Below are 144,179 nucleotides of genomic sequence, written 5' to 3'. Positions count from 1 at the left end.
TTTATTGGAAGCAGGAAATATTGGAACTCGCAAAAGGGCTGGTTCTTGCAAGATTTCCAAATTGATTTTGCATATTAAGGTATTTGAATAAAACTTCAGATGGATTTACCAGGGACAGTTTTATTCACACCCCCAACATACACATTTATAAATCAGAGCAGAATGGGAGGCAGGAACATTAGGTGCTTACAAACTCAGATGGCCATCTATTAAAATCTGATCATTCTTAGTTAACACAATGGATAGTCTTAGAGTCTGACTTTTAATTTGCTCCTATGGTTTCTCTGACCCTTTCTATTTATAGCTTCATAATCATCCTGTTGGTTAGTGTTAATGTTACAATGACTCGTGCTTGCCTATTACAATGTCTATTTTTCATCTTTATGGGTGGGCTGCTATTAAATGTTAATGCCACTTAAATCTACTGGTGAGGAGGTTATTTATATTGGTGAGGGGACGTAAGAAAATATAAAACTTTAACTTTTTTCCCCACTGAGAGGAACTTAAGAAATTGTTTTACAGATTAGATCAGACTCATTTAAAATTTAGTCAAGAATTTTATTTCCAAAATCTTACATGGGGAACTGTGGAGTACAGGTGGCTTTTTCACATTGCATGCATATAAACAGTATTATTTAAATATATAAAATATGCAAATACAACTATTGTTATAATCAACAGAATATTACAATGCAAGGACTTGGGAAAAGGAACAATAGATAAAGGGGACATGAAAGGTGGGTGCAGGACACCAAGAGAGGTCTCCAAGTGAATGTGTCATAAGAAAAAAGGGGAAGTCAGATGGGAAGTTAAAGTTTTCCCATCTGCCTCAAAGCTACCCCATCTCCTTTTCTATTCCTCTCCATGAACCCCATTATCTCCACATATGTCCTATGGACTTGCTAAACTCTGCTTGGAGTGGTTTCAGAAATCTATCGAATTAGGACTCATGTACATTGTAAGTCAGAGGGAAACATTTGGAATCAAAGAAATGGCTGCAAATTGTGATTGTTCAGTTTCTCACTTTCATTCTTTTGAGTTTCCTCAAGTACAAGACACGTTCTAGGAAAAATTATCTTTTTTTCTGACTATTAGGAAACAGCTTAGAGGAAGGTGTAATGATATAGATGACACAAAAACTGTTCTGTTTACCAAGGCTACACCTACACTGAAATGCTATTTCAGGATACTGGAGTAAGGAACATTTCAGAATAGCACTTTATTTCGAAATTTGGTGCTGTGTTTTGGAACAAATTGAAAAACTTAACAGTAACAAATCACCGGGACCGGATGGCATTCACCCAAGGGTTCTGAAAGAATTCAAATGTGAAATTGCAGAACTATTAACTGTGGTTTGTAACCTATCCTTTAAATCAGCTTCTGTACCCAAGGACTGGAAGACAGCTAGCATAACGTTAATATTTTAAAAGGGCTCTAGAGGCAACCCTGGCAATTACAGACCAGTAAGTCTAATGTCAGTACCAGGCAAATTAGTTGAAACAAAGTAAAGAATAAAATTGTCAGACATGTAGAAGAACATAATTTGTTGGGCAAAAGTCAACATGGTTTCTGTAAAGGGAAATCATGTCTTACTAATCTATTAGAGTTCTTTGAAGGGGTTAACAAATATGTGGACAAGGGGGATCCAGTAGATATAGTATACTTAAATTTCTAGAAAGCCTTTGACAAGTTCCCTGACCAAAGGCTCTTGTGTAAATTATGTTGTCATGGGATGAGAGAGAAGATCCTTTCATGGATTGAGAACTGGTTAAAAGACAGGAAACAAAGGATAGGAATAAATGATAAATTTTCAGAATGGAGAGGGGTAACTAGTGGTGTTCCCCAAGGGTCAGTCCTAGGACCAATCCTATCCAACTTATTCATAAATGATCTAGAGAAAGCGGTAAGCAGTGAGGTGGCAAAGTTTGCGGATGATACTAAACTGTTCAAGATAGTCAAGACCAAGGTAGTCAAGACTGTGAAGAACTTCAAAAAGATCTCACCAAACTGAGTGATTGGGCAAGAAAATGGCAAATGAAATTTAAAGTGGATAAGTGTAAAGTAATGCACATTGGAAAAAATAACTCCAACTATACATACAATATGATGGGGGTTAATTTAGTTATAGCTAATCAGGAAAGAGATCTTGGAGTTATCATGGATAGTTCTCTGAAAATGTCCACGCGGTATGCAACAGCTGTCAAAAAAGCAAATAGAATGCTAGGAATTTTTAAAAAAGGGATAGAAAATAAGACAAAGAATATTTTACTGCCCCTGTATAAAACTATAGTACGCCCACATCTTGAATACTGCATACAGATATGATCTCCTCACCTCAAAAAAGATATTTTGGCATTAGAAAAGGTTCAGAGAAGAGCAACTAAAATGAATAGGGGTTTGGAATGGGTCTCATGAGGCGAGGCTAAAGAAACTGGAACTTTTCAGTTTAGAAAAGAGGAGACTAAGGGGGGATATGATACAGATATATAAAATCATAAGTGGTGTGGAGAGGGTGAAAAATAAAAGTAATTTACTTGTTTCCATAATATAAGAACTAGAGGACACCAAATGAAATTAATGGGTAGCAGGTTTAAAACTAATAAAAGAAAGTTCTTCTTCACACAGCGTGTAGTCAACCTGTGGAACTCTTTGCCAGAGGAGGCTGTGAAGGCTAGGGCTATAACAGAGTTTTAAAAAAGAGCTAGATAAATTCATGGAGGTTAGGTCCATAAAAGGCTATTAGCCAGGGGGTAGGAATGGTGTCCCTGGCCTTTGTCAAAGGCAGGAGAAGGATGGCAGGAGACAAATTGCTTGATCATTGTCTTCAGTCCTCCCCCTCTGAGGCACCTAGCTTTGGCCACTGTTGGCAGTCAGGATACTGGGCTAGATGGACCTTTGGTCTGACCCAGTATGGCCATTCTTATGTTCTTAATCTATTTCAAAATAGCATTGAAAGAAGATACGCAATTTGCATAGCTCAAATTACGTATCTTATTTTGAGTTACAGTACAGTGTACATGCACCCAGATTGTACAGCAATGCTCCAAAACACTACAAGGTGACAAAGCCATGACACTGCAGTCTTTGGAGTGATAATGTTAGTATTGGGTTAAAAAGATTAAAAAAATAATCTTCCAACAGATTCCCCATATGCACTAACATTAGAGAAATGCAACACTCAGAAACAGCTTCTGCATTCCTTACATCGAGGTCATTAAACAGGGAGCTTCAATGTGTACAGTGTTGTCAGTCTGACATCTTGCCTCATTACAGCCAATTCAGTAATTGTAAGAGTGAGTTCGTGAGAGATTTGAGAGAGAGGAAGAGTAACCCAGAGAATATAGTGCTAGATGCATGAGAAATAATTGGATGAATGGACGATAGGTTTGATAAGAGTTTTGGATGAGCAAGTAAGTACACAGGCATTAAAGGTGAGCACAAGGACTCCTGAAATACTGTTACATATTGCACATAAGGGCTGCTCCACGTTGGGGGAAAAAGTGTTACCAGCATGCAGCAACCACAGCAAGCAAGCGAGCGAGCGAAAAATATTAAAAGCAGGATCAGGCATACCAAAACCTGGAATAAGGTAGTTACTTGGCTATAAAAAAAAATATAGAAGATGCTTCTGCTTCACCCTGTATAAAGGCTGTCAACTCCTTCTTGAAGATTCACACATTAAAATCAAGGCCTCCAAACACTCTAGTAAAACTGTGCTGTTTCACTGTCAAATACAGCCAGTGATAGGAAGCCAATGTTTTAATAAGGGACTACTAAATATGTGCTTCTTTATTTTCTTATATCTCAGGCATGCATGCGCTATAATGGTTAGGGTCATGGACAAAGGAATCTATTCATGTTCCACATATAAAATAAAAAAAGGCATCCCCTAATTATAATAATAGTACAGGTCCATTTTTGTTTGAAGGAAAAGTCACAAAAAGAGAGGTATGTCATAAGTACGTGATAGAATAGTGATAGCAATGTAGCCGTGTTAGTCTGGTGTAGCTGAAACAAAATACAGGACTATGTTGCACTTTAAAGACTAACAAATGCCTGTGAGTTAATGATATTAGAGGTGGGGAAGGGGAGAAGTCTGTGAGTTAATGGTATTAGAGGTGATAATTGGGGAAGCTATCTTTGTAATGGGTAAGGTAGTTGGGGTCTTTGTTCAGCCCCCTGCGGAGAGTGCCAAATTTCAACATCCCACGTGAAGACGGATTGCAAGCTATTAGAAATACTATCCCAGAGGACACCACTGCCAACCTTATAGCAGACCTATGTAACTTTGTTCTCACCCACAATTATTTCCAGTTTGAGAACAACTTATACCTCCAGATCAGCGGCACAGCCATGGGTACACGCATGGCCCCACAGTATGCTAACATCTTTATGGCTGACCTAGAACAACGTTTCCTCAACTCCCGTCCCCTTTCACCCCTCCTCTACCTACGGTACATCGATGACATCTTTATGATCTGGACGCATGGCCAAGAAACACTGGAGATATTCCACAGAGATTTCAACAACCTACACCCCACCATCAACCTCAGCCTGGACCATTCTACATGAGAGATCCACTTCCTGGACACCACAGTACAAATCAACAATGGAAAATTAGACACCACTCTCTACAGAAAACCCACCGACTCATACAGTTACCTACATGCATCCAGCTCCCATCCAGAACACACCACACGATCCATCGTCTATAGCCAAGCCCTTCGATACAACCGCATCTGCTCTAATCCCACTGACAGAGACCAGAAGCTTCAGGATCTCTACCAAGCATTTATAAACCTCAACTACCCACCCAGAGAAATAAAAAAGCAAATTGAAAGAGCCAAACGAATACCTAGAAACCATCTACTACAAGACAGACCCAAGAAAACCAACAATAGAACACCACTTGTCATTACCTACAGCTCCCAATTTAAATCTGTCCAACACATTATCAATAAATTACAGCCTATACTGGAACAGGACACTAAACTCCAAGAGGCTCTGGGAGACAGACCCATAGTCTCCTATAGACAACCACCTAACCTCAGGATGATTCTTACCAACAGCCACAGGACATACCACACTAATACCAACCCTGGTACTTTCACTTGCAACAAACCCCGTTGCCAGCTTTGTCCACATATTCACTCTGCTGACACCATTATTGGGCCTAACTAAGTGAGTTATAAGATCAAGAATACATATTCCTGAGCATCCAGAAATATAATCTATGCTATCATGTGCCAAAAGTGTCCATCTGCTATGTACATTGGACAAACGTCTCAGACACTTCGCCAAAGAATCAATGCCCACAAAACAGACATTAGACAGGATCACGAAGAAAAAACAGTTTCTTGCCATTTCAACCAGAAAGGACACTGTCTCAGTGACCTAATCACATGCATCCTACTTCAGAAGACATTCAAATCTGCACTTGAAAGGGAATCCTCTGAACTGGTATTCATGCTAAAATTCAACACTCTCCGCAGGGGGCTGAACAAAGACCCCAACTACCTTACCCATTACAAAGATAGCTTCTCCAATTATCACCTCTAATACCATTAACTCACAGACATCTCCCCTTCCCCACCTCTAATATCATTAACTCACAGGCATTTACCTTCCTTCCCTCCCCCCCCTCCCCCGCATCCCCCCTCTGTTCTGTAATGTGATTTGTCCTTTTCATATGTGTGTTTTTTTTTAATTGTATCCTTTGGTATATATGGTTGTGACTATTTTCTTCCACTATTTGATCTGAGGAAGTGGGTCTGGCCCACGAAAGCTCATCATCTAATAAACCATCTTGTTAGTCTTTAAAGTGCTACATAGTCCTGTATTTTGTTATAAGTACGTGATAGCTCTTTGTGAGTTCAGAAGTCATGTAATTAGGGAACAGAAACAGTACCAGGTGACCAAAGTAACCACTCACACAGCACAAAACAGAAAATTAGAAATGGTGGATGCTCAAGGAATCGTGGCAGGTTGTTCATACCTAATTCAAAATAAACCCCACGGAATAATTTTCAAGTAACGAGTACACTCATATGAACAAAAGGTCATTTTGCAAATAATTCATGAACAGTATAAAGAATATAATGAGTAATTTGCTTCAAGTACCTCTAGCTCAGATATACAGTCCCACCTACACTGTAGAGATACTGCAGAGTATAATCTTATAACCAAAGCGTTGACTTGCTTGTACTGTTGCTATGATATTAGAACTTCCTAAGTGGCTCCATGACTGGGAGCCTTCTGGGAAACAATAATTAGTTAACCTGGAGGGAGATACAAATGCTGTTCCATTTAATTGACTTGGGTATTTCTGCCGAAGGGTGTTAAATTGCAGAGCACCATTATTCAATGGGAGTGAATCCTCAAAAGGCTGCTTTGCACCTAGCCATATACAATGGAAATTGCAAAACTAGAAGATTACAATCACTTTTAGGAAGCAGTAAAAGCCAGTACAATTTATTTTTTTTAATAATGAACTAAGACTGTTTAAATCTTAGGACACTATTCAGCTCTTTTGTACTCTTCGATTAACAAAGTTTCATTTTTTCCACAGTTCTAGCTTTGTACTCATGTTTCCTCTTCGAATAACATATATACTGACCTACCATCACATATATTCCACCAGTCTTATAAGTAAGGAACGTCTTTTCACCAAAACTTACTGACATTCACACTGCGTGAACGTATTCCTGCACTTGGCAACTTTCAAGGTATTTTTTTCTAAAGCATTTTGAATGAGGCTACTAGAGAAAAACAAAAACTCTGATATGTTCAGGTGCGAAATTGACAAATTATGTCAATATTTTTCCCCACCTCCACTAAGCTGGTAAATGCTTTTTGTAATCTCCATTTTGTCAGCTCAGCATTATATCATCATTTCAGTGACTGCTACACACACACAATAGTAAGAAATAACCTGAATAAAAGGAATTTTAAAGACTGTAAATCACTAGCATATGGCCAGGGTAATCATTAAAAAAACCACATCAAACACTGCATGCGGTTGTGTAAGACAGAATTTGATGATGTTGAAGGCCTGTAGCATTAGTCAAATTTCTCAGAAAGCCATTCTTGGAACATTCTCTGAGGTGGCCCAAAGACCTGGACTGGCACTTATTCCTTAAGACACAGATCATAATTAGTCCTTTTCTTCAACATACAGGAAAGATATTGATTCCTGAGTTTTATTCCAACTACCCTGTTTCTTGTGTCACAGAAAAACAGACACTGATTATAATGTGTTATGCCTTTGCCCTGCTATATCCTCTCCCCCTTCCCCCAGTTGGTATGCATTCCAGACAGATGGCATGCCCCTCGGACATTTAAACATGAAAGCTCCCAAGGTCACCAGGAAAATGAGGAAGCTAGGTTCAGCAGTGATACCGGAAAGACTCAAGGGAGGAGCAATGACTGCTAAGGGCGGGTCACAGAGGACCTTGACAGAAGAGGTTTCATAACAGTCCAATTCATGCACAGTGCAGAGGAAGCCCAGTAAAGTTCCAGTAAAATCTAGCCTTGTAACTAAGGATGCTTATTCACTTTTGTTGCATACTTATAGGACAAAGACTGTTTGCAAGATCAATATTTAATCAAAAATATAACTATGAAATACATGATCATTATGAATGTAGGTGTTGGACCAATGGGCCACCTGATCTAGTATCCTCTTTCCAAGGGTGACCAGTATCTTCATGATATACCAAAAGAAACCCTTTTATAAAGGCCTCATCTAACCTTTATTAGCCAGAGATTGGTTACATCCTGACGCATAGGCTACGTCTAGACTGGCATGATTTTCCGCAAATGCTTTTAATGGAAAAGTTTTCCGTTAAAAGCATTTGTGGAAAAGAGCATCTAGATTGGCACGGACGCTTTTCCGCAAAAAAAGCCATTTTTACGATGGGGGCTTTTTTGCGCGAAACAAATCTGAGCTGTCTATACTGGTCTTTTTGTGCAAAAGCTTTGCGCAAAAGGACTTTTGCCTGAACAGGAGCAGCATAGTATTTCCGCAAGAAGCACTGATTTCAGACAGTAGGAAGTCAGTGTTCTTGCGGAAATTCAAGAGGCCAGTGTAGTCAGCTGGCAAGTTTTTCCACAAAAGCACCTGCTTTTGCAGAAAAACTTGCCAGTCTAGACACAGCCATAATGTTTAATAAGCCTTCCAAAACTGTTAGTCTTACAATTACAGTTTTGGTTATTCTTGCTATCCATATCCAATGTCCAATCCTTCTTTGAATCTTGCTAAGTTCTGGGCCTCGGTGACATCCTGTGGCAATGAGTTCCAGCTGGCCTTAATGAGCCAACAATCACTTTTGAAACATAAAGCCTCTACTTTAGAGACAAAAAACAAATCAGCAGCTATCAAGAAAAAAAGAGTTCTCTACCTTTCTTTAGACACTGTCAAAATATCATTTTAGCAATCAGTTGCCCAGTCATGATTTTTTTTTTTTAGAATTTATTATGGAGGATGGAGTACAGAACTATGAAAGTAATGCAACTTGTTGGAATTTCTACTTGTTAGGAGTAAAGATTTGGCATTGTAAACCCATGTATTTACTTTCACAGTTGGTCAAGTGGTTATTAGGCTAATGTGTTAATTCAATTATTTGGGAGAGTATTAATACCCACCAAAAACTAGGGCTATTCCAATATTCAGCCAGCTCTATTCATTTTTGGCATCATCATCCATATGATACTTTGTAAATTCCATAAAGGTCTATTTAAGTTCCATATCTCCTCTCCCTAGAGAACAAACCCTGGTACAGAGATAGCAGATCTCTGACACTGATAGTGATACCTACAGCATACAGCCACACTAGTTTAATGAATATGTTCCACACAGCGACTCAGTGAAGGATATTTAACAACTGAGTTGAAGGCTCTCCTGACAAATGCTCACTATGTTCTATATTTTACTATATTATATATAGATATAAATTTTTATATACAGCAAGGCGAAGACTAGAGCACAATATAAAGTGCAGTGCTTACTAGTATGAAAAGGGCTTGTGTGTGCTGTAAACCACTATAAAAGTCCGCAAATCAACTCAGAGAGAAATATGTCCAGCATAAGATGTGATGAATGCAGTTTCATGAGTGAGCGCTCAAAAATCTGAGGATAAAAATGGACATGTATTGTAAATGGCAAAGAAACAAGGAAGCTATAATAGAGTTTGTGCATGGTTACAGTGGGACATAAAGGAGTTCAGCAGCAAAATGTATTAATTCAGAAAAGAAAGGACTTTTACAAATATATCAAACCCGATAAATAATCATAGGGAGACCATGATTATTTAAGGTAGGAGATACTGAACTTTTTATTTAATCTATGCTTAATAAGCTCCAGAAGGGTAGGAGAGAAAGGTTGTACTAACAATGAAAAACTAAGTCCCAGAGTTGACTAGATAACTACTTGTCAAGTCCTGTTCCCAGTTAGATAAATGGGAGTTCTGCCACTGATATCAATGGAGCCACGTTTTTGACCTGTAAGTGATTATGTCTGATAACACCAGTCTGGTAATAGCTCTCCTAATACACATTCATGAACTGAGACAGTAAGGTCAACAGAAATATCTAAAAGCCCTCTTTGGGTACATCTACACTGCACGCTTATTTCACAATAAGCTATTCCGCAATCGATATTCCGAAACAGCTTATTTCAAAACAGCACGTCTACACTGCGGGGAATCTTCAAAATTAGTCTGAAGCAGGCTTCACAAATGTAGCTGTGCTATCTCAATTTAGTGCCCCAGGAGGCACTGGGGAGGAATAACTTAGAATGGCCCTGGTGAGGGCTATTTCGAAACAGCAGAAGTGGAGCATCTACACAGGCTTTATTTCAAAATAGCTATTTTGGAATAGGTGTTGTTCCTTGTGTAACTCTTCTGCCAGGACAAGTTAATTGCAGCAAAGGCCGGGTTCAATATCTAGGGGTCTCCTCCCAACATCATAATACAAAGTCAGCTCGAGCCCCCACCCAGTGACCTCGGTGTCTTACACACACCCATCGGTGCCTCAAAGAGGCAATTCTTCCCCTCTCACAAGCACAGAGCCTTGGTATAGCAGCAAATCTTTAATAACACAAGGTAACCGACATCAGCATTGAAGGGGGAAAACACCACAACTCAGATTCATAAACTAGACATGAGCAAAGACCCACCCCCCAGCCACAAATCACCCAAGGTCCCCAAAAGTCCAACACCCCAAAAGTCTCTCAAGTCCAGCAACCCAAAAATCACCCAAAGTCCCAAAGTCTCTGCCCCGGGTTAGTGCCACCACAAGGTTCAAAAGTTCACCTGGCAGGGTTTTACCATCCCAACCTGGGTGCAATGGAGGGGGCAGGGGTTGATACACCTTACGCGGTCCACCGGCGGCTCCACCTCCCCGTAGGTTTCTGCTGCCGCCATTGACACAAATCACTCCGCCACACTCCACCTGCTGTCCTGTGAGCTGCTCCAGCCGTTCCATGGAGCAGCGTCTGCTCCGTCAGCCCATCTCGGTCCACGCTCCCCGGCCACCAGCTAGTAGGTCCCACAGCTGCTCCACTGGCCGCTCACCTGCATCCACCAGTCGCCCCCGCAAACCTCTCTGCTAGCCATCCCACGATCTGCTTTGCTAGTAGCTCAGCAACAGTGATTTCAGCTTACAGTAGAAGAGCCTCAGTGCAAGTGCACCATTGCCCACAGTGAAGCCAGCAAGAGAGAAGGTGCAATTGGTGGATGTTGGGCCCTCAGACAGGGCCCTCACCACCAGGTACAAAGACCTATCCCCAGCCTCTCTCAGTCTGACTGGGTTTGGAACCCATGCCCCTCGTCTAGCGAGTGCTACTTAGTTTATGGTGAAACAGTTCCATTATTTGATTCACATAATCAGGGTAACAACACTTTATCCTCCCTGCCTCAATAACAGAGAAACTTGAGATCCCACAGTGGCCAAACTGACTATTTGGCTGCTGAGAGCACATATTAGACAGGATGGGCGTGCCAATGCAAATGAATCAGCCCCTGAAGTCTTTTTGCATCACTTGCCACAGTTCACCAACAGATGTCAAGGTAGAGCTTATCCTGACCTTGCTTACACTTGCAGATTTCAGAATAAGCCTTCTGTTATTTTGAAATTATTTCAAAATAATGGAATGGCTGTGTAGATGCTCAAACTGTTATTTTGAAATAACACTAGTTATCTCAAGATAACGGTGCAGTGTAGCTGCACCCTTTCTCATTTGAATCCAGCAGCCTGTCCTGAGATCCTCTTTTCCATGATCTTGTGGCCACTGGTCTCACTGTGGTGCATAAGGGTCTGCCTCTGAATTCTTGAACTTTTCTTTGCAACCTCACCACAGAGTATAGAGACCCTGGGAAGGGTGGCGCAGGCTGCCACCCACACAGTTGTGATACTAGCTCCATGGGGAATGATATGAGCCCAAGGTGAGGATGTGGGCATTGCCTGTCACAAAAGCATTGTACACGGATTGACGAAAGACTACTAATTGATACGACTGTAGTTAAAGAAGATACAACGTTGTCAATACAGTAAATTGATAAGCAAAACAACATTATGGGTGTTAGTTGTAGCTCAAAAGGGCCAAATTATAGCTCAAGAGGCAAAGTTAATTTGAGCATTTCTTAATGAGCTAGCTGACTTTGCAACCTTACCACAGGGTTTTGGTTTCTTTGGGGTTTTTTTGCATATAATAAAAATAGGTTGAACCTCTCTCAACCAGGACTCCCTGGTCCGGCAACATCTGTGGTCCAGTAGGTTGTTTCTGGACCAGACAGACCCGGTAGAGACCCAGGGGCAGGAGCCTTGCAGGGGCCAGGAACCCAGCCAGGTTGGCTTCAGGGAGGCCAGTGGGCTGGGAGCCCTGCCGCGGGAGTCCAGCTGAACTGGAACACCAGCATGCTCCAGTGAGGCCAGGAGCCCTGGCAGCTGAACTGCGGGGCTGCTTCAGCAGAGCTGGTGGAGACAAGAACCCTTTCAGCAGGGCCGGTGCTACCCCGGTAGAGCTGACAAGATCAGGAACCCTGGCAGCTGAGCAGCCATCTGCCATGGATGGGGGACAGGGAAAGGAGTTCTGGCAGCAGGACTGTGGGCTGGCAGGGTTCGTGTTTCCATGGCAGGGCAGCTCCAGGTGGGGAGCCTGCTAGGAGGCCAGACTAGGAACAGAGCAGGCTTGGGGGCCGGTGGCGAGGGAGGCAGAAATGACTTCTCTTGTTCTAGCAAAATCCCCCCTTCCAGACCACCCGAAGGTGCCAGACCTGGGAGGTCCAACCTATATTGTGAAAAGATCATCATAGTTCTCCAGAAAAACTAGCTAATGATTGATTGAACCCTAAACATCTAATTGGGGAAGACATTGAGATCTCTGAATTTATCAGAGGTACCTGTGAAATTTGGAAAACACTTTTGGAAAAATAAATTGTATCGAGAATAACATCTTCTATATTGTACAAGGAAACAGAGGGGACAATGGATAGCAAGTTACAAAGGAACCCAAAAATTAAATCGTCTGCCAATGATCTACTATTCCATGTAGAATACTCACTAGTATTTTTCCCAGTCAAGTTTGAAAAGCTACAAGAAATGGAGTTTCCATCATTTCCCCTGGGAAACAGTTTTACATTCTAATGCAATTTTCTATTGGGATTTTTTTTCCTGCAAATCAATCTAAATTTTGTATTTAAAAAAAAAAAATCACCCAATCACTCCTTTTTATGTCCCATGCTACTCCAATATTTAAACCTTCAAACATGAAGTTCTAGTCAAAACTAGTCTCTTCTTATCAAACTACCTACCTTGACAACTCCTAAGTCAGTCATTACACACAGGGCCACGGATTGGCTAGCTTTTCTTTACCTCATCAATAAGAATCAGTCATGTAAGCAATCAGGACCAACAGGAGTTCCCCCAAAAACTACGGAGCATAAATAGTAACCTTGACATCCAATTACTAAGCCAGACTTGCTCCCCACTTAACTCTGGCTGCCCTATCTGAGCTCACATGTCAGTTGTTTTGTACCAACTGTTCCTCTCTGTAGGCCTCATGAAAATGCATCCAAGATACAATGTTCAGTTCTGAATAACTCAGTACCTGAAACAAGTTTAAAACAAACCCAAGAATCAGTTAAGATCATTGAACTATGCAGCTACTGCTTCAACCCAGTGCTGGAAATCAGCTACCAGAAGCAGAGAGAGGGGATCCACTTTCAGTTAGTCTGACTTTGTAGAATTACAAAAGCTCTTTCGCTGAATGACCTGTGTGACTTTGTCTCAGTATAATTCCAAACACTGCTGGCAACAATGAATGTCCATGGCTTACCGCTCCTCCAGGGATTAAAGCAATCCACTTTATAGTGTCAGGCTCAGAGGGCTAAAGAGGAGGGAAAACAGAAGTTACATATGACTAGTGTCAATGTTTCAGAGAAGTGCTCTCCACTTTGCTCCTACTGTACCTTGGTTTCTATTTACAGAAAGAGTAATTTAACCTGATGCTAATTCTGAAGGGCCACCTAGAAAATATCAGAGATGCTCCAGAATGGTTGTCCTGCAATTCCAAGATTAATCCCCTCACAAACTTGCCCCCACCTCGCTTTCTCTCTCACTTACACACTATTTCCTCAAGGACCTTTCCCCCACCCTAAATCATATTAAGATTCATGAACATCAGCTGATCCTCTTCTTTCCCAAAAAATTGTAATCCAGGAAAAAGACCACCCTCTCCCACCCACCCCTTACTTGAGGTCTTTTACATGCAGCTTTTGGACACATTAGAAAGTCTCATTTGGAAGTCAAGTAGTATAGCTCATTTATTACAGCATAGATTAAACCAGCATAAAGGCTGGTGGATGTTTTCACTGACAATGAAGCAATGATTGTTGCTGGACGTGATAGCTTTTATCCTGGTCTTGTAAGCCCTCCATGATTTGGCCATCTGAAGAAACCATTGACAGGACTGGCAGAGTGGTTCAAATGTCACCTCCTTCCATCTTTTCCATACTGCCCTTATTACTTCCTTCTTCCTCTATCTTCCATCATACAGAATCAGGTCCATATGGGGTCAGAGTGAGCAGAAGGGGCAGAAGGGGGGGGGGTGAAAAAAGAAGATGAAGGCATTGGAAACACAATAAATTCCACTGTGAAGGCAAGGGAGTGAGAGAGAGACAGAGAAAGTGAAGAGCGAATTATAAGAGCATGTTAAATGGAGAAGCAAAGAACACATCATAAATGGGCCAAGACTGGTAGAAATTGGTTATAAAAGGAATGCTATGCTATCTACCATTACACCCTTTAATCTAAAATCTCTGCTTTTATCCTGAGAACAGCGAGGAGAGGTCCTGGCTGAGTAGGGGTGGATGGAAAAATGGGACTTGGTACACCAACATCACTGCCCAAGCTATTTTATGCCTGCCTGCTGCCTGACCTCCATACCAAAAGGGAAGATGTCCAGACTTTCCAGTTTACAAATCTGGTCACCATAGATACAAAGAAACAACTAAAATCGTACATTGCCTTGAGTATTCTGCATTCTCCTGCCTATTATTTTACAAACCTGCATTTATTTAAAAGGAATATTTCCTTACTCTTTGGGGTTCCTCTGGGATTCAGGAAAGAGCCTGGATGTGTTTTTTGGAGAATAATGCCTTCATGAATCATGTGACTAGCCTTGTGAGAGGCTACTTATTTATACCTTTTAGCAGCACCACACAGAGGCAGAAATGAAGACTCATAGGCTCCCATGGAAATGGACATGGCAAAATAACAGCTTATGGTTGCTCTAGTTTTTCCTTATTAATTTGTCTTTTAATGGGTAGCTTCTGTAGGTGTCTCTTTCCACTTAGGAGTTAGGAGTGGCATTGTGCAGAACTCAGTAATTTTGGGTGGACTCATGGTCCTGTTTGAATGAATCTGAAATAAACTCAATTAAAACCATCACATTTTACCTGGTTCAGACCTAAACATTCCATAAATTGAATCCATAAAGAGGTCCAAGCAGTCTTGAAACGTCACTCAAGTTTGGAGCTAACTCAGAGGAGAAATGCAATATTCACACCCTTCAAGCAACCACATCATCTGAGTTTGTAACAGAGCCTCACATCTTGAGAGTTCTACCTGTAAATGCTGTTGGAAGAATTTTGCAAAACCTCAGACGGTAATGTTTCACCCATCAGGGTTGTTTTCCCTTTGAAGCTAATTTTATGCTAAGTAGTTGTCATACCACATCTACTGAGTGTGTCAGAGTTGCCACAAGAAAATATACTGCACTGTGCCTCAGAGGTGATGGAGGAGGACAGGTAGCATGTGGAGTAGTAAAGAAGAAGTTGCATGGTCATTGAAGTCAGAACAATTGATGTTACAGAAGGACTGTAACAATGAGAAATAATTGCTCAGATGTGGTATGCCCAAAGGTATAAGCCGTGGTACGAGAATTAAACTGTAGTTACAAATAAAGGAAATGCTATTTGCATTAATTCTTTGTATCAATTTAATCTCAGCACACCCTAGTAAAATTAGATCATAGCGGTCACACCATGTGTGAAGGAGCCCTTTCTCTGGAGGGAACAGAGGGAAAGAACGCATGAGGGGAAACGGAATTTCCTAATGTTTACATATAAACCTTGGTGGTTGTATAAACTCCAACCTCAATGTCACTACATGTAGCATCATCTTTTGTGCAGATTTTTATATTAAATTGAACATAGTTAGGAAAATTGCTGCAATTTTTTTCATGTTATATCTGAACAAGTATTTGTTTTCTTCATATGTAGGATAAATACAAGAAGAAAAACATTGGTAGACGAGTCATCGAGTCAAATGGTGTTTCTTTGGATTCACACCAGCATATCTGCGAGCAAAACTGAGTCAGTAAGGCCGTGTCCAGACTCAGGGGTTTTTTCGGGAAAAGTAGCCTTTTCCCGAAAAAACTTCCCCTGCATCCAGACTCAAGCCGCGTTCTTTCGAAATTATTTCGAAAGAATGCGGCTTTTCTTTCGATGGCGGTAAACCTCGTTTCACGAGGAAGAACGCCTTCTTTCGAAAGTTCCTCTTTCGAAAGAAGGCGTTCTTCCATGTAAAGAGGCCGTCTTCGAAAGAGAGCATCCAGACTCGCTGGGTGCTCTCTTTTGAAAAAGCGGATTTCTCTTTCGAAAGATCTGCCTGCAGTCTAGATGCGATCTTTTGAAAGAGGCTCTTTCGAAAGATGCTTTCGAAAGAGCCTCTTTCGAAAGAAGCCTGCAGTCTAGACATAGCCTAAGTGTAAGAAGTAAAGGGGCAACTGCTATTTCACTAAATTACCATTAGCCATCATCACTTATGGTAATCTTTCTCCCATTCATATTAAAATGGTCACCTCTAGAATCCGAGCCCATTCAAAAGGGCAATGTTTCTGAGAGTTACATGTCAGATTTCTGTGATTACAAAGTCCTATTCTCCTCTCAGTGATGCTGGCTAGGTGTTACTCTAGGTTACTTGATAGAATGGTGTTACTCTAGGTTACCTGATAGAATGGTGCTCGGTGTTACATTTCACCACCATTTCCTTTTTAAGGCATTGCCAACGTGGATTTGCAATGTCCTCAAGAGCTTAATCCACATTGCTGAAATGCAGTGTTCCTTTAATACTCCAGCCTAAGGTACCTTTTAGCTGTTTACTGTGAGAGCAGACCATGGCAGGTTCATTCTATTGCAGTCCTTAGCATGCAAAAATAAAAATAAAAAAAATCACTCAGCTTGATCATATGAATGCTCTGGATAATTGTTCATAAATTACTCTCAGCATGACCACAGAGTTCTCTAGTCCTGTACTTCTACTCCAGCGTGTGGCTTATGATATTGAAGGCCCTGAAACCACACTCATTCCATATAATCTTATGGAAAGTTTGTCATTCTCATTCAAGGGTAATGAATTCCCAACAGCTTTTAGATTTCTTATTTTCTGGCCAGGTCTAGTCACTTATTACCACAGGTTAATCATTTGTAACTGATGCACTTATACATTAGTCATATCTGTAATGTGATTATAAAAGCTGATCATTCTGTTACCCTTTAACAAACCATTTATACATGGGAACCTTAATATATAGGGTGATACTCCAAGCATTCCTTGGACTCAAGACAACATGAGCCTACTGGCAAGCAGAATACAAGAAGATCTCTCTGCAGCTGATTGACTTCTCAGTTGGTGTCAGAGAACAGGGCACTTTGAAGTACTTATCAGGCTAAATGAGATAGCAAGAAGAGAGTGCTCCATCCGCCAGACATCCGGTACACCCGGTGGGGGAGAATAATTTGTTGCAGCACAAGGGTCCCAAGGTATGACAGTTGCTCAAAGCTAAAGGCTGTTAAATCTGAAAATGAATGTGTCTGTTTGACAGCTAATTATATCATGTCTTTCATCAATAATTACAGTTTGAGATGACCCAAAGAGACAGTACTCACACCAGCAGTCCAATTAGATTTAAACTGGGATTTGAAGTATAGGTTCAGTGGCACCAAATTCTCTCCAAATTGATCATCAAAGACACAAGCTCCAAATCACCCAAACTTGAAATATTTCTAATCTCTTGGGTCACAGCTGAAAAGAGAAAAAAAAATTTCTCCACTACTTTAACATCCAGCTAAAAAGCAAAGTCAGAGTGACTCTCACCTTGGGACTAGATTCTGAATACCTCTGAAATTTAGGAAGCTTCAGGGGGTAAGTCAAATTTTGTGTAAATTATTTATATAAAGTTACAACAGCAAAACTGCAATACATCATGTATTAAAAAGTAGACATTTGTTTTCCAGCTAGATGGAACTAGATTCCACACCTGGTCTAATCGGTCAAAGAAATTGGTCAGTGTTTTTCAAAGTGCATAAGTATTTGATCTGTAGAAGACTGGCAGGTGCAAATGTTCCTTAAATTAGTATTGCCTGCTTAGAGCTTTTGTGAGCACAGCCCACTTCTTCAGATGGGCTCACAATACCATCTACATGTTTTGTTAGTCTATAAAGTGCTACCAGACCATTTGTTGCTCTTTAAATTTATCCTGAAATTTAGGTACAACAGAAGTGATTAAAATTTGAGGCCTCACTTTCCAGTAAACAAAATAGCCATGCCTCACCTTCTCGGGCTTCATTTTTAGTCCTTTTATACCAAGCCTGATGCTGCTCTAAGCAGGCAATACTAATTTAAGGAACATTTGCACCTGCCAGTCTTCTACAGATCAAATACTTATGCACTTTGAAAAACAATGACCAATTTCTTTGACCGATTAGGCCAGGTGTGGAATCTAGTTCCATCTAGCAGGAAAACAAATGATGTCTACTTTTTAATACATGATGTATTGCAGTTTTGCTGTTGTAACTTGATATCAATAATTTACACAAACCCTTTAAAAAGAGCTTTAATTGTATTGCTCCTGTTTACCAGCCACTTTAGAATAATTTAAAAACTTGACTGATGCAAAAAAATTATTCTAAACTGTGCTTGCTGACAAAAACAAAAACCTTTTTACTTTCCATTTGCAAAGTGACATCTGCTGTTTCCATCTTTGTTTTCAGATGCAAGATTACTTTAGTATTTTATTTCTTAGCCTGTCAAATAGCATTGTCAAAAAATAGAAAGTGTTCTCTTCCAAACCTCCACAGACTCAAAATTACCAAACCTACATGTGTAAGCAGAGTATGATGTTATAAGAGAAAATTTTTCCCTATACTAAAGAGTCTGCAAACATTTCTAACTACAAGAAGTGAAGATATCTGACAGGTTTATTATAGAGTGGCATAAGTCACTGCATAGTTAAGTTTGAAAGCAGCTCTGTTATTAGCTCAATTTCCAACAGCTCCATTTTTTCTGGAATTACAGAGTTACAGTCTACTCTGTCACGTGATATACAAGATTGGATTGAGCCAGACTTCCAGAATCATCATCCAGTGGAAAATGTTGAGGATCTTTCCAAAACTGGGAAATTCACATATAAGAAACCCTGATACATATTAATGTTAAAAATGAGTTTTCCTGGATTGCAGATAATTGTTTTACACTGTTTATTTAATGAGCATTTACACCAAAACAGATTAACATTTTGGAAAAGGAACCCTGAGAAACAGCCTGCTCCCCACTTCCATGTAGTTTTAACGTTCCATTCCTTCCTTCGTTTCCTCCCACCGGCCCCTTTACTCAGCCTACCCAGCCTCCATGGTGGCTCTCCAACAGAGTCGAATTCCACAGAGACATGTGCACCTGTTTAATTAGAAGTCCAAAGTACTACTTACAATTAAACATGTGTAATGTCACCCCCTTATTTTGTACAGAAATATGAATATGCCCATATGCTTTATGCAAAAGGTGGCATGTGACTTATCCTTGGAGAGCTTGCAATTCCTTTAATGTGAATATGAACTTAGAAATATGAAGCATAAACCCATTTTTTGATCTAGACGTGCTAGTGACAGCCATTATAAGTGCTGGGTCATTAAGTTCCTTGAGTACTACAGACTATGATCTTGAATAGTCTTGTTTTTCCTGTAAGCCTGGATTATGGTTTTTCCTTCCAAGACATGTAGCCAGGACACCTGAAGTTGGAATACATTTTGGATGCATTACTTTCCCATAGAGGTGTAAAAGCATTGAAGCTGAACCTAAAGGATTCGTGCCTTGGGCAAAAAATTATGGGCAGGAAACCAAATAGGAGCAGTTGCCAGACACCAGCCGGCTGCTGCTTACTGCTGGAAACAAAGACTGAATGGCAGAAAGATTGGGCCCAAGATAGGAGGCTGCCTAGCTTGTGAGAAAAGAGAAAAAGTACTGTTGGGGTAAGAAATTGCATGTAACAAGTTTCTTAGGCTATGTCTCGACTGCAGGCTTCTTTCAGAAGCAGCTTTTTTGGAAGAGATCTTCCAAAAGAGGGCGTCCACACTGCCAAAGCACATGGAAAAAGCGATCTGCTTTTTCAAAAGATAGTGTGCACACTGAATAGATGCTCTCTCACATTTACCAGTGTCGGGAAAATGCCTTTGTTCTTTCCATTTTTTTTTTTCTAAAGAACGTGATAGCAGTGTGGACTCAATTGAAGGGTTTTTTGGGGAAAAACAGCATTTTTTCTGAAAAAACTCTGCAGTGTAGATATAGTCTTGGGCTATATCTACACTGGCATGATCTTGCTCCAGAGATATGCAAATGAGACTAAGCATGGAATATCACTGAGCCTCATTTGCATATCTAATGAGCCGCCATTTTGCGGAAGAGGCTCTTGCGCCAGAAGGATTTGTCTACACTGCCCCTTCTTTCGCAAGAAAAACCCTCTTGCGCAATGCCACTATGCTGATTATTTTCAGGAATAACAGCATTGCACAAGAGGGTTTTTCTTGCATAAGAAGGGGCAGTGTAGACAGCTCCTTCTGGCGCAAGAGCCTCTTCCATAAAAATGGCAGCTTATTAGATATGCAAATGAGGCTCGGCGATATTCCATGCTTAGCCTCATTTGCATATCTCTGGCTCAAGATCGCGCCAGTGTAGACATAGCCCTGGAGTATTAAGCTTTCTGGTATTTTTTGTTTTATTTTGCTTGTTACATAAACTGATCTGATCTGTTTGTTTTCACTTTAATCCTACTTTTATATTTAATAAATTCACCTTCATTTATTAATAATCCCAGTGTAAGTAATTGTTACTTGGCGGGGGAGAGAACAGCTGTGCATCTCTTTCATTGATAAAGGTACAGAACTGAAGAGCTTGCTGTGTGTAAAACTTATGCAAATTAAGTTGGATTTCTCTGGGCTTCTGCTACCATTGGGGATGTGAACCCGAGTGTTGCATCAAGGCCCTGTGACTGAGTCTTCCAGGAATGGAGATGCTTACAGTGTCTGTGCTACTCTGCTGTAGGCTGTAACTGCAAATCTATATTAGGGGCACAGAATCCCGGGATGAGGCATACCTGGGAGGACGACAAATGCCTTTAATGTCAACCGCGGATCGTCCAGACTACCGTGCTGAGCCGACAAACAGCTGATCAGCTCAGCGCAGCAGCCATGTAAATTTAAATGAAGAGGCAATTTTTAAATCGCCGCTTCATTTTCCTATGCCGGGTAGTATAATCGACATGCCTCTTGCGACAGAGGCATGTAGTCTAGACGTACCTCTAGTGGCTGGTAGGGTGGGGACCCTGGCCTGGCTCGACACCAGGCTGGTAGGGTGGGGACCCTGGCCTGGCTCGACACCAGGCTCGACACTAGCTTAGGAATCCTATAGAATCCTATAGATAGCAGCCATCTACCCCATTCCTTTAAATAAACTGTGTTGCTGCTAGGATTCCCTGGAACACTACCCCAAATCCCCCAATTCTTCATCCTTATCTTCCTGCCGTAGCCTAGTTGAATCCCAGCAGCCAACCTTCACATTGCCACCCCCAGCCTCCATCAGCATTGCTATGTCCCGGTCCTGTAGTTCCCTTAGTCAACCAGGGACATCATCTACACTCTAACGCCTGTGAGGAACTGATCTGAGTGGAGCACTGTAGCTCTTCTTATAGTAGCCTGCTGGGCCCTGATTGGCTGCTACCTGTAGTCTCTCTGATTGGCTGCTTCCCTCACAATTGCTCTAGGACCTCTCTCTACTGTCATATTTAGGGTAGCAGGTGATAGAGCTGCAAAGTCTCCAGCCTTATTCAACCTCATCACAGCCAGACCTTACATTAGTACAAATCTGAAGTAGCTACATCTATGAGTTTATTTCAGGCTAATTCTAAAATAGAGCAGAATTTAACTCATTTATTTCAATTGCACTGTAATTGGGCATGAACTAAACCCTAAAGCTAACAGTTTTGATTGTATTTTTTGGTTTGGTTTTGCTAGGGATAAGGCATGATTGGAAGAGGGGTATCACTGTTGAAATTTACTTCTGCTGTCCATAGGGCTAAACCCAGACAGGACTAGGCTGAGTCCAAGCCCTGTTTTCTGGTCCAAGCCCTGTTTTCTGATCAATGTACAGCAAGCAATGCCATCTCAGTCAGAGCCCTGGAATGCATAGCAATTCAGGGGCACAATCCCCTTCCCGTCATGCTATCCAGGACACAGCTGACATCTCTGCTCGCTCTCTGCTTTGCAAGCCAGCACACAGCGGGGAACTAAGCCAGGCCCCCAAACTGCTTGCTCCTGGCAGGGTGTAGAAGCTATGTGGTGCCTGCTTTCACTCTGGACCTGGGCTTCCTCTCCGCTAATCTCTTCCAAACTACACAGTGAGGAGTTAATGATCCTTCCCCTCCCTTTACTTACTCCCATTCATAGCCACATAAAGGTGAGATCGTCAGTGATGCCTTAGGTATGTCTACACTTCAGTAGAAGACTGACACAGCTGTAGCAGGCCCAGGTCAACTGACAGGCTCACAGAGCTCAGGCTGGAGAGCTAAAAATTGCAATGTAAATGTTCAGACTCAAGCAAAGGCACAACACAACAGGTTAGCTTTAAGGAACAGGAGATTTGTGCAAGTCAAGCAACCTACCTGGTAGCAAATGGGAAAAGTTACAGAGAAAAAAGTAATATATCGTTGCTCTCTATTTTCTTCCCTCCCCATCACCTTTTTAAATGAGTGTTTTTACTAGCAAAGTGAATGTGGCAGATGTTGTCTGAGTCTTTATTGCAGGGATTGACAAAGTGGCTATAAGTGTGACACATACAAAGGAGAAGACTCCTTTATGACTGAGCAGCAAGAACAGTTATAATATACATCCCAATTTCCTTTTGTCATGCAAAGGAGAAATTGTTTGTTTGCTCATTTACTTCTGATTTAAATTTGTGGGGGGAAAAACCTCGACTTCCTCACATGTTAGAAGTCTTCTCTCTCAAGTTAACTGTTTTAGGAGCTCTGTAAAGTATATCTGAATAAGCCATAGGATTTTTTTTAAACAGGCGTATGTCAATGAGTTCTCTACTCACTATTGGGGTGCCATTTTATGGCTGCATCTGGGGAAGAGCTCCACCTCCTCGGATGCTCCCTTCTCTCTCATATTCATGCTGCAGCCCCTCTTACAGTCCAGGAGTTACAATGCTCCCTCTTCATGGCTTGGCCCTCCAGCCAGATAACCATAGATACATCTACACTGTGATGGAGGAAAGTCCTAAAGTCCAGGCTTCAGGCCAAGACCAAATATCTATACTACAGTTAAACAGCTCTAAAGCCTGAGATGCCCAAGCCTAAATTAGCTAATATAGGTTAGCTACAGGTGTTTAACTGCAGATTAAACATATCCTAAAAGGTGGAGACACATAGGGCATCAGCATTTTTGTGTATTAATTACCTGCTCCAGGCACTATTTCAATTTCCTATCTAGATTGCGCCACTTCCGCAGTGGCTTGTGGGGAATCTGGGCACAGCTACTAGTCTGGGTTCCAGCTCAAGAATCTTCAAATCAGAAACCAAGCTCTGCATTATCCCAAACCCTGCTGAAGTTTACCTGAGCCTTTTCCTACTCCACCTCTGTCAGACTTCTCTATCACCTCTCTAGACCACAATTCCAAAACTTCTCCTTTCCCCCGTGGCTTCCTCACTTCTACCTTCATTGCTTGGCCTTATACCAGTCCTGTCAGCTCCTGCTTAGCTGGGATGTAGCCTCAATCGAGGATTGCCTTTCACAACTAACTCTCCCTCAGGTGTGCTCTGTCAGCCCCTTCTGAGTCACATTAGCCCCTTTAGGACCTACCTTTTAAAAAGTCAACAGTAATTTTCAGTGCCTAACTTAAGATGACGTGATGTCTGATATTTACAAAGTACCAAAGTTCTGCCTTCTAAAAAACAGGCCTCCTAAAAATTGAAGTTAAAGAATCACTTTTGCAAATCTAGGCCTAGATGTGTTAAAAATTGGCCATTCCTGTGAGAATTCTGCATTGCCATGCTTCTCACTGCTGTAAAAAAATTCCCACTAGTGAGTTGTAAGAGTACCACAGAGTAATTTTGCCAGTACCATGGCTGCACATGGCTGTTGTTTCAAATTCTGCTACTTGACTGTTTGTCTGTTCCTCTGGAACTACTGCATGAAATTCAGAGCCAACTTTAAAAACTTTGTATAAGGGGATTCTCTAGCCATGTAGAATTGCTATAGCAATTCATATACCACACATCACCTCAGCCATTAACATAAGAGGCATAGTGAGGAAAAGGTGTGAGAGTGGAGCCTCAGCATCTTTGTACCCCAGAAGTCCCTGGTTACCACAACTGCTCCTTGGAGTCATAGGCAGATAGATGGGGGCTGCTCCAAGCTGTGCCTGAGAATAGATCAATGGTCATATCTCCAAATGCAACCAGTGGCTCCACCAGTCAGAAGAAGAAACAAAGTATTGATTGTTAGGAAAGGGGCAGCTGTTTATGTTAAAAGCCAATCGTGTGTGTGTGTGTGTGTGTAATTTTGAGCAGAGATGCCCATTGTTGCTGACCTGTCACTTAGAGAGGAAAGAATTATTTATATGAAGGAAAAGAAAAAGATGACTAATTTAGAGGCTGGGCATTTAGAAAAGGACTCCAAAGACACTAAGGCTATGTCTAGACTATGGAGTTTTTCCGAGATACCATAGGTATCCCAGAAAAACTCCACCACGTCCAGGGAACACGTCTGCTCTGCCAACATTTTTTTTGTGGAAGAGCAGACGTGCTCTTTCAGAAGCTCGGTACTCCTCATTTTATAGGAATAAGGGCTCTTCCAAAAGAGGAGGTTTTTATGAAATTTGGCTCAGTGTAGACAAGCCAAATTTCAGAAAAGCCTCTTCCGAAAAAACAATCGGAACAAAGTTTGAAAAAAGCGGCAGTCTAGATGCAGCCTAAGTCAGCAGGGTGGGGCTGTTTCCCAGCACCTCCCACAGCAAGACAACTCTGTTTGTTGACCACTGACCCACCAGGGACAATATGGCAGTGAGATGTAAATCCAGCCTTGTCAGACTAGTGAATGAAAGGTGAAGATTGTGTTCTATAGAAACGGACAGAGAAGTGTCTGACTTACAGCCCTTCCCTCCCAAAAGGTTAACCAAATTTGCTGCTGAAGAAGACAGTGCTGCAATAATCCTGGCAGAGGACGTAGCTTTTAAAGCCTTACACAGACTCCTGACTCAGTGAAATGTTTGACAGGGAATAATACGGATTGGCAGCATTGCTGCATGTGTGTTTCAAGGGCAGAATAGAAATCATACTTCCAGACAGTACAGACATAGATCACTGAAAGATATTCTTATAAATACAGTGCTGCAGGAAGCAGGCCAATTATCCTCCTTCTCCTAGTACAGAGCTTGTACATCTAGCCAAGTTCCCAGGGTAACATGACGGAATGGAAAAGTGACTAAATAAACAGCTCAGTACCTTTCATGGTATTCTTAATGGAACACTGATAGTAGCAATTTGGGGAAAGCATTTCATGAGCCTTTATGCATCCAACTAGATTGGAAAGGCATATGAACTTCACCTGCCTCTGTCTCTAGGGAGTATATTTGCACAAATATCAGTACTGATCGTTAAAAATGATCAGTATGGATAAGTCTGTAGGAATACATTTTATTTCATGAGAAATATAGCAATAGTGGGGGGTTCCCCCCATACAAAGCCCTGGTAATGAGGACTGCTGGGTAGAGATGATGGCATTATGCAGCCAAAGCAAGTCTCACTTCCCTTCACAGTCAGTTGGGAAGATGCTCCAGACTGAACAGTGCATCCGTGATTCTAGCTTGGACAGTTCAGAAATGCAAAAACCAGCGTGAAAAAAGTTTCATTAAAAAGCAAACTTCCTGAGCTCTAGTGACCGGATATTAACAGCTGGATTGAGAGAAGCCTGGAGCCCTCATTGACTCTAATGGAAATGAGTGCTCAACAGCTCTGAAAATCAGGCCCTCAAGCTCTAGGAGGGCAGAATGAAAACATTTACCAGCTAAAGGCATCTAACCCGGTCACATAAAAGTCATATGTGGGTCCTGCAGCTTAGCAGGCCTAGGATGGAAGTTTCTATCCCCGCTGTACCCACCTTAGCATAGTATGGGACTCTGCAAGCCCAAACAGCAGCTGTGGGCTTTATCAGCATTAACCCATGCCTTGAGCTGGGAAACTGCTAAGCGGTTTGACTTTGGACTCAGCCCATAAGAGTCATAAGCATGGCATTGAGCCAGGTACGCGCACACCTGGTAAACAACTGTAGTATAACCAGTGTAGAAAGTCCCACCCCTAGCTGAGTCTCAACTGGGGACCCAACCTCGAGGGCTGACCAGGATTCCCCCCATGCTGAAGCCACGTCCACTGCGGATGGGTGCGAGGTAACGGGAACAGGACTCCCCTCAGACTTGAAGGGATGTGAGCATTCCAAGGAGCCTTTTACTCCTTTAACCATTGTTCAGTAGTGCTTTCGCTTGCTAGAGTGTACCCTGTGAAATGTAGTAGCAGTGGAGTAGTGAGCTAAATAAAGAACATTATCCCTAATCGGCACTGTGTTGAAGCGAATCTACAACCCTGTTGGGCCCTGGCCCTGTGGAATAACAAACCCCGACAGAATAGCAGAGTTGGCCCCCAACTCTGACAGATGATATTAACAAAGGTTTTAACATATGGAAAATGTCTGTTGAACTCACCTTGGTCATACTTCTCTACAATTCATCTTGTTTGCAAATGCATGCCCTTCTGGAAAATGATCGCTTCTGCTTTACTAACTCATTGAGGCAGGTGGCTTGTTATTCTATCCAGAAGTAAGGGAGGTGGAGAGAGAGGGTCTCAGCTGTTGGCTGAGCAGATCTCAGGGAAGGATCTTAAAATTAGCCAAGCCTGGAAATGGGTTTGAACTGAATATTGTTAAATTGCCAACTCAAAATTTGTTAATAAAGGCAAAGACCAGGAAGGGGGCTTGATTATGGAATTTATTTAGCACATGGGCCATGCTTTAAAATATATTGGGAGAGCATATGGCTCTCAGACCAGTGGAGAACAGCCAACCTTGTATTAAAAGATAAACACCCAAACTGGTATCAGAGAGGTTCAGCAAAGAGTTTTAAAAAATTTAATTAATTTAATTTTTAAAATGAGTTTTCATCATTTCAGCCATTAGCATTCTCCCAAATTGTGTGAAAACACAAATTCATGAGGGACTGGAACACAAGACCAAAGAGAGAAGCTTTTATTCTTAGTCATCTTTTCTTGTTGGGCAGTTTGGGGACAATAAGGAGCATGGCACAGTCAACATTAGGATCTGAAAATCACGTGGGCTAAATCCAAAGCTTGCTGAAGTCAATAGATAGAAGCTCATTGAATCCAATGGATTTTAGCTCAAACTCTATAGTAGGCCCTTAAAAATAGGTTCTGGCAAACTCTGTACTACATAGAAAATTCCAGGCTTTGTATGATTGTTACTAATTCATTTTGGAAGCATGCCAGTTACTCGCTATACATTGGATGAGGCTAGGATTTAATCATTTCTAGAGTGACAAGTCCAAAATGATAGAGAACATTGTTGTTGTTATTACAATGATCTATTCCTGCTGCTTTTCTCATTTTTCTCTTTCATCATACTGATACAGCTGAGACAGGTTACTGTTGTAAATCACAAGTACAAAAAATATGGTTTTCTGCAGCCCTTTTAACCTTTTCCTTTCAAAGTCCTGTGCCAAATACCATTTTCCAACCTGGTAGTTTCACTCATTCTTCCAGATCTTGTGCAATAAATTTGGATACCAAACACATAGGCTACAATTTTCAATTTTTGCATGCCAAAAGTTAGGCACTAAAATCCAGATTTATCAGCTAAATATACATCTAAGGCTTTGGTGTTTCAGTATAGATTCTAGTGTCAGCTCCAAAGTTCATTGAAGCTGGTGGGAATCTATGGACTCTGGTATGCTTGTATCCAATGTTAGACACCCTATTCATGCAATTACATTGATCAGTTGGCTGGGATTTAAAAAGTGGGGACAATGAATGTGAAGGTCTCTTTTCAGAGCTGTAGTTTGTCATCCCTTTAGTATATCTGAACTCTGCTGCCCTATAGAAAGGAGACATTTTCCTGGATATGATGCTGAGACCACTGACTAGAGCTACTCAAGATTTTTAATTCTGGAAATTCTGACCAAAGAAAATCTCATTTTATTTTAAACCAGCTTACAGGGTGGTCAAAACTTATGGAAAATTTGAAATTTCCTTTAAAAAAAAATTCTCTGCAGAAGTAGTTGTATATACTTTGACCTGGTCAAACACTAGCTAACTGGTTGAACTAACCTGTCATGTTTATTACATGCAGGTAAAATCTGGCAGTGTATTTTCATACTATTATTATTACTACTACTAACAATATGTTGTATATACTACTTAGAATTTCCATGGATCATACTGTGTCCAAAACCTGAAATTTTAACTTCTTATTTCCAATTTTCCAAATAGAATGGAACCCATCTGCAAGATATTTTTCCACTAGGAAATACTGTTGCCAGCAGTCCAAATTCTAGTGTTTATTAGGTCCAAGCCATTTTACACGACTGTATCACCTAACCCTGTTCCGGTTTAGATGCCACAATACAAACAGTATTTGTGCCAGGTCTAAACTACAGAAAGCCATAATGGGAAGGCTGTACAGCTGCTGAAGAATAAATAGAAATTCAAGGGTTTGATCTCATAATCTCTGAAGTCAATGTTCAAACTTCCATCAACATTAATGGTGCAGGATCATGGCTTTATATGTTAGGTCACAGTGAAATCCCTGATCTATGTATCTATTTAACTGTTTCAGCTAGGGAGTATAATTTTGCCACCAAATTGTTTTAAATCTGTACAGCCCCTACTGTTAATGCATCTATATTGGCATAACAGTGCTTTACCTGAGTATAGCTTATATTCCTTCCTTAATAGCAATAATATATATTGGTATAAGTTCCTCTGTAAAGGTACATATACACAGAAGGTTATTTTGGAATAACAGATGTTATTCCAAAATAATACAGTCTGACTCTACACTGCAAGCAGTTATTTTGATATAATATTGAAATGATGTTGAGCTGGAGGACTTCTTGCTCTGACTCCTGTAACCCTCATTTTATGAGGAATAAGGGAAGTCAGAGGAAGAGTGCTCTAATTCAGATTTCCTGCTATGTAGACAGCACCAAAAGCCAAAATAAGCTATTTCAACTTAAGCTACGCAATTGACATAGCTCAAGTTGCATAGCTTATTTCTGCTTGAGCCCTGCTGTGTAGATGCACCCTAAGTACATGAGACTGTTACACAAATGTTTTATGAGGACTAAGAATGTGGTCCTGTTCCCAGTGTATTAAATGGCAAAACTCATTGATTCCTATTGCGGAATTAGACCTTCTATACACACTTTGGATATATGCTTAGGACTCAGTTCTCAACTGGTTAACTGCCCTTAGCTTTAGTGGCAGTAGGGAGTGGTCAGCCGTTCACCATGTGAGACCCCCAGCAATGGAACAGAAGCACTGTATTGGCTAATCATAAATACCGAGACAGGTTAGGGCGGTTCCCAAAATGTTCAAATAGGAGGAATGCACATAATTCACAAGACAATGTCAGGTTATTGCTGTATTTTAAAATGTCAGTCTTCTTTGGTACTAATAATCCCTTAAACCATAACTTTAAAAAAGTCATGGTTGATTCTATTTAATTTTACTTACAGGTAGTCCCCGGGTTACATGGATCCAACTTACATCGGATCCCTACTTACAAACGGGATGAGGCAACCCCACACTAGCTGCTTCCCCCCAGCAGACCAGGGAGACGTGAAGCTAGCGCCCCCCCCCCCAGCAGACCAGGGAGACGCGGAGTGGCTTTTCTCAGCAGACACTTCAGCTTGAGAATAAAGGACTGAGGGAAGTGAGGTGTGGGAGAATAAAACTGAGCTCTGGAGAAATGTTTGGCTAGAGTTTCCCCTACAATATGTACCAGTTCCGACTTACATACAAATTCAACTTAAGAACAAACCTACAGTCCCTATCTTGTATGTAACCCGGGGACTGCCTGTACTTTGTTTCTGTTTTCTATTGATATAACTGAAGCCACTGAGATGGTTGTACCATTTTAACTGTACCAGTACATTTAAAGTGCTGTAACATATGTTCACGGACAAGTCCTGAATGGCTTCAGTATATTTCAACAGACTTCCAATACTCCTTGAAGTGAAGTGTCACTCAATTTACAGCAAAATTCAGTGTCCTAAGTGGCTCCTGCTGTCATTTGCTTTCAGAGAGAAAAGTGCTGTCCTCCAAGGGCACCAAACACCTCCTCTTCCTCCTCCTCTGCTCTTGCTGAGCAGAAAAGAGTAGGGGAGGATAGGCAGAAGATCAGGGTAAAAAAGATGCTCCTGAGTAAAATTTTCAAAAGCACCTGTTTTATTTCAATGGTTTTAAAAAAGCAACACAAGCACATCTGAAAATTTTTCCCAATGTTTCACAGAAGAAGTAATAAGAGGAATGCTTGGCTCCCAATCATAGCTTATGAGATTGCCAAAATTTTAATTGCTAAATGGGGTGCCCAACATACTTTCTGCCTGCCCCCTCTGGGTGGCCCTCCCTGCCTCTGCTGCCCCTGTAGGGACCAGTCACCTGCGTCCAATCTTTCCTCAGATAATTCCATTTGGGAGGGCAGAGATGCTGGTTTTCCTATTAGGATATATGTGCGGCCTTTCAGAGACTTTCATCCTTCTCCCCACATCTGACGGGGGCAAGGAGACCCTATCACTTCTATAGTGTTATCTTTTGCCAACTAACCCTCCCCTCTTGTGATAATGAAAATAAAACCCAACAAGCTTAACAAAGACCCATAGTATTTTTAATAATCAGTTTTCTCAGAAATTTCCTCTTGGGCTAACTTCCTTTAGACAGAGAAGGAAGGTAAGATGTTTTTATTAGCCCTTCACCTTTAATTTCAGCTGCGACCTCAACATTTTGTCCTTTTGCTTTCATTTCCACCTGCATTTTTACATCCTCAAATCATGAAAGTCCCTTTGGATTCATCTTCAGTCACTTTTCCTGTGAACAGATGGGATTGGGTTAGTCACCTTTAACTAGCCAAAGCATGCTGCTTCACAGGATTAGGTGGACAAAAATGCTGAACTGATTCATTGAAACACACTTTCCTTTTCAGACGCACTTCCTGACAGGGTTTCCTTGCTCTTTTCCCTTTGTTAACAGAAGGTGTATAATCCAGAATGCTGTTAAATTGTATCTGGCTGAAAATAGAGAAAAGAAAAAAGAGTTTGCATCTCATATTTCAGTTAGTACACCTGCCAGCATTTGGAACACTACCAGCCTGCCAACTGCAAGTTTTCAAAGGGTTATGATGCACTATTTGGGTCTTTAATGAAAAGCTCTGGACCCCAGAACATAAGCTTTTTGGTGTGGATGGTGTGTGCTGAATCATAATGTAACATTACACTGTCATTCCGTGACAAAGAATGAAAATGACTGAATTTATTATTATTTACTCCCCTTCAAATGTAGGGATTCCCAAGTTTCTATTAATATAATACTGCTTGTAAAATTCCAAAATGTAAGAAAGATGACATTTATATTTTCACTGTAATAATTCCTTGCTTTGGGAAAAATGTAGCAGTCAAGAAAGTTCTATTAAAATATACAATGTAGGTAACATTATTGTCTGAACTATATCTACAGTATATGGGAACTTTTAAAAATCTTGCTTAGACATAAATGATTTTTAAAAGTTTAAAATAATTCTATTTCTAGAATTCAGATTTTCAGGCCTAATATTGGATGGCAAGGTCTATAAGCCAGCAATGGATATACATATTTGATGGCTTGCACGGACCTGAGTTCCCTATTTTGAACCTGGACTAGCATAAAATATACTGCAAGGGAATTGATCTCTTGCAATACATTTCATAGAGGAGGAAAACACCATTTATTAACATAAAGATAATTGGAAGGGCAGGGAAGGGATAAAATATTTAAATATGAAGTCATCACAAAAATAACACATGGGGTGTAGATTCCTGAAATTAGTCACCACAGCTAAATTGGTGACTGAATCCTAGAGAAGACACATGAAGAATGCAACAACTGGAGGACTGAAGTGAATAGCTGATAGAACAAGAGAATGAGATCAAAGCAGTAAGGTGAAGATAATCCATAAACAGTTCAGAAATCCTAGAAGGACAGTTGATTTGGATTCATAGATGAACAGAAAACCATTGAAAATATTGAAGATTGTTGTGTAAGAAAGCACCCATACACAAACACACTACCAGTTCTGGGCTATGTGCACCAATCAGTTATGGCATTGCTGTCAAGGGATAAGTAGCAAGATCAGGTTCAAGCCAGATCAGGATAACAGGAAATCAAGGTCAGGTACCTGACAAGTAACAGAGCTGGGAAAGACACAGTCAGAAGACAGATCTAGGATCCATAGAGAGCCAAGGTCTGAGGCTGAAGGAGGAAGTCTGCATGATTGCCCAGATAGCTCCCCCATGCTAGCTTCCTGGTTTATATACCAGCACAAACCAATCACCAAACTGTGCAGGGAGTGGAGGGTATATCCTGCAGTTGCTAGCATCACAGCAGCCTTCAGCAGAAACCTGTCTTACGCATCTAATGGCTATATGGAAGCAGTGGGAACTCAGAACTCTTGTAATCCCATATTCTAGACCCACAGGGTCTTACACAAGCTTACCTAAGATGAACAGACTGTTCAAGATGCAGGTTAGTATGTGGGTAATTATAGAGGTTATTGCAACATGCCCACTTTCAGATTGCTGTGAAGATAGAATCTTCCACATATATCCTCTCACCTCTTCCATGTTTCTGCTATTAAAAGCATGTACATATTGAGTCTGATGTAGTACAATGAGAAAACTATAATGTAATTACATAGAGTAGGCCTGGGCAAAATATGGTCCACAGTTCAAATCCTGTCTGCCAAGCCACACGATCCGGCCCGTGGATTCTGCAGGAAGCCCCAGGCAGGATCCCATTTGCCTCTCCCCAACTGCACACCGCTCAGAAACATGGCTGCAGGACAGTTTTTCTTTAAAAACCGTAAGTCCAGAAGGGAGGGGGGAAGCTCCAGAGCATATGGCTGCTACCTTTGCTGGGGCAGGAAAGGCAGCAGTGTTCCCTCTAAGCTGTGCCACAAGTGATTGATCAGCCCTGCCCAGTCATAGGCTCCGGGCTCCATGCCCAGACCCCTGAGCTTCTGACTGGGCAGGGCTGATTAATTCCTGTGAAGCTGTGCTACAGCACAATCTGGAGGGAACACTGGCAGGCAGGGAGGATGATTCAGGAACGGCTGCTGGCTGGTAATTCTCCTGGCCACAGCCTGTTTCTCGTACCCCAGTCACTCCCTTCCCCAATCGTCTGCCCCCTGCTTCTGTTCCCTAATCTACATACCCAAATCCTCTGCCCCTGTCCTGTACCCATATCCCCTCCAAGATCTGGCAATCCACTGCCCAGATCACAGTTCCCTCCTGCCCTAGTTCACAACCCAAATCCCTGCGCCTCCTCCTGTACCCCAATTCCCTGTCTTAAGTCAGACTTTAACTCCAGTCTAGTGCCCCAGGTCACACCTGCCTCCTTCACCCAAACTCTGTCCCTTACCCCATGCTCCCTTCTGCACCCAACCTCCATCCCATACGCTGTAGCTCCTCCATTAATACCCTAGAAGATTGTGGCCCTCAACCACTTTCCAAATTGTTGGAGTGGCCTCCCCCCCATCAAAAATGATTGCCCATCCTGGCAGAGTTACCAATGACAAGTCTCTACTAGATCATCCATCCCATCCCTGACCATTCAGGACTGATTCCTATTATAATTTGTAGGTATCTTTCAATAAAAACTGCAGAGGCTTCCGTGACAGAAAATATTTTTTCTGAGGTTGGATGAGGAATTCTTTGTGTAGCTAGAGTTTTATGTTTGGCCAATAGAATGAGTGTAAGAACAGATTAGAGCTGAATCTATTTTAGATTTCTGTGACATATTGTGTTGCCCTCACCTCTGCTGTAAATCATTATAATCGAGATCTTTGTAATTGACTTATCATTAAGTGGCAGGTTGTGGCCCAAATTTCTAATCAGCTTCACTGTTGGATCTGCTAAATGCAAAGATTGTGCATTCTCATTCACCAAGGCTGTTCCTTGTGTATCTGCCAGTCACATCGGCTTGCTTCACCAACAAAATCAAGATATTAATATACCTTCAGAGCCAAGACAGCCATGGGAAAAGAAGATGGAGACTATTCTGCCTCTAGCATCAGCAAAATTATCAGCTGTGGTACATGAAACCAGAGAATCATTTGTTTTGGTGATGAAATAGGCAGAAAGAACACACCTTCATTTGTCAGGGACCAGGCTAAGTCTGCAGGGCTGGTGGCAAGAAAAACCCTAAAGAGTAGTAAGCCACAGAGAATGAATAAATGCAGAACTCCAGTATGTCATTTTCACAGTCGCTCTTTCCTGATTGGGAAAAAAATTAAATCAAACTTTAAACATTAGATCAATTGGCTTGCCTCCAGCTGCTTGTTCCTAAAACTTACCCCCCGGAAGAACTCTCTGCAAGCTGGCTACAAAGAGACAAAAAGGATGGATATAGACAACTCGATCTCATTCTTATTCCTGTTGCCCGAAAATGCCAAGTCCCAATGCCACTAGCTCCTAACTTAAAAGTCTACATTTTCAGAAGTGCCCTTAGTGCTGGAGACTTCTCTGTCTTCAAGACATCACAGTTTCCTTTCCTGTCTATGTCTACAGCATCCAGTACCACATGCCTTTAACTGCTTAAAGAAAACCAACAAACAATGAAAAAAACATGTCCTTCTCACTGCAGGTGTGTGGTTGCCTCACACACGCCACTTTAAATAAAAGTAAGTCCTGAGAAGAACAGAAGCACACATGTGACAGGAGCAAATCCAGTTTGCTAATTAGGGCTGATACCAGGCAGAATTTATTATTTAAAAATCTCTCACCATGGGGAACTCTCAGCATGTTCTGTGTCTAGCAGAGATTTTTTTTACTTTAAACAAATGCTGATTTCAAGTTGCTTTAAACTGAACTTCGGGGTAAGTACTTTTGTTGTTTTTGATGCTTTCATTGGAAATGGGTACAAAGGACCCCAACACAAGCCAAGGTACTAGGGGTCCAATATCTCAGGTCTGTGACACAACTAAGGCCCTGCTCCCATTTTTAGTTAATTACCAGACCTTATAGAGAACATACTGTGTGTAGGTCTCCAAGTGCTTTACAAAAGGTGACTGAGTATTATTATCCTTATTGTAGAGGTAGGGAAATTGAGGCACGGAGCAATGAAAGCAATAGTCAATGTCTGAACCAGCGAAAGAAGACAGGTTTCTTAAATCCTTGTCAGGTGTGTTTTCCCTGCCCTATCACCTTAGTTAATGTGCAGAATAGTCCAAAACCCAAAAAAGTCGATATGGTTAATAAATCTGAACAGAAAGGAAACATTTTCATTGAAAAGTTTGTTATCTTTCATTCTTTTGACCAAAAAAACTGAAATCTTCAACTACATTTCACTTTGTTTCTTAGGGTATATCTCTACTGCACCCGTAGCTCGAAATAAACTATGCAATTTGAGCTACACAAATTACATAACTTATTTTGAGTGTATTTTGAAATAGCTTATTTTGTATTGTAACCCTGTCTACACAACACCAAAATTTGCAATAAACCACTATTCTGACACGTCCCTTATTCCTTGTGAAACAAGGTTTACAGGGACGTTGGAATAGCCAGCCTGTTATATTGTGAAATAACTGGCTTGCTTCAAAGACAAGGAATAGCTATTTTGGGATACCGGACATATCCTGAAATAATGCCACAGTGCAGATGTACCCTTAGAAAAATTTCCACTGCCTCCACTGGAAAGAAGGGGAGACAGGAAATAAGTAAGTTTGGAAGAGTTTTCCTAAAAACAAAACAATTTCTCTCTCTCAAAAAGTTTCAGAAATGTGTGTCAAGAAGCAGAGAGGAATTTTACAATCTGGAAAAAAATGTTTCAACAAATTATTTTACCTGGCTCTAGCAACATGTATCATTACTACCAGTTCGCTATGCTATATTTTATCCAGCAACTCTCCTTTCTTACTTGTCTTCCCTTTCCATGCTCAAAATAACATCCTCCTCAGACATCTTTTCTTGAATTGGCCGTTTTCAACAGACAATTTCCCTTGTCCTGGCAGGGTCACAGGCAAATTCTGCACAACGTGTATTTTCAGGAATCCAAGGGTTGAGATTTCAAAAGCTATCTATGGGAACTGTACATCCAAAATCATTCTGTGAAGGCAGCGGCCAGTATATGGCCATTAACTTCAAATTTTTAACAATTTTTAAAATATACACACACACCTTACTAAACAGGGCTCAGCAACTTAAGTAGAGCTGGTTCAAAATTAATTGAAAAATAGCATGTTTTTTAAAAAAATCATGAACAATTTCAGCTCTAGTAAAGTTTCTCAGGTGTATGAACACTCTTTTCCCCCCTCAGCTTTTGATTAGATACAGGTTGTGAAATGTTGCATTTTCCCCACTCCTTGATTGGGTGCATTTGCTCCGGTTTTCACTCACACCAAGCTCTCTTTGAAGTTTTGAATGTTTTTAGAAGACAAAGAACTTCGTAAAATGAAAAACGACTATTTTGAACACTAAAAACCAGAAATACTTTTATATTTTCTCATTTTTGTGAAACAAAATTTCAACTGGCTGTACTTTTTGTTTTGAGTCATTTCCTCCCCACCCTGGTTCTGAAAATGTCCCCCATGACATGGAAAGACAACACATCTTTTATTCTGAATCTTCATTGATCAGACATTTCTGCTCCCTCTGCCTATAAGTTTGTCTAGGAGAGATGGACTTCAAATATTACAACAGACTTTCCTGAACCGGAGCCAGGCCTCTGACCAGAATCTGGTGTTCCATCCAGGACCAGATTATGAAATGGGGATTAAGTCCCTGCATTCCAGGACAGCAACACATGGTGTGGGGAGGAGCAGGTGGCCCCACGCACATTCCCAACAGGCTGGAGCCACAATCATTGTCAATAATGGAGGGACGCTCTCTGTCCCTGCACTTGTCTGCAGGCTTTCCCCCCCACCGCTCCCATTGGCTGGGAATCTCAACCAATGGGAGTGGCAGGGGACTGTGCCTGCAAATGCAGTGTGGTGCGGAACCACCTGTTCCCTCTGTCAAATGGGAGCTGCACCAAGTGTGTGCCCCAATCCCCTATCCCTTCCGCACCCTGCTTCACTCCCAGACCCTACATCCCCACCCCTAGCCCGCTCACCCTCCCTCCCTCCCAGGCCCTGAATACCAGGCTGTTCCTGCACCCTCCCTCCTTGACGCCATACTCTCAGCCTGATTTCCAGTGGTGCGCGCGCACTCACACTCACACTCACACTCACACTCACACTCACACTCACACTCACACTCACACTCACACTCACACTCACACACTCTCGTTTTTGGCCCCATCCCAGAGCCTGGAGGAACCACAAAATGTACTAGTCTTGGGCCCCCAGTGGAGTTAATTTGGCCCTGACTCTAGCCATTCCTACTTCAGACCATGCTAGTGAGCAGGATTCATTTTCCTTATGCTTCTAGGGTCTGGGAGTGAAGAATACAGTCCAGCTAGCTGCCAGACATTTTTTAATGTTCCTTTAAAGATACAGTGTCAAGGTTTTCAGTCTTTAAAATTAACCTATTTTCATATAATCAGAACAGGATTGAGCTTGCACATGTGCAGATGCAATTGGTAACATCATATTCTGTTCTCCCAGGCTGAAGTAATGTATCATCACTTACAAGAATGGAGCATGAAAGCAAGAGATTCAGAGCCAGAACTAGTGAGTTCTATAGTATTCCAAACCTGTATTTGATTTACTAGATTAAATTCAGGTTGTAAATGAGTGGAAACAGCTCCCAGGAAAGGAAGTAGAAGGTCTAGTCAAGGAACAGTCTGTTCCAAGACAGAACTTTTGCTTAGCCTGCCTTTCTATAAAGTGAGTATATTCATACTTGCATCACAAAGGAGTTGTGAAACTCCATCAATTGGGACTCAGATGTCCCAGAGAGGCACAGCCATGATTAAGTGACAGGGCAAAATGTCCCCCTCTCAGCAAGAGAATCAAGAGACATAGCATCTCAGGGAGGAATAACCACTCCTAGATTGCCCAAGCCTTCAGTAGGAACACATCCTCTGCTGTTATCAGTCAAGTGGTCATACTGGGTCAGTCCAATGATCTATCCACCCCAGTAGCCTGTCTTACAACAGTGGCCAATGCCAGGTGCTTCAGAGGAAAGAAATAGAACAGAGCAGAGCAATTATCGAGTGATCCATCCCATCATCCAGTCCCAGATTCTAGCAGTTAGAGGTTTAGGCACATTCACAACAAGGGGTTGTATCCCTGACCATCATGGCGAATAGCCACTGATTGATCTGTCCTCCATGCATTTACCTAATATTTTTTTGAAAACAGTGTTATACTTTTGGCCCTCACAGAAGTTGTGAGGAGAAGCGTGTTCCTCTTTGTGTAGAGATCGAAAGCTGAGTCTAGAAACTGGACCCCAGCTTCTCTCCTTCCTTCTCCATTCCATTCCCTTTGAGCTAGTGACCAACAGAGAACAGTCCTTGAACTTGGGGGAATCACATTGGTCCCACTGGTAGAAAAGGCTTTTTGGTTCTTACTGCCCTCTCCTTTTGTAAAATCTAGATCAAATGTCAGTGCTATGCTGAGATCTTCAGAGGGCAGGCCCTAAAATGTACTGGGGGTAGTGATATTATTCAATATAAATAACGATCTTCATCTCAGAAAAAGTATGGGGTCAGACTGACATATTCCATTTTACACTTATAGGGAATACTGCCAAGATTATCCCTCCTCTGAGTTATTTTCTTGAAAGTAATGTGGATATTCTGATTAACAGAACATTTGTAAAATTTCACCCATCAAGAAAAGAAACCTGATGTTAAGTATGTGTACAGCCATCCTCATTGCTTGCACACCTACCAAATCTGCTGTATTTACCCTTTAAAAAGAAAAGAGAAACAAAAGTATCCAGCTATCAAGGTGAGACCTTCATCTGCCATTTGATTGCGTGCAATAGGTTGAAATGAGAATTCTATGACCTCTGTAAATCACATTATACTATGGCCACTGTTCTTGGCTTCTTTCACAACGAAAAGAAAAGGTTAATATAAAATGCAGTTTAAGAGATCTAGAGACATTCATTTATAAATTCAGCAGGAAGTGCTGGGATATCAGTTGAAAAGTTATTTAATCCTTTTAGGCAGCAGTATCAAGAGTTAAAGCTAGTTTTTGATCCCTTGTCAAGCCTTACATTTTTCTATGTTTTGAAATGCAACCCAGACAGAATGTTTGAGGCTTCTTGATGCTGATTGTATTCAGCTCAGGTGAGTAAATACCACAGGTGCTGGATCTAGAAGAGTGCTGGGGGTGCTGCCATACCCTTGGACTTGAAGTGGCTTCCATCATATACAGGTTATCCAATGTGGTTCAATGCCTCTCAGCACCCCATGCAAATTTTTCCAGCCATCCTGGTAAATACTACTTCTCTAAGTTGAGCAGTAGAGTGAGTATTCATCCATGGAAACAGGGGTCAAATATTGCTCTGAGTTACATCCTTGCTACCTAGATTTCAATGTTACTTCATCTGTTTATGGATGACTATGTCTGCTAGCATAGTCCCTGTTCAACAAGGCACCTAAGCGTGCTGGTAACTAAGCTTGCGAGCGGTACCACTAAAATGAATGGGCTAATCATATGATGCAGGTTATACACGTGCATAAGCATTTTGCAGATGTGAGGAATGTATCAGCTTTGGTGGGGTGTGCTCAGTCTCTCCATAACTATGACTCCTAAATCAAAATTCAAAACTTGATGTATGGCAAGGCACTCAGATATGATGGTGGCAAGGGTGGGCTAAGAGCCCATAGAGAACAGAACTATGCCATAACATGGCTCGGTATCCTTGAAGCCGAGTTAATGCTGATCTAAATTAATAGAATTCTATTCAAGTCCATATGACCGCATGACTGAATGTGGCCTGTTAAACTGAACATTATTCCCAGCATTAGGTACCTCAAATATCAAAAATCAAATGAGTAATCAACTACGTGCCTGAAATGAAGCGGTCACAGAACGTCAGTGCGTCACAGCTGAAGATGCCAAGGTCAGGACCAACTCCTGAGAAACAGGGCAGACTCTCACGAGACTGGTGGTTATTTTTCCATAAGATATACAAAGCCAGAAACTAAAAGTAAACTTCTGCCTCAAGGCATGGAAGTCCAAACTGCAGTCTCCTGAAGCATTCCAGCCTTTGTCTCATCACTCAGACAGTGGAGCTACTAATGAGTGATTCTTTCAAACCAGTTTTATCAAACAAAGGGTTCCTCCAATCCCGAGAGATCAGCTGCATAGCCTGAACTATATATAACTCAGATCTTACCCCAAAAGCATGCTATTGCCAATCCTTTAATATTTAATATATAAAGGCTTATTTATAAGAGAAAAGAAAGGGGAGAGGCTTTCAATGGTTGAAGGAATCTTATATATACACACTATCATTGCTGAATTTTTGCATCAGGTTTGAAGCAGTGATGGTATGAACTGCTGGCTTATAAGGCCTCCGGTAACTTCCAAAAAAAAGGCACCTTTTAGTGTCAGTTCATAGTCCTGAGATCAGAGAAAGAAAGAGGCAAAATGGAGATCCTTCCAGTGTTTTTATACCTTCTCCCATGTGGAGGGAATGCTCTCAGTCTTTATTGGTGGGAAATTAGAGGCACAAGATGGAATCCAGAGTCACATAAGTCATGTGCCCTTACTTGGCTAAATAACTCACAGCAGTGGCCATTACCCCATACTCTGGCTAAAGCGTCCAAAGGAAGGCTTGCCAGGCAGAGAGTCTGTAGTTCATTGTAAGACTTACATATTCTTTAACGTGCCAATAACTCAGATTGTTCATTCAGAATGTTCTGACCAGCCCGGATGTACATTACCTTGTGTGTGTCACGACAAGTGCAAGCACACTTGAAAAACAGGTATATAGTCAATATTTATAATTTTAGATACTAAGATATTAGTATTAGGGTTATACCAAATTCACAGTCAAGTTTGGTGCATTTCACAGCCACAGGTTTTTTTTAAAAAGTCATAAATTTCATGTTTTCAGCTATTTAAATCTGAAATTTCCTGGGGGTGTAATTGTAAGGGTCCTGACCCATAAAGGAGTCGGGGAAAGGTGGGTTGCAGTGCTGCTAATCATGTTGTTGCCTTTTTTTCTAATTCTCGTGTCTTTTTTAAAATTGGTTTACTATCAGTGCAAACATTTATATTAGTGGCACTATGATATTTCCAATCCTTTTTTATTCTTTTCCTATTTTTTTATAACGTTACTGTATAACTTTGACTGCTACTGCACATTGGGCACATGTTTTCAGAGAATGAACCACAAGATCTGTTTCTTAAATGGTAATGGCTAATTTCAACCCCATCTTTTTGTATACATATTTGAGATTATGTTTTCCAATGTGTATTACTTTGCATTTACCAACACTGAATTTCATCTGCCATTTTGTGGCCCAGTCATCTTCTCCTTTTTTATGAGAATACAGAGGACACTCTAAGGTGTGTGAACTTTGTGCTCCTCCACATCAATCAGCCTTTCCTCAGCCTTTAGTTTAAAAACAACTCAACAATCTTTATCATTTTATATGCCAGCAATCTGTTAACACTTTTCGTTTAGGTGGAACCCCATCTTTCCTTTACAGGTCTTCTCTTCCCAAAAAGTTCCCCAGCTCCTAATAAACCAGCCAATGCCAGATGGAAAATGCCAAAATATGAGGCCTCGTGTTTTCTTAGAATTTGTGACTCAAGACAAGATAGAAATTCTGGGAAAGAGCAGCTCAAACCCAGTTTCAAACATGAATTTTCTACTTATTACTTCCATCCTCCAGTTCAGATTATTACATTTGCTTTGCTGCAGCACTACCACCTGACTGGTAAATCAAGGTCAAGGCTGAGAGACACGCAAAAGGGTGACAAACAGCATAGGTTGTTCAAAAGCTTCAGAGGGGTAGCCATGTTAGGCTACATCTAGACTACAAGCCCCTTTCGAAAAAGTGAGCCGCTTTTTTGAAAGAGCACCCAGGCAGTCTGGATGTTCTCTTTTGAAAAAGACCCGTTTGCATTCAAGAATGCCTTTTTTCAAAAGAGCACTTTCGAAAAAAGGCGTTCATCATAAAATGAGGTTTACCACGGTAGAAAAAAAATGCCACGTTCTTTCAATTTAATTTCTAAATGAAGGGGAAGTTTTTTTGAAAAAAGTCCACCTTTTACGAAAAAACCCTGTAGTCTCGACACACCCTTCGTCTGTAACTGGAAACACTTAAACAACGAATAGTCTAGAAGCACCTTAGAGACTAACAAAACATGTATGTGGTATGAAGAAGTGGGTCGTGCCCACAAAAAGCTCATGATACATATTTGTTAATTTTACTGTGCTGCTAGACTATTCATTTTTCCAGTATAGGTTGTGTTAGAGTGGTATCCCAGAAACACTCAGCCGCATCCAGGAAATGAGTTTGTTCTGCTTTTTTTGTGGAAGAGCAAACGCACTCTTTCGGAAGCCCCATATTCCTTATTCCACAAGGAAGAATGGGGCTTTCGAAAGAGGGTTTTTTCCTGAAATTTGGCCCAGTCTAGATGGGCCAAATTTCGGAAAAGTCTCTTCCAACAAAAGTTTAGGAAAAAGATATGCAAAATGCGCTATTTTTTACAATAGATCCTTGAAGTCTAGCCGCACCCTGAGAAGTATAGGGTCAGTCTGTATCTGACAGCCTAAATGTGATCTTTAAACACATTTATAGCCATCTTTTCTATAGAAATCCTTGAGATGAGGAACAAACATCCTGAACTCCACTGCTAGGGGTTGATCTGTTCCCAATACTTTTCATTTTGGTACCATTGTTCTTTCATTCCCCTTCAGTTTTTGAAGAAAGGATTCTGGGATTGCTCCTTTTGGGACTGCTCCTTTTGGGACAACGGTGACCCTCACAAGTCAATAACAGTCTGCTCAAATTAAAATAAACAGAACTTATCTAAATGATTCTGGTTGTCACAAAGCCAAGCTGAATGTATGTGGCAAACCAAATTGAAATATTGGCCCTCAAGATGTTATATTACATTGGTTTATAACAGGGACATTGCTTCACAGCCACATAACTGCAATAGGAAACTTATTAAAACATTATTATGCCTAGATTTTTTTAAATGTCCCTGAGTTGTATCTCTTTTCATTCTGTTTCAAATTAATGCAATTAGATGCAATACAGTATACGCCACCATGATTGGACCCAAAGGGTTTGATGGAGATTGTTGGGAGGAGTGACAAGATAGGAGGTCATCAAAATAGCACCCTATTGCCATCCCTTGATACTTGATGGAATCATGACAGCAGCTCATACACTAAATGACATGAATATTCATACAAATTATTTAAAATAATTTTGTGACATCGGAATGACTCTTCCTGTGTACACTGTTGTATCTCACCAGTGGTGAAGGGAGGGGAATGTCAAAACACCAGCTGACATAGAAATGAAACCCACCTGTTTTCGTCTTTCCTTTTATAGTGATTTATTTTTTTAATTGAACACTGCAGCTAGAATCTGAGTTCAGCAGCAGGCATAGGAACTGCAAACTTGTTAAAGAAATCAACCAAGTATTATTAATTCAAGACACTTTCCCCTGCTACCCGTGACCTTGCATGTCACCACTTCATTAATGAAACTACTTATTTTTATAAAGAAATGTGTACTCTGAAGTTTCCTTCCACTGAAGAGGGGTCCTATGGTAGTTCAGAGCTAGAGGAGATGAAAATACTGTACCCAACTTGTGGTGCTACCTTAAATTATTTCCACCCAAAACACAGACAAAGTAATTGGGTCATTCAGCATAGCCAGCAATGCTCTGCTTTTATATTGTTCCTAAAATCAATTCTCTGTCCCAAGCCAACCTCTTAGCCCATACATCCCAATCAATTCTCTCCCCCATCCCAAGATTCTTATCAATTCCCTAGTTTGTTCTCACAATTCTGCTAAACTCCTGTCTCTATCCTTCCCACTCCGACCGTCAATACATCTGTGCCACCATCAGCCACCCTCTTCAACTTCTTCTCCCGCCCAAGATTCTTCAATTCCCCTTCTGGACACAATCCACCATATCAATCAATCTTCTGTCCTATAAGACTCCCTAACAAACCGATTCTCAACCCAGCACCCAGGAGACCCAATCAAAGACCTTCTTAGAATGCCATTCAATCCAATCTCTGCCTTCTTCCCACCCCAGCCATTGTCTGGAAGACCAGATAATCAATCACACAATCCATTCTCTGCCCTTTAGGCACCCTCAACCAATCATCTCATCCTCCAGCCCAAAAGTCATTCCTTTGCTCCCAGTTAGTTTAGCTTTGGCCTATAGTTTCACCACATCTAATTAACCTTCTTCCCTCAGCCATCCCTAGACAATTAATCTTCTGTCTTTCCTTTTCCAATTTATCCTCCGTCTTAGTCACTTCATCCTCTTTCTCCTGCCACAAGCCCTCTGCTTATCTCCAGGCTTTTTTCAAGGTTCTCTGGCTCCCTTTTTCTTCTCTTCCATGGCTAATCTTGCTGAGGGGAGGGTGGAAGGGGTGTTATCCTGTTTGACACACACTCCTAGGTGCAGGCTGAGTCAGTGCTCCCCCTGCAGGCTCCCAGTGGTATTCAAAGTAGAGGAGGAAGCAGGCAAGAGGGCTGTAAAACTGTACACCACCCACTGAGAGCTTGATACTCAAATATATCATCTGGAAAAGGTCACCCTGTTGTTGAACCATGCTCCAACTCAGAAACATACAGCAGAACGGCCCCACCAGGAATTAACAAGGCTGGAATATGAAGTGAACAATAAGTAGAAAGGAAATCTTTGAAAATGAGCTGTGAACTGTGTGTGTGTGTTCTGGACACACTCTTAACTGCTAGGCAAAACATAAGCAGCAGGTATTAGCACAACATCTGTGCATCTCTGGCATACAGATCCTTGATGTGCTTTTTAGCAAGCAACGGCCAGGCATTTTTCAGTGAGTTGTTTAGCAGAGAGATTGAAAAAGCAGACCCATTAATCCTCTTTATTGCTTTGCTGTTCTAGATGTCACCAGAAGCTGCTCAGCAGCATTATATAACCTTGTAATTCACAACTGTCCATCATTTCTTTTATTTGTAATCAAATCTGGTCCAATTATCTGTGCTAAGATATGATCAGCATATGCCCTTTTTTGTCACTGGTCTTCCCTCTTCCTCCTGCTAGATGTGGATCATAATGCTCGTCTCATACTCTTGTTCAAAGCTTAAGCCCCTGCCTTCTACTTGCCTACCCCCTTCCTAACCTCCTCCCACACATGTGCACGCTCCACCTCTTCAGTCCTGAGTCTGTATTAGAATCAGAGTCTGTACTATACTTACTGTATCTGAGTAACAGATTGTTTTGTCTGTGATTAGACAGTGACTGATAACATAAATACTCCCAGAGAACAATGCTATCTCCAAGAGAATAATTTTTCTAATTGAGCAGTAAAAAATTAGTTTCTCTCCAATGAGTAGGATCCCTTGTTTTAATGTTCCCTTAAAAGAAAACTATCATGGCAGACACACACACATTGGGGTTTAACCAAAGCACTGTGGATTTTGCCATTTATATTTGCTAATACCTACTGATTTTGATGGGACTTAAGCTTAAAATGAATAGGATTAGGGCTACTCACTTACGTCTTTTTAGAATCAAGTTCGTAGCCAGGCACCATCAGATTTAGGATGTCCCCAATAGTTAGATACACCTTTTATATAGTTAGAGGCTTTTTCATAATCCCTTCACCTCTTCATATTCCCAAATGGAACATTTCCACAAACTTAAGACGATTACGTTCCTCATCACATGTATTTTATTTCACACCACATACAGATCTGACAGTAGGGTCCATGCAATGTTTGTTTGCTGTGAGCAAATTATTCCACTGAATTTAGCCCCACAGCTGTCTTCCTAAAGATTGCTGATTACTCGAAACAATGCAGTTCACACTGAATTCACTTTGAGCTGTAGTACTCCATATTGTATGCATTGCAATGTGAGTTTATTCATGGAATTCCTGTGTTGGAAGGATATTTTCTAGACCTAGTTAAAAACATGGGTTCACCCCAGGGAAACTTTGACTGTTGGCAAACATTCAAAATATTTTTACCAAAACCTGAAAAAAAAAATCAGCTAAATAGAATAGTCTGATTTGGAAAAGCTGCTGCTCTGCCTCAAAGAAACAATTTTGAGTGCCTCGAGCTCCCATTCTCCTCTCTAAATCAGAGTCCGTGATTGGACATCATCTACCATGATACATCAAGCAGTTCACTATGGAAGTACCTAGTCAAGGTGCATTTTGGGAGATGTAGCCCAACTGATGCCTAATAAAGTCATCATTTTTAATAAGTTGGGGAGCACTTTAGCGGTTAACAACATTGCCAGCACAACAACGTATTTCTGAGTTTCATATCAACTCCATCTTTTCAAGGAGCTCAGCTCTTGTAACAGGTGTCTATTTGAGCGGAAGGAAGGAGGTGGAATATTCAAAAGCAATTCACACCAAACCAAACAGTGGTCTCCCCATCCAGAGAGGGGAAGAGTCACAAAAACACAGATGTTTGCTACATTTGCAGTTTAAAGGAAAAAGCATAGGGACAAGAGTGGGACCAAAGTCACTGTCACAATATCTGAAGTGATTTACAACCATGCATGTGAATCATCTCAGGTTAGACTGCCCAAAAGCAGGGCAAACACCCCAAACTATTGTGTCCCATAATTAGATATCACCAACTTTGGGCATGCATGGCAAGATGGACGTAGTGATAATTGGTGGCTACATACCAAAGATCACAAGAGACACAGTTTGCTTCAGTCCCAAGAGACCAGTTACTTATCCCAGGTCAATTTGTACCTCATATCTCACAACAGAAGATAATGCTTGTAGCCAGTTCTAGAATAAAATAAAAAATAAAAGAGTATTTGCTTACTGGATTTTATGACTCTACTTCCGTTTCATAGCTCCAGACCTGTGAGAGGCCAAACAGCAAAACAGACAAAGAAAAATGGTCGTTAATTACCCCTTTACACAATGAAAACAATATATGCAAAAGAGCTTCCCGTTAGAATTCTGGAAGAAGGAAATAAAAATAGGGAACAAAGGCTTTGTATTGTGAGGTCCCACAATGGTCAATTTAGTTTTGACAGTCTTCTAAATGAACAGAAGACAATCCCTTCTGAAAGGCCAACAGTTTCATGGCAAAACATATTTTACAGTTACAAAGCAAAAACTTTAATATTACCTTACAGCTGCAACAAAAGTATAAGTGAGATTAATGTATGAAGCAGCCTATGAGCATTTCATAGAGTCTAAACACTCCACACATTGTCATAAATTCAATGTCCAGCTTAACCAAGTAACCCATAGGGAAACTGACTGGTTCCCAGCAATGAATTAGTCAGTACTTGGCTGAATACAAAAGCCTTGGCAAGAGCTGGCACCTAGTTTGCCAGCATTACAGTCACAATCAAAAGGAAACCAGAAGGGGACATCAAGCAGAGAGTTCTAGTGCCTGCTTCTCTGAGATGTCTGGGTTGTCAGAGGACACTGCTGTGAAAAATTCCAGGCCGGCATTCCTTGGAACTGAAGTGATATTGGCTCCCCCATGCACCAATACATAATCTACTCTCCATGCCTAGTCAGACCTTAGACTATCCTGTAAGCCTGACAAGAAGAGATCAACTAAAGTGGTGATTTTATTCAGTGGACTCTTTTCCACTGGGAACTAGCCTGAAACCATTTACTTATTTTCCATAAGCCACCAGTTGGTTATCAGCTGTAATGACAGTCAGTCAGTACTCACCACCCACTTTGATTGGCTTTGAACAAGCAACTTAAAGGTCAAAGGTTTGATTTGCCATTACCATTCTGCTGAGCAATTCCATTCCTGTGACCTGTTTGTTCCTAAACTTTATCATTTGAAGTTTGACAAATGGGAAAATATATTAGCTCCCCAAATAAAATGGTACAAGAATGCATGCCATCAGCTTGAACACTGCCCAGGGATATTTTAATATGTTTGTCATTGAAATCTCACTCATAAAAATGCTAATGTAAGGTATTAACATAAATGCACATCAAACAGAAAACAGACCTTTAAATTTATATTTAATAAAATTGTTATTGCATGATCATAAAATAAGTGCCGGGTGGTATTAAAATGTGTGTTGAAGTGTAGCATATATATGCATTCTACATTTATAGCATTCATTCTCAGTAAGGACTGTCTATTTTGAATATAATGTTCAAAGGAAAAGGTCACTATGACTCAGCTGTTATCATTGTTCTGGAGTCAGAGGGGGGGTCATGCCAAGAACTGGACATGTTATACCCAGTGCAGCCATGGCAGTACTGTCTTAGGAGCTTGTTACATTACTCCGAGGGACTTCTGCCACAGCCACTTACAGCTGATTCCTCTTGGCAGAAATCCCAAAGAACAGGCACTGTTGCCTTCCCTAAACCTGCACCTTCGACCGAATGAGACTTAACCCTGTCCTCAATGAGACCAGGAGCAAGCTCGTTTTACTTCCGTTTGCATCATGTAAAGTTAAAAAAAAAATCTTCAGCTGTTGTAAACTGGCATTTCAGAGTACATAGATCTATGTACACAGGCTGAATATCTGGCCCCTAATTTTTTTTAAACTTTACCCAGAAGGAGCTATTTTACTGAACGTGGGGACTGAGTTGAATTGAAGAAAGAGCCTTCTACATATTGATATTTACAATGGGGCAAAAACCTCTCAAGTGCTCTGTGGCACTGGTCTGCAATATGCTATTTAATATTGTTATTAGAAGCTGTCAGTTCCTTCTGGAAAGGCTGGTTTGTAATCACATAGATGTCAACTCAATTTCATCTGAAACTTCTGCCATGGGGAAAGGAGGGGGGTCATCTTTACAAGTCTGAAAACCTGCAGGTTTTTGACCCTTCTATTTCTCTTCAATTTGTAGAGTTACCCCTCTCCATTCCAACCCCACTATATGACCCAAAGGTCATTAATGTTCCATTTCCAAAGAGTTATATAGAAGCATAATTTTTATGTGGTCAGATTGGTCCAATTATTTCTTGAAGACACAAATGTATAATTTCCTATAAGTGCTTAAAGAAAATCAATATACCAAGTTCATAAATTATTTATGACTCGATCAGTCTGCTTTTTTTTTAATGCAACGGAACGACTCCTTTCTAGAACGGGATTCGAATTTCAACTTCCATTCATAAAGATAAAAAGGATGTACATTCGAACAGCAAGCCAGCTAGGGGCAATGCAAGTCCAAAGAGAATTAAGGTGTTCCTTCTTTCCGAGTTCATACATTTTTTCAGTCCTAGGATAAATGAACAGGGTCTATACTGTTAAAAAGTTGCATATGGTTCTTTCTTTAATTGCTATCTCCACATTTGCTGGGCAGTGGGGAGGATTATTGGTTTTGAAATATCAGTTGAATTAACTAAAGACATTTTCATGGGCTCATATAAAGTCTAACCTCATAATTAGAGTTTATGGAGCATCCAGATTTCTGAATGCTTATAGAGAAACATTTTACAAATGGTTTTTAAGTAGGTGTTAAAAAATTGCCATAATGCTACTGCACATACTTTGCAATAGTTCCCTTAATGTTATGCTATAACTGTGAAAGACTTACGGAGATGCGCCATTTATCACCCATGTTATCCCAGTAATTCAGATGCGGGGTGCTCAAAAATCTATGCTATTTTCCCCCAGTAACACTACTACTACGAAACATTTATAGAGTGCTTTTTGTCTTCAGAGTGCATTAGATCCATTAGCTAATTAACCCTCACCACAGCCCTTTGTGGTAAATACTTAAATCCCCTTCTCAAAGAGGAGGCAACCAAGCCACTAAGTGAATAAGTGATTCACCCACAGCCATGGAGTGAGTGAGGCTTAGAAATCAGCCTCAGTCTCAGTCTCACACTTACACCTCATGATCTTTTTAGATTCTTTTTCGTACAGGCAAAGTGGTCTCCATATTAGGCTAGAAATAGTTAGACTTGATAGCAAGCAAGGTTCAAATTCTAGAGGAGGCAGCTCGTCCTTAAGCCTTCTGACATACAAAACTGAACTATATGCAGCGTGCCATCAGTACGCCTTTCGGATGTGAACGTGAAATAACAATTCCCATCCTTTTCAGTTTGGGGCAACTGCATTAATATTCCTCCTGTGAGATACAGGAAGGGCATCCATTTTAGCCTCCTGGCTCCTCAGCCATCACCTCGGTTGAGAAGAGACCTGAGTCTCTTTTGCTCCTGATTTGGGTATTTCCAGGCTGCTCAGTTTCCTGCCACACTGAGATCTCCCAGGCAAGCCCAGCTTCCTTAGCAGGCCCACTTTTCTTTCTCCTCAACGGATATAAAAAGCATAATTGCTGAGTCAGAAAGGGCTATGTGAAAACTTCTAAGCAAGTACATTTATTTTTAATAAAAAAGCATTAGAGAAAGCATATTAACACACTGAAAGAACTACACACATGCTAATAAGCTGAGTGGAGATCACCCCGACTACATCAAAGTGTGGCAGCTTAAAGCTCCTGTTGGGTGCAGATCACCATTCCAGGCCAACGGGAGCTGAGGGAAGCGGTGTCCAGGTCCATGCTGCTTCCCACAGCTCCCATTGGCCAGGATAGGTGATCCATGGCCAACGGGAGCTGCAAGCAGCCGTGTCTGCAGAGGCGCTGGTAAATAAAGCTGTGGCAGACTAACCCTGGCAAATCACCTCTGATTTATTGCCCACTCCAGATCTATCCAGTACTGGCAGTTTTCACAGTTTTCCCATTAGGTAGTTGGTTCCTCACACAGCTTAGCAATTACAAACTGGGGGCAGGAGTTTCAGAAGCATGCAAGTGACTAATGAGCCCAAGTCTTACTGCCATTCATGGGGACATTATGCTCCAAAGTCACTTAGGCACATTTGAAAACCTGCTGCCAAAATGCAGGAGAAATTAGGCTGAAACTGCTTTCAGGAAAATGTTGGCTGCCATTGTATTTGATTAATTCACTTTCACCGTGTGCTTTTAATAAATAATTTTCATACTGGATATCATTGCAGATTCTGAGGAACTTTACACACCAAGAAAGTACAAAGTGAATTAAAAATGGCTAGAGTGAAGGTAAAAAACTTTTCAAGAATTTATTCACCAGGTGGGACCTTGTAGGTCAGGATCAATTCAAATAGAGGAAAGGGGGGAAAAAGGCTTTTAGGTAATACTTGAAGGAGAGTGACCTTCTGAGACCTCGCTGATTACTTACATGATTTTCTTGCCAAGTAATGAATGCTGCACTGCTCTGTGGCCATAGTGATCCTGATACTCTTGTTTCAAGCTCCCGACTCAGCACCTGCTGCCTGTGTATGGTGACAAAATGATTCACCGAACATAGTGCATATTAGTATATAGAATTTTTAATGGAACAGTTTTCTTTCATTATCCAAACAAAAATTTACCGAGATTCCAAATAATAAAAGCTAAATACTTCCCTTTTGTTACCAGTCACGCCTCCACAGATGTTTGTACAGGAATGGAATCATTCCAGACTAAGGTCCTAAACGTTTTGGTGAATAAGGTATACATTTAAGCATTTGCTTAAAGTTAGACACATGTTTAAATACACTGCTGAAATCATGCTCTGAGTGAAGAATACCAAAAGCTCTTCCACAGAGCTGATTCTATCAGGGCTAGATTAGGATTAAAATTTAAAGATTAAATATGGTCTGCAACCACCACCCTTTTGAATAATACACAGAATTAGATATTTTCTCCAGCCTTCACCCAGAACAGACTCATCCTTCCAGCTAAATGAAATCTACTTCCCACGTCCAAAGATCTGCCCCTAGTGCATGCGCCGTGTTGGGGTGGGGCAGCTTGCGTGTTCTTATGATCCCAGAAGCTATGCCGGTGGGAGCTTAGTGCTTCTGGTAGGTTCAACCAAGCCGGAAAGGTCAAGCGGAGAGGAGCCAAATTAAGCATGCACACTGGTTCTCCAGGATTGGGGGTTTGGCTCAGGGCTAACAACCCTGAAGTAGCAAAACATTTTGGTACGGAAACAGCAACAAAGAATTCTGCTGCCCTATACGCCAATGGGCATGAAGGATGATGATGATGATGATGATGACGACGACATCCAAAGATGGACACTTATCTTCTCCCAATTCTTGATACCATAATTTTCCTTGTACTAGAGACAGCCTATTTTACCACAGAGAATAACTGTCAGCCATCTGTTATTCTGTCTCACTACTCTGCCTAGGAACTCTTCCCTATCTAAATGCATCAATATCTGGAGGATCTAAAAAGCATGCCTTGATCCATCCCGGACTGCTGTCAAGACAACTAGGCAGGAAGCCATGTTATAACACATGCTCTGTAAATAACTATGGAATTCCAGAATGTGTATAAAAACAGAGGTTTTGATTCAAATTAGCTGTACAAACCAGCACAGGCAATAGTTTAAAATTCTGAGTACACAAGTTGTTCTAGCTGCGAAATCATTATACATTTAAAATACATAATGTACAAGAGTAAGGATTAGCGTGATCCTTACCTTTGGAGAGAAAAAAACCACATATTTAGGCAGACTTTTCTACCAACTGTCATTGCTAGGCCAATTCCCAAAGGATCATTTACATTAATTACCTGGTTGCTGTAATCCAGCTGCTGATTCTCTTTTTGCTCCCATCTCTTTCACTTGCCATCAGGCAAAGTACTACAGCTGGCACCTTGAGTTCTGTAGATTTTCTCGTAATTCCCCAGCATTAAGGGTGTGCTGTCCCTATTACCAAAGAATTCTCTGAAAGGAAAAAAAGGTCATTTTAGGAAAGGAAATTAGAGACAAATTGAAACAGAAAGGGACTTATCTGTATGCCTACAGGTTCCCATTCTACCACGGATTAATAACATCCAGATACCACACAGACATGGGCAAAGGAAAATAACACCCAGACCACAACAAATCAAGCAATATCTGGACTATTAACTTGACATAGCCATGTGGAAGAACTAAGTAATTTCTTTAACATTAGAAAAATTATTTAAAAGAACAAAGTGACTTATTTTGTTTTGTTGTGGTTTTGTTTTTTAAACAGTCAACAATCTGCTGATTCAATTGAAGAGCCAGGACCAAGAAACATTCTTTTATAGCTTTTTTCCTTCCCACATTTTAGCAAAACGCCATCTTGAAAATTAGAGTTTTAGCAGTAAACAATAGTGAATATTCCATAGACAAATCCATGTTCTGTTCACTGTGATTCAGAAGATCATATTATTTACTAGCAGATTTATCTGGTGTTGCTCAGGTCCTTAACTACTCCAAATTTCTCTATGTGTGATCTCTTTTCTGTAAGATTTATTAAGAAGTATTCCTGTTTCAGGTTCATTCTATTATTCTGGCTCATCTTAGCTCAGTCTCAATCAACATTCATTCAGTTGTGTCAATTCGGAGGAATGTAATTGCTTTGGTGATTCTGTCTCTCTTCTGTTTGGTTTTCATAGAATCATAGAATCATAGAATAATAGGACTGGAAGGGACCTCGAGAGGTCATCGAGTCCAGCCCCCCGCCCTCAAGGCAGGACCAAGCTCCGTCTACACCATCCCTGACAGATGTCTATCTAACCTGTTCTTAAATATCTCCAGAGAGGGAGATTCCACCACCTCCCTTGGCAATTTATTCCAATATTTGACCACCCTGACAGTTAGGAATTTTTTCCTAATGTCCAATCTAAACCTCCCCTGCTGCACTTTAAGCCCATTACTCCTTGTCCTGTCCTCAGAAACCAAGAGGAACAAATTTTCGCCTTCCTCCTTGTGACACCCTTTTAGATATTTGAAAACCGCTATCATGTCCCCCCTTAATCTTCTTTTTTCCAAACTAAACAAGCCCAGTTCATGAAGCCTGGCTTCATAGGTCATGTTCTCTAAACCTTTAATCATTCTTGTCGCTCTTCTCTGTACCCTTTCCAATTTCTCCACATCTTTCTTGAAATGTGGCGCCCAGAACTAGACACAGTACTCCAGCTGAGGCCTAACTAGTGCAGAGTAGAGCGGCAGAATGACTTCACGAGTTTTGCTTACAACACACCTGTTGATACAACCTAGAATCATATTTGCTTTTTTTGCAACAGCATCACACTGTTGACTCATATTCAACTTGTGGTCCACTATGACCCCTAGATCCCTTTCCGCCATGCTCCTTCCTAGACAGTCGCTTCCCATCTTGTATGTATGGAACTGATTGTTCCTTCCTAAGTGGAGCACTCTGCATTTCTCCTTATTAAACCTCATCCTGTTTACCTCTGACCATTTCTCTAACTTGCTAAGGTCATTTTGAATTATGTCCCTATCCTCCAAAGAAGTTGCAACCCCACCCAGTTTGGTATCATCTGCAAACTTAATAAGAGTACTCTCTATCCCAATATCTACATCATTGATGAAGATATTGAATAGTACGGGTCCCAAAACAGACCCTTGAGGAACTCCACTTGTTATCCCTTTCCAGCAGGATTTAGAACCGTTAACAACAACTCTCTGACTACGGTTATCCAGCCAATTATGCACCCACCTTATCGTGGCCCTATCTAAGTTATATTTGCCTAGTTTATCAATAAGAATATCATGCGAGACCGTATCAAATGCCTTACTAAAGTCTAGGTATATGACATCCACCGCTTCTCCCTTATCCACAAGGCTCGTTATCTTTTCAAAGAAAGCTATCAGATTAGTTTGGCATGACTTGTTCTTCACAAACCCATGCTGGCTATTCCCTATCACTTTATTACTTTCCAAGTGTTTGCATACGATTTCCTTAATTACCTGCTCCATTATCTTCCCTGGGACAGACGTTAAACTGACCGGTCTATAATTTCCTGGGTTGTTCTTATTCCCCTTTTTATAGATGGGCACAATATTTGCCCTTTTCCAGTCTTCTGGAATCTCCCCTGTCTGCCATGATTTTTCAAAGATCATAGCTAAAGGCTCAGATACCTCCTCTATCAGCTCCTTGAGTATCCTGGGATGCATTTCATCAGGACCTGGTGACTTGCTGACATCTAACTTTCCTAAGTGATTTTTAACTTGTTCTTTGTGTATCCTATCTTCTAAACTTACCCTCTCTCTGCTTGTATTCACTACGTTAGGCACACCTCCAGACTTCTCGGTGAAGACCGAAACAAAGAAGTCATTGAGCATCTCCGCCATTTCCAAGTTCCCTGTTACTGCTTCTCCCTCCTCGCTAAGCAGTGGGCCTACCCTGTCCTTGGTCTTCCTCTTGCTTTTAATGTATTTATAAAAGGTCTTCTTGTTTCCCTTTATGCCTGTAGCTAGTTTGATCTCATTTTGTGCCTTTGCCTTTCTAATCTTGCCCCTGCATTCCCGTGTTGCTTGCCTATATTCCTCCTTTGTTAGTTGTCCTAGTTTCCATTTTTTATATGACTCCTTTTTTATTTTGAGATCATGCAAGATCTCCTTGTTAAGCCAAGCTGGTCTTTTGCCATATTTTCTATCTTTCCTACACAGCGGAATTGTTTGCTTTTGGGCCCTTAACAACGTCCCTTTGAAATACTTCCAACTCTCCTCAGTTGTTTTTCCCTTCAGTCTTGCTTCCCATGGGACCTTACCTACAAGTTCTCTGAGCTTATCAAAATCTGCCTTCCTGAAATCCATAACCTCAATTGTGGTGGTCTCCCTTCTACCTTTCCTTAAGATCATGAACTCTATTATTTCGTGATCACTGTCCCCTATACTGTCTTCCACTTTCAAGTTCTCAACTAGTTCCTCCCTATTTGTTAAAACCAAATCCAGAACAGCTTCTCCTCTGGTAGCTTTTTCAACCTTCTGAAACAGAAAGTTGTCTCCAATGCAGTCCAGAAACTTATTGGATAGCCTGTGCCTCGCTGTGTTAGTTTCCCAACATATGTCTGGATAGTTGAAGTCCCCCATCACCACCAAATCTTGGGCTTTGGATAGTTTTGTTAATTGTTTAAAAAAGGCCTCATCCACCTCTTCCACCTGGCTAGGTGGCCTGTAGTAGACTCCTAGCATGATATCACCCTCGTTTTTTACCCCTTTTAGCTTAACCCAGAGACTCTCTACACAGCTATCTCCTACGTTCATCTCCACTTCAGTCCAAGTGTGTACATTTTTAATATACAAGGCAACCCCTCCTCCCTTTTTTCCCTGTCTGTCCTTCCTGAGCAAGCCGTACCCTTCCATACCAATATTCCAATCATGCGTCCCATCCCACCAGGTTTCTGTAATACCAATGATATCATAGTTGTATTTATTGGTTAGCAATTCCAGTTCTTCCTGCTTATTACCCATACTTCTCGCATTTGTATATAGGCATCTAAGATACTGATTTGATCTTGCCTCCCTGTTGTGCCCTGACCCTCCTTTCTCCTTGCCATTATAGGCCGTAGTCCCCCCCATTTCCAACCCATCTCCCAGTCCCGCACATTCAGCACTTACCTGTGGGCTTTGCTCACCTGCCCCCGACAAACCTAGTTTAAAGCCCTCCTCACAAGGTTAGCCAGTCTGTGTCCAAACAAGGCCTTCCCGCTCCTGGAAAGGTGAACTCCATCTCCGCCAAGCAGTCCTTCCTGGAAGAGCACCCCGTGATCAAGGAAGCCAAATCCCTCCTGGCGACACCATCGTCGCAGCCAGGCATTCACCTCCAGGATGCACCTCTCTCTGCCCGGGCCCCTACCTTTGACAGGAAGGATAGAAGAGAATACCACCTGCGCTCCAAACTCCCTCACCCGTACTCCCAAAGCCCTGTAGTCACACTTGATCCGCTCAGTGTCACACCTGGCAGTATCATTTGTGCCCACGTGGATGAGTAGCATGGGGTAGTAGTCAGAGGGCCGGATAATCCTCGACAATGCCTCCGTAACATCTCGGATACGGGCCCCTGGCAGACAGCATACCTCTCGAGATGAGCTGTCAGGGCGACAGATGGGTGCCTCCGTTCCCCTCAGAAGAGAGTCTCCAACCACCACTACTCTACGTTTCCTCCTCGCAGTGGTGGCAGGAGACTGCTCAACCTTGGTGGTGCAAGGCCTGGTCTCCTCCACTGTGGGGGGTGACTCCTTGTCTCCTGCTGAAAGTAAAGAGTAACGGTTATGTAACAACACAGTGGGAGGGTTAGGAGCAGGGGTGGAACACTGCCTGCTGCCGGAAGTAACCAGCTGCCAGTGCTCACCCTGCACCACTGCCTCCTCCATAAGTGGCTGGTCAACAGTCCCACATCCTAGGACAGTGACCTCCGTGGACTCCACAGGAATACTGTCCAGGAATTCCTCATGGCTTCGAATGCTCCTCAGCCTGGCCACCTCCTCCTGTAGCTCTCCCACCTGCTGCCTGAGAGATTCTACCAGCAGGCACCTTTCACAACGGTTGTCTCCCCCAGCCTGGAGATCACTCAGTGGGAATTGCAAGCCACAAATACAGCAAGACCACACCAGGACCTGGGTAGAGGCATCCATGCTCAGGTTCTCTGTCTGGATACAGGCACAGGTGGAGGAGACAGGAGAAGTACTGGCACAAGCGCTACGGGTCTTCATCACCATCAGTCACTCCCTCTGCTCAACTCCCCTGTCTGCAGTCCCCTGTCCGCTTCGCTCCCCTGGTCGCACTGCTCTGGCTTTTTAAAGCCTGCTTGCCTAGGTCAGGCCTGCCCCCTTCTGAGTCACACAGGGGAAGGCTGAGCCTGAGGCTAATCAGAGGCAATCAAGGGAACAATGGCAGGCTCTCAGTCCCAACTGCCACAGAAGCTGAAACTGAAACTGCTAGCACTCCCTGGAATCAGACTCAATTCACACTTCAAAATGTAAAATTCAAACAGTCAGGCACACACACACACTCACACCACAGCTTGTACTCTCACCGGGTAGCCTCTTCGGCGGTGGGGTCGCTTTGCTCTCCCTCTTCAACTCCCCTGTCTGCAGTATAATAAAAGTTTTATGAGATGCAATCCCATTCCAGGCACATCTTATTTTCTTGGCAGAGCCAAACTCTAACATTGCTTTAGGTTATGATAAGAGGAAGCTCTATACCAATTGTGGGGGTTCTAGTTATGGTCTGTTTATTTACAGTAGATTTCTGATAACCTAGAACCTATGGGACCTAGGTGGTGCCGGATTATCAGATATGCCAGACTATCAGGAGGTACTATAGGCTGGTTTTATATATATATATATATATATATATACACATACATTCACACACACACATATACATATATATATATATACACACACACACACACACACACACACACACACAGTATACAAAGTGTTCTTAACCCTTTTTATTATACTGTATACAGTATACTGTAATATTTTAGTTTTTTTAAGCCCTTTTTTTTTATCCTTTTTGCTCAGTTCAGCTGCTGCCGCTGTTACCTTGTGACTCATTTTTTGCTGAAGCTCACTCACTAGGTCTTGCCATTTTGATGCCGGACTATCAGCAGTGCCGGACTATTGGAGTTTTACTGTATATAGCTCATGGCTCCCATTGACTGCAAAACTATGGCCAAGGGGAACCGCGGAAAGTGGCATGGCCTGGGCCGCTGCTTCCCGCAGCTCTCTTGGTTGCAAATGGCAGCCAATGGGAACACGAGGCTCTATGGCTGCAGAGATGGTAAAATAAACAAGACCGGCCTGGCAGAAGTTTTCTCTGAATGGATCCGCAGACCACTAAGAAACACTGGTTTAAGTTATGATAAGAGGAAGCTGCATACCAAATTTGGTGATCCTAGCTTTTATGGTTTAGGAGAAGTTTTTGAACAAATGGACAAATAGACGCATAGAAAGACACACACTAATATATATAGAGAGATTTTTCATGACAGTTTGAACTTCCATAAGGTATTCTTGAAAGTGTTTCTGAATTCTAAATAGGGCTGGTTGGTTTCACTGGAAAATGCCAATTTGTTGAAACCAAAATACTGGGTGGGGGGGAGAAGAGACAGAGAACGAGCAAATGACTGGCAAGATTCCCATAGAATCCCGCTTAGTTTCCTGCCAGCTCACTTGATGGATTGCTAGAGACTTGGACTTTCAGGAATTACAGCTCTTCTGAATGGACTGGCCCTGTGGACTTGCTCAAAGTCAACAATTGGTTTCTTGGGGCCTGAAAGCACTGCTCAAAGCCTAGAGACCCTACCTCTAGAAGTGACATTCCAGCCTTCTTCCTACTGATCTGGGAGCCTGCAAGACTCCTAAGCCAGTTGACTTCCCAGGCTCTAGGGGTATGATGACCCAGAAGCCAACTGACATGGGAGTATGGAAGACTTGGAGTGCCTGGCTCTATAACAGTCCATATGGTAGAAGTGCCATAGATCCCAGAATCCCTGGCAGTTACCTTGTTCTACTTCCATACCAAGGAACATATATCATTTTGAGAACATGTTGGAAATTTCCAAATGTCAAAATATTCAGCAGACTGGAAGGTCCAAGTTTCACTCAGCCCTAATCCATAAGCTTTAATTTTAGGACAAGGGGATATATTTTGGATAAATAAATCTAAGTTATATTACTTAGTATACTAATATATAGTAATAATATATTAATAGTCACTATTAGCCAGGGGTTTTTTTGTTTGTTTGTTTCATGTATTTTATTTATCCAGTGAGGGTATCTAAACAATTCCATTCTTCTTAGGTGACCAGTCGCATCACACTATTAGGGCTAGACTGCTAATGCTTATTCACAATGGAAAGGACTCGGGCCTTTTACTTCTATGGGTCTAGTGTGAGAAAGTGTATACCAACATTAGTAAGTCTGCATAGTCTAACAATAAATAACTGTAGTAAATACATTGCAGATGATCTATAGACTGGAAAATATTCATCCAAACTCTTCAATGAATGCTTACAAATAATGAATTTCCTTCAAGAGATGAGGTACAGTCCACAAATGAGTTGTAGACCACAACAGGGTCTAAACGCTGTCACAGGATTGAGAGGGCAATCCAGACCAGTGAGGGGGTATGTCACTACTTGCCCTGCCATCTTGTGTACTTTACAAAGCTTTGCTCCGATAGCTCCCAGCCACAGACGCTTATAGCCAGCTTACAAGCTTTTCAGTTCACAGCCCCAGTGCCTGTATACTGGACAGCTCTGGTTCAACAACTCTGACCCAGCAGCCTGCCTATAGCTTAACTCTGGCTTCATCCCCAGCTTAGTTTACATTGGACACAGGTAGGTAGGTAACTGCCTTTTCTCCTATCTGTGAGGAAACCCTTTTCTTCCTGTTTGGCCACAGACTTTAAAACACAATATCATTAAGTGTTCCTATTTCATTATGTAGTGTTAGTACATGCAATTCACACAGATATTAATCACCAGTTCGTCATTAGCAGAAAAGACCTCACTCTATTCACTTTCATAATAGAGTTATATTGTTCACGAGCACTTGATGCACGTGGTTATCACCTGAGGTGCAGCTCCGTCCCCTTCCCACACATTTTACAGGCCAGTAAACCTTTCCACAGTATGCTTTGAAATAAAATCCTGATCAAGCTTCTGTCTCCTGCTGAGGCCTAGACACCATGCTGTCTCCTCCCGCACTTGGTAGCTTGACATCTTTATCTTGATATTTACCTGGCATATAAATATACCATCCTTGTCTCTGCCTAGTAATGGGGAAGCTAGTGTAATTGGGGGAATGGTCCTGCTATGATGAGGAACTTTCCTGGCTTCTATACTACTCTGGTGAAATGGACCAGCGAAAGGATCTGAGTCCCCGCTCCCACTTCCTTTACCCAAAGGCCTCCCTGACCCTGAGGGCTCCCCTTCCACTCTCCTGAGTAGCAGAGTCCTCGAAATCCCAACAAGGCTGGGCCCAGGTTTTCTGGGGCTTAATCCCCAACCTTATAGTCACTTGGGGCAGGGGCTAGGGTGTCCTCCCTCTGGGGTGGTCTCCGCACACTGCATGCTTTCTTGGCCCAGTGATCATTACATATAGTTCAAAGCAAATACAATTTACTAAACAACAACTGATTAAAAAGAAAAGAATAAGGAAAAACGAGAAAGGTTAATAAGAACACACAGTCCTGCTCTGTAGCCTGGGGACATCACAAACAGCAGTCTGCAGAGTGTAAGGACAATTCACAGTCTGTTCCTTATAGGTCCTGGGGCTCTCTCTCAGGCCCTGGCTGTGCTGCAGGGGGGCTGCAGGCTGGACACACTTACTCTGACAGTGACCACACGGCCTCAGGCTCTAGGTGGCAGGACCCCTCTCCCAGTTTGGCCTGAAGGGCCTCTTGGCTGGTGGCGTGTCCCTGCCCAGAGCTTCTTTCCCTCCCTTTGCTTGTCCCAGCTGCAGACTGTGCTGCTTTGCCAAACTCCAACTCCTTGTGTTGCTTCTCTGACCCCTTTGGCTCTCTGATCACTGCAAGTCTGCTGCTCAGCGCACAGGATCTGCGCTCCTTGGGCTGTGCTCATGGCTCTGATGCTGAAGGTCTGTCTCTCCACACAGCTTGCTATTCCTTCTGCTTTTCTCAGCTCTTTCTCCTTTTCTCACAGAGACCCAGAAAATCCAAAACTCACACAGAGGAGGGGACCTGGACTTCTAATTCTCTCATTGATCTGTCCAACCTGTCAAACAGGCTGAGCTGGAGTGTTGGCCTCTTCCCATTGTCCCTGGGGTCTGTCAGTCTCAGTGTCCTGATTTCTCATGGACCCTTCCCCTTTGGTACTGGGAGCTGGCCAACCAAAAATTCCCACTGAGTTTTAGTAAGGGGCTAACAGTCCCCTTACACTAGTCAGAGAATCAAAAACATTCCTTTGGCTAGGGCAGGCCTGCTTACCACTTCCCCCGACAGGCGTGGTTTAAACACATTCTAGCGTATATGCATTAATCACATCACCTACATACATCACATAAGAACATTAACGTTCAGTGAGTTAGTTTTCAAATGCACCTGACAAGGTATAATTTATGCAAAGATTATTACAATAGTGTGTACAGCATGAATACATGGGTCACAGGGTCACAGTAACTAATAGTATTTGTAACAAAATGATCCACTAGCTCTACTTTGAACTCAGTTAAGCTACTTGTGTCCAATCCAACAGGCAGTCACATAGCAGTTCAGCAAGTTGCCTAAAAATGTATGTGGTAATTATCTCAGCCAAGTATAGCTAATCTGGTTTATTCTCCTGTCCACCTCAGTCTTACCCTAGTAAACAAATACAAACACACAGAAAAGCAAGCATAGAAATAAAAAGCTGACCGAGAAGCAGATTGGATGGGTCCCTTAGAGCATGGCTGCAATGGAATTTGGAAAGCACAGCAATAGTGGTTTAGGTTGTGTTAGACATTTGTCTGAAATACACTTTCCAGAACCTTTTCAAGCTCTCCCTCTTTAAACGCTCTCACTCTATCCCGCCAAATGGCAGCAAACCTATAGGAAGACACTAGGGGTTATTTGTATGCACAGCTCAGTTGCCTTTGGAGGAACAAGGCTCATAGTAGCCTCTAACATTCCAGTAGGAGATCAGAGACCACCATTACCCCTTTCGGCATTTTGCCTGGAGTGTCCTTCCAGCCCACTCAGGGTTTATGTTCGGCACGCCAGGTTACAAAGGGACAGCTTTGCATTGCATGGGGGCGGGGGAGCTCCATGGAAGCCCTGCAGGCAGAGGTGACGGAGGAGAATATGCTGAATCAACAGCTCCCCCAGAACTGGGCCAGAACTGCAATATTTAGAACACATTCAGAGGAGAAAAAGATGCTCCAATGGCTAGGATGATAACCTGGGGCTCAGAAGACCCAGTACAGCTTTGCAAGTCACTTAGTCTCTGTGCCTTTGTGAAGCAGGCTAGTATCACTGCCCTAGCTTATCAGGGTGTTATAAGCATAAATACATTGAAAATTGTGAACGATCAGGCCCTATGGAAATGGGGGTCCTGGAGCATATTGCACAGGTAGGTTTTTGAACTCCCTGACTTGGGCGGGGGAGGGGGTTAGATCTGACCAGAATTTGGAACCAGTGACCGAAGCCAAGCTCAGAATTCAGATCTGAACCTTTTGAACTCTGCTCCCTGATGTTTGGCATCTTTCTGCAGCTCAGCTTTGGTTTGAGTTCCTCTCTACTCAGGTCCAACCTGCCATCTCTTGGATTGCCTCTTGGGTCAGCACTTGCCACTTGCTTTAGATTTAAAAAAAACAAAACAAAAAATGGTTTTTATCCCTTTGGCTGGAAAATGCAAAGGAAACAGAGGTTCAACTAAAGACTCTTAAAAGTACATTTCATCTTATACAGAAGCAGTCAGGTTTTGGAGAGACCTGTTACCTCCAAGTAGGCTGAGGTCAAAAGGCAGGGAGGAGAGAAAGCGCAAGCTAAGAACGCCAATGAGAAGTCTGGCATGCGGTCGCAGGAAGCTATATATCAGACACCAAACAGTGGCATGGGAACAACGTTTATAGTATGGGTGCTGAAAGCTATTGAACTAAAATGTAAATCCTATATAGGATGGAAACCACTTCAAGCCAAAAGGTGCTATTGAACTCCCATCACCCTTGCTGAAGCATGCACAGCCAAAATAGTCCAAATTCTGAACAAACTCACAAAAAGGAAGAAGTTACTTACAACAGAAGTTGCTGATAAACCATTAACCCAGTGAGGTGGGAGGCACAAGAGATCTATATCTAGACCAGTGATTGATTGATCCGAGCCATTTTTAGTCCAGTCAATTATTTTAGCTACATTTCAATCAAATATGCGAATTAAGGTGAAAAATATGTCTGGTGAAGCAAATGCTATAATGAGTTTAAGAGATGAGGACATTTTTATGAAGATAAAGGGGCATGGAGTAGAAAAGTGGGCTTGATTTAACTTTCCAGGAAACTAGTGGCCTTTTCCTAGCCAATATCCTCCAATCAATTTATGAAAGAACTCGTGTTTTTATAGCCAGGAAAATAGCAACAGATGTATACTAGCAACCTGCCATGCAAATTTGTAGCTCTGCTCAGTTCATGTGTGCATTTGCTGGTGAGAGGTTTGCACAGAGAGGATTGTTAAAATTGCTTCTGAGCCCTGCTAACAATGACTTTGAAAACTAATTTTAAAATATACCTGTGTGGCATTATTATATGTAAAAATGCAGAGATATTGGCTCTAAAAGGAGCGGAGTTTTAAATAGTTAGAAAAATTGGACAAATTTTTCAGATAAGCGCACCTAAAATTATGCACTTATGCCCATCTTTAGGCATTTAAGAGTGGGCTGATGTTCAGAGGTGCTCAGCAGACTGTATTTAAGTGCCCCAAGTTTGAAAAGATAATGTCTGATACATAAAGATTTGAGAGACGCATAAATCACATGGGAACAGAGAAGTTACCTACTATTTTTTACTGAAATAGGTAGCGCTTGAAATAATGGACCAGATTCTTCAATGGCTCCAAACCAGGTCTGAACCACATTCTTAGCCAGAGTAAGTGGTGTAATTGCTGTGTTGTTATAATTATTTACCAGACTGTAAATGTAGATTTTTACAAATTGCTCTGAATAGGTAATGTATGTGTTGCAGTTCCAAACAGAGTATATATCTAGTCCTGTTGTCCGTGTTCTCCACACACTGTGTTCTCCTAGAGTCTTTTTGTAGGCAAGTTGTCTTCACTGGGTACTTTGCTTGTGTCAGAACTTCAGCATGGAGTTCTTTGTCTATACATAATACATTGAGCATCAGCGACAATATACTGAGCATCAGGGACATATTCTAACTAGATGTGTCCTAGAGGTTTGGGTTGGGTCAGTTTGGATCCATACTGTACCTATGTGAACAAACCAAACTTTTCAGTGTTCTTTTCCTACATTCCTGTGGCCCACAATTCCTGTCAAATCTTTGCCATCTTCACTAGCTTCCACTACTCCCCCCTTTTCCTCCACGATAGGTTCCAGTCTTCCCACTCTCTCCCTCTACCTCTTGAATCCTTCGGAGGTTCTTTCCCTTCAGCTGCCCAGAGCACTTCTGTCCTAGGTTCTGTCTATACTGCCCACCCAGAGCGTGACCGGCAGCTTGCATAGCCATGCCTGTGCAGGCTATATTCCAGTTAGCTCACTAACAACAGAAGTGATTTATGTAGTGGCATGGGCTACAGAGGTGGCTGTTTAAGTGAGTACATATCCAAAAGGGTCAGGCTGGCTTATGCAGCGTGTGCTGATGCCTACTCCAGAGTATCCTCAGTTTTCTTTTTAGCTGGCTAGAATACATCCAGCACAGGGAAGTCTACACAAGCTGCCTTTCATGCTGCTGGCTATAATGCAGATGTAACTCAGGCACCTTTCATCTCTCTACCCCCTTCCTAAAAGGCTCCCCAACCTGCTGCCAGCCTCCCTACCTTTGAATCCTATAGAAACCAGGCTCCTCAAGATTTTCCCTGCCTGCAGTTTCCTAGAAAGCTTCTTCTATCCCTAAGTTCAATTTTTGATTTGGGGTAGGAGTAGGGGAGAAATATGTGAAGCTTGATGGTGCAGGCGGTGAATTCCTCTCTGCTGAGCTCTTGATCTCTGAATTCATAATTTTCCACAAGCTGGGGATTCCCAGCAGAGATCATCCAGAATGTATTTATATCTACTAGTCTGAATGAGATTACCATTCAGAGAGGCTGGGGCCCTGGAGAGATGCTTCTGAGCCCTGAAAATCAGCATAGAAAATAAATGAGCCTTTCTAGGAGGGGGCACCTCACTCTTCCGCTGTTTAAAAATAAATCAAGGAGAGTATGGGGCCAGTGCATTTGTCAGAGCTGGCCTCACAGCCATCTCCTCTGATATTAGCATTTTAACTGTTCACTGTAAATCCCAGAATAGTGCCTGTGTTTCAACGTGACTTACCTAGCCTTCTAAATGATAATGAGTTAAAATAGAATCAGTCAGTTTACAGGAGAAATTGATTAGATTTCAGGAAAATAAGTCATATTCCTAACTTCAGTGGCAAAGTGAAAGAAAAAAAAAGGTCTCACTGAAAAGAAAGTAAAAGCTGGAGGTAACCACGAGTATTTTTTATATAGAGATGAAAATAGATGGCTGAGCAGTATTCACCAGAGAAATTACTTGCAATTTTTTGTCAATTGGCAAATGTATTGACAAATTATTTTTTCCACTTTTCGACCAGATCTAGATTAAGTTCTAAAGAAGTCCCGATTATCAGAAGTGGGGGAAATACAATATGCTGCAAGGCAGCTGTATGGGAGGTAGACAAAAAGAACACACAGAGGCATCAACAGGAAAAAGATAAGGAGAAATGTTGAACAGCAGCGAAACAGGTGGTTTTGGATGTTGCTGCAGGAGTAGGTCTAAGCAAATGGGTTCAGCTAGAATTCACTCCCCAAAATTGAGCTTCATTCTAACCTGCCAAGCAAAACCCAAAGTGTAAATTTTTCTTAGCTTCATAATACAGTCCCAGGTCATGCTGCAAGCCTAGAAGAACCCTCTGGCCTAATTCTTTTGACAAAGGTGTGACTGTAGCCAGGTGTTCTGAATTTTAGGGTAAATCCCAGAACTTCTCCCACTTCCTCAACTCCAGAAATATACTTTTGAAATTGGTATTTCATATAATGGTTTATGCCTTGTATACAATAGTTTTGATTTCTGGTGTGGTTTGATGGACTCTATATATCTATTCTGGATTAACCCAAAGACAAATGATTGAAAGCTACATCTACACGGCAATGCTCTTTTGGATTATCCCAAAATACCTACCTCTCAGCTTAACAGCAAGCCCATTATTTCAGGCTCACTATTCTGATGTCCCTGTAAACCTTATTCCATGAGGAGTAAAGGACGGTTCAGAATAGCAGGTTTGCGGTGGCGTATGTGTAACCCTCACCTAATGTGGTTACTGAGTACAGGCAGTCCCCGGGTTACGTACAAGATAGGGACTGTAAGTTTGTTCTTAAGTTGAATCTGTATGTAAGTCGGAACTGGTGTCAGCTGCTGCTGAAACTGATCAGTTTCAACCGCGGGCTGAATCTGGATGCCAGTTCTGACTTACATACAGATTCAACTTAAGAACCCCAGGCATCCCCAAGTCAGCTGCTGCTGAAACTGATCAGCAGCGGCTGATTCCAGGAAGCCTGGGGCAGAGCAACTCTGTCTCGGGCTTCCTGTAGTCAGCGCTGGTCAGTTTCAGCAGTGGCTGACTTGGGGCCTGGGGCAGAGCAGCTGGGGTGCTGCTGGGTTGCTCCAGTAGCGCGGCTCCTCGGCGCTACTGGAGCAACCCAGCAGCACCCCAGCTGCTCTGCCCCAGGCGTCCTGATTCAGCCGCTGCTGAAACTGACCAGCAGCGGCTGAATCAGGACACCTGGGGCAGAGCAGCTGGGGTGCTGCTGGGTTGGTCCGGAGCGGCACTGCGGGACCAACCCGGCAGCCCCCAGCTGCTTTACCCCAGGGGTAGGCAAGAAAAGCCTGGTCTGATGGGGGGGGCACTAGCTGCACCGCCCCCCTCCCCCAAGCAGACCAGGGGGACAGGAGCAAAGCCGCAGAGCACGCCCGCAGCGGGACAGCCAGGCGCGCTTGGGCTGTCCCCCTGTGGGCGTGCTCAGCGGCTTTGCTCTCCGTCTCCCTGGTCTGCAGGGAGATGGGGAGCAAAGCCTTGGAGCACGCCTGCAGCGGGCGTGCTCCACGGCTTTGCTCCTGTCCCCCTGGTCTGCTGGGGAGGTCCAACAAAGCCGCTGGACCCCCCCAGCAGACCAGGGGGACAGGAGCAAAGCCGCCCAGGCAGTGGGACGCCCAGGCAGCAGGACTCCCGCCACCTGAGCGGCTTTGCTCGGGTGTCCCTGGTCTGCTGGGAGGGGGGTCCAGCGGTTTTGCTGGACCCCCCCAGCAGACCAGGGAGAGCGGGAGAAGCTTTTCTCGCCCCAGAGGACATGGGTGGAGACTTGCCGCCCGTGAGCTCCGGGGCGAGAAAAGGCCCATTCGTAAGTGCGGATCCGACATAAGTCGGATCCGCGTAAGTCGGGGACTGCCTGTACTGCAAGTGGCACCTAGACCACTGCAACAGTTAAGATCAAGAGACCTCTACAGCATGGGTTGGGAGAGAGCTGGCTTTTAGCTCAGAGGGTAGAGGCTCCTATAGTCAGCTTCCTAGGTCCCAGGTTCAAATTTGCCTTGGTGGTGATTACATATGCACTCCCCATTACAGGTGTGAGTATACTCTAGGGTGGTACACTGCCTGCTCAGCCATGAGGTAGCAGGGCATCTCTGCAGTCCACAAATCTTCCTTTGTCTCAGGGTGACCCAGAGTCCATAAGCAGCCCTGGGCACAGAGCAGTATAGTCCACTGGCCGAAAGTCACTTAATACCCCAAGATAGTGGCTAACACCGAAAATCCATTAGTGACCCCTAGCACGGGGCAGTATGTCCTACCAACTAGAGTCTCTAGGCAGCCTGTGGTTTAGAGCAGCATGGCCCTGATAGCCAGAGTCTATATACAGCCCTTGGTTCAGGGAAATGTAGCCTAAGGGCCAGAGTCAGTAGGGTTAGGGCAAGCACCCTGGTAGGGGGACCCTGCTCCAATGGGTCCCAACCTAGAGCCCTGTGAGCAGCAGAACAGTCTGCACTCCCTTGGCAGGGAATCTGGTTGAAACACATTGAGGATACCTGGGTGGTAGAGACCTCTCCTGGACCCTCCCCGCGTTACTTCCTACCACTTCTGCCAGATCAACGTCTCGTGTAGTAGCTGGGTCTTCTGGTTCTCCCTGAAACTCTGTGGGGGTTGTATCATGGCTGTCTCCTGGGACTCTGGTTCCCACTGTCTGAGTCACTGGCTGCTGCAGCTCAGATTGGAGATCCTTGTCCTTCGCTGGCCTGCCCAGACTGAGCTGACTTTTATACTGCCCCAGCATTTGGAGTATGCCCAGTCTGGGTGAAGAGGATGGGACTTCCTCTGCCCACATGATCTTAAACCCCCACTGTTACAGTGCGGGGTATGCACTCCTCATCACACAGTTATTTTCGAGTTAAGACACGCAATTTATGTTTCTCAAATTGCATCTCTTATTTCAAACTACAGTGCAGAGTAGATGTAGCCCCAAGGTCCAGACTTGGGCCTCAGTCCAGCAGATCTCTTAAGCAGCTGCATAAACTTTAAGCAAGCGATTGGTGCTATTGACAAAAATCTAATATTTAAACACACAGGGCTGGCCCACATCAGCTGACTTAGTCTCATGAGCCTCAGCCTGCGGGGCTGTAAAACTATGGCACAGATATTCAAGCTGAGACTGGAACATGGACTGTGGGACCCCTACCCATCATGGAGTTTCAGAGAGGGGGTTCCACCAAAGCTCAAGTGTCTCTATACCTCAGTATTACAGCCTGGCAGTCAGAGACCCACGAGGTTCACTTAGCTGCTGGTGTTTTAATTGCAGTGAAGACACTCCCTGATAGATCTAACTTCAGTGGTTTAACCTTTAGGTTTAACCTTAAGCTTGTGTGTAAGTGATCTGCTGGAGTAATACATATGTTACGTAACTGTAAAAATAAATCTCTCTCTCAGAGATTAATTCAAGCCATATTCAGCTATAGGCACATAGGATTTTCTTTTCTTTTCTTGCCAGACACCTTTTCACTCCATTAAGTCATCTAAGATCTGGTTATTCCTAGTTGCAATAGTTGCTATAGAAAAGCCAAGGATATTCCCAGGAACTAGCAAGAAGCAGCTGTAGTGCACTGCAGCTGCCACCCCCTCTCTTCAGGGACATAGCCCATCGTTTCCACAATACATCCAATTTCCAAAAGGATGAGCAACAACAGTCATTATTAATTCATTTCTGAAACAAAAATCAGAGCCTATTGTTGCAAAAATGCTATTTGAAGCAGCTGACGACGAATGCGCCCAATAACACTTGACTTTGTATAAGATTTACTATTCTAGTCTATTTTGGCTTTGTATGACATTTTACAAGCTATTAAAAAAAACTGATTCAAGCAAACTTCCTACTGAACACTGAAGAAATGAGGTGGTCACAGGTATACCTCTGATTTTTTTTTTAATTAAATGAAGTGGCCTTGGAGGCTTCCAGAGAAGAAATTCTTCCATCTAGAGATGGCATACGTTTGTAATCACAAGCTGACCTTTATGTATAACTCCTAATACATAATGTCATTCAATTTTTGCCCCCTTTTACTGTCAGTGTAGACCATAAATAGACCATATTTTTCTGGAATACATTATCGGATGAATAATTATTTCTTTATACTGTGTGCATGGGAAGCTAATTTCTATTATACATTACTAGATTTACCTGGTGTTACTTGGGTGCATAATTCAAATAAGTTGTTTTTCTTCATTTAAATCATTGCTCCAGGGTGGGATTAAGGATGAGGGATTCAGTATGCAGGTTGCCCCAGGGAGAGTGTTGCTGCCGCAGTCCTCTCACAGCAGCAACTTAGGGCTAGGTCAGAAGCACCTCCCCAAGACCACTGCAGCTTCAGCGGGCACAACCAGGGGAGAGGTGTATGTGCCTTCACTGGAGGACAGACACAGACAAACTCTCTGAAATATATAGTAGATTTCAAATTCCATGTCTTAATTGGCATTTACATCCCTTAGAATCCCATTATCCAATGGATAAGAAAAGTTCTTTGAGTCACTAGGGATCCACACAATTCTGACTTTAAATGTGCCTTCTGCAAATTTCTAAAATATTCCCCTAAAATACCATTTCCATAAACACTTATGCCGTGATGAAAGACAATGTTCCCTAGCATTTAGACAACTGCCCTGTGATTCAGGTGACTCAGTCATATTCCTGGCTCTAACAGCTCTGCCTGGCAGATGATCTTGAGCAAGTCACTTTCTCTGCTGCCTCAGTTTCCTCGTATGTAAGAATGTGAATAATGAGGCTGATGGCCTTTGAGAAGTACTTCAAGAACTACTTGTGAAATGTGCCATGCAAAAAGCTAAGGGATGCTATTAAACTTATGCTCTAGAATAGTCGCTAAGAGAAAACGTTCATATACGTTCATATTTATGAAGTTTTCACCTGGCTTTCCAGTGCAAGCTTCTTCATCACATCTCTTGCTGTTAACTGCTACACATTTCACCCATACAATTCCCTGGGCTTTAAGTAAACAGAGTGAATTGACCCTATGTTAATTAAGAGTCCTTGAGAATTTCTAATGACTAATAGTGTGATATGCCTTTTGAAGTATATTTCCTCTTTCAGGTCTGGAAACAAATCAGTTTGTGCAACAGGATCCTGAAAGTATATTATTGTCACTTCCTGTTTCTTGATAGACTGTTGTTCTTTCCTGTCTTGCTTGTCATTGGTTTGGTGAAGCAGAGATGTTGCTGCTCCATGTTCTGTGAATGGATTCTAACCAGCAATACTACTATGATGCTCTTTAGAAATCAGTACAGGTTGAGCCACTCTAGTCTGGCACGAATTTTAGTTACCCAGATGTCTACTTATTATGGGTGTGGCCAAGTTTCCATGGTCCCATAAAGTGTGTTTACAGCCACCAGTCCTGGCTCGCAATGTTCTGTGCTGTTATTAAGCTCTAATTTACTCCTAAATGTCTTCTAAGAACTCAGTAAGCAGTGGAAATGTTGGTAATTCTGCTAGACAATATTGACCTCCCTTGGTTTGGCAAATTCTCTGGTTTAGCACCAGTTAGGTCCAGAGGATGCTGAACTAAAGAGGTTCCACCTGTAGTAAATCTCCCTCTTAATCTGAAAACCAAAATGGTATATTAAGAGCTGACCAAATAACGTGATTAGAAAAGTTTGTTTCATCAAAATCTAAACATTTAACAGAAACTTTGGGATTAAATTTGACAGAAAAAGTCAAAATGTTTTATTTAGACTTTTTACATTTTATTAATATAGCTATTTCGTATGTATCTTTGTTCTGTGTTTGTATAACACCTAGCAAAATGGGAGCCTGGTCTGGACTAAAACTCCGGGCAGTTTGGAATACAAATAAAGAATATGTATTCACTAACATGATAAAAAGTCTAAATGAAACATTTCAACACTATTGAAATGAAGTGTTTTGTTGGTTAGAATCAAAGTTTTTTATATTTCCTGTAGGAAATTTTGTCTTTTCACTCCCATTGGGAACATCTTCTCCTCTCCCTGCACATGAGAGAATTTCCTGCGGGGAAAGACATTCCTGTTATATCTAGTATAGAAGAACACTTAACATATAGCATTGTTGACTATCCCTACTGTTATCACTCTCTGATCTAAGAGGTAGGTGGTGGGAAGAGAAGCAGCGCTGTGCATTGACAGGTAAAGCAAGAGTGAAGCACATCGAGTTTGATATTCAAAACTAGATAATATTTGCATTATGCATTCCTGGTCTCAGGCAAATAACAGCTGCCACAAACAATCTAAGCAAGCTTGAATATCAACCTATTTGATTCTTATTATAATGCAATGACTGTGCAGAGGTCTGTGTGAAATGGGTTAGTGATCCGAGTCCACAGCAGAAATAGGACCCTCTTTGGCCCTCTTGGGAATATAGAGTATTAAACTTGCGTGGAAATTGAACTAGTCTTTCAATGCTAGAGTTAGTCCCTCAAGAGCCAAGCTATGACATATTAATGGAGCCATAGGGAATAAATATATTTTAAAGATGAAGTTGCACTACTTACAAAGCAACTCTGTTTTGCTTGAGCATCTGAATCACATCATTCTTAGAATGTATTAGATTTCAGTGCCGTGTTAGGTAACATATCCCTATTTTTTCTTACGGAAAGCAGTGGGCAAAAAATACTTTCTTCATTGCAATGGATGTTACTGATAATGTAGAATAAAAGCAAATACTTACATCGTACACTTCATCCAGACACTAAAATACTTCATAAAGGTAGGCATTTTAAACACCTCACCCCAGTTTTTACATAAAAAAAGACTCCCCCAAGAGATGTAAGTTACATCAACTTAACAACTGTCCACATTGGCACTATGGTTGGCAGGAGACCTTCTCCAATCAGCATAGTGTTATCTTCACCAGGCTTTCTACAGTGGCGAAGTTGCATCAGTGTACCCATACTAATGTAGTACTCCAGCATAGACTTGCCCTCAGTACTGCAGGTTTTTTTATTGCAGTGCAACATACCCACAGTGGCAGTAAAAATCTAGTCTTGCATCTGCCAGTTTCACAGCCTAATCACGAGGGCTACGTCTACAATACGAGTTTTCTTGGCAAAAAATATGCTAATGAGGGACTCAGTTGCATGAGTCATGATCTCATTTGCATATTTTCTACCAACCCATTTTTGCGCAAAAACAAGCAGTGTGGACATTTTCTTTTTGCGCAAAAACCCCTTTTCCCGCAAGATCTCTGGGTTTTGCGCAAAAACCCCAGCACAAAAACAGATTGGCGGAAAATGTGCAAATGAGATCGCGACTCATGGAAATAAGTCCCTCATTAGCATATTTTTTGCTGCGAAAACTCAGTGTAGACATAGCCAAGGTCAACACTGCCTCTCAGCAATGACATGTGGTAACTCTCTTCCTGAAGGCAACCCATAAAATGACATTTGACTCACATAAGATACATTCCAACAAAGATATTTTCTGCAATAATATCTAGCAATAATACTCTCAAGTGTTCTCATTAAAGCAAAATCATACTGAAGGGAGAAATGCCAGTATCTCATCCTTTTTCAAGGACTTGGCTACATATTTAAAATATTTCAAAATGTAAATATTGCCCATATACTTTATTGCACAATAAAAAATGTTTTAATGCAGCAATGAAAACTTAAATATGCCTTCAGTTATATTAAAAACTATTCTAAAGCTGATACACCACTAAGTTTTAGACTAATGTGATTTGAAAAATCCTGGACATCACACTATGTAAAATAAAAGAAAAATATTCTGCATATCAAGACTTACTAAATAAATCTCAAAATTTTATGACCCTAATGAATGAGTATGAGCATATTGCAACTGCTCGTTAACTCTTATTTAAGATGCAAAAATAGAACCTAGCACATCTCTTAGATCTAAACCCCTACTGTGAGTGCTTATTTGTGCAGTGCCTCGCATAATAGGGCCCTGATTGTGGCATTTGGCATTATGGTAATTCAAATAAATATTTATAGTAATAGTCACCCAGGATGGGAGCCAACACCCAGTGAGCAATTAGAAGCATCGTTTATTTTGTTGCCAAGGCACCCTAGAAATAAATTTTAAAAAAAACAAGACACTGCCACCAAATCATAAGTTTGGTTGCTTTTGCAATTATATGTAGGCACTTCATAAACATGAACCCCCTTTGTACACATCTCAGGCAAGCAATTAAGCATTACCACCTTACACACATTATAAAGAAAAGATTAATCCACTGTCCCAGGTTTGGGTGACATATCTCCCTCCTGCCATCCCCCCACTGCTAGGAGGTAAATCCAAGGTGAACATCTAAGGCAATGGACCCTCCTCTCTTTGGACCCTCTTCGTCAGTTTCCAGAAAATCTCTCAGTTTGCTAACTTTCCTGGGAAATGAAATCCCTCAGCCTAAGCCCCAGCCCTAGCCCTAGCCCTGATCGCTGAGATATACCAGTTGCCTAAAACACAGAGTCAAAGAATCTCATTACATTTCTGTGATTGAGCCCTTTCCTTAAATAATGCGGTCTCTATTGTTAGACCTTGGTCCCTGCCTTGTTGGAATTTCCTTCCAATAGACTTAAATTCAAAGGACAACAGAGGGCAATTAGCCCCACATTCAAAATGGAGCTTGCAGTCTGACACAGATATATGTAAAGAGTCAGTCATGATATAGCAATTTACATAGGGACACTTCATAATATCAGCCAGAATGCATACCTTTATACAAATTCCCAAGTTGTTGCAAACGAGTTGTCCAAGGACTGAGAATCGGGGTAAGAGCTAAACAAAAATAATGCAGAGGTTCTCGACTCCCACTCGTGTGGGCTTAGGCCACTAGATTCAGATTGACCACAGCACTTTGACTCCCAGACAAGCCCTCACTCATGAGCCAGCCAGCACACCATGGATTAAACAGAACACCTCTAGAGCTAACGTCATGATTGTCTACAGTGTAAGCTTAAGGAATAGGATCTTAAGGTGGGGGCCATAAAAGAATCACAATTTTAGTAGCTCAGGCCTGGAGTGGGAAGGAGGGACATATAACATACTGACCATTCAATTACATAAGCATGCCAGTAGAATCATGTGCTGAAAGATAACTTGCTAAAAGCCCCCTTAGTTTGGGAGGAAATTTTCAACACATTTTTTTCCACTTGAAGATACTGATTCATCAAAAGGAGATGTTACTGTGTAGTAATTGGTGTCCTTCAAGATGGTTGGTTCCAATGAGTGCTCCACTTCAGCTGCATGCCTACCCTTGCACTTTTGGTTAAAGATTTTTCGAAACATTATCTGTGGAGTCCACCCTTGTGCTGTATATATCCTACAACACTGATATAGGAGGTTTTTGTGACCTGTTACATTTTCTTTTGGTTGCAGAAGAGAAGCTGCTCAGAGACACAAGAGGACTCTAGAATTCTTTAATGAATAAAAGGATTCATCTGTGGCATTGCTGAAGAGCTTGAGGCCTTTGAATGGAAGTCCAGGATACAGTGCAAGAGGTTCTCTGTGGGGACCAGAAGACTGTAGCCACAAAGCAAAGTGCAGAACTATGGTCTCGGCCTCAGAATGAGGGGCTCGATTGGCTACACCCAAAGACTATTGCAAAAAAAAAAACACCTTTGGTAATCACAGGATCATTAGTGAAGAGAGCCTGTAACTGGTTTTATAGCACATTAGTAAAATCAAAGAAAATACTGTAATTCTTGTAGTCATACTTTACCAATATGGCATAATAGTTAGCTACCCTAACTTGTAATTCAAACAAAGAATAGCAACAATGAAAAAAGTATCAACCAGGAGCTATATTGTCTCTTTCTGTTATATATGGCATAGACCACAAGGTGGGATGGAGAACCTTCATGGGTATGTAAAGTGTCATCTGTGGGCAAGGCTATCCTACCTAGGGGACGTACCAGGATATACTGTAATTCCTGCACCCGTTCCAAGCACATCAATAAGGATACAGCTACTCTCTTGTTGGAGTTCTAGGAGGACTGAAGTAATCCACAAAGAATGGGATGGGAAGTATAACTGCCTCATCTGGTGAGGAAAGGGATCTATTCGATAGCACTGCCTCTTCATTCACTCTTGTCCTTCTAAAAGGTCCATGTGGACATCTATATTGGCAGATCCTCTTGAGTGAGAGTACACTATAGAATTGGTTTCCATAAGGGATCCAAGGAAGCCAGAAGACCCCATGTGTTGGCATATAAGGGAAGGAGAAGGGGCGAGTTCAAATCACCACAAACAACTAAGTTAGTTGGAAATTACTCCAACTAAGTGTACATTATACTTTCTCCCTCCCTGCCCTCCCCTCAATAATAAAAAAATGTCCTGAATTTAGCTAATATCAGCCCAAGATTGTTGAGGTGTCTGGAGTGGCTCATCATGTAGGTGCCTACCTCAGAGCAGACTGTCAAAACAGGGCAGGATTTATAAAGGGGTTTAGGAACACTGTGGCTCCCACAATATACCATACAGCAGAGGTGCTTGAATAATGTGTATCTCAGAGGTGCTGAGAGCATTGATGCAACTTGCAAGCCTTCTTTATGATGGAAACTACTTCAGTCTAAAGAATGCCCCTACTTCCAGCACCGATGCCTTACGAAAGGTATTTCATTTGAAAAAGAGCAACCTGTTTTACTGACAAGATTTCCCTGACTCACCTCGGTCATTCCATAGTTAGATTTAGATCACTCTTCTACATAGCAAGAGTCACTTGCTCTTTGTTAGACAATGGGCTACTGAGGAATGGGACAGAAAGGGAGAGGGATAAACTAAGTCATCGTTTACTCCTAAGAAACCACAATAGCTTCCATGACAGAAAATCCCGGGAGGCTTGGAGCCACAAAGGCTGTTTATTTTAATATGTAGAGCTTGGGGAGTAAGAACACCATTAGTATTTCCTACATTCACATTCTTGCCAAATAACCTTGATCTACACTTGATTATTACAATAATTAAACAAAAGTATTTCACTATGACGGCTTTGCAAGACAGAAAATATGGTTTTCCAATATATTTCATTTGCATAACATACATCATTGAGCTCTTTATTATTGTACTTACATTTAACTTATCACCCAGCGTGAAAGTACTTAGAGGATTCTCATCCATCCTTCGATCTTAAAGGGCACCACCTTAAAATCTCTCTAATGTTCTAGAACGTAACACTGGAACTGCTTACGTTCTCACTTCATACTAAGTTAATATTCTCCCCTTGCTGTATTTAGTTAGTGCACTGAGAGGTAATTGGGCTGATTTTCCACAGAGGAATCAGCATTACAGAAAGATCAGGTTTAAGAATGCACTGTATCCCAAAACCACATCAGTAATTGGCAGAACCAGGAACAAAGAACACAGGAGTACTGACTCCCACTCCTCCAATTTAATCACTACCAAGCTCTCCTCTTGTTAGTTAAGTAAGGTTGGGTAAATTGAATCAGAAAAAATATGAACCTTCCTTCAAAATAAGCACTGAATGATCCGGAGGATCATAAAACTAAATTTCTCACATGCACGCGCGCACACACACACCACCTACCCCTTTCATGTGCTTCTGCATTTCCTGACTCTAATGAGAAATGCTAGGAAAATGAAGCCTATTCTCAGAATATCTGCAATGACTGAAAAAATATTCTGAATTAACCACCAGCACAAAATCTGTTACTCTGGGAGCATACTAGGCCCTCGACTTGCCTTTTATTCAGAAATGTAAAAGAAAAGAGTGAAGGGAACCAATCTCTTGAGAAAACTAGTTCCTAGGAGATGCCTGACCCAGTTTTTCAGATGTAAGAGGCTAGGATAGTTTAGATCGGCTTTGGATATATAGCCAAACATTGGAGTGTTTCTCTTTACTCAACTCCCAGTGGCACTATAACACAATTACTTTCTCCCTTAACATTACTTTGGTTTCTGGTTATATGAACTACATTCTGGAATGATCTCCAATGAAGACAAAGGATCAAATTAAATGGTTAATGGTCATTATTCACTGAATATGTTCTCTGAACACATCTGCTCCTTGTGCAGCTGCAGTCAAAAAAGCTAACAAAGTTAGGAACCATCAGCACCGGGATAAAGACGACAGAAAATATAATGCTGTGAGATACATCCATGGTACACCCACATCTTGAATAGTGTGTGCAGCTCTGATCACCCCATCTCAAAGAGAAACATTAGAACTGGAAAAAAGTATAAAGGACAATGAAAAATGACTGGGACTGTTTATCTTAGAAAAAAAGACAGTAAAGAAGGGATATGCTAGAAGGCTACATAATCATTCATGATTATGTAAGCATGAATGGCATGGAGAATAGGAAAGTGTTATTGACCCTTTCACATGCCACAAGAATTGAAGATTACCCAATGAAATTAATTGGCAGCAGGTCCAAGCAAACATAGGGAAGTATTTCTTCACACAATGTACAGTGAACTTGTTGAACTCATTGTCATGGATATTGTGAAGATCAAGAAAAAGAATGAGATTATGTCTATATCCAAGGTGCTCAGGATGCAGCCTCATACTGCACATGCCCCTCTGTCTCGGCCAGATGCTGGAACTGGATGATTGGGGGAGGGATAATTCCATAATTGCTCTGTACTATTCATTCTTGCTAAACCACCTGGCCAGGCCAGTCTACTGTTGGAAGACAGGATACTGGACTTGATGGACCATTAGTCTTATGCTCTTAATGAATGTTCCATCACACAGGAGAACCAAACTTGATGTACACCAAGAAAAGTCTTCCACTTTTAAAACAATTCATAATCACGCTTCATTATAAATTTTCTGAGACAATATGCTAAGGGAACACACAATCCACATTATTTAGAAGGACAGAGATGTGGATTACAGAAGGAGGATGTCGAAGAGTGCTGTGCAAAGAGTTCACCTCCCAAAGCCATATACTGCTCAGCTAGTTTGGGTGAAGGAGGTGCGGGAGAGGAAGTGATCAAGGCAGTTTTGTCCAACCCCTTTTCAAATCACAGAATGGAGCATAAACATCTGATTCTCTTTTTTTAAAACTGTCTCAACAAAGGCCAGATTATCCACTGTTTTAATGTTGCCCCAATTGTTTGTTGCCCAGCTTGAGACATCTAACACACAAACAACAAGATATTTAACCACATGCCTAACATTAGCTTGTGCTGAAAGACAGGCATGGTCTTATGCACCTTGCTGAACTGGAGCCTGTTGGCCCGATCTTCAAAAGTGCTAAAATTTAGGCCTTATATACCTATAGATTGGCAAGTAAAAATGGGGGTTTCCAAACTCACAAGCCACTACAGGTTGAACCTCCCAAATCCAGGACTCTCTGGTCTGGCAACATCTGTGGTCCAGCAAAGCCATGGATGTTGCTGGACCAAAGAGCCCAAGGAGGACCCAGGGACTGCAGAGTCCCAGATGGGCCAGTAGTGGCTAGGCAGGGAAACCCTGGCATCTGCCAGGAGCCTCCGCCCTAGCCAGGAAACCCCTGGCATCAGTGGGGTCATGTGTCCAGAGAGCCCCTGGCAATGGGGATGGAGGCAGCCAGGTAGCCCCAGTTGGGGAACCCCAGAAACCCACCAGCAGCAGCAGGGAAATGCAACAGCCTGACAGTACAGCCAGGGAGTCCCAGCCCAGCAGGGTAAAACCCCAGTGGCAGTGGAGCCAGTCTCCCTAGGGAGAATTTAGTACAAATCAAAACTGCTACCGGTAGCTCAGTCCTACAGGGAGCAGCTCTGCACAAACCACTGGCCTGGTGGCCCCAGGAAGGCAACCCCTAGAGATCTCCAGCAGCAGCAGGGCCAGGCCGCAGCAGCGGGGAAGGCGGCAGCCCAGGATCAGGGACTGCAAGGAACTCCCAGAGATAGCAACAGAACAGGGCTGGTGGTGGCCAAGTAGTCCTGACTGGGGAACGCCTGGGAACCCCTGGTGGCAGAAGAGTGGGCAGCCTCTAATAGGCCAGCATTAGTGGGGCAGCAGCAGGGTGAGGAACTCCAGCCTTAGGAGCCCCAGTGGGGCAGCCAGCAGGGGATCATTGACCTCCCCTGGTCCAATAAACTCCCTGGTCCAGGACGACTCAGGTCCCAAGCGTGCCAGACCAGGGAGGTCCAACCTGTACTGATAATTTAATTCCAAAGGTATGTCTACATGGAAGATGTAGCTATCAGCTCAGGTCGACATATCCATACTAGTTTTCATCCCGCTAAAGTGCTAAAAATAGCAGTCTAGCAATGGTTGCCCAGCTGGCAGGACTATACGTGCCAAGCTGCTAATTTGCCAGGGGAAGGCTTCCTCCTGCTCCATCTCAGGCCCTGTCCCCCCTTCCTCCTCCCCCACTCCTTCCTCCAAGCCCCACCCTGTCCTGTCTCTTTTTACCCTGTTCCTTCCTCTTCTCCCAAGTGCACTCGGCCCTCCTCCAACTCCCCTCCTCTGCCTCCTTCACAGAGCAGATGATCATGAAAGGCAGGAAACACTGTGGGGGTGGCACTGGTAGGAGGCTACCTATGGGTACTCAGCACTCACCATTTTCTCCCCTTGGTTGCTTGAGCCCTGGATATCCTAGGGAGCTGATGCCTATGCCAGGGACACATCTATTTGTTTAGGATGCAATTGTGCACAGTGTGGATAGTTCATCTTTCCACTTACATCATCTTTAGCACAGTAGCTCAATCAGAACTAACTCGGGTATGTCTATCAGACCTGGGACTGAGCATACATCTACCAAGCAGCTAGAAGTGTAAGTAACCTAGTGACAGTCATACAAGACCACAGAGAAGACTGGGAAATAATCCATGCCTTCTCAACTCACTATCTGATACTTTAACCCTAAGCCTACTTTTATTATTAATTTAACCAAATGTGAAATGTATTGAATGCAGTATTTTACTGCTTTAAAATAGTCAGAATTCATCTATTGTAATGAGACAGGAGAAAAATTCAAGTTATAATTAAAGCAGCAATCAAGACATCATTCAAATGCCTGGCTCCTACAGCATAAGGTTTGCACTCCCCACCACCACTCCCAAAAAGCTACATGGTCTCCATTTTCTCATCCTCTGTGGGAATCTACAGGTGTTAAATTAGCCACAGTAAATTTTCATTTTGTTCCCTGAATGCCAGAGAATCATGTTGTGAATTACAATAGAAACATATTGAGAATTACGGAGAAAAGTTAATTAAAAAATTGAATAAAGAGTTCAAACAAAAGATTTTCCCTACTTCATACCAAAATTTGGTTGCGTTCATAATTTCACACAAATCAGATTTTAATTAATTGTGCCTTGCTCCTTCAGTTAAAAAAAAAAAGCCTTCCCTTCTCCTGCAATTTAGCTGTACATTTAGGCATAAACAGAACATCTACTCAACTAGTCCTGCACGCTCGGGTCCAGCAACAGCCATGGTCTGGCAAGATTTTGGTTTCACATCATTTTCTAAAAATAATAGCTCCAATAAATCGTATATAGCCAAGAAAAAAAGAAGTGTAAGTGATTGGTATGGCAGTCTTGCCCAAAGACTTTCTAGTTCTTTTTCCTTTTATCTCAACAGCAAGGTTTTAATTGTGGAAGAACAGCTTGGTGGCAGTTGTATTTTTCTGATGCAGAGCTTTGGGGGATAATGTGCCAAACAGCAAAGGAATGTGCCTATTGCTTCCATGTCTGTAAATTTGATTCAATTCTTTAGGCAGTCTTGCTCCCCGGGAACCAGGCTTAGGTCTGATATACCTGAACTCCACATCAAGGATTTCTCCTCCGGTAGAAAGCCAACGTGTGAAGTTGTGACAGCTGCTACTGCTCAGAAGACAACGTAACAACCACACTCAGTCAGACCAAAAGTTCATCTAGCCCAGGATTCTGTTTTGTGAGAGTGGCCAATGCCAGACACCCCAGAGGCAATGAACAGAAGAGATACTCATCAAATGATCCATCCCTCTCACCCATTCCCCAATGCTGGCAAACAGAGACGAGGGACACTTTAGAGCATGGCATGGGAAGCTGGCATGCTCAGCAGGGGAAGGCACTATCTTCCAAAACAACACAGTCTCACATCGCCCACACTCCACTTCCAGAACACCTATCATAGGTGTACTGGGGGCAGAGTGTTGCTGGCCCCAACTACCTGCTCTCCCCCATGCCCCAGGATCAGGGAAGTTGGGGCCACATGTTCTCTCCCTCCCCATGCTCTGGGATGACTTGGGCCATGCACCTCTCTCCCCATGCTGGAGGAGAGGTGTGGTACACTGCTCGGCCTCCCCGTGGTGTGGGGGCGGGAAGGCGGCCTGGGGGGGCAGAGCCTCAGAAAATGGGGTGGTGCTGGGGGTGGAGCTGGGGGCTTACCTCCCCCAGCCCTACCTTCAGCAATGGCCCATGGAGCCTGGTTTAGAATCCCTGCCCATCCTGGCTAGCAGCCTTTGGTGGATCTACCCTCCATGAACTTATCAAGAGGGGTGACAATATGTTTTCATGCATGGGGATGGAGGGGTATCTGGAAAACAAATTTTTACTTTTGTGCTTAAGGCAAACAAACAAAAGAGCGAAAGCAGTCCCCATGAGTGAGTACAGCATGTACACACAAGACACTGCTGTATCAGTCCACAACAACAAGATGGCAGTGCTCTTAGCAGATATTTAAAGTTTTGTCCACATACACACAACCACGGAAGTTTCGCGCCGCATATATGTGACAACATTCGAAACTGTTCTAAAAATTCGCCAGTCCTGTTTTATCTGCTACCTGTCTGACTGATTAAAGGTCCCCTCCCGATAAGAATAATCAATAGGGGCATGCAGTTCAAATTCTGAATGTCAAACAAGCTGTTCTCAATCAACCCACAGAATTTAACAAGAAATTGAAAAGAATCATTGCCTACATTTTGCACGTCATCATTTCAAATAAGTTTGCAGGCAGCTTCTGGATATTTTCAAAGCAGAAAAACAAAACTAAACATAGCCAGAAAATTGTTCATGATCCACTAAATGCTCAGTTCTAATCATACATGACAATAATAATGTCTATTTTCTATATTGATTGGAATTTTGACTGCAACTCTCAGCTCTTGAAGACCAGAACAGCACATATAGCAAACCTGGTCACTCCGAGGAGTGAATCCTATTATTTCTCTGAGGGTGCAAAGGCTCTGACTGAGAAGAGATGTACACCCAACACATCAGAGCCCAGCTTAGCAAAAGCTTACCCCCCACTACTAGCAAGCATTGCACACATGAAGCCTTTTATTGTGCACATCAGCAAGAAGCTTTATGGAACCTGCACAACTGTGGCTCTGCATAGGATTGAGTGCCATCTACAGGCACTTTAGTCTGTGAATTATTTACCATGAACAAAGACATCTGTTTCATCTATACACCATTCCCATAACTACCAGGGTGGAAGGGGGACCAGGTTAGCAAAAGGGCAGGGGGTTCACACCTATCCAGATCCACTTCAACCAAGTAAAACAGACACCACAGCAGCTTGTAATGACTGGTGTCACTAGAGCTTCACAAAGCAGGACGGTGGATTTCTTCCCCCTCCCCTCCTACTCTCCAGCAGAACTCTCTATGGAGCTGGGTCGATTGGACCAAGTTGGGGACAGCTCTTGAAAAATGTCTAGTGTCCAAACCAAGAGACACCTAAATGTCCAAACCAGTAACATCCCAAGTGTGTGTGTGTGTGGGGGGGGGGGGGGGAGGGAGAGAGAGATTACTGTATCTACTTTTACATAAGAGTATTTGGCCCTTTATCTAGACATTTAATATACTGGTATGAGGATGTTTATACATAGAGCGGAAGTCAAAGAACTATGCAGGGTGAAACTCATGGGTGCATAGGCCTATAAACCACTTAATTCCCATTTCAGGAGCTCATGTAGCATCTAAACTTTGTGCGGGCCCTCTGCACAGGAGAGAATTTCACCCTCATTAAATTACAATGGGCTATAAAGTATACACCACATTTCAAGGTATTCTTCAAGAGCTCTTGAATGCTGTCAATGCAGATGATTTGTAAACACGTCTATATACTTTTTTTATAAACACGTACAGCAGTAACTGGTTCCGAAAGAATAATCCTTGTCATAAAGGCTATTAAGAGCAGCACTTTTACCTTCCTTTGATTACATGAGAAATGTCATTGACTGATGCTCTTGTTAATGGATTTTGAATAGAATGTGTTTTCTGTCTCTTACTTGAGTAGATTCTATTCTACATCAATGTATTCTTCCTGCCTCAGATTAGCGGGAGGATTCTCTCTGATTTGTTGGTTAACTCATGATCACACAGGGAATTATGTTAAGCTTGCAAGGTTGGGGTCTCCCTCCCCAAGGAAAGAGACAGTTTTGTAATATTACATTTTGTAATTCAGTTCCACACAAACCAAAATATTCCCACTCACTTTGATTGCTTAATAATGTTTCTGTGGTAGGCTTGGTGCTTTGCAGAACACCCATTGATAGTTTCTAGGACACAGTGATTTAGCACTCATTCAAACAACCTATACCCTCACCTTTGTTCATCAAACAGGTGTAGTTGTTAGTTCAGAAGTTCAACTGCAAAGCCACTTCTGATCTCCTTCTGAACTCCCTCTGAAGGCTAGCAACTAAGTGAAAAGGCCATGAGAGCATCAAGCTGTTCTCACTAAATGACATGATCTGAGAGACAGAAGTTTCTTTTCCTCAGCTTGGACTCTGTCTGGGGAAGCTTAACTAGCTGAGGGCTGGTGCTCGGCTTAGGGGGAAAAGAAGAATGAATAGCACAGACGACACTCTAGAAGGTGAGGGAGAAGAAAGTAGGAATGGAGAAGAGGTGCAAATTCCAAAAAAAAAGTATCAGAGTGTGAGGAAGTAGGCAGATAGGCAACAAAGTATAGTGTGGATAACCAGTGTATTGCAATTGTCAAATGGCCAAGAAAGGAAGTGAAAATAGAAGACATTAATTTCTTGAAATTAGCTGAATAGTTCAGGAAACATTTTGGGGTTATATCCAGAGTGAGAAAATTACACAGGGTAGAGATTTGTTGGTAGAATGTACCAGTAAAGAAAAGGCTGAAAAAACGCTTAATACTAGAATTCCGAGAAAAATAAAAGCAGATTGTCAACCACACAAATTTATGATGGAAACAAGAGGAGGTAAAATATGGAGTCTGTTGGAAAAGGCTGAGGATGAAATTTAAGAGGCATAGTTGTGACCCAGTGCTAGTCAGAGGGGACACATCTACACTCCAGCATTATTTCAAAATAACAAGGTGAGCATCTACACAGCAAGCCCATTATTTTGAAATTATTTCAAAATAACAGGCTTCTTATTCCAGAATAATAAACCCCCATTTTACAAGGTATAATGCCTGTTCCAAAATTATTTCGAAATAGGGTAGGTGTGGACAGCACAGCTGTGCTTTTTTCAAAATAATTGGCCTCCAGGGCTTCGCACAGCTGCCCTAGTGGCCACTCTGTCCACACCCATCAGAACTCTATAGCTTACCTTCCCCTGCAGACTTTAAAAAGTACAGCCAGCCACAGAGGAAGGCCTTGTGGCACAAGGAAGGCCTTGCTAGTCCCATGTCACACACCAGCAGCCTTCGCTACTTTTCTTGCTACTATGGCAGACCCAAGTGCTTCCACGAGCCCCCCCAAGAACTGACAGTCAGCCAGTGGGGAGCACTGGCCAGCACAGCCCATGGGTCAAGGGAGCCTGGCAGCTCAGCCCCAGCCCTACCTCCCATAAATAGCTACTGGCTGGCCAGGGATCCAGCAGTGCTCAGCTCCGCTTCCCTTCCCTCCCCCCCCCAGCAAACTGCTTCCTGGGGGGACAAGCAGCCTAGTCCCGGGCCCACCCCCTGCAAGGAACTGCAGGAGGAATGGGCATCTGAGCTCCAGCCTCTGCCCCAGACAGGAGTTACCACCTGCACAACCTCTCAGCCCACCATTGTGATCTCCCCCTCGCCTGAGCCCTCTCCCCCACCCCATGTCTCTTACCCCCCATACTGACTCCTGTACCACAGGGTCATGCACCTCATTCATTATCCCTTGGTTTAGTATTTTTTCATATATAACAGTTAAAATTTGTTTGTGTGTTAGTAACTGGTGGGTGCCACAATGGCACACATCCGAATACATGATGTCAATGTAGGTGCACAAGACAAAACTCATTCCGCTCATGGATAGGAAATCTTTGAAGGAACACTTCTTCCAACTCCGTGGTGGGGCACTTTCCCACCACAAGCCACCACTAACGGGTCTGGGGTCATGGACTAACAGCAGTGCTGCACACAGCCATGCCCACACTCTTAGGCAGCATCCGCTCCTGGGCAAGCGCAGTGAGGTGGAGGACCCTGGGCCCTTGCATGGAAACCTGCTAGGAGGCAGGAGGGACCCCAGCAGCACCCTCCCTGGCAAGTGGCGTCTGCCTCTCACACACACCTCCCTCAACACCAACACCCTCTCCCTACTCCCCTCCAATAGCCAGGGATAAATCCTCTCTCTCTGTGGGATGCTGCCACTGCCAGACCCGGAACGTGTGCAGCACAGAGGAAAGCCCAGCTGCACCATCACCACCACCCCCACTCCCTGCCCACAAGCTCCTGGACTGGCCGTCACCTGGGACATGGGGTAGCGAGGCCTTGCTCAAAGCATTTCATCATCATGTGAACCTAGTGTTGGCTCACATTAGGGCCAGGCTTCATGCACAGTGTCTCCTGGGATAAATGCCTCTCTTTCTTCTTCACAACTGGATCTGCTGCAAGTGAGGCAAATCACCACCTCCCGCACCTTCCTTCTGACCCTGCGAGAGCTGCCGCTGCAGACAACCCCACAAGGACCTAAAATGGGAAAACATCACCTGCCTGCACTGCCCTACAGCAGTCTCCTGAGTGGCAGGTTCAGAGGTTGGATGCCAACCTGGACAAGTGCCATGTTGACAGGGAGCTGTGCCACACCATCTGGCAGGAGTTGTCCCAGGAGACCCAGAGCATGTGCGCAGCATACACCGCCACTGTTGACCGCCTGGTCATCTCGATTGAGCAGTCCAGCACCCCTCTCCCTGTACCCAATCCTTCCCAAGTTCCCTCCCCACCCCCGCTCCTGCCTCCAAAATAATTTCCTAGTGTAGACACCCCCTATATGGGCTAGAGAGAAGTACAGTAATTATCAACAAGGTATCTTATACCGAAGCTGTTAAAAAGCATTCCCAAGTGGCATGGGGGGAAAAGAGGAGAAAACCAGTAAGGGGAAGGTGCCATTGCTACAGCATGGTTTTACAAAGGCTATAGTACATAATATAAGAGAAATAAGGGAAGATGTCATTTTTGTACAGAAAAATATCCATAGCATTTAGGGTAGAAATAATGCACAGTGCTTTACAAACAGGAAAGAAAACTGAAAGAATAATGATTATGATAAAAGCAGTGGATAACATATTTGCAAGTTAATAACGTGGCAATAGAATGCAGTCACGCAGTTTGGAGTGAAGATAACACTGCCATTAAACTCATAGGGTGCTTAAAAAGTTGATGGAATACACAAGCCTAACAGCAGCACATGGTCAAGAACTAAGAGAGACTATACTTGAAATAGAGGTCATACCTAATATCAGTGTACCACAAATGTGGCCACGAGAAAGGCTATCTTTTAAAATCCAAGGAAAAAGGATAGTCTTACAAGAGAGAAATACGAAGAGGGGAATAGGGGACTGTTCATTCATAAAAGAAAATCTGTACATTCATTTCAAAATAATGTTAGAAGCTGAGTTTGGATATAGTGCCATTGAGATTCCAAAGCAGAATAAAAATACCTCTTTAAGGATCTATAATGTTTATAACCCCTGTAAAGATTTGGCAAGCTCAGAATTAAGAGAGCTAATTACAGATGTAAAAAGGACTCATCTATTATATGCAGAGATTTGAATAGCCATGAGTTACGTGGAAGTATGAAATCTGATAATAATGGCAAGTGGTTGGAACATTTTACTGATGAGCATGGTATGGTAATACTAAGTAATGGAACACCAACGAGATTTAACTCCGTTGCTAGTTCCATTTCCTGTTTGGATGTGGGAACTGCAGCAAGCAAGATAGCTAGTAAATGTAGTTGGGAAATTCACAAAGAAGAAGGGCGTGGGAAGTGATAATTTCCCTAAGATCATTATGCACCAGTGAAAGAGTGATAAAGATACTGAAGAACTCCTCCACAGAATTTTAGGCTGACTGGGAGCTCTTCAAGAATAAGTGTGATGAATGTTTGATCAACAAGACTTCGTCTACACTAGGACCTTATTCCAAAATAACTACTCCAATTTCAAATTTGTAAGTGATGTGTCCACTCTACCAAGCCCATTATTTCAAAATAATGGCCACAGAATTCTAACTCTGTACTCCTGCTTTTCACAAGGAATACAGCCGATCCCCGAGTAGCGAACAGTTGAGATATGACCATTCGCACTTACGACCAAAGCTCCGATGGAGCGGTAGTAAAGGCGGTCCCCAAGTTATGAATATGACCCGCACTTATGAACAGCGCAGTCTCATGTAACTCAGTGGGGTCCGAGTTACGAACAGCTCAAGTTACGGCCAAGTGTTTGGTCCGTAACTCGTTTGTAACTCGGAGAGAGGCTGTAATACTAATCCTAAAATAGTAATTTTGAAATAACATTATTGTGGATGCTCTGGTGCTACTAATTTGAATTTATTGGTTTTGGGGAGGCCTCCTGGAGCTCCCCAGAATGATTCCTTGGGGCTCTAAGTCTGAGGTAGCACATCCACATTAAAAGAGCCTCAGATTAATTTTGACGCTTCCCCATAATGAGCAGGGGTCAAGAAATAACTGAATCTACTCATTCATGACAAGTAGATTTCAGCTGGTCGCCCCATTCACCAGCGGCACGCGCATGCGCAATGCGAGTCTTGTGCATGCACAGTGCCGGGCTGGCGAGTAGGTTTTGCCCTCTTTGCCAAGCCCTGATAATGAGGATACTAGTTCAAATTTGTTAAATTGGGAGTTCTTAAATCAAATTTAGTAATTTTGAAATAATTTCCTAGTGTAGACATTGCTCAAGTGTATAAGTGACATGATAGACGAAATTAGTGATAATGTAATAAAGGGAATTTTGGCAGCAGTCAAAATAGCTATTCATGAGACATCTACTTACCCTAAAATGAGAAACCTGATTCCATAGTGACATGAAGAATGTGAGACTTCAATTAAAAAAAAAAAAAAAAAAAAAGTGTACCGAGAAGCTAAAATCACCATGGAAAGTGAGGATTTCAACTAAAGCAGTGGCACAAAATTAACAAGACGACTAAAACAGAGTTATTTTTGTATAAATAAAGATGCCAAGGTTAGAGGAGTTCACAAACATGTTCCATTCATTCTCCTAACATGGAGCAGTGACAATTTTTCTCCCTGTTCTCAAGCAAAGTTATACGTTCAAACAAAGGAAAATCAGAAATCTTAGCAAAAGTTTACCAAAATGCTAGTAATAATGAGAATGAAACAGAGATATGCGGGGGAGAAGTTTATAGAGTATAGCAAAATCACAGCCCCAGGTACAGACAGTATATGTACGACGCCCCTTAAATACTTACCTGAAAGGAGATAGAAATGTAGCCGTGTTAGTCTGGGGTAGTTGAAGCAAAATGCAGGACAATGTAGCACTTTAAAGACTAACAGGATGGTTTATTAGATGATGAGCTTTCGTGGGCCAGACCCACTTCCTCAGATCAAATAGTGGAAGAAAGTAGTCACAACCATATATACCAAAGGATACAATTAAAAAAAATGAACAAATATGAAAAGGACAAATCACATTGCAGAACAGGAGGGGGATGCGGGGGGGGGGGGAGAGGAAGGAAGGTAAGTGTCTGTGAATTGATGATATTAGAGGTAGGGAGAGTGGGATGTTTGTGAGTTAATGGTATTAGAGGTGATAATTGGGGAAACTGTCTTGGTAATGGGTGAGATAGTTCAACTAAAAGTACCTGAAAGGAGGATTTCGTGAAAATTATAATAGTATCTAGGAACAAGGAGTAGTGCTAGAAATGTAATGGCTTGTTTCCATTCCACTAATGGGGAAGCTACTTAACAAGAATTGATGTCGAGAGATCAGTTGCCCTCACATCTTATGTGGGTTGTTATGGAAAGAAAAAGTCAGAGGCTAGTTGCATACTGGGGGGGGGGGGGGGGGGGGGAATCTGATAAATGGTTTTAGGAAGGGCAAATCATATTGCAAGATTAGAAATAGGAATACAAGGAAGTATGAGGAACAAAGAATGAAAATTCTGGGTTTATGGACTCTGAAAAAAACCTAAGATGTGTTATGGAGGGAGGGGTTGTAATAAAAGTTGTCCTTGACTTGAATGATAAAAGGAAGAATGTTCTAGCAAATATGAGGTTTGTTTGAGTAGTAGGACTATAATGATTAGGAGAGGGAAAGCCTTATCAGGTATCTATAGTATTGCCAATGACACCTGTGGTGGTATATGCACACCTGGTCCCGAGAGGAGTGTCACAGGAATGTGTGGGCTCTGCTCTTACCACCACTCTGCCTGTGGCCACAAATCAGTCTGTCACCCCAGGGCAGCACAGAGTCTAGAGTATACGGAGCAGCTCTTGCTGAAAGGGCAGCATGGCCGAAAGGCCAGAGTCTATAGAGCATCCCCTTGCTTGCAGGGCACCACGGCCTAATAGCCAGAGTCTATAGAATAGTTGCAGGGCAGTGTGGCCTAATGGCCAAAGTCTATGGAATAGCCCTTGCTTGCAGGGCAGCATGGCTTAAGAGCCAGTGCCATTTGAGCTGTCTTCAGAAAGAGTAGGGCAGCAGTCCCAGTAGGGGAGCCCAAGCACAGCCAACTCTACCAGGCCTGGACCCAGGGCCCTGGTACTGGCAGAGTGGTTCACCACTCGCTAAGTGAGGAATCCCACCAAAACACATCGATCTCACTCAAGTGGAAGATACCACATGCACCCTCCCTGGGTCACTTCCTACTGTCTATGGCAGCAGGGTGATCCATGAGGCTTCAGGGTCTTCCAGTTCCACAGCTCAAGTCACTCCCAAGGGCTCCTATGGCTCTGGAGGCTCATTCCAGTCCTCTAGGTCTTCAGCTCCCTCTGTCTGGATCTGTGGCTGGTCAACCTCTGGAGCTCCTACTGCAAGACTGTCCTCTCTAGCCATCAACCCAGACTGAGCTGCATTGCTCCCTTTTATGCTAGCCCAGCAATTGGAGCATGCCCGGTATGGCTGAGGGTTGGGGCTTCCTCCACCCACAGTGTATTAACCCCTTCCAGCCCAGTATGCACACCTCATCACAGCACCCCACAGGGGAGTGTCATCAGCCCTTCCTTGTGTAACATTGCAATAAATGATCACCCAAAAAGTCTAAGGAGAGGAGTAGGTGCTACCCAATTTGTAGATGATTGTGCTTTATGGGTTAAATACAGGAGAATTAAAGTTCCTGAAGAGGGAATCAATGAAGTCTTCAGAGAGGTCTGAGACTGAGGACATGCCTAGGGATTTAAATTTTCAATCACTAAAACAAAAGGAATGAGTTTGCCCTGGAAGAAAGATTAAAGAGGAGTATAATTTGTCTTTGTGGGAAACAGGTGCATGTAGTTAAGCTTTAAATTTCTAGGTGATGTTTGATAATAAAAATTTAAAGGCCTCAGACAGTATTACAAAGCAAATGTAAAAGTAGGATTAATCTACATAAAAGAATTGCTGGGATTAATTGGCGAGCAGATCAGCAAATTCTGATGATACTATGTAGGGCATTAATGAAATCAGTAATAGATTATGCACACCAAGCCTTCAGTTCTGCATCCAGATTGCAGCTTAAAAAGGTAGAGTCAATTCAACTTCAAGTGCTATGTACTGCAAGTGCTGCATTTCTTAAAACATTCCTGTAATACAGTGACATGTTGGGCTCAAGCCAAGGGAAATACCACTGATAAGAATAGTGAGCCAATATCTGAGGAATATTCATAATTAAGCAGATTAAAGGTAGCTCAAGACAAACTCCTTTGTGCTCTTAGGGTTAAAATGTGGGTAAAATAGTTAAGTGAAAAGGAAGGACTAGAAGAGATTTAAATGTATTGCCATGGGACAATAAATTATACCTGGAGAGTCATCTCTCTAGATATGGATTTTAGAATTATATAATAAAATAAAGGAAGTGAGTCATCATATATGCCAAATAAAGTTTGAGTTTATATGTGGGAAATGGAATCAGCAGAGCCGACTATATAATGATAGATTGAAAGATGAAAGAACAGGTAGAGTGGAAGAAGCCTTTTGCATCCCTGAGACTGGAGTTAAGAAAGCTTAAAAAAAAAAGTCAATTTTGTAGTCCTTTTGACAGCTGAACTGGTGAGAATGATGGCAGCATTAAACCGGGTAAGGGACATACAGCCTATCCCAACTGTTGCCTTTTTGGATTCATTATCATGTATACTAGCAATTAAAAGAGGTACCTCAGAAAGCAGAGGTGAGCTAATAAATGAAGCATTGGTTCTGACAGTTAGTACACACAGGCCTGGAACATAACACTTACTAGCATGGATTCCAGATGGTGCCACGACACTGGACAATGAAACTGCAGATAAAGCACCCAAAATACTTTAAAAACATGGAGAAATTGATGTAGAGATTCTGTGGAGTGAGCAGGGATTTAAAAGTTTGATTAAAAAAGGAATGGCAAGAATTGTGAACCAATAGGATTGCCAGATACTTTCACAAAAATTCCCAAACATTGCAGGGAAAAAAAATTGGTTGAAGAGAAGAAGGGGGGGGGGGGGGTGAGCCAAAAAAGGTTGCTGCGCCTTCAAATATCCCTGTGCTCCTCATCTCTCCCCCTCCCCCCCACACACACACTCACCCCAGACACAGCAGGGGAAGAATGTCCCCGCCAGCCTTCCATCCAAGAGAAACAGAAAATACCAGACATTTTACATGTATTTTCTGCATTTTTTAACCAGACAGGGGCCAGAAATGACAGATTGTCCCGGTGAAAACCAGACACCAGGCAACTCTATGGACCAAGAAGAAAAGAAGAAGATTCTATGAAATAGGCCTGAAAATACGTGGTGCCGAAGTTACAACCACATCCACGAAATGCTCATAGTTAGACTGTTTACTGGTCACTAAGGTCTGACTAATAATTTATATTTATTGGCTAGACACTTGGAGGTGGCAGAACATATTATGGAGTTTTAATGAGAGTATCAGGAATGTTGTGTCGCGAGGGCCCCTCTTTCCTTTTGCCAGCCTCTGCACTTCTCCCCTTGGTTGGCAGGGCACTGGAAAAAACACTCCCCTGTCATGACAGGGCAGTCAGCCTTCCGCTTAGGAGAAAGTTGGGCTTATAGTCTTTCCCTGGGGTAGGGAGCCCAGCCTCTCTTTCTGGAGCTCCTTGCTGTCTCTTAGCTCAGGTATTCCTGCCTGCCTCTGCGCTCCTTCCACCCAACAGGGGAAGCTTTAAAAGGTCTCTGGAAAGGCCTGAAGAGGAATCAGCTAATGCTAATTGGTCCAAGTTAGTCCCATCCCAGCAGGTCCTAATCTGCCTGAGTGGGAAACCTGATGAGCATAGTTGCTGTTCCTCCAACAGCCCCGCTCATGCATTACACATGGGACATGCCACCATGTCAACATATTTCCCCTCTGGGTATCCTCCTAATTCCCCTCTAGATGTGGATTCCATTATATTTGCTCCCGCCCAGGAGACCACTTGGAAACCAAGACCCGTTCAGAATGTAGCTACCTGCTGACACAGAAACCACACACTATACCATGCTTTACAGCCTCTGCTGGCTGCAGATCAGTTTCTGGTTTGAATTCAAGGCATTGGTCTCAACTACAAAACCCTGGTTATTAAAGATACCACATCTATCCTGGTTTCATAATCAAAGATGCAATTCAAGCTGGTTCTCTCTCCGTTCAAACACTGATCACCCAGAATCGCATGGCTCCCACTTCCATAGCATCTGAGTGTCTCAATCTTTAATGCATTTATCCTTCTAGCATCCCTGTGAAGTAGAGAACTAGAATTGACCTAATTTTACTGATGGGAAACCAAGGCACAGAATGATTAAGTGACTTGCCTGAGGTTACATAGGAATTTTACCCAGTCTCCCAGATCTCATCTTAGCACCAAACCACCTTATTTCATTTCATCTTTTCCTGATGACTTCAAATGCTCTCTGAATCACATCCTTAAACAGGGCTCCTCACCTGGTGAGAGTTCTCCAGGAGAGGTTTCTAATGTCAGAATTTGCTTCCTTCTTGTTCTAGCCATATCTGGTTAGTTTAAACCTGTTGGATAAACTGTGATGGCCATCTTTTATGGTAGGCAATGGTGGGACGGGGCATATAGGAGACTGGAGTGACAATCTGAATATAGGGATTTATATGGCAATTGGTGAATTCCCTGAATTTGTGCTCTGAGTATTGATTGTCATTAGCAAAACTTTATAAAGCACCAGGGATATGAAATTAGTTATAAAAAAGCAAATGAATTAAACATGCCCTTCAGTGACCAGGCATTCCTAGATGCTTACATTTTCCTCCAACCCCTGTTGAGACTTTATTCTTTACATTAAAAAAATAGTGTTTCCATTAAAACATTGAGATGACATGGTAACACAAATGTTTTTGAAATACACATCCTTGGAGCTTTTGTGGAACATAATGCATATGAGTCACATAAATGTACACTAGCATTGTGCATCCTAGGCCTTCGTAGTCATCTCGGTAAGCCCACGTATAATTTAGGTTTGATTGTTTTGGGCTTGTAATCCTTTTCAAATTGAGTGTGTCCCCTTTGGATTTCTCACCTTGAATCATAATTGATCTCAGGACTGAAGGGCCTTCACTCACTCCACAATGATTGCTTTTTAGGGAAATTAAAACAGTGCAGACAGAGGCATGCTGGTAAATCTTGCCACTGCCTGTAGCTTGCATGCATGGAGTCTTCAAAGTCTGAGAGAGTTTGGTGTTAGAGACTACGAATTAGGAGTAATGCATTATTAAAACTTATCTACAGACTCGTGATTTGCTGACTCTTCTGTTTTACTATTCACAGAGGGGATGCTAGGAATTCAGTACATCATTGAAATGTTGTCTTAGACTGAAAATATTATGCTGCTTCAATGTTGTTTAGGATGACTGCAATGGGATTCTGCCCTTAGCGAGACAAAAATCAGGCTCTTAATTTCCTCTCACTAATCTTTCAGAGACCAGGTAAAATGGGATGGGTGGGGCTTAATTTAAACACCACGGAGCCAGTGTTGATTTTTTGAGGACACCGTCAGGACTATTTCAGAAGATGGAGCCTGATCATTCTAGTGGGGGGGGAGGAGGGTAAAGAGAGGAAATCTATAAAAACAGCCTATAAGGGCTTCATGTTGCTATCTGAGTGACTCCAGACCAAAACTTGCCCAATTTGCCTTGTAAAAAAGGTGAACTTACAGGGCTAACACTTAAGAAGACACAATGGTGGGTCTGAAAGTTAAAATGGATATTTTCCTTCTCATATAACACTATCAGTAACAGAGGTACTACAGGCCAATTGACCATTTCCCATTCTCCGGTTGAAACCCTCGCCTCACTGATGCCAAAGACAAAATTCTCAAACTTCAATGATGTGAGGTCTTCACCCTCCATGTCCAATACAGTTTACCCAAGTGTAACAGAACAAAATTTTGGCTCACAACCAGAATTTAGTGAGTATTTCTATTGTTGAACCATCCAACTGAAACTATTGTTTTCTTCTATGGTTTAGTTTTCTCTGTATTCCTCATAGAAAGAAAAGGCAGAAAAATAAGTCCTGGTCAGACCTTTAAAATTCTTTACTGTTCCTTCTTTGGTGACTTTACTTAAGTAAAATTCATGTTGGACTCAGGAGTGTTAGACATATTTTTTTTTTAAATAGCTCACTTAGGCTATGTCTGTAGTGAGGGGTTTTTCTGGGATACCAAATGTATCCCAGAAAAACTCCACTGTGTCTGGGGAACACTTCTGCTCTTCTACTTTTTTTTGTGGAAAAGCAGACGCTCTCTTTCAGAAGCCCAGTCTTCCTCCTTCCACGAGGAAGAATGGCTCTTCTGAAAGAGGAGGCTTTTCTGAAATTTGGCCCAGTGTAGACGGGTCAAATTTCAGAAAAGCATCTTCTGAAGAAAACTATTGGAAAAAGAAACGCAAATTGCGGAGTGCAATTTGTGTACTTTTTTCCAATAGATCACTGTAGTGTTGACATAGCCTTACTCAGCAGGCCAACTTTTAGCCCCTAACAGGTCTAAATAATATCACAAAACACTATATACAGATAATATTAAGGTATTCCATGATAGCAAAGGAATTCTGAACTAAGCTTCAACTCTCTGTATCCAATAGCGTACTATGCCGACAGTGTGCATTGTGGGTTTCTGGTATCTTGTAAGGTGTCTTGTTTTGGTGACTCTTTCAAAAAATGTAGGTAGAATAGATCGAGAATGTGGAGTAAAGTGGATCTGAATTGTCGAAGATCATTAAAATAATGTATGGAGAGGTTTTTAGTTCAAAATTTCTTTTTGGTGTTAGCTGGGCTCATGCTAATGTGCTAAAAATTGTTGTGCAGATGGTGCTTTTTGACATCAGCTTGTGTTCTGACCACCACCACCCCAGGCTTCAGTCCAAGGTACAACAACTGCACAGCTATTTTTAGAATGCTAGCACAAGCCCCACTAACTCAAATCTGTGGCGCCAGGCTGGGGGGCTTGCTCCCAGATGCAGTATAGACAAACCAGGGGAGTCAACAGCTTGTGAGGCCCCAGAGCAAGATGTGGGAGGGAGCTGGGTCCATGCTCCCAGAAGGGCAAGAGTCTCGAGTTGATGGGGTGGGGCCAGGGCAGCAAGCCCTCAGAGCCACCCAGACTGGCGGCAATTTAAAGGGCCCAGGGCTCCAGCCACCACTGCTGCTAATCCTGCTCCTTTGAAACATCGAGTCCTAGGGCAACTGTTCCCTTGCCCCATCCCCATTGGCCGGCCTGAGACAGACCCTTAAAATATATAAATATATATATGAAAAATAAATATAGAAATGCAACTGATATTCAACATGCAGATAGTAAATGTAGAAATGAAGTTTATTTACATCAGATTTTTACACATGCCCAGAAAAAAAGTCTCCTCTTACTGAAACTTCAGCATGAGAAATTCCCAGGCAAAAGGAGGGCTTTTTTCTTCTTCAGTTAAAAGGGAATCCAAGAGTAGGGCTTGATATGAAATTATGGTTGTAACAGAACCTCCTGAACCAGTCGTGACTTTGTAATCGCCTCAATAGCAGAACCAGCTACTGGGCAAGATTTGATTTTTTTGCATTTCCATTATTTACATTTCCTTTGTAAAAAAACAACTTATAATTCTCCCCAAGACAGCATCATTCCATGCCATGTTTTAGCCAAGGTTGAACTGCTATAGATAGTCTATCATCCCTTTTGTAAAACTATGGATATGCTAAAAATTAAACATTTTCTATTTAAATAAAAATGCCCATAACCTAAAACAATAGGGAACATATACAACATTTATAGTAGCAAGTGACTCTGAAATAAAAGACATCTTATATAAACACAAATATTTCCCCTAATATAATCTCCGCATTGCTTATCAGCATTGCTGCTTTATGTCATCAACTTGAATTTATGCTCAACCAACAAAGTCAGCCCTTACTGTATGTTTATCTAGTCCTCTATTCTTTCTCCCATTATCCAGTAAAAACCTCCACGCTTTGTCCCATTCTTCCCCTTGTGCATGGAACAAATTGTACCCTTACACAGCCTCCCAATCTGTAAAGCCATGACAGTGTCCCTCTTAGTCACTGGTTCTCAAACTTTTTGGCCCATGGCCAATCCCACTCAATGCAGACTTTTTCCACGGAGCACCACCCAGCTACTCAGTATGATAAAATGAGCGTGGAGGTGGGGTCTGGATGGGAGAGAAGGTACAAGAGCAGGATGAGTCAATGGGAGCAACAGGGAAAGCCCCTAGCTGAGCAGTCTCCTGTGCTGCCGTATTCCCAGCCACTTCCTTCTCCCCCTCCCCCCGAGGTTCCCCCCATCCTGCAGCAGGAAGCTCGTGCTGGCAGGGCAACCTCGTGCAAGGCAGAGTGGGACTGGTGCACCAGTGTAGGCTCCTTGCTGCAGGTGGGTGATGAGTCCCAAGCCCGCTGCCCACCTGCAAGAGTTATGGACCACTAGTGGCCAAAGTGGACCACACTTTGAGAACCACTACTCTTAGGCCTTGTCTATACTGAAACGTTTGGCCCTCAAAACAGTGAGAGCATTTACATTGCAATGTGACTTTTGTCAGGAAAAACATCCAGTTTTGTCAACAACAACAAACTTCCAGCCCTATGAGAGACACTTGTTTTTTCTCCTCCCTTTTTTGTTGACAAAGAGCTAGTATGGACCTCTGTGGTTTGCTTTGTCGAAAGAACTGGCTTTCGCCTGTATCCCACGATGCCTGCCTTGATGGCTGTGTTCAGTGATTTGTGATCTCTGCTGCCCTGCAGGCATGCACCCCTCCCCTTTCAAAGCTCTGGAAAGTATCTGACGGGTGAGTGAGCTGCTCCATTTGGGGAATAAAAAGCAAATAATTAGAATGCTTCTTTTCTGCCTTGCATTAGGAACAAAGCAGCAGGCAGACTTCTGATGCAGGGGGAGGACTGGAGAGACTGTTGTACTGTTTTGACATTTCTCAGCATGGAGAAGTCACAGAGCTACTCAAGATGCCACTCCCGGCAGCTGAGAATGCTGTGGGAGAACTCAGAGGACATCCCAAGAAGCACAGGGATCATCTCTGTCTTCCCACAAGACTGCACTCTGGGATGATAGAGCAAAGCAATGTGGGTTATCTGTTGACAGAGTGCTAGTAATGTGGCCATGGGAAAATGTCAGCTATGGGAAGCCGAAAAACTGACCAGTTTTCACTTTTGGTGATTTGTATGTCAACAGCACTTTTGTCACTTCCCAGTGTAGACAGACTCAACCTCATCCTGAAGAGTTTAATCCAAAATCTATTGAAACCAATGGAAGTCTGGCTAAATTATGCCATATTTGCAGTTAAACAAAACAAGGTAGTAAATGTATTGCTGTTATTTTGTCCTCCGATCCCCACTAATTTGTCTGGGCCACCCAATATGTCTTGTCAATCTTTTGGAGACAGGAATGGTCTCTTCTCTAAATATTAGTACAGCATGATGAGGTCCTGATCTCCAATGGGGCCTCTAGGCATTTTTATTATATAAACGTTTAATGTGCCCTCCCCTTGGCCACAGTAAAGGAACAATACTTCACACAAAAAATTAGTGGAACCACTTTTGTCACAAGTTAGTATTCAGATGTGTCTACACTACACAGCTTTTAGTGACATGGTCATGTCCACACATTCATGTTGCTAAATGTCCGGCAGTGTAAATGTTTGCTTGCTCTTCTGCAGACAAAAATCTCCCTCCTCCCTCTCCCAAATTATCTTTGTTGGTAGAGGAGCACTCCTGTCTACAAAGCAGGGTTTACTCTAGTACTTGCCATAGCAAAGCTTGCGTTGTCATTCCAGGAATACCTGCTAATGGCAAACAGCTTTGACTCTCAATTGCCAAAGCCTCGCTGTGACTAAAGGACATAGTTTTATTTGCTGTTTGTTTCCTAATTGTTGTCTCTCACACAGCACACTTACTGGATTATTATTGCAGGATTGTTCATGGAAGCTACTTTAAAAATTACAAATTTCAGGGATTGTGCAAAATAGAGGAGAGAAAAAAATAAGTTTCAGTTAAATAAATTTGATAGTGTCCTGTTAACTACAGCACGCTGTTATACAGCACAATGTGTTATAACAACAAGGCTGTATCTATATATTTAGACTCTTGAAGGAATATATTCCAAGTCTTCAGTGTTATGCTGCATAGCATTTAAGATCTACCTGGGACATTTGGAAACACATTTCTAATTGCTTTCTCCATGCAAGAGAGATGCTATAGATTACTACCAGCAGATCTATTAATCATCAATTTAAGTGCAGCTTGTCTTCTGCATACAATATTTATAGATGTTTATATACCTCTGACCAATGCTTGCAATCAATGCATGCTTGGCAAGCCGCAGAAGAATGTTGTCAAATATCTAAATCTTTGAAAGATGTAGTTTGCAGTTGACCTTTATTGCGGACTGTATCTGTGATAAAAAGGTTTTTAAAAATGTTTACTTTCATGGGAAAACAAAATGATTGCTTTTTTCTCATAGCCCTGACAGACTTTTATTGGTGCCTGTCTGTTCTTTCAAATCAACAGCTCCAAGTTAAGAAAATATGATTTTTTTTCTTGTCTTTGTAGCTTCAAAAGGCATGAGTCATATGGCTATGTACTAGACTGAGTAAATGGTGGGAGAAAAAATAAATACAATTATGTTATTAGTTTAATTGCAATGTTTCATACACTAGGAGACCAAGTGGGAACTCTAATCAAGTTGCAAATATAAGTCTAACAAGTTTTTACATAGTTCTGGTTGCTGGAGAAACCTATTTACATTCTAAAGACTGCATTCATCAATTGCTGGTCAAACATTTAAGTATTTACTTTTTTCTTCCACAGTAATCAGACTTCTAAACATTTTTGTAATTCAGCAGCAGGAACTACAGAGGTCTCTTTCATCTTACTTAAGCTCTCATGCTGAGAAGCTGGGCTGGTCAAATTATTAGTTTATTTATTTAATAAATAAACTGTGTGTTGAAATTAGTTCTTTTTCCTGCTTGAAAAATTCAAATAATTTGGGAATCAGTCTTGACTTCTATTAATCCATTTCTGGTGTATAAGCATTGATAAACACATTTCAGCTTTGTGGATATTCACAACTCTTTGCTCTTCTATGCTGCATGACTGGATACCATAAGTAACATGATATTGTATTTGCTCTCATTGGATGAGAAATTTTTGATCACCCCAAAAATACTTGTGTTCATATGAATATTCATACAAACAAACAATTTCCCATATACCTGTATGAACCAAAATCTCTACATGTTAAAGTACAAACCTGGAAAAACCCAACAGCAGTTTGGAATTGTGAACAAAATCATTTTAAGTGTTATATTTTACCAGTTCTAATGGCACTGTAATGCTTTGTGTAGACCAGGAGTTTTCAAACTTGGGTTGCAGACCTGCTGAGGTAAGCCACTGGCAGGGCACAAGACCTCTGTTTATCTAAATATCCATAAGCATGGAGCCTCGCAGCTCCCATTAGCTGTGTTCACTGTTTCCAGCCAAGGAGAGCAGCAGGAAGCAGTGGCCCGGCCTTTGCCATTTCCCACAACTCCCTTTGGCTGGAAACAGCAAGCCACAGCCAAAGGAAGCTGCGAGACTCCATGCCTATAGATGTTAAGATTAACAAAGCTTCTCACAGATCGTCATTGGCTTACGCAGATGGGCCCAGGACCCAAGTTTGAAAACCTCTGGTGTAGGCAGCACCTCTACCAATACTTGCTGCTAGGTCTTAACCCTAGTGTTATTTTGTATGTTGTTTTTGTTGTATTTGAAGGCGGTATCCATGGCAGTAGTAGGAAATTAAGTTGTGCCTATGGAGCTAGAATTGTTACTTGCAGTGTTCCAGGAATTCCTATAAGCAAATGTAAAAGTATTGAGACTCCTACTTTACTTCAGAGGTCTCCATCATTAGGTATGACTTTCCTGTTACAGAAGTATCAGTAGTTCAGTGCCAGGAATAATTCAGTATAGGGTTGCCACATGGTTTCAAGAAAAATACTGGACACACTTGACATTACATCACAATCTACATAACATCTTATTTAGAAAATACAGGACATTTATATTTTCTCAATGTGTTTCCCGAACAGAAAGCTCAAATACTCAACTGTCCGGTTCAAAACCAGACACCTGGCAACCTTAATTCTAACACTACGTTGAAGAGTATTTGGCCTCAAATTGAATTATTTGTCTCAAATTCTTGGCTGCATAAAAAAAGGTAAACATACATATAAGTTTAACTGCAAGACAAGCCAGTTCACTAAAACAAAGTAGGCAGCATACATCTCCCAAAGGGGGGCGGGGGGGGGGGGGGGGAAACAAAACAAAAAAACAAAAACAAAAAACACACAACAGCCTTGCTGGAGACTCAGCAACCAGATTTTATAGCTTTGAAATGCTGAACAGGATACTAGAATGTCATGTCAGAAGCATTTGCTGCTATGATGCTTGCTGTAAATTCCACCTAAACTCTGTTGGGCTTCTCTTGCCCGAGGGCTAGGCTTTGGGAGCTTTTCTTACATTCCGCTGTGGAAAAGCCAGACAGAGCTTTTATTGAATTCAGACTCAGTATCCTTTGCCATTGGGTGAGATCAAAACTATGATTAAGCCACAAGGAGCTAATGTTGTGAGCAATCTGTGCTCCGGTTGTCCATTGTCTTTTGATCCTAGGGTGGTTTGTGTCAGTGGCAGGTAAAGTGATTTTTTTTCCAGACAGATACAAAAGCCCTTTGGGAAGAAATATAGTATACAGGCAGTCCCCGGGTTACATGGATCCGACTTACATCGGATCCCTACTTACAAACGGGGTGAGGCAACCCCGCACTAGCTGCTTCCCCCCAGCAGACCAGGGGACGCGAAGCTAGCGCCCCCTCCCCCCCAGCAGACCAGGGAGACGCGGAGCGGCTTTTCTCAGCAGACACCTCAGCTTGAGAATAAAGGACTGAGGGAAGTGAGAGAATAAAACTGTGGGAGAATAAAACTGAGCTCTGGAGAAATGTTTGGCTAGAGTTTCCCCTGCAATATGTACCAATTCCGACTTACATACAAATTCAACTTAAGAACAAACCTACAGTCCCTATCTTGTACGAAACCCGGAGACTGCCTGTATTAGTGTGAGGTGGTGATACATTAAAATTAGGAAATGCAATAAATGATTGAGAAAAGTTATGAATATTGCTGCTTTATCCAGAACAAATACAGCCTCCTCTCATTCTGAAAACTCATAATTAATGTCTGAACCATGCTATTTCCTCTCTTTCAGTCTTCTGAGGCGGGGGGAGGAAGGGGAAGGAATGAACCTACTATATATTTTAGAGAGTTTGTTTAAAATAAAATGGAGAAATTTGTAGTAGTGTTCAGTTTTGGCACAGCTAAGTCAATGCTTAAGGTATAAACATTAGAAGAATGTGTTATTGCAAACCACATTGACTTCAGCCCCCCCCCCCCTTTTTTTTTTAAGTTAAAACACAGTGAATGATAAGAATTTATACGGATGAATAGATGGAATTCCCATTTTTAAAAAATTACTAAAAATAATTACAGGGAAAAAATTTACAAGCCTTTTTTAAGAAATCTGAAATTAAAATTAAGTTCATAAAAATAACACTGTAGTTTTGAAAAACAATCATTTAAATAAAGCATGACATTTTCCTTTTATTTTCCAAAAATCCCTTAATTGAAATAAGGGCCCAGGTAAATGTGCTAGCGTAACCAACACACTTAGGCTATGTCTAGACTACAAGCCTCTTTCGAAAGAGACTTTTTCGAAAGAATGTTTCGAAAAAGCTTCTTTCAAAAGAGATCGTCTAGACAGCAACCAGAATTTTGGAAGAAGAGAGCTGCTTTTTCAAAAGAGAGCACCCAGGTAGTCTGGATGCTCCCTTTCGAAAAAGCACTGTTTGCGCTCAATAAGAGCACTTTCAAAAAAAATGCATTATTCCTCATAAAATGAGGTTTTCCGCAGTTGAAAACAACCCCTGCCACGTTCTTTCAATTTAATTTCAAAAGAACGCAGCGGCAGTCTAGATGCAGGTGACTTTTTTCGGAAAAAGGCCACTTTTTTAAAAAACACACTGTAGTCTAGACGCACCATTAGTGTGGTTCACTGTCCCATGCAGTGGCACTTAAACCAAAGCAACAAACAACAACAAGAGACCTCTAAATCATGGGCTGGGAGCCAGCTGGCTTTTAGCTCAAAGGGTAGAAGCTCCTATATTAAACTCCAGAGGACGCAGCTTCAAATCCATCTGGTGGCTGTTACACCAGTTAATAAATAAAAACCAAAACCCTAATGTTCAACTGTGCCATCTAGAAAAAAAACAAAACACTTCATACACGCTGCATGAGCATAACTTGTCGCCTAATGAAAGAAACAGAATTTCTCAACTGTGCATCAAAGGCCCTAAAATGCATTGGCTAAAAAAAAGATTCTCCATTAGCCCAATACTAGAGGCCAGTACTTTTAAGCCCCAGATCAGCAAAATACTTAGGCATGTCCTTTATTTCAAGTATCTGAGTCATTGAATTGAAGCAAATGGGATCATTCATATGCTTAAAGTAAAGCAATTCTTTAAGGCTCCAATCCTGTTCCCAGTGAAGTCAATCACAAAACTCCTAGGCCTGGTCTACACTAGGACCTTATTAAGCAGTGCCTCCACACTACCAAGCCCGTTATTCCAGAATAAGGAGCTGCAGAATTCGAAATCTGTATTCCTGCGTTTCATGAGGAAGAACACTAATTCTGAACTTGTAAGTCTGAAATAATGTTAGTGTGACTGCTCCAGTGTCACTAATTCGAACTAAACCCTCTACACTAGGGAGTTATTTCAAACCTCCCTTAATTCAAAATAATAAATGGAGTGTCCACACTACCAAGCATGTAATTTCAAAATAACAGGCTGATTATTCTGAAATTTGGATTCCTACTTTCTTAGGGGAATAAGCTTATATCAAAATAGCTATTTCATGAGTTATTTTGAATTTAGTTATTTGAAATAATTATCTCGTGTACTCAAGCCTTAATTGGCCTCTGGGAGGCCTTCTGTAGCTCCCTAGAGTGCTCCTGGAGCTCTGAGTCTGAAGTAGCACATCCACATAAACAGAGCTTGCCTCAGACTAATTTCAGTACTTCCCTGTAGTAAGGATACAGAAGTTCAAATTGGTTAAATCATAAGAACAGCCATACTGGATCACACCAAAGGTCCATCTATCCCAGTATCCTGTCTGCCGACAGTGGCCAATATCAGATACCCCAGAGGGAATATGACAGGTAATCTTCACATGATCCCTCCCCTGTCACCCACCTCTAGAGAAACAGAGGCCAGGGACACCATTCCTACCCATCCTGGCTAATAGCCATTGATGGACCTAACTTCCATGAATCTATCTAGCTCTTTTTTTGAACCCTGTTGAAGTCCTAGCCTTCACCACATCCTCTGGCAAGGAGTTCCACAGGTTGACTATGCACTGAGTGAACAAACTTTGTTTTAAACCTGCTGCCTATTGATTTCATTTGGTGATCCCTAATTCTTACATTGTGGGAGTAAGTAAATAACTTTTCCTTATTCACTTTTTTCCACCATTTTGTAGACCGTATGAATTTATAGACCTCTATCATACCCCCCTCAGTCTCCTCTTTAAAAAGACTTGACCTTATCAGTTTAGAAATCTCTCCTCATATGATACCCATTCCAAACCCCTAATCAACCCATTCCAAACCCCTAATCATTTTTGTTTCCTTTTTCTGAACCTTTTCCAATTCAAATATATCTTTTTCTGAACCTTTTCCAATTCAAATATATCTTTTTGGAGATTGGGCTACCACATCTGTACGCAGTATTCAAGATGTGGGTGTATGATGGTTTTCTATAGACAATAAAATATTCTCCATCTTATTCTCTATCCCTTTTTTAATGATTCCTAACATTCTATTTGCTTGTTTTGACTGTCACTGCATACTCAGTGGATATTTTCAGAGAACTATCCACAATGACTCAAAGAGCAGTTGTAGCTAAATTAATCCCTATCGCATTGTATACATAGTTGGGATTATGTTTTCCAATGTGCATTACTTTACATTTATCAACATTAAATTTCATTTGCCAGTTTGTTGCCTAATCACTTATTGTGGTGAGATCTTTTTGGAACTCTTTACAGTCTGCTTTGGTCTTAACTATTTTGTGGTGTTTGGTATCATCTGCAAATTTTGCCACCTCACTGTTTACCCCTTTCTCTAGATTATTTATAAATAAATTGAATAGGATTGGTTCCAGGACAGACCCTTGGGGGACCTCACTAGTTAGCCCTCTCCACTCTGAAAGCTTACGATTTATTCATACCCTTTGTTTCCTGTCTTTTAACTAGTTCTCAATCCATAAAGGGACCTTCCTTCTTATCCCATGACAACTTGTCCATAAGTCAAATTTAGTAAATTAAAAAATAATTTCCTAGTATAGACGTGGACCAAATGACTAAAGTAGTGCAGGATTAGAGCTGATCTGAAAACAGAATTTCCACTATGTGGGAAATTGACATTTTGGTTTTCAATCTGAACTTGAACAGAGACAAAGTTTAGAAACTGCCTCTGAAATGACATTATTTTAAATTAGAACAATCCAAATATTGTTTTGGTAATATTGAAATATATACAAATAAATGTTAAAGTATAAACAGCAAAATAAAGAAGTGATAAAGTCAAAATATTTCACCTTCTCAAAATTAAACACTTTGACATAGTAAAATTTTAAGTTTTGACTTCCCTTTCCATTGAAAACATGATTAAAATTGAAACGTTTTGCAGGAATGTGTCAATGTCAGGAAATCTGCATTTTCTCCTAGACAAGTGTTTAGAGGAAAAATTGTCAACTAGTTCTATGCAAAACTGATCCTCAAATGATTTCCTTAATCAGGGCTTTGAGCTGGAGAATCTTAGTAGCACAAGGCTGTGGAGTACAATGCAGTGACAACCATGAAGTCCTTGGAGACCATGAATATTTTACAATAGATGTCCTCCTTTCAGAGACACATTTATATTTATTTTAGTTGCTTTCTAAGTATACTGTCTTTACTTGGGGCCTGACTGAACTTCTTATACCGGGGATGGGCAAAGAGCCTCTGCCAGCCAAGCTGGTTGATCCGGTCTATGGCCACCCTTCAGTTCCTCTACCCACAGGCCAATCGAGACCTGGAGATGGAGGAGTGTGCAAAGTCTCTTCCCCCACCAGGGGCATGTGTCATCACAATCTAGCTGCCGCGCGCACCTCTGGCAAGGTGGGGTGGGATGCAACAGGCAATAGACTTTGTGTGGTCCTTCCACTCCCAGGCCCTGATTAGCAAGGTCTCCTCCCACTGCAGTGCCTAGAGGGAACCACCAGCTGTTTTAAAACAGCTGCAGTTTCTCTCGGTGCTGGGGATGGGAGAGGGCAAAGACTTTCCACCCCACCCCACCCCACCCTTCCCCCAGGCCAATCAGCACCTGTAGGCAAGGGAGCAGAAGTCTCCTGGCAGCCTGAGGCCACTTCAGAAATTTCTGAAGTGGCCCTCTTTTAAAAATTATTGCCTCCCCTTCCTTATACACACTGGTGAGCAGTTACAACTGTAAGCTATCACTACTAAGTTCTGCTGAGCCTGAAATTGTAAAATCTTTGGTTGGGAGTGGGAAAGTCTGCTGGCAGATTGTGCCAATACCCTGTTCTAAAATATTACACAAAGTATGTTCTAGGCATAAATTAAACTTCTGTAAGAAAGGATAGATGCCTGGCAAAGATGCTGAATAGATATGGGGGGGGGGGTTACTCATATGAGTAACTATTCACTAATCTCAGAAAGAGGGTCACAATCAAGCCCTTATACATACTGCAAAATTCTGAGGATAAAATACAAAACCAATTACCATATTTGACAACATTTGCCACCATGATAAATGGGTGCACAGGCCTGATTCAGAGAATGTGCAGACCTCCAAATAAAGTCAGTGGGAGGCATAACCTCTTCAAAAATCAGGCCCACTGTGCCTCAAGTGAGACACCCAGATATTGAAGCATCCCAAAAATCAGTGGCTATTATTGGAAGGAGAAAATGTGTCTCTTTAATTGTCAGTTACTTAAGTTTGTCGGAATGCTATGGAATAAGCATCCAAACATGGTAGCAATCAGACAATATGGGAACATATAAGTGAGCTGGTGTATTTCCTTCATCTTTAGACACTCCTGTTATATTGTCTAGCAGAATATTGCATATTTAGACTGAGCTAAATGGCAATTTTTCGTCAATATGTTCTTCTACAGTATTTGTACATCTGTTTAGCATTGTTACCAGGTACCTATCCTCAATAACGAAAGCTAATTATGCCTAGAACATTTCTATAATATTTTAAGTAGCCACATTTAGCACAAATCTGCTAGCTTTTCCCCCACTCAAAAAGTATTTACAATTTCCATGGACCATTTGAATACTCAGCTCACATTTCATCTTGATAATTAAAGCGAAGGAATATTAATCACTAAACTATTGTTCCTTGAACAAGATCTAATGCATTTTAGAAAAAATGGAATATTATCATGCTGCTTGAGCAATTATGTGCATTAGGTATGGTGAGGCTTTAAAAGAATGGTGTAATCTAATTAGAGGCCCATATGCAATATTTTATGACAATGACATTTTTGGGTTTTAGAACAGTTAGCATTTATGGTAAGAGGCCACTGCTCAGTGAATTTTTAAAATGGTCCAAATAGTTGATTTATCCCCTTCTGAAGAATCTGACTGTTTATGTTCCATGGAGATTTAAAGTAAAGCGACTGCTGCTATCCAGAAAGCAACTTTTAAAATATCCTTCCATAATACTCTCCCAAAAGCTATTCCAGGCCTGTGTGCATGTAGAGAGATCAGCAGTAGCGTATGGCAAATGACGGTAAACACACTTTAGACAGACAAGTGAAAGTTACGGTGGGGGACACATGAATGTTGGGTCAGGAAGACTACTTTGAGACGATAAATTTTATCAGAACTATGAAAGTAGGCTGTCAAGAGTAGATCCAAGCTGTTTTAATGCAGTGTGTACATGTGTTCTGAGGCACAGCAGCGCTGCTGGTAAAGTGCTTTTTCAATTAATTTTTGAAAGCAAGGGTAGGAATGATACTAGCTCTTGGTTTCCCAGATGCCCTGGAGAGCCCTTATTAAATCAAAGAAGTGACCTTGTCAATCTTTAGCCTGATGAAAAAGTTGCATTGAAAAATAAGTTACTAAAGTGTGCTAAGGAGCTGCAAAAAATGGGAATGGTACAGAGACAGAGAATCATAGAATACTAGAACTGGAAGGGGCCTCGGGAGGTCATCAGGTCCAGTCCCCTGCCCTCACAGCAGGACCATCTAGATATCTATTCAACCTGCTCTTAAGAGAGGCTGCCCACAGTAGCAGAAAAGATCTTAAAGGAAATCTTGCCATTTAGGAGTTAGAGGAGGAGAAATGGAGAGCAGTATTTTAGACTGGGAATCTCAAGCATTGTTTTCAATGGGATTTCAGTGCCTCGCTCCTTTACGTTCTTTAGAAAATCCCAACTTCAACTCTGAAAACTTTATAAATGGTGAAAGCTCCCTAACACTGGGCACAGTATAAATACTAAAGACAATGATCGTGGACTTCCACTGCCATCGCAGCCACACCAGTGGCCACACCTTCAGCTAGTGTAAATCAAAGGGAGTCAACTGAAATCTAAAGCTCTTACTACATAGCTTAATGGAACTACATCGCTGTACATCAGCCAAGAAGCAAATCTTTGATTTTTTTAATTTGAACTGTCTCAGTAACATTTGCCAGAAACCTAAACATTCTTAATGGTGGACTCTGATTTTGGAGAAACACAGAGTAAACATTATGTTTTAGATATATATTTTTTGTATTGTAGGGGGAAAAATGGCTGAAAGTATTTACTGTTGCAAAGATTCCTCATCTATAGATTAAAATGATTTCCAAAATGTTGGTGTCAGAAGCTTACCTGAGTGATGGACTACTTGCTGAACATTCTGACATCTGAACGATCAAATTCACTATTAGTTTAGGCCTCTTCCTCAGAGACCCACAAAAATCAAAATGGTGTGTCTGTCCAAGAAGAGGTATGTGACACTATCACTTTCCAGAACTCAATTATCTGCTTGGTCACAGAGGTCAGATTGAGAGCCTAACACCCACAATGATTACCTGTGGGCCAAATTCTCTGGAAGTGTCTATTAACTTGAGTTTATACCAGCAGAGAATTTGGTCTGATGGCTGAATTCTTACAGTACTATAGATGGCACCAAGGTATGAACTTGGCATCTTCAGCATCAAAACAAAACTGTACCATCTGTGCTACAGGCAAACTCCGTATTTAGCTATAACTAAGCAGCATGCTGTTCTAATCACTGAAGCCAACTTGTAGAGGAAAGACATGGCCAAATGTACTAATTCTGTGTATTACATTTAGAGTTTGGGCCATTTTAGAACTAAGAGCCTTTTGGTAATAGTCACATTTAGATCCAAACACCCCAAATTATGTAATTCTGATTCGAGACTTTGAGGCTTGGTTATAGATTAGGCAGGGGAAGGACAGAATCATCAATACAGAGTTAAAGGTTAATCTAGTCCCCTGTTCTATATAAACTCTTGCAATTATTCCACCAGCAATTATTTTGGCCCTCTTCCTTTCAAACATTCCAGCTATATTGTAGGTCAATGAGCACATATCACCTCCAAGCAGAGAAACAGAAATGAAAGTGCAGTAGACATTGAATACATTGTTCATGTTCAGTGGATCCATGTTGTTGGACATAGCAATCTTTGGAGAATGAGTTCCCTTTACAGCAGCCTCCCACTGTTTCTCCTCTCCAGGGCCCCATCTAGATCTTCCACCTGGCTTAATGATAAGCAGACCCATCAATAAAATCCATCACTGTAGTCCAAAGGGTTACACACTTAGCTTTTACTCCTCTGTCATTCACACAGACCTCTGCCCCAGCCACACACTGCTCTTCATGGGGTAGCTTCCCCTAGCGTGGTCTACCTAGATTTAGCCTGCTCACTTCCTTCCTTCTCCTGCCAGTGTGTCTCCTGTTCTATATATTGCCCTCCTTCAGAGCGTTCCTTTCAACTAGATGGAAGAAATGGGAGCCTTTCCCCGCCCCCCCCCCCATACACACACACACACACACACACGATAGGGCTCCTGATCCCAGGCCGTTAAAGGAGCAGTATCCTGGGGCTTCTCCCCAGCTCCAAACTTCCTCTCTTCCATTATCAGGCCATTTCCTCTGTCTTTGGTCATTTCAGCTGGGTATTCCAGCTTCCTCTTCTTTTAAAGGTCCAGCACTACCCCATTAGAGATGGCAAAACCTTTTGAGGTAGATAAGCTGCACAATAATTTGCATGGACCTTTATATTTTATAATACTGTAGTATTCTACAATTATGGTCCAAAACCGCTGCAGTTTACAATATATCTGTGTTAGTGGTTTGAGGTTATTACTGTAGAACACTATTTAAAAGAAGGTTAAAATAACAGAGGCTCTGTTATCCTTCATTAAAATAAACTGCAGCACATTTGTTAAGAACGGAAATTTGCCCTAACGTCCTTATCATAAACCAAGGGCGTTTTGGCTGAGGATTAGTTGGTTGACATCCTCTATACCCTAGATGTTGTAGCATGTTGAGAAAAAGACTTGGAGAACCTTTGCATACATTTACATTTTCTTTTATGCTAAGACCTGATCATCTTACTAATTCCCCATTTGTTTATCTCACAAGTGGGGGGGGGGGTGAGAAACTGTTCTAATAGTCAAGAGTGCACAAGATCATATTTTTTCTAATAATTACCACCTCTAGAAGTGGTGGTAATTATCAGAAAAGTGTACAGCTATGCCTTGTTACCCACCTGCCCCAGGATGACCCTTTATATTACAAAAATAAACTGACTGTTTATTTAAAAGATGCACTTCAGGTAACCTACACATACATTTATAAATAACATGACCTTGTGTTTGGTGCTACAAACGATGAGGGTCTGCAGCCTTAAGTGGCTCATCCCAGAATACAGAGGGGGGTTTTTTTTGTTTGCAGTTGAGTTAGCTTAAGAACTGACTAATTGACGCAGAGCCTTTCACCCCTCAGTCACTTGTAACACAGCACAGAGCCCCTTTGTTCCTGTAAAGCACACAACAAACAATGTAAAACACATGTTTCCTTGAATTTTTTTCCAACATTATTTCTGTACCATACTCGGAGGTTCAAATTACTTTAAAAAAGAAAATACTAATTGTGCCCATCTGATAGATCTACCTGCATACACTCTCTTTCCTGGCTCTGCAAGAATTCCCAGTAATAGGATTCGAGCTAGAAGTGAGATCAGAGAAGGGATAACTGCCTGCCACAAGATCCACTCTAGACAAAAATCAACAGTGTCTACAGAAAGCTGTTCAGAAGGGTATATTCTTTATGCTGCAGTACATTTTGATTCATTCTGTAGAGGAAGATTGTTATACCCTTTACAATCTCACTTTGTTCATTTCATTTGCATACTATGTTTCTTACTGATTCTTGTTCCTGAGGTTGGTGTTGAACAATCTAGATTATTCAAATTATGTCCAAATCTTTTATCAAACTACTTGAATTCTGGTATACTCTCCTTTGAATGAACCATCTGAAATACACACATTTTTTCCCTTTTGTTTTACTTTAAAGGGTCCTTCTTTGAAGACCAAATGCTTCTTAGTTGTTTTATAAGTATTATAGCTATAGTATAGATAGCAAACTCTTAGATGTGATCCCTACTCCAGTCTATTTACATTTCTGTGTTTCATTTCTTCCATACTCTCTACAACAATTTTTTACAATTTATACTTTTGTTTAAGCCACAGATATTTAAAGCATCTGACCCAGGTGTCATCTGATTACTGACAATGTCACCCCAGCAGAATCAATGTATGCAGATATCTTATAAGGACAAACTTCAAAAGGCCTGGGCCAGATCAAATCAAAAAAAAAAGAAAGAAAAAAAGTCTTATCTTAAACAAGGGCTTACACATTGCCATTTTATCCATTCTTACTAGGCTGCAAAATGGTAGACTGCCACTTCAGTAATAGAAAAGTTGAAAGAAAAAGCAAAATAACCCTTTTTTATTCTCTCATACAGTCAATACTACCTTAAAATATACAAAACTGAAAAAGAGTTTATAAGAGGAGGGGTTTATTAAGTAGAAGGGCATGTAAGTAGTGGTTGGTGGAAAACTTTTCTATTTTTATTCTGATTTGGGATAGAAAACTCTGGAGATTTAAGAAAAAAGACCTCTTGCAGGATGGGAAGTTACGAAAAAAATGATGCACCAACAAAACAAAAAATGAAAACATTATTTGATATTTTTGAAATTTTTGTTTTGATTTTAATTGTTTTCTCTCTTTTTAAACCTCTTGCTTAGACATTGAAGTTAAATTGTAAAACAAAGTACTGTAATTTCGAACTAAAGAGAAATACATTTTTTGTCTGGAAAAGAGTCAAAAGTCTACAATTCCAAAATGTTTTTCAACATTCTTTTCAAGTTGGGAAAATTCACCACACTGACCTTGTCTTGTAACATTTTATTTCAATGACTTGGCATTGAAAAAATTCCCAAGTTTATCTGACTTTAATACGGATTTCAATCAAAGCAATAGCTGCTTTTCTACATGTAGAACATAGATTCTTCCAAAACCACTTGAAAATTTTTTTGTTTTTAGAAAAAGCCCACACAGGCTTACAGGTAACATCACTACATCCCGAACTAGAACCAAAACACTACCAGGTTAGCAGAAACCACCTCAATGCATTACAATCATGTAAGAACCTATGGATATGGCTTATGAAGATGGAAATCTGGGCCCTTTTGAGAAATTTTGCTTGGTTCATTATTTTTTCCTTTACCGATATTTTTACAGAATCAAATTCTCTGTTTCACAGACCACTAGCTGCATGTAAAGCTTTATAACGTATATACAGATGCTATTCATGCCAATCATCTTTATCCATGCAAATGGTCCCATTTATCTCTATGTGGTAGAGGCCAGCAGAATGAAAGGTCTGAATTATCAATGTACTGAGAACATACATCTCCAGTTAGTATTCCACCTTTCAAAAGGAGATGTAGGGGCTCAACCCCATAAACTAAATATTTCTCCATGATATTTTTTTAATGTGACTGGTATTATAGTAAATGAAACAGTGAATTCACACTACTCTTTTAGGTAATGCTGATCGCCAATTTGGCTTCTGAACCACTGAGATCTGAGTATCACTGTTCTACACTGAGAAGCTAATAAACCTTATTGTCTGAAGGATTCTAAAATGAGAATTACTATGAGGTTTCATTTGTGCCAGATATTATATGAAAACAAGAAAGGAAATGAATATCAGTCTCTCTGGGCTTGTGTGTCCTCATAGAGAGGCATTTTATTACTTTTTCTTCAACTTAACCAGCTCTCTGTCTGTCCACTGATAGCCTCAGTTATTCATGTTCATGAAACCTGAAGGACCAATATATTAGACTAAGATCGTTTATGGTGCACTGAGAGGAGATTGACCAATTGAAGCAATTCTCAAATGCTTCCTAGACAAAGGAAAATTCCTAATATAAATGCTGAATGGGCATCTTTCCCCTTTTTAATGGCCCAACTGGTTATATAAATATAAAAAGCTATTTCATCAAACATATTTTGGGAAGGTTTAGGAAAGTATTGTTCCACAAAATATCACTATTAATAATACAGGCAGCAGTAGCTCCAACAGCTTTCTGAAATTTTAACAAAGTTTGTGTGGAATATAAATGTGAGAAATTAAATCAGTAAGCTTTCAGGAGCCAAAAAATGTTTTTAAATCAATAAAGCATCATTTCTATGCAAACTGGAATGAGAGAAAGTGGGAGGGGTCCAGTTTTATAAAAGTCAATCTTATTTAGCCTGACAAAACACAATGGCTTTTTAATGCTATATCATTCAGCTCATTCTTTCTTAAAAATCTATCCTTCCCCAGCCCGCACATGCTTCTTTGAAGATGCCTGTAGCAGATGCCTCCTGTTGGTGAATGCAGGAACGTAGGAGAGCAGGTTTGCAGACAACCAATACAAGTTACTGGCCTTTTAAATAATCTGTGTTTCCATGAGTGGTTTCCACTTCAGTAAAGAAACACTGGTCCAATTTCACTGATATGCACCAGCACGTTTAGACCACTCAGGCATCACCTCAGCAGCACAAAGTAGGTAAAAACTGGTTGTGAAACTGGTCCTTGTTATCTAGAGAGAAATCAAGGGTGCAGAGAAACAGAGGTGAAGTTCTAGCCTGCTGAAGTCAAGTGGGAATTTTGCCACTTTGACTTCAATGGTGCCAGGACTTCACACTAGGCCTACAGCAGGAATGCCAATGAAGACAGTGCCACCTTTCTAAAGTCCTTATAAACACAACACGTTTCATGATAAGAGGTACTACCACAAGAATTAATCACCCTTGAGCTTGAACCATGGAACTGATTTCGTCTCCATTCTCAACTCTGAACCCAAGTGCAAATTTACACACTACCTCCTTCATTCAGCTCCATGCTTTCACCTTGCACTAGACTGGCTCTTAGATAAAAGTTTATTCAAAGGAGCCTTTTTTAGTACAGGCAATCCTCGGGTTACGTACAAGATAGGGACTGTAGGTTTGTTCTTAAGTTGAATCTGTATGTAAGTCGAAACTGGCGTCAGCCGCTGCTGAAACTGATCAGTTTCAACCGCGGCTGAATCTGGACGCCAGTGCTGACTTACATACAGATTCAACTTAAGAAACCCAGGCGTCCCCAAGTCAGCTGCTGCTGAAACTGATCAGCAGCTGATTCCAGGAAGCCTGGGGCAGAGCAACTCTGCCTCAGGCTTCCTGTAGTCAGCTGCTGGTCAGTTTCAGCAGTTGGCTGACTTGGGGACACCTGGGGCAGAGCAGCTGGGGTGCTGCCGGGTTGGTCCGGAGCGGTGCTGCGGGACCAACCCGGCAGCCCCCAGCTGCTCTACCCCAGAGGTAGGCAAGAAAAGCCTGGTCTGCTGGGGGGCGGGTGCTAGCTGCACCCGCCCCCCCAGGAGACCAGGGAGACGGGGGTGGCGGGACCGCCCAAGTCCTCCACGGCTTTGCTCCATCTCCCTGGTCTGCTGACCTGGGAGACGCGGAGCAAAGCCGCAGAGCACGCGGGCAGCAGGACAGCTCAGGCGCGCCTGGACTGTCCCGCTGCGGGCGTGCTCCAAGGCTTTGCTCCCCGTCTCCTTGATCTGCTGGTCGGGAGATGGGGAGCAAAGCCGTGGAGCACGCCCGCAGGGGAACAGCTCAAGCGCGCCCGGGCTGTCCCGCTGCGGGCGTGCTCCAAGGCTTTGCTCCCCGTCTCCCTGCAGACCAGGGAGATGGGGAGCAGCTTTCTCACCCCGGAGGACGGGGCGGCGGACCGCAGCGCATCTTGGCATCCCGCCGCTCCCGTCCTCCGGGGTGAGAAAAGCCCCGTTCGTAACTGCGGATCCGCCATAAGTCAGATCCGTGTAACTCGGGGACTGCCTGTATGTGGGTGTAAGTTTAGAGGCCAAGTTTGAACACAGGGCTCTTGGTACAGTGCTTCTCAGAACAGGCAGGTACAATTCTTCTACTGCTGTTCTGTGACTAATAGGAAAGCAGGATTTTTTGTTACTTCTGTTGACCACTGTAGTATCTGAGCTCTTTCCAATCATTCCCTAAGCAACACAGTTACAGGTCTGTCGTGTTTCTTTGCTCATCCTCTCCACAGATGGAGAAATGTTGACAGTGGCAAGACTTGATTTAGTCATGTGGTTTTGTGTGGCAGTGATCTATATACATACACACTTAATACCAGCAGCCACATAATGGGATTGGAGAAGGAACTGGCTGGAAAACAAGACATCCATTTCACAAAAGCGTTCAGGGTTCTGACCTCTGTTTCAGTTCCAATGCAGAATGAAGGCATAGCCTCAACATTTTTCGTGAGTGTGTGTGTGTGTGTGTGTGTGTGTGTGTGTGTGTGTGTGTGTGTGTGTGAGTGAGTGAGTGAGTGAGTGAGTGAGTGAGTGAGTGAGTGAGTGAGGGAGAGAGAGAGAGAGAGCGCTCATACCACCAAGTCATTAGGTCACTGATGGGGCTGTAGGAGACCCAGATTCAGAGGTCATGCATTGCCTGCTATGGTTCAGGAACTAGCATGTAGGATTTTCTGCTTCCTCAGTGAGTGCCCCAACAACTGGGCTCTAGTATCAATCTCTCCATTGGTGACTAAATCTCTCCCATTGGAGCTGTTCCACTTATAATATTAATTGGGAAAAAGTGAAAGATCTTGTAACTCCCTCTCCACTATTAAGCAATAGCTGTAGGGTCATTATGCAGAACAAACTCTCACTTGTAGCCAAGGCACAGGGATTATAGAATTGAACAACTGGGGTCACTAACTGCCCAGCCTTCACTGTGCTGAGAGACACTTATCAGTGCTAGAACAAGGGGGCGGGGTGGAGGGAGTCTCATGCTGCCACCCTCTGACTTGGAGTGATTTCCATCACAGACAGGATTTACATTTTGGTTCAGTGGCTCTCAGTGATCCCCTCCCCCACTCTACAAATTGTTCTAGCACCCCCTCCCCCCAAGAGCATACTGGCAATCAAAATAGGCCTGGGAAATGGGTTGAGAATGGCCTTCCCCATGACATCACCTCTGCGTGCCCCTCAAGCCCCGCCCCCTGCATCATGTCCAGCACGCAGTGGATCAGGTTCTGCGTGCTGCATGCACCACGGACACGGAGCTGCTCCGAGTGAGGGGCAATGGCGTATGGACACGACAGCCCACCGGACGATGGTCCACCAGTCAATTCCCAGTATCCCACCGGGCCAATCCAGCCATGCCCCCCCACCCCCCTGCCACTGAAACAATACCATTTTCGCACCAGTATTGTTAATTTCATACATAGAGTCTTATTATATCAAGAACATGGAATTAAAATTACCCTCCTTCCTCATAAGCTTGCTAAGCACAATCAAAATAATGGAACCTGCTCAGTTCTGCCTCCTGGCTTGAAACCATGACTAAAGTGCACCTCTTTGAGTAATCAAACACTCTGGGTGATATCAGTCTGGGTGTTACTGCTATAAAGCTAGGTGCTCATTAGTGCAAGACTAAGTACCCAGGGCATGATATTCATAACTGCTCCACACAGGACCATTCAAAAGTCACCCAGAGATCATTATTTACTGTAAAGCTAGCCACAGCCAAGCCAGAGCAGTATAAGTGACAGGAACAGTGGGGAAAACAGAGGTTGCAACACCAAAATACACATCAGTGTGCTGCTGCTGGTAACAACCTGAATAGCTGGAATCCACTTCTCTGTCCACTCCACTGATGCCTTAGCTGCTTGGACTCATGAATTGTGAATCCCCAGCTGTAAGAAACTTTTTTGACATTGCTATGTACGTCTGTAATAGCTGTTGAGAGATCAGAGTTACAATTGAGCCAGCTGTAAATCTGAGTTGCTGGTGCCAGTTTATGCAATGTCTTGAAGGCAGCACTAAGCCAGAGTGAAGTTAAGGCAGAAGGGCTGCTTTCCTTTAGAGACTCTGATCAATCACATGCTCACCTAGTTCACAAATCCTGCCCTATTTCCTGTCTGCCCAGCCAAGAAGAGTTAGGCTTACAGTTATACGAGCAGTGAATTGTACTATGTGCAAATTACATCTCCATATGGCTTACACCATGCCCTATGTGACATAGTCACCTGCTCTTGCAATCTGTTTATTGGCAGACTAGCATAAAGAGGTACAATCCTCAGAAACAAATGAAGGTAAGTACGAGTTCTTTAAAGCAAACAACTACTTCTGTTTAGTTCTGCAAAATAGTGCATAAATAGCTCATTCTGTGCTGCTGAGAAAACATGGATTATGAAAGTCAACCCCTCAAGTACATTCTAAAATAGATGTCCTGACCATCTGGAATGAGCCTCACCCTTTCAGGACTGCCTCGGTGTAGGCCAAGAAATGCTTGCCTAACATTAACATTTAGCAGTTGTATACTTAGCTTTCTGTACAGAGTGTTGGACATCGAGATATTCTAACTACTTTGCTAATCTAACTACTTTGCAACACATCTACAAAGGAATACAAACCTAATCTTAAAATTAGGGAAATGGACTGAAAGCTGCAGTCATATACTGAAGGATTTCCAAGCCTAGTGTTCATTTCTCTTAGGGTCACATAATGAGAATATCATGTTCTTATGTACACAAGCGATTTTTAGCTGCAGTTCCTCAGTTATTATCTTTGACTAAGAGAGATAGGCCTAAAGCCACAATCCAGATCTGAACAACCCTAGACTAACCAAGACTAGAGATGGTGAGAAAATGGAAATTTCCATTCCACAGGAAATTCTAACACTTGAGAATTTCTCGCTGATCAAAAGTGCTTTTAAGATATCAGTGTGGAAACATTAAACATTTCAATGTGAAAGTGTCTAAACATTATAAATTATGTATGTATGCATAACAAATGTATAAATACAACATACTATATTGTAATGCAATATTAAAAACTCAGGGAAAAAGATACAGGCCATGAAGTTGAAGCAATGTTTTCCTTTATTGAAATGTAACAATGAGATTATCAAAACAAATCAAGAAAAATCAAAGGATTTGATTCAGCCTTCTTTCATCACACAGTTTAGATTTAGGCTGAACTGCATTTGCCTGTTTTATGGAAATGCATTTGCCAATCAAAAACTTCTCATTTTTTTTTCCAATCAGTGCTAAGCAAGACCCAGATCTAGACCTCATGTCTGTGATTTTAATTGCAAAGTTGCAGATAGCATCACAGGGAGAGGTTCAGGTGGTTAGACTGCAATGTGGTATTCCCCTTTTCCATCAGATTGGAGAGGGAGCGAGGCCCCCACGTGTTAGCGTCACCCTACAGTCAGAGGAGGGGCCTAAATAATAGTTTGAGGTGGATGGATTAGTCAAAGCCTCATTAGGAAGTTATGCTTTGGTTGTGTCCTGTCAGGTGCTAAGTGGTATCTGGAGAAAGCTATGTCTATACTGCCCGAAAAAGTAAAAACACCACACACACCATATGCAAACTGCAATTTACGTATCTTTTTCCATTTTTATTCCGAGAGAGGCTTTTCTGAAATTTGGCCCTTCGGTGAGAGGAATACAGGGATGATGTACAGGGATGATGTCTACTTTTTCTGAAACTGCTCTGAAAAAGCAGGAGTGTTCCTTGGACACGGCAGAGCTTTTCCGGGATACCTAAAGTATCCCAGAAAAGCTCTGCAGTCTAGACATAGCCTCAGAGACTACTCATTTTAGGTGTAGTTTCCCCTTTGTCCCAGAAAATTCAGTTCCTTGGAGGGCATATTTGGGAGTGGAGTTTCTCCTGACATCTCTCTCTACTTCATATGGAGCTTCAGCCTCTCACAGGCTCCCCACTTTGCTCCCTAATTCTCCCTGCATAGTTACAGGAAAGAAGAGCTATTATTACATTAGTGCCTAGGAGCCCTTATTGCCCTTTTCTTCCTTTCCTGTTTTTTACTGAACTTCCACTCCCTTTTTATCCTCTTCTGCATCCTCTTACCTTTACCTCTTTTCACCTTCTCTATCTCCAACCCTCCCAGCACTTGCAGGTAGCTAGAGAAACCAGGTTTGATGAGCTATTACCTAAAATCAGACCCCCAGAGCTCACTCTGGACTACGTGACATTATGCAATACCTTTTATCCAAGGTCTTCAGGCCAACAAAAAACAAAACAAACAAACAAACAACCCTGCTTCATGTATTGCCTGTGAAGTAGGTGTAATGTTGAGCAAGCCCTCAAGAGACAGGTAGGAAAAGGCAGAGAAATTTCATTAGCTGCACAAGCAGCTAGCTCCCATTGAAACTGGTCAGTTGTCTCTACACATCAGTTTTATGCTCGGCATGCTCAGAGGTTAACTCAGGTATGATGGGTTCCCCTTGCAGTGCCACCTGGAACTGGGGTACTACTAAGCACTCTTCACCTACCAGCCAAAGCTTCCTCTCAGCCTGTGTTGGTGTGACAAGTTGTGCACCGCTCCCACCAGTATTCAAACAGTTAGGCTATGTCTAGACTGCAGGCGGATCTTTCGAAAGAGAAATCCGCTTTTTCGAAAGAGAGCACCCAGCGAGTCTGGATGCTCTTTCGAAGACGGCCTCTTTACATTGAAGAACGCCTTCTATCGAAAGAGGAACTTTCAAAAGAAGGCGTTCTTCCTCATAAATTGAGGTTTACCGCCATCGAAAGAAAAGCCGCGTTCTTTCGAAATAATTTCGAAAGAACGCGGCTTGAGTCTGGACGCAGGGGAAGTTTTTTCGGGAAAAGACTACTTTTCCCGAAAAAACCCCTGAGTCTGGACACGGCCCTAGGGACACACCCAGCTGCAATTGCATGCAGCCAGCCTCAGCATGGATCAACAATATAAAGGCTACAGCCAAAATAAACCCCAGCTTCCCAGTCTAGGACCCCAGAGCTGAATCACCCTGCCCTGGTTGAAACTCTGAACAGTATGACTTTGTTACGTAGTTCACCCCTCCCTCAATGTGGAGAGGAATATGCACAATATGCTTGTGTTAAACCAAGCTGATATTTTCCCCCAGACACTTTAGTCAAAGATTTTAAAGCCTATCTTTTGTAGATAATAAAAGTGAAAAGAGATAGCATGCACATCAAAGCAGATTACCCAGTAAAAAGACAAAACCACAAACTACGCCAAAGCACTAGGAAGACTGGATATAAATTAGCAATTTCTCATCCTGACTGATGATACAGGTAGGCTTGCAGATTCTCAAGGCAGTAAAGAACAATAGATGTCACTCTGTCTTATACAGCTTTAACAAATGGTGGGAAACCTTTGTTCCAAAAAGAGTTCCCAGCTAGGGTTGCCAGATCGTTGAAACAAAAATACCGAACATCCTTCCCCCCAAAAAAAACACCAAAAAAAACAAAACCACCACACCAGGAAAAAATTCTGTTGAAGGGGGAAAAAAAAGGGGTGGGGGAGGGAAGAGAGACCAAAGTTCTTGAGCAAAAAAAAGACTTAAGCCAAAAAAAAAATTAAAATAAAACAACATGTCCCCTTTAAGAGTGAGTGCAGCTATAGGAACAGGGGAACAGTTGAGCACTAAGACCCAGGGAAAGCATTGCTTCCCCTTGGTCTTTTGGCTGGCAGCCATTTTGTGCCGGCAACCTTGTGGAACCAGGTAAGCATAGGGGCTGGGGTCGGGGAGTGTTGAAAGACGAGGGGAGTTCGGGTGCGGGGGAGAAAGATGGAGAGGCTAGGAGCTGAGTATTTGTAGAGTTGCCAGGTGCCTGGCATTTTCATCTCTTGGCCAGGAAAAATTTCAGAAAATACCGGACATCTCAGGTGTCCGGTATTCTCTGAATTTTTTTTTAACTAAACAGGAGGCGAAAATACCTGACTGTCCGGTGAATACCGGACACCTGGCAACCGTATTCCCAGCCCAGTTTGTGGGAAAATACAAGTACCAAAAATGGAGATCAGTGTCATGTGGTCTAGTCATATGACCTTGCATGCCCTGCTGAGTCATTCAGGCTAGAGAATTCTCAGGAAGCTCCTCAGGTGAGGGATAAGTTACTCATAAGGACTATTGTTTTTCCCAGAGGCCCATTACCTTGAATATACCCTTGACAAGATGGAAGAATCTTGCCTACAGATGATGTCACTCAGGTGTAACTACATTTGAAATACAAATACATAATTAATATTCATAACTTTAAATACAAAAATGGTATATGCACATAAGAAAGAAAATCACTCAGCAAATCAAGTATCAGAGGGGTAGCCGTGTTAGTCTGAATCTGCAAAAGTGACGAGGAGTCCTGTGGCACCTTATAGACTAACTGAAGTGTAGGAGCATAAGCTTTCGTGGGCAAAGACCCACTTCGTCAGATGCATGTAGACGCACATGCATCTGACGAAGTGAGTCTTTGCCCACGAAAGCTTATGCTCCTACACTTCAGTTAGTCTATAAGGTGCCACAGGACTCCTCGTCACTCAGCAAATCATAACTTTTCCAATGACCCCTTACAAGACTCATCAGTACAAATTGCATTATTATTATGTCAGTCCTAATCCCTAATGAATATAGTGTAGTGTAACAATAGGTATTAGCATAACCAGTCTCATTTTAACATTACACAGTCATAGCTTAAGCGTTATCCTTATAGCAGGGAAGTATCATAGACAGATGAGTAAAACAGATGGTAACACAGCAAGTCCATAGCAGAACCAGGAATAGAATCTATAGTTCTGACTCCCCATCCTGCATCTAACCATTAGCTAGACCAGACCCTTGTATATTTCTGCCTATTTTGCCTGACACTATTCATGTTGGAGACTCTCTTCTGAGGGGAATGGAGGCACCCATCTGTCGCCCTGATAGCTCATCTCGAGAGGTATGCTGTCTGCCAGGGGCCCGTATCCGAGATGTTACGGAGGCATTGTCGAGGATTATCTGGCCCTCTGACTACTACCCCATGCTACTCATCCACGTGGGCACAAATGACACTGCCAGGTGTGACACTGAGTGGATCAAGTGTGACTACAGGGCTTTGGGAGTACGGGTGAAGGAGTTTGGAGCGCAGGTGGTATTCTCTTCGATCCTTCCTGTCAAAGGTAGGGGCCCGGGCAGAGAGAGGTGCATCCTGGAGGTGAATGCCTGGCTGCGAAGATGGTGTCACCAGGAGGGATTTGGCTTCCTTGATCACGGGGTGCTCTTCCAGGAAGGACTGCTTGGCGGAGATGGAGTTCACCTTTCCAGGAGCGGGAAGGCCTTGTTTGGACACAGACTGGCGAACCTTGTGAGGAGGGCTTTAAACTAGGTTCGACGGGGACAGGTGAGCAAAGCCCACAGGTAAGTGCTGAATGTGCGGGACTGGGAGATGGGTTGGAAATGGGGGGGGGACTACGGCCTATAATGGCAAGGAGAAAGGAGGGTCAGGGCACAACAGGGAGGCAAGATCAAATCAGTATCTTAGATGCCTATATACAAATGCAAGAAGTATGGGTAATGAGCAGGAAGAACTGGAATTGCTAACCAATAAATACAACTATGATATCATTGGTATTACAGAAACCTGGTGGGATGGGACGCATGATTGGAATGTTGGTATGGAAGGGTACGGCTTGCACAGGAAGAACAGACAGGGAAAAAAGGGAGGAGGGGTTGCCTTGTATATTAAAAATATACACACTTGGACTGAAGTGGAGATGAACGTAGGAGATAGCTGTGTAGAGAGTCTCTGGGTTAAGCTAAAAGGGGTAAAAAACGAGGGTGATATCATGCTAGGAGTCTACTACAGGCCACCTAGCCAGGTGGAAGAGGTGGATGAGGCCTTTTTTAAACAATTAACAAAACTATCCAAAGCCCAAGATTTGGTGGTGATGGGGGACTTCAACTATCCAGACATATGTTGGGAAACTAACACAGCGGGGCACAGGCTATCCAATAAGTTTCTGGACTGCATTGGAGACAACTTTCTGTTTCAGAAGGTTGAAAAAGCTACCAGAGGAGAAGCTGTTCTGGATTTGGTTTTAACAAATAGGGAGGAACTAGTTGAGAACTTGAAAGTGGAAGACAGTATAGGGAACAGTGATCATGAAATAGAGTTCGTGATCTTAAAGAAAGGTAGAAGGGAGACCAGCACAATTGAGGTAATGGATTTCAGGAAGGCAGATTTTGATAAGCTCAGAGAACTTGTAGGTAAGGTCCCATGGGAAGCAAGACTGAAGGGAAAAACAACTGAGGAGAGTTGGAGGTATTTCAAAGGGACGTTGTTAAGGGCCCAAAAGCAAACAATTCCGCTGTGTAGGAAAGATAGAAAATATGGCAAAAGACCAGCTTGACTTAACAAGGAGATCTTGCATGATCTCAAAATAAAACAGGAGTCATATAAAAAATGGAAACTAGGACAAATAACAAAGGATGAATATAGGCAAGCAACACGGGAATGCAGGGGCAAGATTAAAAAGGCAAAGGCACAAAATGAGATCAAACTAGCTACAGGCATTAAGGGAAACAAGAAGACCTTTTATAAATACATTAAAAGCAAGAGGAAGACCAAGGACAGGGTAGGCCCACTGCTTAGTGAGGAGTGAGAAGCAGTAACAGGAAACTTGGAAATGGCAGAGATGCTCAATGACTTCTTTGTTTCGGTCTTCACCAGGAAGTCTGGAGGTGTGCCTAACGTAGTGAATACAAGCAAAGAGAGGGTAAGTTTAGAAGATAGGATATACAAAGAACAAGTTAAAAATCACTTAGGAAAGTTAGATGTCAGCAAGTCACCAGGTCCTGATGAAATGCATCCCAGGATACTCAAGGAGCTGATAGAGGAGGTATCTGAGCCTTTAGCTATGATTTTTGAAAAATCATGGCAGACAGGGGAGATTCCAGAGACTAGAAAAGGGCAAATATTGTGCCCATCTATAAAAAGGGGAATAAGAACAACCCAGGAAACAACAGACCGGTCAGTTTAACGTCTGTCCCAGGGAAGATAATGGAGCAGGTAATTAAGGAAATCATATGCAAACACTTGGAAGGTAATAAAGTGATAGAGAATAGCCAGCATGGGTTTGTGAAGAACAAGTCATGCCAAACTAATCTGATAGCTTTCTTTGATAGGATAACAAGCCTTGTGGATAAGGGAGAAGTGGTGGATGTCATATACCTAGACTTTAGTAAGGCATTTGATACGGTCTCGCATGATATTCTTATTGATAAACTAGGCAAATATAACTTCTATAGGGCCACGATAAGGTGGGTGCATAATTGACTGGATAACCGTAGTCAGAGTTGTTGTTAACGGTTCTAAATCCTGCTGGAAAGGGATAACAAGTGGAGTTCCTCAAGGGTCTGTTTTGGGACCCATACTGTTCAATATCTTCATCAATGATGTAGATATTGGGATAGAGAGTACGCTTATTAAGTTTGCAGATGATACCAAACTGGGTGGGGTTACGACTTCTTTGGAGGATAGGGACATAATTCAAAATGACCTTAGCAAGTTAGAGAAATGGTCAGAGGTAAACAGGATGAGATTTAATAAAGAGAAATGCAAAGTGCTCCACTTAGGAAGGAACAATCAGTTCCATACATACAAGATGGGAAGCGACTGTCTAGGAAGGAGCATGGCGGAAAGGTATCTAGGGGTCATAGTGGACCACAAGTTGAATATGAGTCAACAGTGTGATGCTGTTGCAAAAAAAGCAAATATGATTCTAGGTTGTATCAACAGGTGTGTTGTAAGCAAAACTCGTGAAGTCATTCTGCCGCTCTACTCTGCACTAGTTAGGCCTCAGCTGGAGTACTGTGTCCAGTTCTGGGCGCCACATTTCAAGAAAGATGTGGAGAAATTGGAAAGGGTACAGAGAAGAGCAACAAGAATGATTAAAGGTCTAGAGAACATGACCTATGAAGCCAGGCTTCATGAACTGGGCTTGTTTAGTTTTGAAAAAAGAAGATTAGGGGGGGACATGATAGCGGTTTTCAAATATCTAAAAGGGTGTCACAAGGAGGAAGGAGAAAATTTGTTCCTCTTGGTTACTGAGGACAGGACAAGGAGTAATGGGCTTAAAGTGCAGCAGGGGAGGTTTAAATTGGACATTAGGAAAAAATTCCTAACTGTCAGGGTGGTCAAATATTGGAATAAATTGCCAAGGGAGGTGGTGGAATCTCCCTCTCTGGAGATATTTAAGAACAGGTTAGATAGACATCTGTCAGGGATGGTGTAGACGGAGCTTGGTCCTGCCTTGAGGGCGGGGGGCTGGACTCGATGACCTCTTGAGGTCCCTTCCAGTCCTATGATTCTATGTTTTTTAGTAAAAGAAGTAGACGTACCAAAACATATTCTAAAAGTATATTTCTTGGGTAGATTAGAACCTAAATTTGACCTGCCTAGGTGGAAAATACTCAGTATTTCTTTTATTCAAATTATTGCCAAGATATTTAAAATAAATACACTGTCAACAGCTACTATTTATGGATCATCCTTTAATAATTTTGCTATGGATATTGCCAACCAGCACTATGGTCAAAGCTAAGCATGTCTCATCCGGAACACTGTATACTACTTTGAAGGCTCTATCCAAAAGGATATGTTAACAAATCCAAAATAACTTAATGCCTGGAAAAAAATGGGGGAGATTCAATAAAATGTGATGAAGGCATGTCAGCCAATGGTCAGGGCAGTGTGTGTGCGTTATACCCGAGTCTTCAACTGTTGGGACACAAGGTCCTATTGCAGCAGGCAGCCTAGGGAAGGCTGACGGGTGCCCCGAGAAGTTTAACATCCGTGTCTTTAACCTCTAGGACCAGGTCCCTTCACAGTGGGCAGCCAACAGGCTGACAGATGCCCCAGAGTTTACAGGGAGAGCTTATTACACCTCAGATTTTGACTTTTAGGATACATGATCCCTTCGCAGCGGGCAGCCTAGGGAAGGCTGAGAGATGCCCCTACAGATCTGTCCCCTGGAAGCGACACGATCCAAATGCCCAGCTCTGCCTGTATCTGTCCCTTATGACAGGCTGGAGTTCTTTTAAATTGTGCTTGGTTCTGTTACAGCAACTGAAGGAGTCAGGTTAAAGCTTAAACAGTTACAGTTTTATTAAAGAAGCTTATAAATCATATGGTTACAATGGCTATTGCTCTATTTCTAGCAAATATAGATCTTAAAAATGGTTGCAAAGAAAATAAAGATAGAAAATAGAAATAATGGTACCAAGTGACAGCTTAATCTTTAAAGAGCTCTAAATCTATGTGTACACTTAAGACAAAGGACTCATCCAAGTACAATTTTTACTCCCTTCTGTGCCTCTCGACTCCTGCATATCAGGCCAGGGCCGGTTCCTCAATTCCTAGGAAAGACGAATACGAGGTGGGCATCTCCGTGGAACCTCAGGAGGCCAATCACCTAACCCGACCAGCAGATAGATGGTAAATTGACACTCAGAACGAGTGTGCTGCTGGACCCATCTTTATACCCATAGGGGCCCGTATCCTCTCTCTTATCTAAGATGCCAAATTGTGCTGGCCCGTCTTTGTGACGCCAGTTCTTACAAGGGAGTTTCAACTTAATTTACACTTGCAAGAGAGAGAACTAAATTGTGAGTACTGGACATTCTTTACTGGGTGTGAGATTCCTTTCCCCCTCCCCCCGGACAAGTGTGTGTTTGTATCAATATAGATTTCAGACAAGGGGACTCCTTGGCAGCCTGTTGGTCAACAATTGGCATCTCTCTGTTTACAGCCATCCAGGGTCAGAGCAGCCTGCATATCTGGGCCTTCTGTCAAGGCTTCAAAGACTATGCTAGTTTTACTGCTCTCTCTCTATGCCCTGTGTGCTCCAGGCAAGCAAAGATGGATGTTATGGCGGTGGGGGGGATGGTTCCTGTCTGGCTACAGGGCAAGAACTCTGTTAAGCTTCTGAGATGGCCTTTCAAACAGCATTGAATAAAAGTCTGAGGGCACGTCTACACAGCAGGGCTTAACTTGAAATAAGCTACGCAAATTGAGCTACATGAATTTCATATCTTATTTCAAAATTGGGAGTGTCTATACAATTCTTATTTTGAAATAAAGTGCTCTTCCTCCAACTTCCCTTACTCCTCGTACAAGCTACGTCTACACTGTCAGCTTCTTGCGCAAGAACTCTTTTTGTGCAAAAACTCTTCCACAAGAGAGTCTACACTGCCATGTGCTTTTGCCATAGGGGCTTCTTACGCAAGAAATTCATCTTGCCTGCCTACACTGCCCTCTCCTGGAAGAACTCTTGCACAAGAGGGCTTATTCCTCATGGGGAGAGGAATAACTCTTCCAGAAGAAGCCCTGTTTTACAACGCTATACTGTAAATTTACTTCTGGAAGAACGCTCGTGCAGTGTATACAGAAAGCAAGTTTTTGTGGAAGAATGGTTGTTCTTCCGCAAGAAGCTGCCGATGTCGATGTAGCCTGAGGGTTACAGGAGTCGGAGTGAGAAGTCCTCCAGCTTGATATTATTTCGATATTATTTCAAAATAACTGCCTGCTGTGTAGATGCAGACTAAGTTATTTCAAAATAAAGCTAGTCATTTCAAAATAACGTTGCTATATAAACATACCCTAACTGAAAATCTAGGCAGGTTTTGTTTTAAGTGCTTTTCAGGGCATCTGTAAAACCGTGGAGCTTGTCTCTCTTTTGCGCACGTGCGCCCACACACACGCATGCACTACATAAATATAAAACAAACTAGTTTTCATTCAGTGAAAAAGTCCAAGAAAAATCAAAATGCCCAAAATCAATGGCTTGACAAAAGGGAATTTCAAATAGCAAGGCATCCTTATATCTGATTTTAAAACAAAAACAAAAACTAAATCAATGGATAAGCATCTCACCTTTAACACAGTCCTATTTCACACTCCAGATGATTTACAATAGACAAGTTTGATTGCCTCCCATAGGCTACTGGGAACCTATGAAAAGCTTGGCTGAGTTATAAAATTACAGGTCATCATTACTGTAGGAACACTAAAGCTTTTAATTTAATTTTTTTTGCACTGATTACAGGGGGAAATAATAGAATTGATTCAAAAGCAAACAGATCCCTGTGTAACTGGAGACTCATGCATCTTAACATTAACTAATGCACTCAGCAGTTGTAGATAGTCCTAGCTAGCAGTGCCCATTCTAATAGCAACATAAGGGTAAAATAGTGTCATAGCGACAATAGGTGTTACAACTCCATTTAAGTCCCCCTAGCAGATAGTCACCAGGCTGTTATAATTAAATCTAATATTGGGCTTCCCATTTACTTTCCCAACAGCTGGGTCTGGGGTGAATCCAGTCACTGTCTCTAGCTCGGGCCTCTAGGACACGCTCCTGTGGTGCAGACTCCCTCCAGGGGACCCTGAAATCTAGCTGACCTCAACCCCAAGACCAGTGCTGGACCCTCTCAGCCTACCTCACCCCCGATGCACACTTTTCCTTGAAGCTCTTCCCTCACGAGCACTTGGGTTTATAGTTAAGGAATTTGGGGGGTTTATTGGATTTCTCCCCAAAATTCCCACAATTTTGAAAAAACAAACAAACACAGTTTACAAGTTCCAGAACTCCCTGGATTCAGCTCTTCCCTTTAGAGCCCCAGTCACAGACTGCAACTGAGACTGCCCTACTGCAGCAGCAGCAAGCCCTCACCTTCCCACTGCCTGCTCATTCCCCTGCCTGCTGCCCTCTCTGCCCTAGTGGTGTTGGGCATCTCTTACCCACTGACCATTTTCAGATTGTAAAACTTCCATGAAAATCAGTACAGTACAATGCCATTACATTAAAGACCACAAGCTATGAAAAGGAACTTCTTAACCACATATACTTTCCTCCAAGACAGCACAGGAGAGTTACAGATCTAGGCAAAATATATGCTTGAATACTATCACCTCCATCCCCAGAGTCCCCATCAAGCCTAAGACCCCTTGGGGTTGATTAGGGTTTTTGGGAAAAGGCATATCCCACCTTCCCCACTTGTACGGCTGTGTCCTCTGTTTCTCACAAAGGACCGGGCTCACTTACTCACAGAACAGGTCTCCTTTTTAAAGCATGCTGTTCTTCCATGCTCTAACCTCTCTGTGCTATTGTTAGGCAAGAGAGTTGTTTAAAAAGTTAGTGGTTCCACCAGTAATAACCCCATTGCTTCACCAGAGCTATTCAGTGGCTGATAGCCCTTCTTGCTCATCCCAGAGAGTCTGTTCACAACCTGTCAGGTCTCTGCTACCAAATGAAGTATCTAATTCACAATGACCGTTACCTCTGTGACAATTGACACAGGATTGTTCCTTAGACTGTCACAATGGAAGCACCTTTACATCCTGATTTGCTGAAACCAGCAGTCCATCAAGTATCCTGTCTCCATTAGTGGCCAGTATCATATGCAGGTGTAAAATGGATACTTTTTCAGTAAATCTCCTATAGTGGAATTTTTTCTTAATCCCAAGTAGTTAGAGGTTGGCATATACCATGGAACATGAGGGTTTAACATGCCTTACAAGTGATTTTCAGCTGATGTCCTTATCATGCATGTGAAAGCAAAGGCTCGCCTATCCCTGAAGTTTCTGTAGCATTTTACTAGGAAGTACTCAGACTTGGGGGCCTGGCTTAGAGCTGGATAATTCCCAAGTGGTATTATTAAATCTACTTTCACATAATCCTTGGCTTTCCATATCTCTGCTCCTTCTAGTTTTAACTATAACCTTTCTGCATACACTTTTTCTGCTTATCACTGCCTATACCACATAAGGATGCAAATGTTTGCTTCCACGAAGAGCCATGCAGATAGGGAAGAGGTGACTGAATCTTCCAAATGCTCAGGAAAAAATACTGTATAGAAGTGTTGGCAATCACACAAAACATGCATTTGGCAGCAGCCAATTACACCATTAGTCCCATCAGTGAAATCCAAAAGTTAGACAGGTCTCCTAGAATAACTGAATAGCCGCGTATCAATCAGTGTACTTTGCAGCACAGAACTTATTATACACACACGGTGCCCAGCCCTTAGTAGGGCTTCAGGGCACTATGATAGATAGATAGATACTTTAGCAAACCATTTCACTCAAACAACTGTCAAGACCTTTGAGTCTGAGAGCATTTGTAATACAAGAATTCTGCAATGTCGCAGGAATATGAGAGTTAAGTTGCACTCAGCAGTAATCTATTATAAAAATGTATCATCAAAATTTTCATGCAAATAGTAAAAAAAAAAACAAAAACCACAGATGCTTAGAACATTTGCACATCTCTTTAAGCTAAATCCTGAAAAGAAATAACTATTTTTACCTGAATAAAGGTGGCAAGATCTGGGTCTTACAAATTTCAACAAGGGAGAAAGAGTCATTCTGAGAGTTAGCTCTTGAAGTCAACACCCCCTCCATAGTTGCCCTGCCATGGAGCTGTTTCTCTATCTGCTCTGCAGTCCTCCTCTCATTCTAGGAACCACAGCATCCACTTCATGACTCAGCCCTCTAACCAAGTCTCCCAGAGTTCCCCCTTCTCAGGTACCTAAATCCCTCCTCCTAAACTGATCTAGGCAGTCTGCCCTTTGGCTGCCACACTGATTGGCTGATAGGGGTTCCAGTCTCTACTCCGAGTTCCAGTCAAGCAACCAATCTGAGCTTTCCTCTGCCAGCCCTCTCTGCTCTTTCCCTGGACCACTTCCTACCACTTCCCCTTCCCAAGGAATGACAGTTGACTTTCCCAGTGGCACCCTTAACTTCCAATTTCCTGTCTTTAGAGTCCAGGCCCAGCTCATTCCTTCTCAGGTGGACTTCTTCATTCAATTAGGGGATTACTTAGCAACCAGAGTCCCCTTAGCTGTGGCCTGTTGGGTAATTAGCCCCTTTGTTGTTCTGCCATCACCCTCTCAGGGCAAAGGGGTGGAGGTGAACATCCCATCACAGAGGTTTTATAATGTTTGCTAAAATATTCAATTAATTTGATTTAAAATCATGAAAAAATGGCAAAAAAATAAAAAAGGCAACAATTTTAATTTAAAAAAATACATAAAAAATTTCTTTCTAGTCATACTATGATACACAGCACCTTTTTAATTAAAATGCTCTCTTTACAATGGAGGATAAGCATCTCTGTCCTCATTTTATAAGTGGGGAAACAAACACAGAGCAGCTAAGCAATTTGCCCAAAGCCAAACAGTGTGTAATGAAGAGACCTCCAGGTTTCCAGCTTCTCAGGGCAAATCCCCAAGTGTATTTAGGCACCTAATTCCCATTGAAATGGTTCTGAACATCAATTCCCAAAACTCACAAACCAGAGTTCCCTGTAAGCTGTGGGTGCTTAGGTGGCCACCCCAGGAGAGATTCAACTGCAGCCCAGTTGATTAGAAGAGCACCCACAGTCAGCAGCATGTGTTTATATTGGTGGTGCACATCTTCACATGCTTTGGTGCACATAACAAAATGTATTCCACCCGTGGATTGAAAAAAATAAAGGGAACATTACTCACAACCTGAGTGTACTTCCTTTCCCATAGTAAAGGTGTGCATAACATTAAAACAATTCACACACTACACAGAGCTTTCTAGGATGAGAATGTATAATATACACTACCAAACTATAAATTTTAAAAGATTCCCTCCCCCGTTTCTTCCAGAAAAAACAAGCTCAGTTTTAATAAAACTCACATAAGGGGGAGTTTGGTTGATCCTTGAACTCAAAGAAAACCTTAATTCCGTGGCATCTCCCCCAGACATAAGCCAATAACACACAAGACAATCCACTGTAGGGCAGAGGGATAGCACAAGGCCAATGAACCATTTAAACCCATGAAAAGTAAAGATTAATAGGAATTGGGAAGGGGGCAAATCGGCTTTGTTTAGGTGACCTCTCTGAAGTGAATTTTACTCTAAAGCAGTGATGGGCAACATGTGCTCATAGGTAATCAGACTGTGGGCTGGGAGACATTTTGCTGACATTCATCATCCACAAGCACTATCTCCCCTCCCTGTGCCACTCCCTGTGGCTCCAGTTCTCTGATCCCAGCCAATGGAACAGCAAACAGTGAAGAACTATGCTTAACTGTATTAGAGTTACAGCACACCAAGGGATGCCCTTGAACTTAAGGCACAGGAGCAAGGATTTCCTGTATCTCATACCAATTAATCGTGTGACTTTGGGCAAATCCCTTCCCTTTGAGCTTCAACTTCCCCATGGCTGTGTCTAGACTGGCCAGTTTTTCCGGAAAATCAGCCGCTTTTCCGGAAAAACTTGCCAGCTGTCTACACTGGCCGCTTGAATTTCCGCAAAAGCACTGACTTCCTACTGTAAGAAATCAGTGCTTCTTGCGGAAATACTATTCTGCTCCCGTTCAGACAAAAGTCCCTTTTGCGCAAAGCTTTTGCACAAAAGTGCCAGTATAGACATTTCAGATTTGTTTTCCGCAAAAAAACCCCGATCGTGAAAATGGCGATTGGGGCTTTTTTGCGGAAAAGCGCGTCTAGATTGGCACGGACGCTTTTCCGCACAAAGTACTTTTGCGGAAAAGCGTCCGTGCCAATCTAGACACTCTGTTCCGAAAATGCTTTTATCAGAAAACTTTTCCGTTAAAAGCATTTCCGGAAAATCATGCCAATCTAGACGCATCCCATGTGTATAATAAGCCTAATAATGGGGACGAAGAAATGTGTTAAACTAATGAAGTATGTCTCAGGAGGTGCATGGAAGTCTTTAGTATTCCAAATGAAGATTTTTTTTCCCCTATCAATAATCACCTTTTTTCAAGTTAGTGAAACTTCTACAAAATCAAAATATGAAGTTACAAACACTTCAGAGTAAAAATTTATTGCAACTTCTTTTGCCTCTTATTGTCTGGTGACAAAGTCAGTGTAAATGCTACTTCCACACAAATATTTGCACTGCCAGTTTTAGGAAGAGGCACTTGTAAAGGAGGAAATGGTGTTCCATAGAAACTACGGAGTTTAGTGAATCAACCACCATGCTTGGAGTCAAGGTCCAGCTATGCCACAGGTTGACAAAGATTATTCTGCCTACATAGAGCTGTACAAATATTCACTTTACAAATGCAGGTTCAGTAAGATCCTTATTATACCAACTGTTTGTAATGCCCAGGGAGGTTGTAGAATCTCCATCTGTGGAGATATTTAAGAGTAGGTTAGATAAATGTCTATCAGGGATGGTCTAGACAATACTTGGTCCTGCCATGAGGACAGGGGACTGGACTCGATGACTTCTCGAGGTCCCTTCCAGTCCTCATATTCTATGATGTACCTAGGTTGCTTGCACCAGATCACACTAAGTCATTTCTGGACTAGAATCCATGTATGCTGAGTCCCTGTCTTATGCATAATAATAGGGCTTACACTTATACACACACACACACACACACACACACACTCTACTGGGTGTCAGGACAGTTGGCTACAACCTTGGTTCTGTCATTATCCCATTGTGTGATCACAAGCAAGACACTTCACCTCTCTGGGCCTTTTTCACCTTCTATCCTTCGACTATCCTATCTCTTCATATTATAAACTCTTCAGAGTAGTGATTATGTGCCTTTGCAGTGTCTGGCACCATGGGGTGCCAATTTCCTTAGGGACTCTAGATACTGATAATGAGAGCTATAATCATTCCATTATACTAGCAAAGAAAATGGGAACACAGAAGTTGAGTGGCTTATCTAGAATGACTTGAGTCTAACTGTTTAGAGAGCTGGGCTTATTTCTTTTCTAACTCTCCACAATGTGCCTCAAAAGAAACTTCACGGAGGTTGATGCAGTTACATGGCTAGAAAACCAGCCTAACTCAGAAGAGAGAATCCGCCACCGGCTTCCAGTCCTAATTTACCTGTATGGCCACGAGCAAGCCAGCTAACTGTTCTAATCCTCAACTTTTCCCACCTCTCAAATGCTCAAGATATTTGCAATCAAATCCTTGTGGCAAGCTTTATACGTATGCAAAGTATTACTTAGGCTAAACAGCAACAAAGATGAAATGGGGACTCACGTTTGAAGTTGCACACGCAAAAAAAACCAGGGATTTTGAGTTTTCAGAGTTTGTTACAAATAATTTTTTAGTTCCCCAAAACTGAATTAAAAGCAAAATGTGAGAGTTGCAAAATCATGTAAAATACTGGTGACAAAAATTTGCCTAAACACTGCCCACCTCTAATTATTGCATTTATTAAAATACTAAGGGATTTATCTGGTATTGCTCAGGTCCTGAATTGAAATATTTTTGTTTTTCTTCATTTAAATTATTGCTCTGGGTGAGGCTAGGGATGAGAGGTTCAGTACAGGCAGTCCCTGACTTACGCGGATCCGACTTATGTCGGATCCGCAGTTACGAACGGGGCTCGCCCCGGAGGACACGGACTGTGGGACCTCGCGGTCCTGCTGCCCGTGTACTCCGGGGCTTTCTCCGCGTCTCCCTGGTCTGCAGACCAGGAAGACACGGAGCAAAGCCGCGGAGGGGCTCGGGCAGCCCAGGCGCGGCTGGGCTGCCCCGCTGCCTGAGCCCCTCCGCGGCTTTGCAAAGCCTCGGGGAAGCCGGCAGCGGAGCAGCCCAGGCGTGCCTGGGCTGCCTCGCTGCCCGAGCCCCTCCACAGCTTTGCAAAGCCTCGGGGAAGCCGGCAGCGGGACAGCCGCTGCTGGCGTCCTCAGCGGCTTTGCTCCCCATCTCCCTGGTCTTCTGGTCTCCAGCAGACCAGGGAGACGGGGAGCAAAGCCGCGGAGGACCCAGGCGGCGGGACCACGGTGCGTCTCGGTCCGCCGCCCGCGTCTTCCTGGTCTGCTGGGGTGAAGGGGGCGCAGCTAGTACGCCCCCCCCCCCAGCAGACTAGGCTTTTCTCCAGGCGCCTGTGGCAGAGCATCTGGGGCGCTGCCGGTTGGTCGCGCAGCGCCGATCTGGGCGCTACTGGACCAACCCGGGTGCTGCCCTGCCCCAGGCATCCTGATTCAGCCGCTGCTTGTCAGTTTCAGCAGCGGCTGAATCAGGACACCTGGGGCAGAGCAGATGGGGTGCTGCTGGGTTGGTCCAGTAGCGCCAAGGAGCGGTGCTACTGGAGCAACCCAGCAGCACCCCAGCTGCTCTGCCCCAGGCGTCCCCAAGTCAGCTGCTGCTGAAACTGACCAGCGCCGACTACAGGAAGCCTGAGGCAGAGTTGCTCTGCCCCGGGCTTCCTGGAATCAGCTGCTGATCAGTTTCAGCAGCAGCTGACTTGGGGACGCTTGGGGTTCTTAAGTAGATTCTGTATGTAAGTCGGAACTGGCGGTCAGTTTCAGCAGCGGCTGAATCTGGACGCCAGTTCCAACTTACATACAGATTCAACTTAAGAACAAACCTACAGTCCTTATCTTGTACGTAACCCGGGGACTGCCTGTACACAGGCTGCTCCAGGGAGAGAGGACAACCCCAGCCCTCTCTCACCATAGCAGCATGGGGCTAGGTGAGAAGTGCTTGTCCATGGCTACTGCAGCATGCATAGCCAGAGGAGGGGTGCATGTCCCACAGTTGGGGGACAGACACACAAATACAGAAACAGACAAACTCTCTGAAATATATAGTAGATAGCTATTCCTTTTTCCACTCCTGCCCCTTGCAGGCCCAATAAGGTTATACAAAGGTTTTTTTGTAAGAAAAACGGTGCCGGTATTCTGGGGCAAACTTGTTGAGACAACCAAAAAAAAACTGCGCTGGAAGCCAAAATTCGGTTGTGGCCCCTTTAAGAGCCACAGTGCCACGCTGGAAGAGAAAATGCCACTTCAGAAGGAGTTCTTGAATAAACAGACTCAAAGACGACAGATGGACAGACAGAGAGACGCAAGCACAAACACTCTGAAATATAGAGAAAATTAAGGCCTTTCAGACTTCGCCTGCTATAGACATTTTTGGTGCCTTAACAGAATGTGCGATCTTATCTTCTGCACATGCCACCAAGGAAATTTATAAGAAAGTTAAGCAAAGGGCTTCAACCTTAGTCAGAATTTCCTTGCTTTGGTGAGCTTAAATCACAGCATTATTGTTATTCATAGTAGCTATTATGTAGTTTAAGAGGCTAAGGGCTCTAGCCTCTAAAAACAGGTCACTTGCACATAAAAACTTTCAAATCCAAAACTCGACAGACCAAATAATCTAATCTCCAGTTGTTCAAAATGTTAATACCACTCCATCATTTAATTTACTGCTTTTGTGTAAAACCCAGAAGCCAATAAAAAGATGTTCTTATGAATATAATGCACTCTCAAAGTTTAAGCCACGTGACAACAAAAGACTTTAGATAAATATATATTTATGGTACAGACGTACGACTTTGGCTTACTCATCAATAATAGATTAATATATTCATTTTATTTGTAAAAGGGCATTCGATATGGTTTCCTGTCTCAGCTCACTGGCTTCTATTTCTGTGATGCTTTAAAGTAAGATCCTTACCACAACTAATTACCCAGCTAATGCGTTAAAATGGTTTCTTTTCTTTAATTGTCCATTAACTAAGAAGGTTTATGTTAACTAACAATGAGTAGCTGGCCTGGGGATTTGGCTATAACTTGGCATCCTTATTCAGCAAACCTGCCTAACCATGCCTTGTTTTGATATCATGTGCCTTTAAGAGGCCCCTTTTGTCAGCATTTGAAAATTGTCATTACCAATATTCTAGAAGCATTTGTTTCCATGTGTGCTAATCACCTATTTTACTTTCAGATGCCCTTTGATCCTGCTGCTCTGTTCTCTGCTCAAATTAGCCCACACATTTTCCATATATTTCCAGATAGATTTATAAACCTTTTATTATATTCTTGCTCTGTCAGTAGGGTGCATAATGTTACACATACAACACAGAGTCTGATTAATGGGTTTATGCATCGCATTAATATTATCTTGCCTAGCTCCTGCTTCTATTCCATCACTCAGTCCTTTAATGTAAAATAATCTTACACACTCTATCACATTTTTCTCTGTGTTAATATTTTCTTGTTTTATCTTTTTTCTCCTATTTTGTATTTGATTTCCCTTTAAACTGATAAAGATACCTACATCCTCTTGGCTCATTTGAGCAGCATGTGAAACCATTTGCATAATATTTAGAACTGCAAATATCTGAAATGTAGTCACTAGGTCTAGACTACAGGGTTTTTTTGAAAAAAGTGGCTTTTTTTTCAAAAAAACTTCCCCCGTGTCTAGACTGCCACCGTGTTCTTTCAAAATTAAATCGAAAGAACACTTTTTTTTCAACCGCGGTAAACCTCATTTTACGAGGAAGAATGCCTTTTTTCGAAAGTGCTCTTTCGAAAAAAAAACAGGACTATGTAGCACTTTAAAGACTAACAAGATGGTTTAATAGGTGATGAGCTTTCGTGGGTCAGACCCACTTCCTCAGATCAAATAGTGGAAGAAAATTGTTACAACCATATATACCAAAGGATAAAATTTAAAAAATGAACACATATGAAAAGGACAAATCAAATTTCAGAACAGAAGGGGGATGGGGGGAGGTAAATGTCTGTGAGCTAATGATATTAGAGGTGATAATTGGAGAAGCTATCTTTGTAATGGGTAAGATAATTAGTGTCTTTATTCAAACTGGAGTGTAAAGTGTTGAATTTAAGCATGAATGACAGTTCAGAGGATTCTCTTTCAAGTGAAGTCTTAAAAGGCCTTTGAAGCAGGATGCGGGTAATCAAGTCGTTGAGACAATGCCCTTTCTGGTTGGTCCACATATTCACTCTGCTGATACCATTATTGGACCTACCCAAGTGAGTTATAAGATCAAGAACACATATTCCTATGCATACAGAAATATAATTTATGCTATCATGTGCCAAAAGTGTCCGTCTGCTATTTACATTGGACAAACGTCTCAGACACTTCGCCAAAGGATCAATGCCCACAAATCAGATATCAGACAGGATCACAAAGAAAAAACAGTTTCTTGCCATTTCAGCCAGAAAGAACATTGTCTCAATGACTTGATTACCTGCATCCTGCTTCAAAGGCCTTTTAAGACTTCACTTGAAAGAGAATCCTCTGAACTGTCATTCATGCTTAAATTCGACACTTCTATCACTATTCTTTCAAAAAAAAGGCGTTCTTGACTGCAAACAGTGCTTTTTTTGAAAAGAGAGCATCCAGACTGCCTGGGGGCTCTCTTTTGAAAAAGCGGCTCGCTTTTTCAAAAGAAGTGGTTGCAGTCTAGATGCTCTCTTTCGAAAGAGGCTTGTAGTCTAGACATAGCCTAGAGGTACATCTACACAGCAGCATTACTTCAGAATAACTAATGTTATTCCGAAATAACAAAGAACATGTCTACACTACAAGCCATTAATTTGAAATAATGGTGAGCTGGAGGGACTTCTTACTCTAACTCCTGTAATCCTCATTTTATGAGGAGTAAATGAAGTTGAAGGAAGAGTGTTCTTCCTTCGACTTCCTGCTGTGAAGACAGTGCTAAAAGCCAAATTAAGCTATTTTGACTTAAGCGATGTAGTTGACTTAAGCGACGTACCCAGATTTCAGGGTACTTTCAGCTGCAACCGGAGCAGGCAAGACAGAGCACCTGCCACCAATCTATGAATTGGTCATATGCTCTGCTGTCATCAGAGGCGCTGATGATGTGTGCTACTCTCTCTTTTCTTGGTTTGCTTATATATGGCCTCAGAGAATCCCCGGTGGAATCTGAATGAACAAACTCATCCATCCAACCTTCATCCAACTTAAGGAGTTATAACAATTATCCTCTATATTTGTGCAATCTGTAGCACTTTCGATTCAGTGCAATCAGTGGAGTTATTCTGGACTTTGCTAAGAGCGGAATATGTCCATTTCTTCTCTGAAATTTAAAATGTTAAGTGTTTTGAAGACCTGAATCTTCCTAATGGGAACAGTCAATTCCAATGTACAAACTTGAAAGTCTACTGGCTTACTTACCAGGCTCAAGCAGTTTTGACCAATAAAACTGACTCTTTATACATGACCTCACAATAAGTCCGTGTCTAGACTATATCCCTTTTGCAATAAAGGGATGTAAATTAGGCACATCAATATTGCAAATGAAGCTCCCGTGCTTCATTTGCATAATGGCAGCTGCCGCTTTTTTCCGAAACAGAGCTTTTTTTTAAAAAAAAAAAATGGCAGTTTAGACAGGAATCTTTTGAAAATAAAACCCATTTTTGAAAGATCCTGTACTCCTCAAAAAATGATGTTTACAGGATCTTTTGAAAAGGTTTTATTTTCGAAAGATTCCCGTCTAAACTGCCATTTTTTTTCGAAAAAGCCCTGCTCCGTAAAAAAGTGGCAGTTGCCATTATGCAAATGAAGTGCGGGATCTTTAAATCCTGGCTTCATTTGCAATATCGATGTGCCTAATTTACATGCCTTTATCGAAAAAAGGATGTAGTCTAGACAGCCTAATTGTGCACTTCTGTTGCAAGCAACAAGACAGGCACCAGCTGTTGTGCAAATTAACTCTGTCAATGCTGTTCCAACATCATACCTACTGCGCTGCCATCATCAATTAACTTCCATTTGAAATCAAGAGAACATAAGGCTGCCATCAGGAGCAATGCTGGTCTGCTCTACTGGGATGCACCTTGAACAAATAGCACCAGTCAATTCAATCTTGTTAGTTCACTACTAAATTCAGAGCTACAATGAGGTTGGTACAAAGAAAAGGCAAAAATGAAGCTGACCCATGTTGCATTGTGTTTCCTAATAAAGTCTAACAGACGCAATGGGTGAGAAGGACGGATAGGAAGGGCTGGGCATCAAGTTGTCCTGATGGGAAAAGGACACAATCATCAGGAACAAAATAGTTACTATCAAATGTATAAGAAAGTGTTTAAAAGAAGACAATGTGAGTGTGTGTGTGTATCCACTTCACGGTTTCAAAGAGAAGCTTCGACTCCCCTCTGCTTTTTACTGGCTCCCATAATGCTCCTCAGGTTACATGGCAATACAGGTAGTTCTAGAGCAGTTGAATGCAATGCTTTTACTTGAACTATACCTACATGGGCAATGCAACCTGTTACATTCTACCAGCAGAGCTTTCTGGTTCATTTTTTGAGTTATTGAGCACAGAGCACCTTGTTAAAACTATATTACCATTCAACATAGTTGTCTTTATTGCTAGCATCTTGCCTCCCAAACTACCTTCCTCACTCCCACACAAATGTTTCAGAGGGTGGGTAGGACTTTGTGGGGTCAGATGAGAACCTTCAAGGCAAATGAGCTCTCTGGGATCTCTTAGGCTATGTCTAGACTGCAAGCCTCTTTCGAAAGAGGCTCTTTCGAAAGATACTTTCGAAAGAGCCTCTTTCGAAAGAGAGCATCTAGACTGCACGTGGAATTTCGAAAAAGCAAGCCGCTTTTTCGAAAGAAAGCACCCAGTGAGTCTGGATGCTCTCTTTCTAAAAAGCCTGTTTGCTTTCAAGATCGCCTTCTTTCGAAAGAGCACTTTCGAAAGAAGGCGTTCTTCCTCGTGGAATTAGGTTTACCACCGTCGAAAGAAAAGCCGCATTCTTTCGATTTAATTTCGAAAGAATGCAGCTGCAGTCTAGACGCAGGTGAAGTTTTTTCGGAAAAAGGCTACTTTTCCCGAAAAAACCCCCTGAGTCTGGCTGGACACAGCCTTAGAGAGAAAACCTAACAAAACCTGTAACCTGTGAGCTAGTTGCAGTTTTTCCACACTTTTCACTATTAATGGTTATAAATCTGAACTGAAGTCAGACAGTGCAAGGTCAGTGTTCAGTTCCTGGGAATAATTTAGTAGCAAACAATTTTGCACCTTGGATAGATTACACTTGAATTTTCACCTATGATAAATGGATCAGGAGGTTCACAAATCTCTGGGCTAGCTAAGATGTGTATTTTCCAGGTAGATGTCTGCCAACAGCAAACCAATGTCTGCATTGATGTCTCAGAAGAGGATGCTATAATTCCCCAGGCTAGTCACTGTTGTCTGCATGGTACTCTGTTTCCAGAACTAAGATCTATCTCCAACAGTGTAGCTATTGATTTATGGTTTAAACCTAGCTTCTACAAGCAGCCACTCTAGCACAGGAGCTCCTTAATGCCAAGTGGGAGAGGGCCCACCATGCTGTTTCTCATATCAGACCTGACATACTCCCAATACACTGTGGTTGTTTTTGTTCTTAGCATATGTGCAATGTGCTGGAGGTGGCAGGTTACCAAGATTCATCACCAAATTGGATCTGCTAGTTGGATGATTGGCTTCCCTGGCTAGGGCAGGTACAGACAGGAAGCACAACATGAACACTGATCCCTGCATTTAACAGGTGTCATGTAAAATATCATACATAAACTGGTGACACACTGGTCCCAAAAATCACTGCATGATGTATGTACAGGTTATGTACAAAGAGGGTATGTCTACACTACCCCGCTAGTTTGAACTAGCGGGGGTAATGTAGTCATCCGCAGTTGCAAATGAAGCCCGGGATTTGAATTTCCCGGGCTTCATTTGCATGAAGCCGGCCGGCGCCATTTTTAAATGCCGGCTAGTTCGGACTCCGTGCCGCGCGGCTACACGCGGCACGGACTAGCTAGTTCGGATTAGGCTTCTAATCCGACCTAGCTGTACACCTCCTGGAACACTTTTTGTGGAAAAGCGTCCATGCCAATCTAGACACGGTTTTGCGCAAGAAAGCCCCGATTGCCATTTTCGCCATCGAGGCTTTTTTGCGCAAAACAATACTGTGTTGTCTACACTGGCCCTCTTGCGCAAAAGCATTTGCGCAAGAGGGTTTTTTCCCGAACGGGAGCAGGATAGCATTTCCGCAAGAACACTGACAATCTTACATGAGATCATCAGTGTTCTTGAAGAAATTCAAGTGGCCAGTGTAGATAGCTGGCAAGTTTTTCCGCAAAAGCATTTGCTTTTGCAGAAAAACTTGCCAGGAGATAGAGTCTCCACATTAGGAATAATGTAAGGGAGCAAAGAAGACATTTTTAAGTATCCATCACTTAGCAGCACCCTTCAATTCTGTAAATGTTGTATCCCCCAGCCTAGAGAACCAGAGATACAAGTAACTGGATGCAAGAAAACTGCTCTGGCAAAGATTGTAATTCACAAAAGATTAAGTTTTAGTCACCATATACCAGGTTTTATTTTGTTTAGTTTGTAAGCATACCTGCCTCTCTTTCTCTTGTGTAGCATCATATGAATTTCTGTTCTTTACTAATAGACTTATTCCTGGTTTTCTCAAAACTGTGTCAGTGTTGTGTGTTCAGGTGAAGAGTACATCTCCATCTAATCTAACTAACTGACCTAATTGGGCTCTTTGAAGGCAGCAAACCATATAATTTCTGGGAGTGCCCATTGAGAGGCACTGGACACTGCAGGAAGTCCTCTGTGGGAACCCAAGAACTGGGGTACCTATGATGCAAGGTTTAGACTGGCAGAGTTTTTAATAGTTTGCTGGCAAGGAACACAGAGACATGTGACACACAACTTAGAATTAAGTACAACTCTCACTCTTGCCAAGGAAGTGGGGCAACACATTGGCTCACAATTCTGGGTTAATTGAGCAAGATATCACCACCCCCCAAATATCCAATCTCAAACTCAGCTGGCCTAGTAATCAAAAGTCTTGTTGTTCAAGGTT

General features: G+C 42.2%; 1 long non-coding RNA gene across 2 annotated transcripts; it reads right to left on the bottom strand.

The window, feature by feature from the left end:
* Nucleotides 1-30,360: 30,360 nt before the first annotated feature.
* Nucleotides 30,361-132,242, bottom strand: LOC102453810 (uncharacterized). Of its 2 annotated transcripts, XR_012901142.2 has the most exons (5): nucleotides 131,863-132,242; nucleotides 52,795-52,948; nucleotides 51,413-51,506; nucleotides 47,078-47,116; nucleotides 30,361-31,176 (listed from the first exon to the last, which is right to left on the bottom strand). It is a non-coding gene; the product is annotated as an uncharacterized LOC102453810 (long non-coding RNA). The 2 variants fall into 2 exon arrangements; XR_012901143.2 differs by lacking the exons at nucleotides 30,361-31,176; nucleotides 47,078-47,116 and adding an exon at nucleotides 46,878-47,040.
* Between the last annotated feature and the right edge of the window lie 11,937 nt (nucleotides 132,243-144,179).

Source organism: Pelodiscus sinensis, chromosome 1 (assembly GCF_052426305.1).
Source record: "Pelodiscus sinensis isolate ZL-2025 chromosome 1, ASM5242630v1, whole genome shotgun sequence".
Lineage (NCBI taxonomy): Eukaryota > Metazoa > Chordata > Testudines > Trionychidae > Pelodiscus > Pelodiscus sinensis.
The sequence above is the reverse complement of the archived record's forward strand: the minus strand, read 5'-3'. Positions and strand labels throughout refer to the sequence as shown.